This window comes from Loxodonta africana, chromosome 10, assembly GCF_030014295.1.
Source record: "Loxodonta africana isolate mLoxAfr1 chromosome 10, mLoxAfr1.hap2, whole genome shotgun sequence".
NCBI lineage: Eukaryota > Metazoa > Chordata > Mammalia > Proboscidea > Elephantidae > Loxodonta > Loxodonta africana.
This window is the reverse complement of record NC_087351.1, coordinates 112,735,709-112,879,116: the sequence shown is the minus strand read 5'-3', so window position 1 is coordinate 112,879,116 and position 143,408 is coordinate 112,735,709. Positions and strand designations below refer to the sequence as shown.

Genomic DNA, 143,408 nt, shown 5'->3' with positions numbered 1-143,408 from the left:
CTTCTCTCTGCCCTGAAGTTCACTCCTTTGCAAAGGTAAACATTTTGTACTTTAAAGGATATGTCTTATTATAGGAACTACTGCTAGATGTTTTACAGTGCTGGCACCATTTACTTTTTCTGCCAGTTTGGTTACTTTGGGCACGTTACTTAAGCTCTTTGTACCTTAGTTTCCTTATCTGTAAAATGGGGATATTACCTATCCCTGTGAGTTATCGTGTTGCTCAAATGAGATTACTTATATAAAGTATCTAGTGAGGTGGTGGCGTAGTGGTTAAGTGCTACGGCTGCTAACCAAAGGGTCGGCAGTTTGAATCCGCCAGGCGCTCCTTGGAAACTCTGTGGGGCAGTTCTACTCTGTCCAACAGGGTTGCGGTAAGTTGGAATCGACTCGACGGCACTGGGTTTGGTTTTTGGGTTTACCGAGGTGCCTAGCACTTAGTAGATACCCAACAAATCCATTCCTTTAATTTACCTTAAGCAGTAGAGCGCTTAGGTAGGCCCTTGTCCTCGATTAGAGATTACACAGGAGCCAGGGGCCAGGCCTGACAAACTGTAGGCTGGAACACTTCTGCCCCTCCTCCCCAGTGCTCAGACTCAGGATGCCAGAAATCAGCCCTTGGAAGATAATCCTGTTTGCTGCTGAAATGTTGACGGCACAGTGAACCAAACATGATGTGACTCACCAACTGAGGGTGATGAGTCTGGGCTTGGCTGACACACAGATTCACTGGTCTGAGAGATCAGTTAAGTTCCTTGCAGTTGACACACTGGGAATTTAGTGCTTTCTGGTCATTGTGGCAATCCAACAGGAGCCCATTGCCACGTGTTGACATTGTCCCTGATGCCTTTGCTTGTGTCCTTTCTGGCTACCTACGGCACTCTCAGTCCATTATTTAGTGTCGTTCAGCACCCTCTGTGTTGTAGCTCTTGATCTCCTGAGCCTGGCATAGTAAATCAATGTCTGTTGAACTAATTTGGGTTGAGTTGGACAGATAAGATGTGCGAGGTCTCTTCTGTGGGGGAAAGAGTGAATTACAAGTGAAAGCTTAGTGATGTGCACCCTTCCAACAGGAAGGACCTGTTGTAGCTATGATACAATGCATTCTGGGGTGGGTCAGCTGGAGGTCCGAAGCTCCTGAAAGAGTTTTCAAGGTTGACCTTAAACTTGGAGATCCTATGTAGTGTTCTTAAGTGAGAGAGCACACTGAAATCTAAACACGTGTGTAGAGATTTTAGCAACAGAGGTGCACGCTGCTCCTCAGGCCCACCAAGTGCAGATCTTCCGAGGGTAGCCCAAGCGTGTGCATTTTTTAAGACTCCACTGGTGATTCTGTTGCAGGCTACTTAGAGTTGGTGGGAAGAGCCTGAGCTTGGGTCTAATGATACTGCATTACTGTGGATAAGTCACTTCAGCAGGACCTCGTGTTTCTACCTAAAAAATAGAAATTTTATTTGCGGAGATGTGGTTCAGAGAGAATAAGTTAATGGTGTGTGGAAGCTTTGAAGAGTCAAGAGCGCTGCATAATGAAAGGTGCTATTACTCGCTTTTGAATTCACCTGGCTCCTCAGGTGGCAAATGGACCAGACGTGTTAGATATGCACAGCCTGTACAGATTGTAACAGCTGGTGTGGGACTACAGCTGTGCTAGTTCATGGTCTTTCTTGGGTTTGATACCCATATGGCTAGTCATTTGGCCATCAGGGGTTTTTTGTGGCTTTGTACTCATTTACCAGCAAGGGGTGTTGCTTCCAGTCAGCCAGTTCAGAGCCCGCGAATTGATTGACTTCACTGGGCGTTCCCTGAGACTAGCCTGCCCCTCCATCCTCATCAGCACACGCCTGGAAGAGAGAAAAGACAGCCTAGGCTCAGTTGTCGTGGGAGCCCTGGAGAAAACATGAAAATCTGAGCTTTGGCGTCTCTGAGGATCACTCTTGGCCTCTGGTGTACACGCTGCACACAGGGGGCCCCAGGAAGGAGGCCCAGCAGCAGGAAAATGGTGCCTTTTGCAGGGCTTCCCTCCCCAGTGTTCCGGAAGTTGTCACCCTGGTCTTCATGTTCCACAGTGTTCAGACAGCTGTATTAAGTCAAGATAAAGCCTTTCTGACGGAGATGGGAAGATGAATAGAACTGTGTGGTTGAGCGCATTTATATGAGCAGAAAAACTTGAAAGCAAACTCTGTGGTTTTAAAAAGTGTTGTCCTCAGTGATTGTCTTAGTCATCTAGTGCTACTGTAACATAAATACTGCAAGCGGATGGCTTTAACAAAGGGAACTTTATTCTCTCAGTCTAGGAGACTGGAAGTCCAAATTCAGGGTGCCAGCTCCAGGGGAAGGCTTTCTCTCCCTGTCTACTCTGAGGGACGGCCCTTGTCGAAAATCTTCCTCAGTCGAGAAGCTCCTCAGCTCAGGGACCCTGGTTCAAAACCTGTTGCTGTGGAGTCCATTCCGGCTCATAGCATGCTGTTCTCCTGGCTCTTACATCTTGGTGATACGAGGTTCCCCGTCTCTCTGCTCGCTTCTCTCTTTTATATCTCAAAAGAGATTGATTTAAGATACAACCTAATCTTGTAGATTGAGTCTTGCCTCATTAACATAACTGCCACTAATCCCAGGTCTTTAACATCATAGAGGTAGGATTTACAACATATAGGAAAATTACGTCAGATGACAAAATGGCGGACAGTCACACAACACGGGGAATCATGGCCTAGCCAAGTTGGCATACATTTTGGGGAATACAGTTCAATCCATGACAGTGATTAAATTTCTTTTCCTGGAGAGAGAACTGGCAACATTTATCCACACAGAAAGGTCAGCCAGAGAGTCTAAAAGGACAGAAGGATAGATTTTCAAAGCTTTAGGGATTTACAAAAGTGTTTGAGGCCAGAAAAATGTATGGGAGTTTAAAAAGTCCTCATGTATTCAAATGAGAAGTTTCTGATTCTTATAAATTCAGATACAAGGTAATGAACGTGCAAGTGTACCCATAGAGTCCAACCACTTTTGCTATCATGGTTAAAGTTTTCAGTAATCCTGTGAGGTAGGCATTGTTATTAGGACGTGGGTGGAGCAAATGATAAATGCACTCAATTGCTAACTGAAAGAATAGAGGTTCGAGTCTACCCAGAGGTGCCTCAGAAAAAAGGCCTGGCAGTCCGCTTAGGAAAAATCAGCCTTGAAAGCCCTCTCCACACATGGTATCATCGTGGGTCGGAGTCAACTCAATGGCCACTGGATTTTCAGAAGGATTTAAGATTCAGAAAGGTTAAATCATTCAGTCCAAGTCACACGACAACTTAAGTGGCAAAGCTGGAATTTGGATCTGAGTCTTTTAACTTCAGTCAGTGCTTGTTTTTATCATCCCACAGCAGCCTTCCACCCTAATTTTGCAAAACAAGGAAAATCAGTCGATCTCAATAAATTTTTTTCTTTTTTACTTTTAACCACCCTTTCCTCCCTTCTCCTTGCCCCTGGTCGCCACTCATAACTTAGTTCTCTACACATTTGCCTTTTAAGTGAGGTCATACGATATTTGTCCTTTTGTGGTTAGCTTATTTCTCTCAGCATAATGTCTTCAAGCTCCATTCATACTTACTATGTGTATCAAGACTTCATTTCTTCTGCTGGCTGAGTAGTATTCCATTGTATGTATGTACCACATTTTCTTTATCCGTTCACCTGTTGATAGGCATTTATGTTGTTTCCACCTTTTGGTTATTGTGAATGGTGCTACAATGAGCATTAGTGTACAGGTCTCTTTTTGAGTCTCTGCTTTCACATTTTTTGGGTGTATACCTATGTCTTAGTTATCTAGTGCTGCTATAACAGAAATACCATAAATGGATGGCTTTAACAAAGAGAAATTTATTCTCTCACAATTTAGGAAGCTAGAAGTCCAAATTCAGGGCAACAGTTCCAGGGGAAGGCTTTGTTTTTCTCTTGGCTCTGGGGGAAGGTCCCTGTCATCAATCTTCCCTGGTCGAGGAGCTACTCAGGATGAGGACCCTGAGTCCAAAGGACGCTCTCTGCTCCCAGCGCTGCTTTCTTGATGGTATGAGGTCTCCATGTCTCTCTGCTCACTTCTCTCTTTATGTCTCAAAAGAGATTGATTTAAGACACAACCTAACTTTGTAGATTGAGTCCTGCCTCATTAACATAATTGCCACTAACCCTTCCTCACTAACATCATGGAGGTGGGACTTACAACACATAGGAAAATCATATCAGATAAATGAGGGACAATCACAATTCTGGGAATCATGGACTAGCCAAATAGACACACGTTTCCGGGGGGACACAGTTCAATCCATGGCAACCTAGGAATACAATTGCTGGGTCATATGATCGTTCTGTTTTTAAATTTTGTGGAATTGCCACACTGGTTTCCACCATGGCTGTACCATTTCTGCATCCCTACTAGCAATGAATAAGGGTTCCAATTTCCCCGTATGCTCACCAGCATTTGTTTTTTGTTTTTTAATCTTAGTCATCCTATTGGGAGTGAAATGGCATCTCATTGTGGTTTTGATTTGCATCTCTCTGACAGCTAATGACGCGAGCATCTTTTCATGTGTTTGGTGGCCATTTGAGTGTTCTCTCGTGAACTTTCTATTCAAGTCCTTTGCCCATTTATGATTGGTTTGTTTTTTGTTGTTGTCAAAGTTTTATGTATATTTTGGTTATTAGATTCTCGTTGAATACATAGTTTCCAAAGATATTCTCCCAGTTGGTAGCTTGCCTTTTCACTTTTTCGATAAAGTCTTTTGATGAACAAAAGTTTTTAATTTCTGTGAGGTCCTATTTATTTTGTCTTTTACTGTTTATGCTTTTGTTATTATATTAGATAATCCATTGTTGACAGTATCGTCCCTGCTTTTTCTAGGAGTTTTATGGTTTTAGTTTTCGCATTTAGATCCTTAATCCATTTTGAATTTGTTTTTGTGTATGGCGTGAGGCATGGATCCTATTTCATTTTTCTGCATGCGCGAATCCAGTTTTCCCAGCACCATTTATTGAAGAGACTCTTCTTGACCCATTGAATGGACTTAGTACCTTTGCCAAAAATCAGGTGACCATAGATACGTGGGTTTATTTCTGGACTTTAAATTCTGTTCTATTGGTGTATGCGTCTATTGTTATACCAGTACCAGGCTGTTTTGATTACTGTAGTTGTATAAGCAAATCCATTACCATCTAGTCAATTCCAACTCATAGCAACCCTATAGGACAGAGTAGAACTGCCCCCATAGTTTCCAAGGCTATAAACCTTTATGGAGTTAGACTGCCACATCTTTCTCCCATGGAATGGCTGGTGAGTTCGTACGTGACCATTCGCCCAGCAGCCGATCACCTAATGTGAGTCCTCCTACTTTATTTTTCTCTTTCAACATTGTTTTAGCTATTCGGTGCCTCTTGCCATAATATATGAAGTTGAGGATTGGTTTTTCATTTCTGTAAAGAAGGCTATTGGAATTTTGATCAGGATTGCATCGAATCTATAAATCGCTTTGGGTGTAGTATTGACATCTTAAAAATATTAAGTCTTCCAATCCATGAACATGGAACAACTTTCCATTTATTTAAGTCTTCTTTAATCTCCTTCAGCAGTGTTTTATTGTTTTCATTGTATAAGTCCTTTACGTCCCTGGTTAGATTTATTCCTAGGTATTTTATTCTCTTAGACGTTATTGTAAATGGAATTGTTTCCCTAATTGCCCTTTCAGATTCTCATTGCTGATGTGTAGAAACCCAACTGATTTTTGTTTGTTAACCTTGTACCCTGCAACTTTGCTGAATTCCTATATTAGCTCTAGAAGTTTTCTTGTGGACTCTTTGAGATTTTCTATATACAGGCTCATCTGCGAATAGGGACAATTTTACTTCTTCTTTTTCAATCTGGAATACAATTTTTTTTTTTAGATAAAATTCACGTAACATAAAGTTCACCATATTAACCATTTTGAAGGGTACAGTTTGGTAGTTTTTAGTATGTTCACAGTGTCGTGCAGTCACCATTCTCTAATTCAGGAACATTTCCATCACTCCAAAAGAAGGAACCCTGTTTCTCTCAATTTCTCCCTGTCCTGTCCCCTGGCAGCCACTCATCTACTTTCTGTCTCTTGGGCTTGGCTTTTGTGGACATCTCATGTACGTGGCATCGTACACTATGCGGCCCTTTGTGTCCAGCTTCTTTCACTTAGCACAGTGTTTTCCAGGCTCATGCACGTGGGTCACACGCATACGTGTATCAGTATCAGTGCTTCGTTCCCGTTTGTGGCTGAGTGAAATTCTGTCGTGGGGACGCACCGCATTTTGTTTAGCCATTCATCAGTTGATGGACATTTGGGTTGTTTCTACATATTAATCACTTATGAATAATGCTGCTACGAACATTGATTTGCAGGTTTTTTTGGGTGAAGAACTGCCAAACCGTTTCCACAGCAGCTGCACCATTTTACATTCCTACCAGCTGTGTATGAGGGTCCCAGATTCTCTAAACCCTCTCCAACACTTGTTACTTTTCTGTTTTTATTATTAAAATCTTCCTAACGGATATCTCACTGTCGTTTGATTGGCATTTCCCTGATGACTAATGAGGTTGAGCATCTTCTCATGTCATTTGTGTAACTTCTTTGGAGAAATTTGTACTCAAATCCTTTGCCCCTCTTTTAAATGGGGTTGTCCGTCTTTTTATTGTTGAGGAAACTGAGGGCTATACTGGTTTAATAACTTATCCAGCATCACACAGAGCTAGAATTTGAACCCAAGACCATCTGACCCTCAAATCTATGCTTTTGACTGCTCTCTGCTAAGAACATGGTCATATAGGAGACTTAATGTGAAAAAAAGTTCTGTGGTCAGTTATTTGAGGAAAATTGTCCACCTCACTCTCAAGCCTGGGGAATGACACTGCATCGAAGCTCTGAGAAGCCTTGTAGGGGTGGAGGGACCATTCCCTGCATGTCCCTCATGTATTTAGTGAACCTCCCTCAAAACCCACTGTAGTCGATTCAATTCAGACTCATAGTGACTCCGTAGGGTTTCTAAGGCTGTAAACCTTTATAGAAGCAGACTACCACATCTTTCTCCCATGGAGCTGCTGGTGGTTTTGAACCGTCGACCTTTCAGTTAGCAGTCAATCCACTTTACCCGCTGCACCACCGGGGCTCCTTTATTTGAGGAAATAAGCTAATTTCCTAATACTTAATTTTTAGTTTACGCTCTAGAAAACACTGCTGTAGCAGAAGGAGAATTGAAGCCTGGGAATTAGAGAAGTAAGAAGATAATTTTCCATGCAAAATAAACAAATGGAAGAGGATAAAGCTAGCATAAATTTGAACTTTGCTCCTTAAATTTTCTTTCTGAATTGTGTTTTTGCTGGATTTTGCATTTTGGGGGTTTAATGAAGTCACTCAGTTGGAAAATCAGCAACGACATTTCTCTCATTCGCTTTGTTGAACCCCAGTTTGGACAGCTAAGGCAGCTTATTTTTGTACTTCTGACATGTTCCTGGCAGCAAGAGGGTTTTTTTGGACACTTCCAAAATGGCAAATTTCACTCAACAGTGTGTGTATATGTGTGTTGAATTTTTTTTTTTTTACACTGCTTATTCCTTCAGATGTGCCCATCTGTTTTTTTTTTTTTTTTAAAGGAATTTCTAATGTGTCATCCTTTTCCTGCAGTTACTTTTGATGCTTTTCCGGTGAAGTCTGGCTCTTATTAAAGACTGTCAGGAAGAGAAACTTGCTGCCGTTCCGCATAGCGGTACACTGTTTACTGGTGGGAGAGCGCTGACATGCACAAGTGCGTTATTTAGCTTTTTACAAATAAGCCATGTGTTTTTTTAAAACACATGGCCAAAGAGACAGAGAGGAGTTTGAGGTTGTTCCAATAAGTAAGACGTTGCACACATATTGAGAAAAAAGAGAGAGCGAGACAAGAATCCAATCATCTTTCCACACAGCTCTGCTAGGACAGCATTGCTACTCCCCAGAGGACCTTGAGCTGCTCTGCCCAGCAGCTCTTGTGGAGGGCAGGGCCTGGGTAGGAGGGACCCAGCCTTCTCAGCACCACAGTCATCTGACAGGTCACGTGCTTCCTGTGGGCCTAACGCCCCAGACTCACCTTAGGGTGGGCAATCGACCAATGCCTGGAGAGGCCAGACCTCAGGCCCTGGTTGTGGCGGTTGGTTTAAAGGCAGATTTGTCACCTGAGGTGGGCCAGCATCCTCCAGGGGACCCGGGCTGGAGCTGCTGGGAGAGATGCTGAGGATCAGGGCGCCCCAGCTCACTGGTAACCACCTCCCCCACCACACGGGGAGAGATTGCCTGATGACGGAGCCACGGAGAGGAAATGGAGCTCAATGATGAGGAGAGAGGCAGAGTCCCTGTGGTGTCGTCTGAGCATGCGTGTTCAGCCGTGCGTAAGCCAGGCCTACCTGTGCGCCTTCTCCCCCTCACTATCCACCCACTAAACCCACTGCCGTCGAGTAAAGCTAAATAAATGGCATTTTTTTCTTTGTTGGTATCTGTCACTTACAACCTAAAGAATCTTGAATAATAAAAAAAGGTGCAAGAAAAATGAAAAGCAGACTGGAACATATTCACCTCCAAGGGAGGGACTATCCCGGTTATCTTTAAAATTGTCAGTGCACATTTGTGGTGTTGTCTAGGTGCTTAATAGAGGACTTGGGGACTCTGGACCACATTCAGAAGAGCGAGAAGGATGTGAGCGGACTCAGTACTGTCCGAGGAAGTCAGTGAAGGACCTGGGGACGAGCTCAGCAGTGTGGAGAGCAAGGGGCTCTGAAGAGACAGTCACAGTCCTGGAATCATGTCTCCAAGGTGCAGAGTCAGTGTAAGAAGCTGCAGGAAGTGGATTTCCGCTTGATTCAAGGGGAGCTTTCTGACAGTGGCCCGCTGCTGCTCAGCCCTCCCCGGCACAGCTAATCTCTCTTCTCTCACACTCTAAAAATTCCTTGCCCTACCTCTGTCTTACCAGCTCTTCTGTAACTGAGTTTGTCAGGCCTCATTTCTAGACGATGAGTTGCTGGGAGGAATGTATTAAATTGACGCCAGGCCTAGCTGGTGCCCAGCACACATTTTAAGACCTCAGGATAGAGACCGTTAGAGCTAAAAGGGCTTTAGGCACCCCCTGGTTCACAGCTCGGTGAGTCACTTTTTTGGACACACCGTTTACTTTTCACTTCCCTGAAGAGGACATGTCAGGTCCCTGGAGGCATTTCCGGTGGGTAACCAGGCAGTTGCCATCTGTCAGCCCCAGCTCATGGCCACCCCGCGTGTGCCAGATTGGAACTGCCCTCCACGGGGTTTTCAATAGCTGATTGATGGGAGGTAAATCCCCAGGGCTTTCTTCTGAGATACCTCTGGGTGGACTCGAATTTCCAACCTGTTAGCAGCCGAGCACGTTAACCGTTTGCACTACCCAGAGTCTAGGGAAGGGGAAATAATATTTACTGAACACACGCTATATCCCACGTAATATATAGTTGTCATCTTTCACTTATTCAGAGTTAGACAATAGGGATATGGCTGGGGACAGCTTCTGTTTATTTAGCTATTAAGTGCCAAAAGCTGTGTTTAGAGTATATTATTTGATTAACACCACCTACAGCAAGTTAGAAATTAGCTCCCTTTTCCAGAGAAGGAAACAAACCTAGAGAGGGTCAGAGCTTGTTATGGTTCACCAAGGTAGTTAGCAGCAGAGCCAGGAGCAGACCTCATGTCTACTATGTAATTCCTTCCCTTACCCTACAGTGAGGGAGTGGTGCAATCCAGGGAAGGCTGCCACCAGAATCAGCCCTGGAGAGATGCCAGCGCACAGAGAGCTGCAGGCAGCAGTGGCGTCCTGGATACCCCCAAGAAAGCTGCAGGTGCCGATGACCAGCTTCAGTGATTTTATAAAGCACCACGTTGGTCATGCCCTTTAGAATTAAGAGAAAAAAAGAAACTAAAATCTAAAGAAGTTGTGGCAAAGGGAGAGACCTGCTAAGCACAGGCAGAGCACTTACAGCAGGTTTTAGACGAGCTGGTCCTGTCCTTCTCTGAACAGACTTCGCCGCTCTGCTGGGCTGGGAATACACCTGAGCTATCCTATCCGAGAAGAGTGGGAACGATGGGCCTAGACTGGCAGACTCTAGGCCAGCATCACCACTCCTTGTTTTCAATGCCCACATGATCTGAGTGGCCAGGGCTCCTGGTTCCGAATGGGATTACTGTCTTAACCTGGCCAGTGGGGCTGGGCCCCATTTCCGTTGCACCGTTTGTTCCCTAACACTTTTTAATAAGCTAGTATTTTAATTGAGAAATTAATAACTATTCATAATAAACATATGCCTCATATGCATGTGAAAGCTGGACAATGAATAAAGAAGACTGAAGAAGAATTGACACCTTTGAATTATGGTGTTGAGGAAGAATATTGAATATACCACAGACTGCCAGAAGAATGAACAGATCTGTCTTGGAAGTAGTATAACCAGAATGCTCCTTAGAAGTGAGGATGGCGAGACTTCGTCTCATATACTTTGGACATGTTATCAGGAGGGACCAGTCCCTGGAGAAGGACATCATGCTTGGTAGAGAGTCAGTGAAAAAGAGGAAGACCCTCAAGGAGATGGGTTGACACAGTCGCTGCAACAATGGGCAGGATGGCACAGGACTGGGCAGTGTTTCATTCTGTTGTGCGTAGGGTCACTGTGAGTTGGAATCGACTCCAGAGGATCTAACACGACAACATAATACACACCTCAAGCGGAATAACGCTGGACTTCACTGCGATCCCTGAACTCTCAGCAGAGGCCACGCCTTGGTGGGAAGCTGTCTGCCATGGTCTTGTGTACAGTTTCTGGCCCTGTTTACCCGGGGATTTCTTGTGTGGGTATGAGTGTGCACTGATTCAGGAAGTGCTGTAAAGAGATAGTATAACTCTGTTTACCCAGAAAGATTAGACACTAAGCGGCAGGTAATGGGTCATTGGTTCCTTTTGTGACTTCCTTTGGGATCTTTAAATGTGTCCTCCCTGTTCGAGAAGCAGATAGATTCCACAAGAGCAAGGACTGTGTCTTCTCCAATCATTTCCCACGGGGCCTGGAACAGTCGCTTGCAAATAACTATTCAGAAAAGAAAATAAGAGTCGTTACCAGTACACCCAGTGAGCATGCAGCCTGAAGGGGGGAAAAGGGTGGTTAAAAAGACCATCATTTGAGCAGTTTAAAGTTTAAATCATGGGAGCAGGGACCCCACAAATGATAAACATTTTCAAACAAGATTCCTCATGTAACTATCCCATAATTTCAGTTCTTCTAGCTTTTTCACTATGGGCTGGTTACTTTCCGGTTAGAATAGTCCCTTTTAGGCTTCTTGAAGCAGAACTTTCAATAAACAAATAACTTGGAATGTACAATCTGGGTGAGAGAACTGGATGACTGCAGAGCTGAGTATGCCACATGCAAGAATACCTGTAAATACACTGTGACCATGAGGCCTGTCGCCCTGCACCAAGGCGGCGCTAAGCCACCTCCTAGCCTGGGGTCCGTCTCTGTCTTCACCCGCCGCTTTCCTCTGGCTTGTGTGTCACAGGTGGTCTAGCTGAGCCCAGCAGCCGAGCTGTTGTTCTCGGTGGTTTCCGGCCCTTTGTGTGCTCGCTTCTAGTACTTGGGCTGCCTCGGCAAAGACTCCAGATCCAGCCAGCGTGTGAATAGCACTTTGCGGCCTCACCACACCTCTTCATGGGCTCCTTTTGTTTCTGTGCCCTCTCCCTCCTCCCTGTTTTTATGCACTTCTAAAATTTATTGCCTTTTTTTTTTTTTTTTTAACTCTTTTGAACTCTTTCTTACTCCTTATTCGTATTCCCCTGTGTTGTTACCCCCCTGTCCCAGCCCCTGCATCCACTCCCTCTGGCCTTGGTTTCAGCCTCCTCTCTGGTCTGCAGGCAGCCTGCACCTCCTCTGTGTTTAGGTTCTTTCTCTTTCTCATTGTTTTTCCCACCCGTCTCAGTTATCTGGCGCTGCTGTAACAGTAATGCCGTAAATGGATGGCTTTAACGAACAGAGATTTTTTTTTTTTCACAGTTTAAGAGGCTAGAAGTCCAAATTTAGGGTGCCGGCTCTCTGGGAAGGCTTCCTGTCTCTGTCATCTCTGGAGGAATGTTATTTCTTCTGAGCTTCTGCTCCTGAGTGATCTTCACACGTGGCATCTCTCTTCCCCATCTCTGCTTACTGGCTTCCTTGTTTAATTTAGTTTGTATCTCAAAAGAGATTAACTCTAGATACACCCTACACTAATCCTGTCTCATTAACACAACAGAGACAACCCATCCCCAGATGGGATTACAACCACAGGCATAGAGGTTTTGGGGGGACATAATCAGTCCATCTGAAGCTATAGGGTCACTATGAATCCGAATCGACTTGACGGCAGTGGATTTGGTTTTACTGGGGGAGCCCTGGGGGCACGGTGGTTAAGAGCTTGGCTGCTAACCAAAGGGCTGGCAGTTGGAATCCACCAGCCACTCCTTGGAAACCCTATGGGGCAGTTCTACTCTGACCTATAGGGTTACTATGAGTCGGAATCAACTCAATGGCAACTTTTTTTTTTTTTTTTAATTCAGTCCACAGCACCACTTTTTCACTTTAAACATTGGGGCAGAGAGGGGACAGTGTGACTGCTTACTTGCACCTCAGAAAACACAACCTGACTCCTAGGCAGTGAACACAGTTCACCTCAATAAACTAAATGGTTTTATGAACCTTCCTGTCCTTTCCCTTTTAAGTTTCCCCAACCCACACTAGAGGGTTTGTTCATCAGTCGGGCACCCTCCCTGGGTCCCTGGGGCGTTAGCAACCAGGAGGAACAGTCTCTTCTCTGTGCCTCATCGCAGCACCACTTTTACCACGTGTGTTCTCAGTGTGCCCTGTAGCTCTGACAGCCTGTAACAAAAACAGCAGGGGCAGTGCCTGACCTCCTCTAACCCCACAAAGGGGAAGGAGAATCAAGGCCAACAACAGCCCAAGGCTGATTCCTACAAGGTAAGGATTGACTTGCCTCCTCTCTGCCATCTCTACCAGTTCTGACACCAACTGTCCCTCCCACGGCACTCTCGACTGGGTTTGCTAATTCATGGCAGTGGCCACACAGAACTCACAGGCCATACTCACGATACGGGGTTCATTCGGGAAGTAACAGTTACAGATCCGGCTCAGGGACACCCAGGACACAGTTCTTCCATCGGGACAGCCCCTCCCCAGCTGTGCTCGCAGGCACGCCTGTCCTGGCCCTCAGTCTGCCCAAAGGCACTCAGCCGTCTGTCTCTGTGAGCCTCCCAGCCCACTGTACTGTCTCCTGCTGCCATTCTCTGTTTTCTCTGTTGCTGGGCCTCTCCTTCTTTGGTGGAGGGAAAAATCACGTAACTGTCCTGTGCCTCAGTTTCTTCCTCTTTCAAATAAGAAGAATACAGTAATAATTAACACATAAAATATAGAAAATTTAAAGGAAAGACAACACACAATACAGGAGAGGTCAGCACAATTGAACTAAACCAAAAGCAAAAAAGTTTCCTGAATCAACTGAACACCTCGAAGGCGAGCGTAGCGGGGGCAGGGTTGTGGGGCCATGGTTTCGGGGGACATCTTATTTATTTGGCTTAATAAAATCTATTAAGAAAACATTGTGCATCCCACTTTGGAGAGTGGCATCTGGGGTCTTAAATGCTACCAAACAGCCATCTAAGATGCATCAATTGGTCTCAACCCACCTGGATCAAAGGAGAATGAAGAACACCAACGTCACACGATAACTATGAGCCCAAGAGACAGAAAGGGCCACATAAACCAGCCTGAGGCCAGAAGAACTAGATGGTGCCTGGCTACAACTGATGACTGCTCTGACAGGGAACACAACAGAGAACCCCTGAGGGAGCAGGAGAGCAGTGGGATGCAGACCTCAAATTCTTGTAAAAAGACCAGACTTAATGGTCCGACTGAGACTAGAAGGACCCCAGAGGTCATGGTCCCCAGACCTTCTGTTAGCCCAAGATAGGAACCATTCCCAAAGCTAACTCTTCAGACAGGGATTGGACTGGACTATGGGATAGAAAATACTGGTGATGAGTGAGCTTCCTGGATCAAGTAGACACATGAGACTATGTGGGCAGCTCCTGTCTAGAGAGGAGGTAAGAGGGCAGAGAAGGTCAGAAGCTGGCCAAATGGACATGAAAATAGAGAGTGGAGGGAAGGAATGTGCTGTCTCATTAGCGGGAGAGCAACGAGAAGTAATATAGCAAGGTGTATATATGTTTTTATATGAGAGGCTGACTTGGTTTATAAACTTTCACTTAAAACACAATAAGAATTAAAAATCTATATAGTAAATTCATGGTGCTGTTACTATATTAATAACATATAGTAATACATATTTAGAAATAGTTGTTGCATTATTGTTGAATGATTACTATTGACAATAAAGGTCCACCCTCCCATTTCTCTTCAATTCCAACCATTAATTTTAAAAGTAAGAGGTTATTTAGTAGAGTGGAGAGGGTACTTTTGAAAGGATAGTGAACTTTTTTCTCAGAGCTCCTAGGTGTGAGGTGGGAGCCCTGGTGGTGCAGTGGTGCAAGTGGCCTGGTCCCCTGCCAACCAGAAGGTCAGTGGTTCGAACCTACCAGCCCCTCTGAGGGAGAAGGATGGGGCAGCCTGCTTCCGTAAGTCTCTATCTACAGCCTTGAAAACCCTGTGGGGTTGCTCTGAGTCAGAACTGACTTTGTGACGGTGGGTTTTGGCGTGAGATTGTTGCTCCACCATTACAAGTGGTGAGATGTTGGGGAGCTAACTTTGCCCTGGGCTTGGGCGCCCTCTTTCTCCTATGGCAGTTGACAGCTTCCCTACCCGCTTCATTGAGTAGTTCGGATGATTCAGTGATACAGTGGATCTGAAAGTCCTTCGTAGACTTTAAAGAGTGATGCGAACGTAAACAAAGACAGACTGTTGGCAGAGGGAGACAGGAGCAGAGTTGGCTACAAAGACCTGGGTGCAAGGTGCCCCGTCATTTACTAGTTGAGTGGCCTTGAGCTACTCTCTGAACTTCAGTTCTTTCACATTTAAAATGGAAGTAATGACAATAAGTGTAAACAGCCCAATACACGGTAGATGCTTAGTAAATGTCTTTTTTAAAGGCTTATTATTAGGCTTATATCCAGGATCTAACATTTTCAATTTGGTATTGCCAAATGGATGTCATGGTGTCTAGACTCTATAAAAAAATTTTCTTTTTTTTTTGCCTGTCTTAGTATATTTTTCCAGATACTTTTAGTGAACTGTTTTTTGTTGATTTGCCAGTGATAATACCTGATTCATAAGATCTGAAGCCCTGGTGGTACAGTGGTTAAGAGCTCAGCTGCTAACTAAAAGGTCGGCAGCTCAAATCCACCAGCTGCTCCCTGGAAACCCTATGGGGCAGTTCCGTCCCGTCCTATAGGGTCGCTATGAGTTCCAGTTGATGGTGACAGGTTTTTTGTTTTTTGTTTTTTTTTAAATAAAATCCTGGCTGAAAGCTTTGCTTTGGATTTGCAAAGGATGGGTTCTTTCTAAGGTGGGAATTAGTCAATCACTGGTGGAAGACAGGGAATACTGCAGCACCACCCTCTGGAGCAGCTCCGTCCAGTGGAAACGTAATGTGAGCCACGTGTGTAATCTTAAAAACTTCAGGAGCCATTTTAAGAAAAGTAAAAAGAAACTAGTGAAATGAGTTTTTAATAATGTATTTATTTAACCCACTGTATCCAAATATTATAAATTCCACATATAATCAATATATAACTATTAATGAGGCATACTACTTTCTTTTTTTGTACTAAGTCTTTGAAATCTGCTCTGTATTTTACACCAACAGCACCTATTAATTTGGAAGCCACACATCAAGTTGTCCGGAGCCGCACGTGGCTCTCAGCCACGGTATTGGACGGGGTTGGACAGTACAGCTTTCAAGCCTTGATGCACTGAGACACAGAAAGTAACTAATGCAAAGACTCTCTGTTACATTGTTGCATTTAGCAAATGGACTTGAAAGTGCTGGGCCAAATAGAATTTCCAGATTTGTGCTGTATTCCTTCCTCTGTGTTAGGTTAGCATTGATATTGGCAGTTTCGAAATACTCTCTGAGTTGCTCCTGATTTCTCTGTTTCCCACAGAAGCACACTGGAGATGCTGCCTCCTTAAAGTCACTGGTCTGTGACTCTGATCTCTGGCCAGGGTGAGCACACTGTGACGGTGCTTCCACAGCACCCGCTGGCTCAGTGTCAGCTCACGTGCAGTTTTTGGTGGGGTGGTCTTTTTTGGGGGATCACTGGCACCTTTGAGAAATTGATGAAAGTTATTAACACAGTCTCTTGAGAAGTAAAACATGTTTAAACCACAATGTTGCATGTAATTTCAGATGTTTTATGGACCCCTGAAACCCACCTGTGTACCTCAGGTTAGGAACCCTCCTTTCTATAAAGGTGTAGAACCCTATGTATAGTGGGTGCCATTTGTGAGGAAAAAAGTGGAGTGAGGGATTCACGAGGATGCAGAAACGTGCGTAGAATAGTTGGGAAAGAATATACAAGAAACTAGTAACAGTAATTGCCCCAGCAGGAGCTGGGATGGAAAGAGAACATTTTGCTCTCTTTTTAAATATTTTAATTTGTTATGACATGCAGTATTTCTTAAACACAGTGATTTTGGCTTAAACACACAGAACTACTGCTACTACAAACTCTTGCTCCAGAATTGCATGTTTAAACTGTCTAGAAAGCTTCATCCTAAGGCTGTAGGAAAACAAACACAGAACACTTGCAGTCTTCCAGGCACTGAGGACGAAAGGTGAAGAGACACAGTTCCTGGCGTCTGGGAGCCCACCGTGGAAAGAGGGCCCAGAAGTAGACCATTCCAATCATAATGTGATCAGTGCACGCCACGGGCACACCCAGGGTGAGTGTGGGTACCTGGTGCACAGGGCCCGGCTGGGCGAGCCATGGACGGCTTCCTGGAGAAGACAGAGCTAAACCGAGTCCGCACGGACCTGCCAGCGTTAACCAAAGCAGGCGGGCACCCCGTCCTGAGTGGACAATGTGGAACAGCACAGAGTATACTTGGTGACCAGCTCCTCAGTGTGGCCTGCGTCATAAGGACAGAGGCTTGGCCAGCCTCAGGGGGACCACAGGAGGTCTTCACACCATATAACCTCAGAAGATGGGTCTGCTCTAAAGAGTTTTATGTGACATGGTCAGATTTGCATTTTCTCTAGATTACTTAGAACCATGTGGAAGGTGTGTTTGAAGGAGATGTAACTGGAGGCAGGAAATCCAGTTAGGAAGTGTTGAATTAGTCCGAGTGACAACTGCTAAGCTTTGGCCTGGGTTATCAGTTCTTGGTGAATGGATGAAGACAGGGAGGAAAAGGGAAGAAGTTTCCAGATTGCCTGCCAAATGAACTGCGGTAGTGTTACGTCAAACAGAAAATACAAGAGGAAAAGCTAGGCGTAGGCAAGGATGAGGATCAGTGGCCTCGCCGCATCTCGATACCAGACTGGTCAGCACTCTGTCCCTGTCAAATCCTGGCCGCCCACGTGCGTTGGGATAGCCCTGCAGCCCACCTGCGTTGGGATAGCCCTGCAGCCCACGTGCGTTGGGATAGCCCTGCAGCCCACGTGCGTTGGGATAGCACTGCACTCTGCAGGGTTTTCAGTGGCTGGTCCCAGATCACTGGGACTTTCTTTTGAGGCACCTCTGGGTGTACACAAACCTCCAGCCTTTTGATTAGTGGTCGAGTATGTTAACAGCTGTACCACCCAGGGCTCCCACCTCATCTTAGAGGTTATGAAATAGGCCCAGGACTAGAGGGGCGAAGAGTCCCGCTGCCACTAACAGGCACAGCTTGGGTTTGCACCCAGGTTGTCCGATTCTGGGGTCAGACTATTTCCATCATCATGCATTGTGCTTCCCCTTGAGTCACCCTTCCTCCTTCCCATAATCCTCCATTCATACAACAACGATGCGTGTCCTGTCCTTGTCAGGGCCTGGGGCTGCAGAGGTGATGAAAAACCCACCCCCTGCCTGAGAGTTCCTCACATTAGGCTGTGTACTGTAGAAGTGCGTGCATGGGGTTCCCAGGGTGCCAGAGGAGGGAAGGAGGGAGCAGCTCTGGACATGGCAGGGCAGGGTTTCCCAGAGGACCTGAGTGCTGTGGTAGAACCCTCCCATCAGACCACAATTCACAGCGTGGCAAATTCAACAAGTGCTGAGGAGTTTGGCATGGCTAGGTAGTAAGAGGAAACCCTGGTGGCGTAGTGGTTAAATGCTACAGCTGCTAACCAAAAGGTTGGCAGTTTGAATCCGCCAGGTGCTCCTTGGAAACTCTATGGGGCAGTTCTACTCTGTCCTTTAGGGTCGCTATGAGTTGGAAGCGACTCGACAGCAGTGAGGTCAATGGGGTAGGTAGTAGAAGATAGACTGAGGACTTGAAGTCCCTGTGGCCCTGCACCCTGTTTGCCTCCCTGACCTTGAAAGTGAGTTTCAAAAGGTAGCCTGAGGCCATGTTGGGAAGGGCCTTGAACACTAAATTAATGGGTTTAATTTTATCTTATAGACACTGGGAAACCATTTAAGAGTCTGTGAGTTGGAATCAACACCCACGGGTTTGGGTTTGTTTTTTTTTTAGATGACATAATAAACCATGTGGTGCAGCAGTTAAGCTTTCGGCTACTAACCAAAGATTGGTGGCTTGAACCCTCCAGCCGCTCCACAGAAGAAAGACCTAGCACTCTGCTGTCATAAAGATTACAGCCTTGAAAACCCTATGGGGCAGTTCTACTCTGTCCTATGGGGTTGCTGTGGTCAGAATCAACTCAGTGGCAATGGGTTTTGTTTTGGAAATGACATAATCAGATCCGAGCTTTAGAAAGATAACCTTGCCAGCAGCATGGCAAGTGGGTTCCAGGACATGAGAATGCCCAGGGCCTTTGGTCTCTGTGGGCTTACCCTGGAATTTAATAACTTCTATCTGAATAGATCATTGCTCCCTGAAGAGACCCTGCATCTCCATGTCTGCCTTTTGTTGTTATTGGGTGCTATTGGGTTCGAATCACCAACCTTTCAGTTAGCAGCCGAGTCCTTAGTCGTTGCCCCGCCGGGGCTACTTTAGCCACCTTCAAAATCTTATTCCCATCTTCTTGTCAAAATTCTTCCCAAACTTAATGATCTGGCAAAAATGCGTCCTCTTTCATAAAGTCTGCCTGGTCACTCTAATTGGCACTGATCTCTCACCTGTTCTGCTCATCTAGTACACAGTGCTTAGTGCGTAGCAGACACCAAGTATTTTGTTGGATGTTGATGGAATACGATGAAGGTCCTCCTTTTTGGTAACTCCCCAAGTGCGTTGGTGGTTCAGGGTTAATGAAAGCGTAGTGGAATTCCCATTAGGAAACAAGGCACACTGACATAGGCATTTGGGGATACTCACATCTCTGGAGCATTTGCTGTTGTTAATTTCAGGCTATCCCGATGCCTGACCTAATTCAGTCTCTTGCTATCACGTCTATGAGTCATGTCTCCACCACTTACCTAAGGGCATCAGGTCTGCTCTCACTGGCGTGTGCGATGTGGCCGTGGTGCAGGGCAGCTGGCAGCCTTAACAGAAGGACGCAGCGGGGTGTGTCTTCTCGTCCATATCCCTCTTACAGGGTTCACAGATAGGTCTCTTCTGAATCAGTTTGGGTGAGACCCTGATTAAGGACAAATTTTCCTGGCTCAAGATTCAAGTCAAGGTTGGAAAAAGAAACTGAGGTTGGGTGGGAAAAATAGAGGAGTTGGGTAGTACTAGCAGGAATTCTAGGAAGAGCTAAAATGCTTTGTGGCGAGCTGGAGTTTATGACTGTGATATGAAGTTTCTAAGGGCCTGGTAACTGGAGAAGCTGGATCTGTTACCATCAAGTGAATCAAGGCCAACAGCTTTGAGAAGTTTCAGCTGAAGGGTTAGATGAGTGACCATGCAAAGAAGGCAAAGTTCAGCTGATTTCCATGCCTGTTGTTAGTGTGGAAAGGTTTTAGCTGCAGACGTCAAAAACAAGTGCACGGGCTTATACATTCCAGGCCAGGATGATAGGATTAAACATTTTAAACCATAAACTCTGTTGTTAGCTAGATCCAGACTGATTAAAGCGAAGAGACGCTCAGATGATAGGAAGGTAAAGGGAGTCCCCCAAGCCAGGAAATGACTGTCAGATGTTGGCGTCACCTGTAGGACGCCCACCTGGAATTGTGCAGGCTGCAATTCTACCTCTCGCACTAAAAAGTTCATGTTGCCTTACAAGGTAATGAGAATGATGGTGTTGTAGGGAGAACTTTGAACTGGCTTTGTGATGGGAAAAATATAACTGTTACAAACATTGATACTTCATAGAAATTACTTGCAGTGCAATTTTTTTGTACAGCTTTCCCTGACACTAGTGAATTGGAGTTCCTTAGTAGAGAACTAGTAAAAATCCCTGTGCGTGAGTAAACTGGCACTTGTATAAATGATCCTTAGTATTATTCATAAAGGGAAACTGGTAGGTTTCTCTGACAAGTGGCATGTTCTACTTTTCAAGATTCTTTCCCATTCATTATTTTTTTTGAGCTTTCTAAGCAGAGTAGAAATGCAGACATTGAGGCTCAGACAAGTTGAGATGTAGAAGAGCTTGAGAACCAGTGCGGGGAGAGTTCAGGTAATCAAGCCCTCAGTGCACAGATGAGGAAAGTGAGACTCTGAGAGGATGAGTGTCGTCCTCCCACCCCACCCCGAGACCCTAGAGCAGGCACAGCTCCGTGCTCCTTCCGCAGCCCCTGCCACAGCCATCTGTAAAGGCTGCCGCTGTCCCCGCCTTGGCCACCTCAGCCCCCCGGCCCTGAGAGCTCAGTGGTGGGCACACACTTCATGGAAATGTGTTAGCATAGAGCAAATGAAGTCAGGTATCAGCAAATGTGCTTGAAACAGTGCTCAGGAAATTTGGACAAAGTTTTTTGTTTTTTAAGCATTCAGTTTGTGAAAACTAATTCAGTAACAGTCATTGTATTTCCTCTCAGTCCAGCCTAAGAAGCGTGCTCTCCCAGCTGCCTTCCTAGTAACAGTTTTTGTTGGCCACACTGAAAGCAGCATCATTGGCTTCAGGAAAAGAGTGTTTTTAAATAGAAGGGAATCCTTGTTTAGAGCCGGGAGTGTTCTCGTGGTTCTCTCGTTGTTGAAATGGGCAGTGATGCTGTTCCCTGGTTGGGGCCCTTGCCCTGGGGCAGCCGAGCCCATGAAACGTACTCCAAGTCAGAAAGAGAGAGAAAGTTGACTAGGAGGTGACACCAACGGGAAGTCCAGCAGCAGCGCAGGCTGTCTTTATGGAGCCCGGAAAGCAGCTTCTACATCACAGCTTATACACCATTTTTGCGCGGATTACAAAGCATCTTCAAGCATGCAGCCCACAGGTGGTCGGAGGAGCCCACATCACAAAACAACTATCAGAAACTCTTTATTAAACTAAAGATGTGCATGTCGGACATGGGGACTCTAATCCGTGTGTTTGCAGCAGGCAAAAAAAAGCTTTCATAAAAATCCCTCAGCTGGTGGAACTGGCCTGCCAAGTTTACTCTAACTGAGATAAGGAGCAAGAAGAAAGTTGCAGACCAAAAGCACCAGGCAGCCTTCCTAGCTCCACCTTGCAGGCTGAAGCCATCTCCTAAGAGAACAAAGAAGAAGAGGGAGATCAAGGCCGCAGGAGCCAAGAAGGCCCTGCATCCCTTTGGAAAGAGCCCGGTGCAGCTAGTGCAATAAAAAAAGGACATTGAAAGTGAGAGCGTACAAAATGCCAAGCAAAAAGAATTTATCGATTACGTAGAATATCATTATGGTATTTGTTATGTCAAGCTCTCAATTGCCAATTTTGAAAAGGAGAAAACATGCTACAAGGTATTAGGGTCACAATGCCCATAAAGGGCAGGCGACAAGGCTGACGTTACAGTGCAGAGCCCAGGACTGCAGAGCGCATCCCTGTGATGGGCTGTCAGCTTCCTCTCTGTTCCCACTGCGTCAGGTCAGTGTTGTTACGGGTATGCTTTGCCGGTCCTTCACCTGTTCCGCATGTTGTCTCAGTCTGTAGAAAAGCCCTTTTAAAAACAGAAACTATTGTTCTACCTCCATGGGCTGAAGGGGATTCAAGGAACAGAGGGTTGGCATTTGTCCCTGGACTCCCTGAAAGGACCTTTGCATTTGAGTCCTGTCTCTGGTAGCAAAGCTCTGTGGCCTTGGGTAAGCGTTCCACTTTTCTAGGAATCACAAAAGAAGAATGTTTATCTTTGTCTAACCAGCATGCTATCCTGGCTATTCTGATGATCCAATTAGAAAAAAGTGTGGAAATGTGAGTTGTTACATGCAGATTGCTATATAAATAAATGTTAAGGAGTCCTGATGGCAACAGTTAAGCGCTCGACTGCTAACTGAAAGGATGGCAGCTCAAACCCATTGTGTCTCCATGGGAGACAGACCCCGCAATCAGCTTCTGTAAGATTATCACCAAGAAAACCCTATGAGGCAGTTCTACTCTGTCACATGGGGTCACAGTGAGTCAAAATCGACTCGATGGCTCACAGCAACATATAAATGTTATATCTAAGAGTCAAAAATGTACTGCTGGCTTCCCACTCCTTTCCTCTTCTGCTCTCCTCTCTCTTCCCCTTTCACTGTTCTAAATTTAGCATTGGAGCTCTTCTGTTAGGATTTGACTTTTTCCTGCAGCATCAGCCAACTTCCTGTCCGGCCAATCATCTCTCATGATCTTTTCTTATGCCTCCCAGGTATAGACTGCTGAGGGTGATAACCTGGAAACTCTCTCTGAGGTGCTGGGACACAGGAGACCTAGTGCAGGTTCCAGCCCTGTCGTGAACCTGCTGTGGACTTGTGGACTGGTCGCCTCCCCTCTATGGGCCTCCATTTCCTTTACAGCAGGCTTTCTCTGCCTTGGCTCGATTGACATTCAAGGCCAAGTAATTCTTTGTTGTATGAACTGTTCTGTGCAGTGCAGGATGTTTAGCAGCATTGCTGACCTTACCTCCTAGGGACCAGGAGCACCTGCACCCTTGTTAAAACAAGGAAAAATGTCTTCAGACGTTGCCCAGTGTCCTCTGGCGCGGGGGTGGGGGGGCGGCGGTGGTGGTAAATTCACTGCTTTATAGTACAATAGGGGTAATAATAAAAACAGTTCCCACTTCGTGGGATTCTTTGGAGTATTAAATGATATGATGTTGTTAGGTGCTGTCAGGTCGATTCGTACTCATAGCAACCCTGTGTACAACAGAACAAAACACTGCCCCGTCCTGTGCCATCCTCACAGTCGTTATGCTTGAGCCCATTGTTGCAGCCACTGTGTAAATCCATCTTGTTGAGGGTCTTCCTCTCTTTCACTGACCTTCTATTTTACCAAGCATGATATCCTTCTCCAAAGACTGGTCCCTCCTGATAAGATGTCCAAAGCATGTGAGATGAAGTTTCGCCATCCAAGCTTCTAAAGAGCATTCTGGCTATACTTCTTCCGAGACAAATTTGTTTGTTCGTTAGGCAGTCCGTGGTGTATTAAGTATTCTTCGCCAACACCACAATTCAAAGGCATCAATTCCTCTCTAGTCTTTCTTGTTCATTGTCCAGCTTCGCATGCATACGAAGTGGTGGGAAACACCCTGGCTTGGGTGAGATAGGAAGGACTGGAATTATCACTCCCCTATTACAGGTGAACTCACATCAGAGAGGTGGAGCCAGGACTGTGAACGTGTCTCGCGATGGTGTGCCGTAACACACTGCCCGCTCGAGGCACCCGGTGAGGGAATCCCAATAAACTGCAGTGTTACAGCCTCGTTTCCTGATCTCTATCCTGCCCTGGGTATTTTAGTAGGACTGAATTCATCAGTGATATTTGTTTTCCCCGTGTCTGTGTTTATGATTAACTGGCACAGTGAATTATGGAATGAATCAATGAATTCTTAGAATGCTCTGAGGCACCAGTGATCTTAAGTAGTCTTGACAGCCTTGCCCCCAGCCATATCCTGAATCTCATGAAAGCCATGTTCACTTCCAGCCTAACTAGAGCAGTAGGTCACCCAGAACAGCTCAGAGCAGAAATAAAATCTTTAGAAAAGACCTATTTCATTTGGTTTGATTTTTTTCCCATCTTGTCATTGAAAAAACATGTTGAAATTTCATATCCTAGGATTCTTTTCTCTCCCAAAGGGTAAGAAAAACCCAGGGGAGGCAATGTATTTAAGAAGGAGGTATTGGGTTTTTTATCTTCAGTGAACACAATGTTGGTTAAGAATTTTGACAAACAATAGAAAGGAGTTCTTTCGAGGGGCTTTGTTTCCAAACCCCGTTGTGTAACTGCTGTTTTGAAACCTTGGGCAGACCTCTTTCTTTCCCATGGCCTTGGATTCTTCATGATAAATCAAGGCATTATATTCAAGGACAGTGTCTTCATTTCCTGGTGCTGCTATAACAAAAGATAACACAAACGGGTGACCTTAAAGAACACACACACAAAAAAACCAAACCCATTGCCGTCGAGTTGATTCCGACTCATACTGACCCTATAGAACAGAGTAGAACTGCCCTATAGGGTTTCCAAGGAGCAGGTGGTGGATTCAAACTGCCAGCCTTTTGGTAAGCAGACATAACTCTTAACCACTGTGCCACCAGGATTCCAGGAATTTTATTTTCTCCCAATTCTGGAGGCTAAAAGTCCAAATCAGGGTCTTGGCTGTGTTGATTCCTTCTGTGGGCCTCTCTCCTAGTGTCTGGTGACAGCAGGCAGTCCTTGGCATTCCTTGCCTTGTAGATTCATCTGCTGTATTTGTCTCTGTGTCTGTTCTGCTTTTTTACACGACACTACTTGGAAGGGATTAGGTGTAGGACCCACCCTTCTCTGGTATGACCTTAATGTAACACAAGAACCCCCTGTTTCCAAACAGGGTTACATTCACAAGTACAGGAGTTAAGACATCCACATCTTTTCGGGGGGACACAATTCAGCCTGTAACAGACAGAAACAAGTCATTCGTTTAAAACAGTCAGAGCAATTGGGCCATATTTGGCAACCATGCAAAATAAGGGTCAAAGCAAGTCATTTCATCCAATCTCCTACCTAAAGCAAATATCCACCTGCAGTTATGATTGACTGGGTGGCCTGTGTCAACCAAAATAGTCTTCCCTGTAGCTTCCCATCTGGAAGCCTGAAGCATATCTTATCCATCTCTGGACTCCCAGTACCTCATACAGTGGCTGATCCTAATTGTCCCCCTAGGGGTCACATAGAAGAAGCATTCTCTCTTTTCAGTGAGATTCATTTTGTATGTCAAGAGCTAGTACTCACGTTCTCCTTTTTTCGTCTCTTTAGGCTAGACAGCCCCATTTCCCTCAGCCAGTCCTGATATGTTATGATTTCTATTTGCCTCATCATCTTACAGTTTTTTTTTTCATCATTTTCATCACCATCTCAGAATGCATCCAGTTATATTGTCAAAAACTGATCTTAGTGTTTCATGTGTGATCCAGTCCAGTATGGATTAGATACTCCACAGCCTGTATCACAGAATAATTAAATCAAGTGTCCAATTCACAGTCTGAGTTAGCTCTGATTATGCGACAAGTATATGATACTAACAAGCTTGCCCTGTGTTTTTACAAGATGACTAATGGAGAGGTTGGACATTTGGGGAGAAAGAGACCATTAATGAAGAGACCTTTTCTTTGGTAACTTCCCCCAAGGTATTCTCTAAGTACTCTCTCACTCTGTCTAGCCCTCAGTTGAATTGTCTGTTATATTACTTATTCATTGTTATTTTGTCATAGTCTTGCCTTCCCATGGTATTTGAAGCTCCTTGGGGATGAACATGCTGCCATATATTCCTCCCACTCCCTCACTCCTAGAAAATTTGTGGGCATAAAAGGTGCGCAATGGATATCTTACATTCAACTTATTAAACAGTGTGATCTTGGGCAAGTCGCTAAACCTCAGTCTGCTGCAAGGTGCTCAAATGCAAAATGTGCATAATAGTACCACCGCCATAGGGTTATCGTGAAAATTAAATAATGTGTATAATGTGCTTAGGGTCGAGCCTGGAGCTTAATAAATGTTTGTTGTTATTTTTCAGCTAATACTTACTGAATACTTCCTGTGGGCTGGGTACTATGTAGGAATACAAAGATGAGTAATATACAGTCCCTCTGGGTACTGGAAGATATTAAGGAATTATTGCTAATGTTGTTAGGTAAAATAATGACATTGTGATTATGTTTTCTTTTAATTCCTGAATAAAATATTTGAAGTAAAATGATGTGATGTTTGGGAAATGCTTTAAAATACTCTAAGGAAAAAAAGAAGAGGAGGAGGAGAAAAAGCAGCAACAACATGTGTTTGGGGTTGTTGAAGTTGGTTGATGGGAACATGGGAGATACTATTGTTTCTACTTTTGTGTTTGACATTTTTCATTATAAAAAATATATAAAATATATAAAAGACGTAGATTAAAAAAAATGCTGCAGGCCATGCTCCACTCCAGTCTGGCTTCTGCCCATACTACCGCATTAAAATTGATCTTGAGAAAGTCCAGTGGGCTCTCCATGTCACGGAACTCAGCAGATATTCTTCAGTACCCATCTGACCAGACCTGTTCATACTAACATGGACTGGTTTCTCAGTGTGATACTTTCTTCCTTTGGCTTCTGTGGCACACTCTACTGGTTTTCTCCTTTCTTCTCTTCCTCATTCTCAGGCAACTTTGCCATCTGAGGCCAGAGAGCTCTTTTCTTCTCTATACTTTCCTTTGACATGCTATCATCTCCTAGAACTGGAGTTATCATCTAAACATCTAAACAACATCCAAATCCTTTCTTCTTAGATTCTCAGACTTTATATAGGTAGACAGATACAGAAGACCGTTCTTTAGTTGTTGGTTTAAAATGATTTTTTCTAAGTTTTTATAATTTTATTGCATTATTGTTGGAGAGCAGAGTCTGCATGAGATCAGTTCCTTGGAATTTGTTGAGGCTTCCTTCGTGACACAAAGCATGATCAATGTTAAGAATGTTACAGATGTGCTTGAAAAAGAATGTGTGTTTCATTCTGAAGTTTTCTGTGCTTCTATTACATGAAGTTTCTATGTTCAAAACTTGGCTTGTTTTTTTTCGTGTGCTTGATTCATCAATATTTACAAGGGAAAATCTCCACTAGGAGAGGTTCTAGTTCTGGGTAAATAGAGTGAACACTCTCCCCCTGTCTCTCCCACTGAATGCAACTCTAAGATGCATGGAACATCTGTTCAAGAGCTCTGAAAAGTAAATGGTAGGTGTATTGGGAAAGAAGACTGGAATTCAAAGTCCTGCCAAACCAGCAGTGAATCAACCATCTTCCCCTTTCTAGGCGTTTCTTTTTTTTAGTAACGCCTAGCTTGGACTCAGCACAGCCTGAAGCCTGGAAGTAGGTGCCTGTGCTGACAGAAAGAGCTCCAGGAGAAGCCCTATAGCTCCGACTTGCAGACCAGGGAGGGGGCATCCTAACATGCAGAGAGAGTAGAGACATTTTGTTGTTGTTGTTTTCATCTTTCTTAATTTTCTTGTGCCCCTAGCCCCAAGTAGGTCCATGGAAGTGGTGACAGCAATAAAGGTGGCAGCAGGGCCTTGCAGAAGCCAAAAACTCTGGGGAAGGACAACTTCCTTCTCTGATTGGAGAAACCGTGCTCCCAGGAGGGTGGGACAAACACCTATTGGTTTATGTTCTATCTCTGTCTCCCCCCTCAGATGCAAATGCCATCACAGGAAGTGCACAGCAGAACGCGCTAAATAAAGCCCCAAGTTTCTAGTTGAAGAACCAACAAAGGGAGACCCAGGGAACAGAAGAGTACCAGAGAGGGAATAAATCAGAAATATGATGAACTATAAATGCATATATGAAATCCTGTGCTTAAGCTGCCTGAGCATGGATCTGACCCTAAATAACACGCCATAAACTTTGAGAACTGAATTACACTGGATGACACACATGGGGACAGATCTGAATAGCACTCCGAAAGCTTTGAAAACAGAACTGACATGAAGAAGAAGGCTGCCCCTGAAACTGTGGCCACTGAGGCCCCTGGACGTTCTGCTAACCCAAAACTGAAACCATTCCCGAAGCCCACTTTTCTGACAAAGATTAGACAGGCCCCTAAAACAAAAAAATAAAACACATGAGGAATGTGGTTCTTTCTTCAACAAAATATACGAGACCAAATAAGCAGCTCCTGTCCAAAGGCAGGACGAGAAGGCCGGAAGGGACAGGAACTGGATGAATAGACACAGGGAACCTGAGGTGGAAAGAGGGAGCATGCTGTCACATTGTGGGGATTGCAACAAATGTCATAAAACAACGTGTATAAATTTTTGAATAAGAAATTAACTTGAGCTGTAAACTTTAACCTAAAGCGCAATTAAAAAAAAAAAGAACAAGTCTGGTTGGAACTTGCACCCTAAACACAAGGAGGTCAATTGCCTGCTAAAACAAAAATATTAACGTTTTCCATAGAATTTAAGCAAGACCAGAGTCGCATGACATAATAGTCAAAATGACCAAGGATACAGTACAAAATTACTTGACATATGAAGAACTAAGAAAATATCAACTTGTATGGGAAAAGACAATTAACGGGTGCCAGTACCAAGATGGGCACACACATAGCAACGACTGTGCAGATAGTGCGAGACCGGGCAACATTTTGTTCTGTCGTACATGAGATCACTGAGTTGGGTCAGCTCAACAGCACCTAACAACAACAAACATCAGCAAGTTGACACAGATGTTGCAATTATCTGGCAGACATTAAAGCAGCTACTATAAAAATGATCCGAGAAGGAAGACTGAACACTTGTGAACCAAATGGGAAGGTAGAATGTCTCAGCGAGGAAAGGGAAGGTATAAAGAAGCAGCAGATGGAAGTTTTAGATAGAGCTGAAAAAGATAGTAACAAAATAAACTCACCGGATGGGCTTAATGGCGGAATGCAGATGGCAGGGAAGTCAGTGAACTTGAATTGTTTTGTTGTTATTAGGTGATAGCGAATTGGTTCTGACTCACAGCGACACTGTGTAACACAGAGTGAAACCCTGCCTGGTCCTACACCGTCCTCACAATCATTGCTATGTTTGAGCCCATTGTGGCAGCCTCTGTGTCATTGAGGGTCTTAGTTTTTTTTTGCTGACCCTCTACTTTATCATCATTTCTTCCTTTAGCTTTAGCTATTCCACCTTCAAGAGCAAGTTTCAGAGTCTCTTCTGACATCCATTTTGGTCTTTTCTTTCTTTCTTTTCTTTTTAATGACCTCTTGCTTTCTTCGTGGAGGATGTCCTTGATGTCATTCCACAGCTTGTCTGGTCTTTGGTCATCAGTGTTAAAAGCATCAAATCTATTCTCGAGGTGGTCTCTAAATTCAGGTGGGATATACTCAAGGTCGTACTTATGCTGCTGTTGACTTGTTCTAATTTTCTTCAGTTTCAACTTGAACTTGCATATGAGCAGTTGATGGTCTATTCCCCAGTCAGTCCCTGGCCTTCTTCCGATTGATGATTTTGAGCTTTTCCAATGTCTCTTACCACAGGTGTAGTTGATTTGATTCCTGTGTATTCTGTCTGGCGAGGTCCACGTATATAGTCACTGTTTATGCTGGTGAAAAAAGGTATTTGCAATGAAGAAGTCATTGGTCTTGCAAAATTATATCATTTGATCTCTGGCATCATTTCTATCACCAAGGCCATATTTTCCAACTACCAGTCCTTCTTCTTTGTTTCCAACTTTCACATTCCAATCACCAATAATTCTGACTGCGTGTCTGATCAATTTCAGACTGCAGAAGCTGGTAAAATCTTCAGTTTCTTCATCTGTGGCCTTAGTGGTTGGTGCATAAATTTAAATAACATTCATATTAAGCGGATCTCCTTGTGGGCGTATGGATATCATCCTGTCACCGTCAGTGTTGTACTTCAGGACAGATCTCGAAATGTGCTTTTTGATGATGAATGGAACACCATTCTTCTTTAAAGAAGTCCTCATTCCCAGCATAGTAGACCTTATGTTTGTCTGATTCAAAGTGGCTAATACCAGTCCATTTCAGGTCACTAATGCCTAGAATATCAATGTTTATGTGTTCGATTTAATTTTTGATAATTTCCAGTTTTCCTAGATTCATACTTCATACATTCCAGATTCTGATTACTAATGGATGTTTGCAGCTCTTTCTTCTCATTTTGAGTTGTGCCACATCAGCAAATGAAGTTCCCAAAAGCTCGACTCCATCCACGTCATTAAGCTTGACTCTACTTTGAGGAGGCAGCTCTTCCCCTGTCATTTTCTGAGTGCTTTCCAACCTGGGGGGCTCATCTTCCAGCACTATATCAGACAGTGTCCCGCTGCTATTCATAAGGTTTTCGCTGGCTAATTATTTTCAAAAGTAGACTGCTGGGTCCTTCTTCCTAGTCCGTCTTAGTCTGGGAGCTCAGCTGAAACTTGTTGGTATCTGAATACGGGTGGCATAGCTTCCAGCATCACAACAACATACAAGCCCCCACAGTACAACAAACTGACAGACACGTAGGGGAGAAGTAAATGATGACATAAAAGAACTGAAGAGAAGATTCCAAAGGGTGGCTCGTGAAGACAAAGTAGAGTATTATAATGACATGTGCAAAGAGTTGGAGATAGAAAACCAAAAGGGGAGAACATGCTCAGCATTTCTCAGGCTAAAAGAACTGAAGAAAAAATTCAAGCCTCGAGTTACAATAGTGAAGGATTCCCTGGGAAAAACATTAAACGATGCAGGAAGCATCAAAAGAAGATGGGAGAATACACAGAGTCATTATATCAGAAAGAATTGGTTGACGTTCACCCATTTCAAGAGGTAGCATATGATCTGGAACCGATGGTACTGAAGAAGAAGGTGAAGCTGCACTGAAGGCATTGGTGAAAAACAAGGCTTCAGGAATTGACGGAATATCAATTGAGATGTTTCAAAAAAGCAGTGCAGCACTGGAAGCACTCACTTGTCTATGCCAGGAGATTTGAAAGACTGCTACCTGGACAACTGACTGAAAGAGATCCGTATTTATGCCTATTCCCAAGAAAGGTGATCCAACTGAATGCAGAAATTATCGAACAATATCATTAATATCACATGCAAGTAAAATTTTGCTGAAGACCATTCAAAAGTGGCTATAGCAGTATATCGACAGGCAACTGCCAGAAATTCAGGCCAGATTCAGAAGAGCACGTGGAAGCAGGGATATCATTGTTGATGTTGGAAGGATCCTGGCTGAAAGTGGAGAATACCAGAAAGATGTTTACCTGCGTTTTATTGACTATGCAAAGGCATTGGGCAGTGTGGATCACAATAAATTATGAAGAACATTGCAAAGAATGGAAATTCCAGAACACTTAATTGTGCTCACGAGGAACCTGTGCATAGATCAAGAGGCAATTGTTTGGACAGAACAAGGGGATAATGAATGGTTTAAAGTCAGGAAAGGTGTGCATCAGGGTTGTATCCTTCCACTATACCTATTCAGTCTCTATGTTGAGCAAATAATCCGAGAAGCTGGACTGTACGAAGAAGAACATGGCATTAGGCCTGGAGGAAGACTTATTAACAACCTGCATTATGCAGAAGACACGACCTTGCTTGCTGAAAGTGAAGAGGACTTGAAGCACTTACTGATGAAGATCAAAGACCACAGCCTTCAGTATGGGTTATACCTCAACATAAAGAAAACAAAAATCCTCACAACTGGACCAATAAGCAACATTGTGATAAATGGAGAAAGATTGAAGTTGCCAGGGATTTCATTTTACTTAGATCCACAGTTGACACCCATGGAAGCAGCAGTCAAGAAATCAAAAGACACATTGCGTTGGGTAAATCTGCTGCAAAAACCTCTTTAAAGTGTGGAAAAGCAAAGATATCATCTTGAAGACCAAGGTGCTCCTGATCCAAGCCATGGTATTTTTTGTTGCATCATATGCTTGTGAAAGCTGGACAATGAATAAGGAAGACCGAAGAAGAATTGATGCCTTTGAATTGTGGCATTGGCAAAGAATATTGAATATACCATGGACTGTGAAAAAAACGAACAAATATGTCTTGGAAGAAGTACATCCAGAATGTTCCTTAGAAGCAAGGATGGTGAGACTATGTCTTACATACCTTGAACATGTTATCAGGAGGGACCAGTCCTTGGAGAAGGACATCATGCTTGGTAAAGTACAGGGTCAGTGAAAAAGAGAAAGACCCTCAACGAGATGGATTGACACAATGGTTGCAACAATGGGCTCAAGCATAACAACAATCGTAAGCATGGCACAGGACCGGGCAGTGTTTTGTTCTGTAGTACATAGGGTTGCTGTGAGTCGGAACAGATTCGATGGCACCTAACAACAACAACTACTTTATGAAGCATGATATCCTTCTCCAGGGACTGGTCCCTCCTGATAACATGTCCAAAGTATGTGAGGCAAAGTCTCATCATCCTTGCTTCTAAGCAGCATTCAGGCTGTTCTTCCAAGACAGATTTGTTCGTTCTTCTGGCAGTCCATGGCATATTCAGTGTTCTTTGCCAACACCATAATTCAAAGGCATCAGTTCTTCTTCAGTCTTCCTTACTCGTCCAGCTTTCACATGCATATGAGGTGATGGAAAATACCATGGCTTGGGTCAGGTGTACCTTAGTCCTCAAGATGACGTTTTTGCTTTTTAACATGTTAAAGAGGTCTTTTGCAGTAGACTTGCCCAGTGCAGTACATTGATTTCCTAACTACAACTTCCATGGGCATTGATTGTGGATCCAAGTGAAATGAAATTGTTGACAACCTCAGTTTTTTCTCCATTTATCATAATGTTGCTTATTGGCCCAGTTGTGAGGATTTTCGTCTCTTTATGTTGAGGTGCAATCCATACTGAAGGGTGTAGTCTTTGATCTTCATCAGTAAGTGCTTCAAGTCCTCTTCACTTTCAGCAAGCAAGGTTGTGACATCTGCTATTGCAGGTTCTTAATGCGTCTTCCTCCAATCCTGATGTCGAGTTGTTCTTCATATAATCCAGCTTCTTGGATTTTTGCTCAACAGCATTAGTCTTTAGGAAAATGCAAATTAAAACTAAATAAGATGTCGGTACAGACTTGCTGTTAGGTACTTCTGACTCATAGTGACCCCACGTGACAGAGTAGAACTCCCCCGTAGGGTTTTCTTGGCTGTAATCTTTACGGGAGCAGATCACCAGGTCTTTCTTTCATGGAGCCGGTAGTGGGTTTGAACCACCTACCTTGTCAGTTAGCAGCTGAGCGCTTAACTATTTTGCCACCAGGACTCTTCACACACGTTTTAGAATGGCTAAATTATAAAGAAACTAATGGCGATGAGAAGTGCTGGTGATGCTACAAAGCGACCGCAGCTCTCCTGCTTTGCTGGTCGAACACAGAATGGTGCAGCCGCTCCGGAGGACAGCATGGCAGTCTCTTACACAGTTACCCGTGCACGTAATACATAACCCAGCAGCCGCAGCTCTCCCGCTTTGCTGGTCGAACACAGAATGGTGCAGCCGCTCCGGAGGACAGCATGGCAGTCTCTTACACAGTTACCCGTGCACGTAATACATAACCCAGCAGCCGCAGTTCTCCTGCTTTGCTGGTCGAACACAGAATGGTGCAGCCGCTCTGGAGGACAGCATGGCAGTCTCTTACACAGTTACCCGTGCACTTAATATATAACCCAGCAGCCGCAGTTCTCCTGCTTTGCTGGTCGAACACAGAATGGTGCAGCCGCTCCGGAGGACAGCATGGCAGTCTCTTACACGGTTACCCGTGCACGTAATACATAACCCAGCAGCCGCAGTTCTCCTGCTTTGCTGGTCGAACACAGAATGGTGCAGCCGCTCTGGAGGACAGCATGGCAGTCTCTTACACAGTTACCCGTGCACTTAATATATAACCCAGCAGCCGCAGCTCTCCTGCTTTGCTGGTCGAACACAGAATGGTGCAGCCGCTCCGGAGGACAGCATGGCAGTCTCTTACACAGTTACCCGTGCACGTAATACATAACCCAGCAGCCGCAGTTCTCCTGCTTTGCTGGTCGAACACAGAATGGTGCAGCCGCTCTGGAGGACAGCATGGCAGTCTCTTACACAGTTACCCGTGCACGTAATACATAACCCAGCAACCGCAGCTCTCCCGCTTTGCTGGTCGAACACAGAATGGTGCAGCCGCTCTGGAGGACAGCATGGCAGTCTCTTACACGGTTACCCGTGCACGTAATACATAACCCAGCAGCCGCAGCTCTCCTGCTTTGCTGGTCGAACACAGAATGGTGCAGCCGCTCTGGAGGACAGCATGGCAGTCTCTTACACGGTTACCCGTGCACGTAATACATAACCCAGCAGCCGCAGCTCTCCCGCTTTGCTGGTCGAACACAGAATGGTGCAGCCGCTCCGGAGGACAGCATGGCAGTCTCTTACACAGTTACCCGTGCACGTAATACATAACCCAGCAGCCGCAGTTCTCCTGCTTTGCTGGTCGAACACAGAATGGTGCAGCCGCTCTGGAGGACAGCATGGCAGTCTCTTACGCAGTTACCCGTGCACGTAATACATAACCCAGCAACCGCAGCTCTCCCGCTTTGCTGGTCGAACACAGAATGGTGCAGCCGCTCTGGAGGACAGCATGGCAGTCTCTTACACGGTTACCCGTGCACGTAATACATAACCCAGCAGCCGCAGCTCTCCTGCTTTGCTGGTCGAACACAGAATGGTGCAGCCGCTCTGGAGGACAGCATGGCAGTCTCTTACACGGTTACCCGTGCACGTAATACATAACCCAGCAGCCGCAGCTCTCCTGCTTTGCTGGTCGAACACAGAATGGTGCAGCCGCTCCGGAGGACAGCATGGCAGTCTCTTACACAGTTACCCGTGCACGTAATACATAACCCAGCAGCCGCAGTTCTCGGCATTTACCCTGTAGAATGGAAGCACACAGAATCCTGTGCATGACTGTTCACAGTGGCTCGACGATTGCCAGATTTGGAAACGGCTCAAACGTCCTTCAACTAAGTGGGCAAACAACCTGTGTGGTGCAGCCATGCGATGGAACACTACTCTGCAAAAAAAACAGAACGAACTAAATGAACACAGCAACGTGGATGAACCTCAAAGGCATTATGCTGAGTGAAAGAAACCAGTTTCAAAAGGTTACTTACAGTAGGCATTATTTCATTAGTATGACATTCTCCAAAAGACAAAACTATTGAGATGGAGAACAGATAAGTGATTGCTAGGGGTAAGGGAGAAAGGTCGGAGTCAGAGGGAGAGAAGGAGGGAGTTTTGCGGGGTGATGGGACTGTTCTGTCTTCCAGACTGTGGTGGCGATTACATGAATCTATGTTGTCGTAGTTGTTAGGTGCCGTCGAGTTGGTTCCAACTCATCGTGACTATTTGCACAACAGAACAAATCTATACAGCTATTAAAGTTATGGAACTGTGTACCCAAAAAGTCATCCTTACTGTGTGGTAACTTAGAAAACAAAATACCAAAACCAACCAAACAAATCAACAAAAAGTTCTGAGAGACAAACAAAAAAACTCCAGTAATTTGAATGACAGAAAATAGTTCCCCATTATTATCTTCCTTTGGATTTCTTTGATTGGTAGTTAACTGATAATGTGTCCTATTTTTCTTTAAATGCTCTTTAAAATCATTGGAAATCATTTAAAGGAGGCAGAAAATTTGGAAACATTAAAGGATTTGACATATAGCTTGGGATATGAACAGTTCTCAGGTCAACTTCGTAGAATCTAGGATTTGACTTGAAGCCAAAGAGCCCATATATTGCGACTGCTGCATCCTGGAGGCCGTTTTAGTCAGAAGGGCCTTTGCTTCATTTATTTTCTCTTCACGCTCTAGAAAGCTGGAATAACGTGAGGACTGTTACCCCAGATGAAGCACCTTCTGAGTAGTGTTTCCGAGATGAGCCGGAATAATGGAATGGTTTTCTTCAGCAATCTCAAAGCCCCACTGCTACTTCATAACCCATTTTACTTAACTTATCAAATCTGGTTTGAAAGCATTAATATTTTCAGTCTACGTTGCAGGGTGGGGTCCATTTTTTGTATAACACCTGTTGTCAGGTGCTGTCGAGTTGGTTCCGACTCAGCAACCGTGTGGACGACAGAATGAAACACTGCCCAGTCCTGTGCCATCCTCACAGTCTTTGTTATGCTTGAGCCCATTGTTGCAACCACTGTGTCAGTCCACCTTGTTGAGGGTCTTCCTCTTTACTTCTGACCCTGTACTTTACCACCCCCATGTGTCTGTCAGTCTGTCGTACTGTGGAGGCTTGCGTGTTGCTGTGATGCTAGAAGCTATGCCACCGGTATCCAAATACCAGCAGGTTATCCACAGCAGACAGGTTTCAGCTGAGCTTCCAGACTAAGTAGACCTGGCAGTCTACTTCTGAAAAGAATTAGCCAGTGAAAACCTTATGAATTACAGCAAAACATTGTCTGATATAGTGCCCAAAGAGGAACCCCTGAGGTTGAAAGGCACTCAAAATACTTTACCAGCATGATGCCCTTCTCCAGGAACTGATCCCTCCTGATAACGTGTCCAGAGTATGTGAGAGGTAGTCTCGCCATCCATGCTTCTAAGGAGCATTCTGGTTGTACTTCAGTGTTATCAAATAATAGCTTTATTGAGATATAATTCCCATACCATGCAATTCATCCATTTAAATGTACAAGTCAGTGCTTTTTAGTATACTCACAGAGTTGTGCAACCACCACCATAATCGGTTTTAGAACTTTCATCGCCCCAAAAAGAAGCCCTGTACCCGTTAGTAGTTACTCCCCATTTCTCCCAAACCCTCCTCAGTTCTAGGCAAATGCTAATCTACTTCCTATTTCTACAGATTTGCCTATTCAGGACATTTCATATAATTTGTAGTACTTTGTGACTGACTTCTTTCACTTAGGTAACACTGTCAGCATTCATCCATGTTGTAGTATGTGTGCATCACTTTTTGAGATACTAAGTTGCGCAAGTTTTCTAGCCTCTCTTCAAAGCAGGACTTACTTTAATCCAGTCCCCTTCAGGCAACACAGAGAGCTATAATGGGAGGAACACTGGACAGCAATAAATCAGAATTGTACATTTTCCTCACATAAAAACATTTTCCCCAGTTTTAATACTTTGCGTTAATCTTTGGGGAGAGAAAAGAGGGGCTTTAATTTACCTTCTGTACCTTTCTGTAGTTTGAATTTTCTGACTTTCAGAAAAATCAAAGCTACTGCCATCTAGTCGATTCTAACTCACAGTGACCCTATAGGACAGAGTAGAGTTGCCCTGTAGGATTTCCGAGGCTGTAAATCTTTACGGAAGCAGACTGCCATGTCTTTCTCTGGTGGGTTTGAACTGACAGCCTTTTGATTAGCAGCTGAGCTCTTTAACCACTGAGCCACCTGGGCTCCTTCCTAACTTTAACCATATATAAATAAATGTCAACAAGGATATCTGTTGGGGAGCTAATCCTCCTCTCTCTCTCTTTTTTTTGCTTTGTAACTCTCTAAAAAAATAAAAAAACTAAATTCTAATAAGGCCCATGTATTTTTTAATATCTACTAGGATTATTTAACTATTTCTCTCCATAATTTGTGAGTTATTACTTTATATAGTCGAGGCTATATTGCATACATATATACTCGTAAGTATTCTTTTTACTACTGTATCTCTCTTGATCCTGAATCATGTTTTTGTTCTTAAATTATATTTGTCTGATGCTAAAATTGCTAACTTGGCTTTCTTTTTGTTTATACATGCCTCATAACTTTTTCCATTTCTTAATTTTCAATCTTGAAGTACCCTTTTGCTTTAACTGTCTTGTATAGACCACATAACTCTGGTTCTTGTTTTTTATTGAATTCAGCAATCCTTGTCTATTGAACGGTGATTTTAACCCATTTGTAGTACAGTAAAGGAACCCTGGTGGCACAGTGGTTAAACTGCTTGGCTGTGAACCGAAGGGTCAGCAGTTCAAACCTACCAGCAGCTCTGTGGGGGAAAAGACCTGGCAATCTGCTTCTGTAACGGTTACAGCCCTGGAATCCCAATGGGGCAATTGTACCGTATCCTTATAGGGTTGCTATGTGTCAGAATCAACCCGAAGGACACTAGGTTTGGTTTTTTTTAACCAATGGCACAGTAATTACTATTAAATTAGCATAGCAGTCTTCAAACTGAGGCACATTGATCCCTGAGGGTGCATAAACACTTCCTGGGAATATATTGGCAAGGTGAGATTTAACGGAATTCATTTCCTGAATCTCCCACTTCCACATACATTTTGTTTTATTATTCATGAGTCTGAAAACGTTGCCTCTGGTCTGCTGGTTCTCCTTTCCCACAGCACCTTTTGTGACTGCTCTTCTCTCACGGTACAGAAGAAAGGCATATCAGGGATCTTTCTGAATATTACTGTGATTCATTGCCTCAGGGTAGGAAAACCTTCTGAGGACCAAACAGGAATAATCTGAGAACACTTTGGTCGTGAAGGAGCATCTCATGAGAACAAAGTAAAGAAAGCGTCTCTAGAAAATAACGAAGAAGGCAGGGCTTCACCCAGGCCACCAGCTCATGGGGTAGCTCCATGCCTTATCTCTCTAGTCATCTGTTTCAAAATTAAGAATTCAGAAGTGACATGGCTTTCACTGTGATGTATATAAACACGTTCGAGTTGACGAATTAGGTCAAACTTTTTCTAACAGAAAGTAAATCTGATTTGGTTGAATGCTTTGACAGCAGAAATAAAAAAAAAAAATTTTTTTTTCTTTTTTTAAATAGGCTGTGCCAATTAAGTTTCATGGCAGACCGTTTTCATAAATTGAAAGAGCTTAAGCTGACATTTTAAACCCCTTTTATAAATTTATTTAAAATATTTAGTATGTTTAAACTATTTAAAGCACACACGCCATATGTAATGTTTCTAAACATCACATCTTTTGCAAACATCTAAGCTTACCATGAAAAATTCTAGATGTCACCTTAAAAATATGCAAGCGGACACAGTTTTTCAAAATACTGTTAGGGAATAAAAAAAAATTTTTTTTTTGAATACACAAGCAAAAAAAAAAAAATCAGGAGCCCAGAGCAGTAAAAAAAAAAAATTTTTTTTTTTTTTTTTTGCTGTCTTGTTCTGTATTTTCTATTTATCATGCTTTTCTCTTTGTTTTTTACCCATTTGCCTTCAGATTCGAACTGCCGACCATTTGGTTATCATTTTGCCTTCTAGTATATAAAATTTTCTTCAGTTGAATTGAAAACTGTCGGTTCTGTTTTTATTCTCCTGATAGTTATTGCTAATTTATTGTGGTCCATGCTTATGCTTATTTTTCTTTATTATTGTTTTAAAGCTTATCAATGTCTGTGTCTTCCGCAGTCTTTAATATACAAAGGCTTAGGACGCTGAACCACCAAGGAGTATGCAGAGAACTAAAAGCCCTTCCCACCCCTAGGAATGTAATGATTGGGTTCCCCTTTCCTCTTAGCTTTCTTTTTCTCCTTCCCTTTATGTGATGAAAGATAGATCTGATGACTTGTGTGATGAGAGGTTAGTTCATAGTGTCCTCTTGGTCACAGATTTCAACGAAGAGCCATCTGGCATTGCCTCTCAGAAATTGCTTGGGTAACATCAGAGGACCTTTGGCCATTTACGGTTTCTTACCAGATTGTAGTTCTGGGAAGAAAGCACCTTCTGCGGGCAAGTCCCAGACTAAAAAGAGAGATTTGGAGTCTGGTTATTATACCTAAGTTTGTTGTCCTTCATTTCTTCCCCCTGGGATGAACACCATCTTTAGACAAGGCAGGCTTAGACAGGGTCTAGCAGCAAGCACAGGAACTGAACTGTGTGAATGAACTGGAAGAAAAAGGTACTTTTAGAATCTTGTGGCTGACTGAGCTGTCTGAGTGTAAACCCTCTCAAGAAATGCCTCTAAGGCAAAGTTGTTGAGAGTACGAGAATCTCCAAATCCAATTTCCATTCTGATTTTTGGAGCCATAGTTGAAATTCTAAGACTCAAATAATGACAGCACAAATAAAATATTATATCAAAAAGCCTGTGCAGCCTAGGCTAGGAGGATTTCATAGTGTGGTGGATGGTAACTAACACCGTGCAGCTGCTTCTCCAGAACACCGTCTCTTCTCTGTAACACAGATTCTCGGGAAATGCCAATGTTATACAAGCATAAGTGGTCTCTGTATTTCTTAGTCAAAGCCCCTTCAATCCTTAAACTTCCTACCAAAAGAGGGTAAAGTTAGTTTACAGAGAAGGACACCCAGGTCTACAGAAGTAGTAAAATGATTTTCCTAAGTCACACAGCAAGTCTTCCAACTAGATCTCCTAAGCAGAGTCTCTCTTAGTATGACTCCCTGATTTGTTTTCAGCCTGTTGTGCTTTCTGTTGCAGTCTGGACACATGGGAAGCACCTCTTTGAATTCAGCGCAGTTGTTGTTTATTGAGCATTCACTGTGTTCAAGACCCAGAGCCAGATGGCTGTTGTGTGAACTGCAGTAGCCTTCTTCTTCTTTCATTCGTTCATGTATTCATTCATGCAGTCAATCAGCGTTTACCCTGTACCTACTATATCCCAAGCATATTTAGTGAGGGAGTAAAACGTATCCCATTTAGGATAGCTGAACTCTCAGGGTAACGTTATAAGGTGCTGCCTTAAATTGAATATGTTTAACTCCCTTGCTAAATTGCTTCTCAAGTGCCAACATATCTTACTATGTTTTTCCAGCATTTCCTATTGCCCTGACATGATTGATTAAGGAATTGGTGATATGCTGACAGTGCATGTTATTAATAAGGCCAGTCTTTGCATTGAACAGATGAGGGAGCCAGGACTGAGAATGGAGAAGTGAATGGCCAAGGACATACAACCATAGGGCTAGAACCCGTGTCTCGACGCTCTGGCTAGGAATCTTTCTACATTTCTTGTTCCTTCACATAATTTTACTTAAGTACCTTATTAAAGTTAGATGGTATAGTTAAAACACTACCCCCAAAAGATTTACCTCTTACTCATACATAGTGAAACCAGTAAAAAGCAGTAACATGTATGAAAGACAGAGGAAATGAGGGGTGAAAGTGAAAGGCACTTTCTTACAGTGAAGGTGTTTAGACTCAGGCTAACATCTTCAGGAAGTGCCCAGGAAACAAACATAAAGTCCTCTGGGGCTTCAGTAATCGTAGTCAGCTTCTGCTGTGGCCATGACAGAGTTACTGGTAAGGTACTTATTCTCTTGACAAAAACAACTGGGAAACTGAGCAAAGCATATGAAGTAACTGTTCTCACACACTGAAGAGGCTGCACAGGACTCTGGTTCTTGAGAGAAGAAACACACATGAATAAACCCTGCATGGCTCTGACTTTCTGCCTGAAGTTACATTTTGGTCTTGCCACAGAGTGATGGAGCTCAACTGAGAGGTGATCTTAATGAGCTGAGGAGACAGATACTGCAATTCCAGGCTACTGGAACAGCCGGACAAGGAACTAGTGAAGAGAGAGCCTTATGGTTGTGGCAAGGGCAGCAGAGGTCTGTGTACAGTTTCGCTTTGGCATGTTGGCTAAGGACTAACTGTGCACGTTCAGAGTGAGACTCTCCATGAGGCCTAGCAGAGTTGCCTGCTGTATGGCTAAGAGTTGAACAATGATTCCAGAGGTCATGCAGTGCTGGAAGATGTTGGAGATCTGGCTGAATCTGAATGAAGATACCTCACTGAATTCCTCAGGCATTCAGTTGAGACCCCAGGACAGCCATACTCAGGAGTAAGGACCATGCCTTTGAGTAAGGTCCACACCCCAGGGCTAAGTTTAAAATGGAACTAGAACTTAAGAATTAAACCAAGTCTGACGGGACCAAAAGAATCTGCCAATAATTTGCCTGCCTTCCAGAACAAACTCAGCACCTTTAAAAGGAAGAAAACATGATCCGGACTCTCTGCAGTGTATCATTAACAAACCTAATATGTTGTTGTTGTTAGATGCCGTCAAGTCAGTTCCGACTCATAGCGACCCCATGCACAACAGAATGGAACACTGCTCGGTCCTGCGCCATCCTTACGATTGTTGTTATGCCTGAGCTCATTGCTGCATACACTGTGTCAATCCATCTCATTGAGGGTCTTCCTCTTTTCCACTGACCCTGTACTCTGCCAAGCATGATGTCCTTCTCCAGGGACTCATCCCTCCTGACAACATGTCCAAAGTATGTAAGACGCAGCCTCGCCGTCCTTGCTTCTAAAGAGCATTCTGGTTGTACTTCTTCTAAGACAGATTTGTTCATTCTTTTCGCAGTCCATGGTATATTCAATATTCTTCACCAACAACACAATTCAAAGGCATCAGTTCTTCTTGGATCTTCCTTATTCATTATCCAGCTTTCACATGCATATGATGTGATTGAAAATACCGTGGCTTGGGTCAGGCGCACCTTAGTCTTCAAGGTGACATCTTTGCTTTTCAGCACTTTAAAGAGGTCCTTTGAAGCAGATTTACCCGATGCAACGCGTCTTTTGATTTCTTGACTGCAGCTTCCATGGCTGTTGATTGTGGATCCAAGTAAAATGAAATCTTTGACAACTTCAATCTTTTCTCTGTTTATGATGATGTTGCTCATTGGTCCAGTTGTGAGGATTTTTGTTTTCTTTATGTTGAGGTGCAATCCATACTGAAGGCTGTGGTCTTTGATCTTCATTAGTAAGTGCTTCAGGTCCTCTTCATTTTCAGCAAGCAAGGTTGTGTCATCTGCATAACGCAGGTTGTTAATGAATCTTCCTCCAATCCTGATGCCCCGTTCTTCTTCATATAGTCCAAGTTCTCGTATTATTTGCTCAGCATACAGATCAGATAGGTATGGTGAAAGAATACAACCTTGACGCACACCTTTACTGACAGAAACAATGCCGGAGATTGAATGATGGAATTTTGCAAGACCAACGACTTCTTCATTGCAAATACCTTCTTTTACCAACATAAACAGCAACTATACACATGGATCTCACCAGATGGAACAAACAGAAGTCAAATTGACTACATCTGTGGAAAAAGACGATGGAAAAGCTCCATGTCATCAGTCAGAATAAGGCCAGGGGCCGACCGTGAACAGACCATCAATTGCTCATATGCAAGTTCGAGCTGAAACTGAAGAAAATCAGAGCAAGTCCACGAGAGCCAAAATGTGACCTTGAGTATATCCCACCTGAATTTAGAGACCATCTGAAGAATAGATTTGATGCATTGAACACTAGTGACTGAAGGCCAGACGAGTTGTGGAATGACATCAAGGATATCATACATGAAGAAAGCAAGAGGTCATTGAAAAGACAGGAGAGAAAGAAAAGACCAAGATGGGTGTCAGAGGAGACTCTGAAACTTGCTCTTGAATGTCGAGCAGCTAAAGCAAAAGGAAGAATTGATGAAAGATGCCTAATATACAATAAATAAAAGTAGTGGACATGTAAAGAGTCAGAAATGTGGCCTATACTTAAGAACAAAAGCAAACAATAGACCCTGAGATGACCCTGAAGTTGGAATTACCAGGCAAGTACTTTAAAGCAGCTTTTATAAATATGTTCAAGGACTTAAAGGAAAAGATGGGTAAAATGAGTAAACAGATGGGAAATCTCAACAGAGAAATGGAATTTTTTTTTTAACAGATGGAAATTCTAGTACGAGAAATGAAATGAAAAATTCACTGGATGGGGTAGGTTACAAGTGGATCATAGATGGCAGAAAAAAAGGATTGTGGACTTGGAGACAAATCAATAGAAATAATCTAATCTGAAAAGTAGAAAAAACAGTATTGAAAAAAACTTAACAGAGCCTCAGTGACCTGTGGCATAATATCAAGAGGCCTAATATATGTGTAATTTGAGTCCTAGAAAGTACCTTCAAGAGTGAAGGCAAAATAAAGACATTTTTCATATATAGGACAATTTGTTTCCAGGAGAACTGCTATACAAGAAATGTTAAAGGAAGTTTTCTTCAGGCTGAAGAAAAATGATATCAGGAAACTCAAATCTTCAGGGAGGAATGAAGAGCACTAGAAAGGATAAATATATGGATAAATATTAAAAAAAAAAAACTTTTTCCTCTTAATTTCTTACTGTGTGTGTACATATATGTATATGTATATATACACATATGTACGTTGTATATGTAGTATATGATGACTGTACAATAAAGAATGGGAATAGGAGATGAAATTATACAGTTGTAAAGTTCTTATATTTTACATGAAGTGGTATAATATTTTAATGATTTTGTGGGAAGTTAAGGATATATATTGTAATCTCTAGAAAAACCTCTAAAAAATAATGTAAAGAGGTATGGCTAAAAAGTCAACAGAGAAGTAAAAATGGAATTCTAGGAAGTGTTTAGTTTATTCAGAAGAAGGCAGGAAGGGAGGACAGGGGAACCAAAAACAGATGGGACAAACAGAAAACAAATAATAAAATGGTAGACCAATAGCCAGCTATATCAATAATTACATTAAATGTAAGTAAACAAAATACTCCAATTAAAAGATATTGTCAGACTGGATGAAAAAGCAGAAGTCAACCGTGAACTGTCTACAGAAGACACTTGTTAAATTCAAAGGTAAAGACAGATTGAAAGTAGAAGGACATATAGTGGGCAGAATAATGGTCCCTTCAAGGAAATCAATAATGCCAAGAGATGTTGGGAAACACCAAATATCTGGAAATTAAACAAAACCCTTGTAAATAGTCTATGCGTAAAAGAAGAAATCACAAGGGGGAATATTTTGAACTAAAAGAAAATGAAACCTATAATATATCAAAATTTGTGGTTTGCAGCTAAAACAGTGCTTAAACGGAAATTATCTTTAAAAGCCTTTTCATATGTATTTTCACCATTCAGGGTGCTTTTGGCTCCCCATTTAGCACAGATCTTTGTCCTGTGCTCTGTGTAGCTATTTCTCACTGTACCAACAGTAACATTTTAATGCATCTATTTGCTAACATACCATCTCTTCCTCCCTAAAATGTAAAAGCTCTTTAAGGATAAGCACTGCCATTCTTTCAGTTTTTGTCTCAGGTCTCTAGCTTGACTTTTAGTGGGTTCTAAGTAAATTTTGAATGAAAGTTTTCGGTTTTTGTCTCAGGTCTCTAGCTTGACTTTTAGTGGGTTCTAAGTAAATTTTGAATGAAAGAAGGAGATACCTGCATGGGAACCCTGGGAAGTAGGCAAAATAAGGATCATTGTCTCCATTTTATAGCTGAGGAAATTGAAACCCCAGGCTCACCTCATGAATAAGTGATAAAGCCACGTTTCCAGTGTCCCTCAAACATTTTCCTCTCAGGCTGACTGAAATATTACCAGTAGAGAGAAATGTCTCCCCAGTAGAAGTGCACGTTTTATACAAGAGTAAAATATTAGGCCGTTGTTGTTATAAGGTGCCTTCGATTCTGACTCATGTGTCCTACCAGAACATCATCACATCGCCTTTTGTTCCCTGGAGGTTAGCGAAGACTCTTGCCAGTTCCTGGAGCTTTTCCTTAAGGCCTTTAGGAAATGGTCCATGCTGACCCTCAGCTTTCTATAACAGATGGAACAACCTACGCCCAGGCCACCTGAATGACCACGACTTAGACAGGGTTGTGTAGTAAGTTAGCAGTGAAGCCAGGACCACTACCTGACTGGGACACAGGAAGCAGGAAGCTGTCGAGAGCTTGAGGTTTCTAGCTTCAGGGACTTTAAGCCTGTGTGGTGACACTCAGCCTCCCACGCTGCTGAGGACTCTGCACTGTTAGCTCTTATTTCTCTATTTTCTACCCAAGTTTCAGTTTTTAACTTGGGTTTGTTTCCCCTTTGTCTTTGGCTCAGCTTCCTTTTCCTGTTTGGTTTTAAGTAGAGTCTAAAAATCCAGTTGCTGTCTTCAGAGGGTCTGTGGTCCTCTGAGCAGTGCAGCCTGGTAGGAGTAAAGGACTGGCCTCCTCAGGACACCCGTGCTAAAGCCTTTCCGCCATGGCCTCGGGGTGAGTACTGGGACCAGTAAGGGGACAGAGCGATGTCAAGAGGAAGCCTAGAATCTTAACAGTTTAGAGCAGAAGGGGCCTCAGAGAGCACCAAAACCCCCTTGTTATACTAATGAGGAAATCAAGGGCTGGGGCAAGGGACTGTGTGCCTCACCCAAGGTCACACAGCAGGTTAGCGACCGGCTCTCTCTTCATTCACTGGTCTTTCCATTACACAGGCCTGTGTCTTGATGCCTGTGATCTTTAATGGCTTCCGTGTCAAAAGTGCTTACTCAGAAGCTAAGCGCCTGCCTCAGATTGTAGGGAGGAAGGTCTGAACATCTAAGGGGACTGTTTTCTGGCCTCGGGTGTGCCTGATGGGCCTTGGTTCTTCCCTCCAGAATGGCCTGAAGCAGATTGTTTTCTCTGAATACTGGGGAAAAAGGGAAGAAGTAGAGTTCCACTGAGTTCCATTTCTATTAGGAACTTCATGGATTATAACAGCAAGAACACTGATTTTCTGCTTGACAGACTTGTGACTTCAGGCCATTGGTCCCTTACCCAATTGCTGCTTAGCATGTCTGTAAACACTGCAGATCTAGAATCTGTACGTATAATTTAAGTGCCCCTTCTAAAAATGAGATGGCATTTTGGAGATGAGTCTTCCCTGCATCTGACCCCATGAAAGACTGTAGGTGATGGGATAGGGCTTTATCCTCTGAGATTTTTGACACTTGTCTGACTAACTCAGCTAACTAGCTTTGTGTCTTAGCATGAAAGAATAATCCTTCACCTTCAGAATTATTTCACGATTTCCAGAGCGCTCTTTCACCTCTTTTCTTGCTTGACTCTTTTAGTGACCCTGCTGGGGAGATAAGGAGGGATTATTACTCCCCTTTTTGTAGATGAGGAAGCTCAGCCCCTGAAAGGCTGTGGGACTTGCCCGGGTTCATGTGGCTGGTTGAGGACAAACTGGAGCTGGAACCACCTGGAATGGCCTCACCAAGGCTCTTTCTAGAATACTCTGCAGAAGTTATTAAAATTGACCTCACGTGTCTGCCTTGAACATTATGCTCGTTTAAGATCTGCCTGTATGGGATCAAAGCGACAACAGCCAAGTCGAAAGACCAGATAGGAACCTTAGGGGGCAGTGAGTTTATGTTAATGGAGAAGTAAAGGAGGGTGAGAACGGTTGCCCAGCTTAAAGAATGTTATCAGTGTCGCCGAACTGTGCATGTGGGAACGGTTGAATTGGTGTATGTTTTGCTGTGTACGTTCTCAACAGCAACATTGATTTTTAAAAAATTGACATTACAGTAAGTCCAGTGCTCCTTCTGCTGGGGCCTACCCTCACCTCCTAGTGCCATCTCTACTGAGCTGCTGGAATTCCTTCCGCTAGGCCCCAGGTCTCACCGGCCCAGAGAAACTCACTGCCCTTTTTCTGTTGGCTTTATTCCCGCTCCTCCACATCCAGGTTCTATCATTTTAGTAGTTTTCGTTTAGCTTTAAATGATTTGTGGGTGGAACTGTGGAAAACAAAATGCTTTCCATTTCAAAGGCATGTTAACTGCCAACAGGGTTGGGACCCATTTTCAGTTGTAAATTCCATGGGGAAAAGTTCAGGCAGCTGACTCTGGCCAGTCAATTACTGATCGCACACAAATATCAAAAGTAAATGGGGGAGGAAGCAAAGCAATTTTTTTAAAGGTCTTTTAGAATTATAGAAATCTTAGAAGTTTCCATCTTGAAAGGGCCCAGAGACCATGCGTAGTAGGTCATCCAGGTTAGTGTTGCTTTGCGTCTTGCCCTCCACGTCAGCCAAAATAACTCAGCTTTTATCCCTTTTATGTGTTCCTCAGCATTTCACTGAGGAAAAAAAGTTGTTGATGATTTTGAAGTCTGAAAACTGCTTATCTAGCCCAGCTCTGAAGTGCACTGATCAGGAAACCGAGGCCCAGTCAGGGCAGGACACGCCTACAGTGAGCGAATTAGTGGCCTGCCCAAAGGAAAGCTCAGGTCTCAGGTTTTCTGATACCTCCCCTCCCTGCAAGGCCATTTGCACTCTACCACTGGCGCCTGATGTGGCACTGTGGTGACAGCACCGCTGGGAACCCTGTTAGTGGGGCTGCAAAGATAAACCAAAACCAAACCCTTTGCCATGGAGATGATTCCAACTCATAGTGACCTAGAGGACAGAGTAGAACTGCCCCATAGAGTTTCCAAGGCCAGAATCTTTATGGAAACAGACTACTACGTCTTTCTCCTGTGAAGTGGCTGGTGGGTTCTAACTGCTGACCTTTTGGTTAGGAGCCAAGTGCTTAAGCCCTGCACCACCAGAGCTCCTATAAAACCAAAAACCCAAACCCATTGCCGTCGAGTCGATTCCAACTCATAGTGACCCTGTAGGACAGAGTAGAACTGCCCCATAGGGTTTCCAAGGAGTACCTGGTAGATTCGAACTACCAACCTTTTGGTTAGCCGCCAAGCACTTAACCTCAGCATCACCAGGGCTCTCATAGTAGCGATAAAATCTGTAAACTTTGCATTTTTCCTCATGCTAATATATAGGGATATAGCACTGAGACTCCTGAGGTACCATGGTGCCTGTGTGGCGAGGGTGCCAAGGGCCTTCACATCATGAAAAAGGATCTTTCCAGCCCTGGTTCAGGCCATCCATCAGTCAGGAGACATTTTCTGAGCACTTATTATGGGCTGGAACTGGGGACCCGCTTGAGCACATGACGGTGTACAGAAGGCTTTCACTGGCATCATTTCATTCAGTCCTCACACTAGTCCTGAAGGGAGCAAGTATTGTTTGTATTGTTTCCATTTCGTAGAGGAAGAAACCAAGGCAAAGAAGGAGTCAGTGACTTGACCAGAAGCAGAACCAGTAAGTGATTAATCCAGGATGTGAACTCATGTGTCCTGACCACAGATACTCTGCTCTTTGACTCTTGTGCACTGAGCTAGGCCTCGTGTTTGCCCTCAGGAGCATGGAGTGGAGTGGGGAAGACAGCACTCATAGAAAGGAAATGAACAATAGCATAGGCAGGAAGGGCAGCAAGAGCTGAGAGGTTGGGGGTTGTCAGGTAAGACTGCAAGGAGAAACTGGTATCCCAGGTAAGCTCTGAAGGATGGGGAGGACTTTATAAAAAGGGACCAAGCAGGCATCCCAGCGAGGTGGTCTCCCAGGGGCTGCTCTAGGTACTAGGGTTGCAGTCTTGTCCTGAATTTTAGTGGGGACAAGGTGGAGAAGGGAATACAGAAAAGAAATTACAGATATGAAAAAGAAAATTACAGCAAGGTGGTAGAGAAGGACTGGGCTTCTGCCCCCACTGATGCCGTCAGAGGGGATATTTGAGTTGAGACCTCATTGATGGCATGAGACAGCCATGCAGAACTCTGAAGGTGAAAACACAGGGGTGGGGATGGAGCGCAGCAAGTGCAAAGGCCTTGAGATGGGAACAGTTTAGTGGGTTCAGGGGTCAGAAAAGAGCAGGGAGGCTGAAGCTACGTGAGTAAGGGGAGAGTGGAGGGAGCTAAGGCAGGAGATGGAGACAGGCCTTATCACAGGCGACCTGGTGAGCCGTGGCAAGCCGTGGTAAGAGCTTAGTATCAGACTGTGATACTGTGATGTGATAGTATGACTATGATACTGTGATATGATAGACTTCCAATAGAGGCTTAAGGAAGATCACTCTGGCCAACTGTGTAGATAGCGGTCCATAGTGTGACAACAGTGGAGGCAGGAAGACTTAGCAAGCTATTGCAGTCCTCTAGACAAGAATGATGGCAGTTTGGACTAGCGATGTAGCAATCAGTGTCAGTGGTGAGAAGTACTTTAGAGGTATAGCCTCCAGGACATCCTGATGGATCAAACATGCGTGTGAGGGAAAGAAACAAACATGACTCAGGTGGATGGTTCCATTTGCCATGATGGTGAAGGCTTGATGCAAGCAGTTGGAGCTAGCTGGGGGAGTCGGTAGGGGGTTTTTGATCCTATGTAGGACAGGTTCCCAGCAAATGTCGATGGGCTGAACAAGACTGAGCTAAGCAGAAACTAGCTAATACTCCAGTGCAGCAGGAAAACCTATATGAATGAGTGATGTGTCTGACCCTTTCTGGTGAGGCCAGTTTGTTAATTTCAATCTCTTCTCTAGTCTCTCCTTTTCCCCCTCCCCTAGAGCATTTATAACTTTCTAACATATTGTAAGAGCAATGGTGGTTCAGTGGTAGAATACTTGCCTTTCATGTAGGAGACCCAGGTTCGATTCCCAGCCAGTGCAGCGATCACCTGTCTGTCAGTGGAAGCTTGTGTGTTATGGTGCTGAACAGGTTTCAGTGGAGCTTCCAGATTAAGACAGACTAGAAGAATGACTTGATAATATAAAAAAAATCAGCCCTATGGATCACAACCATCTGACCTGTAACCAATCATGGGGATGGCACAGGACCGGACAGCTCTGTGTTCTGTTGTCCGTGGGGTCACCGTGAGTCAGGGGCTGACTCAATGGCAGCTAACGACAACAACAGCATGTTACGTCATTTACTTATTATTTTTATTATTTGTTGTCTGGCTCCACCCCTCTAGAGTACAAGTTCCGAGAGGGCAAGGATTTTTGTCTGTTTTGTTCACTGGTGTATCCTCCAATGCCTAAAACATTGCCTGACAATACACATTTATTGAATTGCTGAGTTTAACTACTTCGGATCTGTGGTACCAGAGATACCTGGGCTACCAATGCTGCTGCTCATGGAGTTGCCTGCTGTGGCATGTTAGAGAAGAGGCCAGAAAAGCAGACATTCCCTGTGCTCTCAGGTAATGAAGGATCCAGAGCTCCCTGTACAGTTGATACTAGGTTGGCTGCCTGGACCCAGTAATTACCGCTTGTATCCACTGTCCCACACATCCTGAATATGTGGAGATGTAAAAGTATTGGGTAACCTGGGTCCACCTCACAGTCCCTCCTACCCATGCCTTTGCCTCTGAGGTGGGGTTTGGCAAGATAGTCACTAAGAGCACCTGGTATTTCCTTTGAGGTGTTGTCCTAAAAAGCAAGTCGTGTATCCTGTCAGACCACAGGGTACCTGCAGTTTCCAGCCCTCAGAGATCATGTAGCATAGCTGAATCGTTTGGAGAGCTTCTTGAAACTTCTCTGCCTTCCTCCATCCCGAAGGATCTGATATGCTACCAGCTGAGAAATATTACCATGATGATTATAGGTCATTCTGAGTGTGTCATGTGCCTCAGGTGTGCTGGGGCAGAAAATGGCTGAGAACTGGTCTACTCCAGGTGCTTCCTGTGATAATTAAACCCATAAAGCCAATTGCCATTGGGTCGATTCCAACTCATGGCAACCCCATGTGTGTCAGGGTAGAACTGTGCTCCACATTTTCAATGACTGATGTTTTGGAAGTAGATTGCCAGACCTTTCTTTCCAGGCACCTCTGGGTAGACTTAGCAGCCGAACTCGTTAACCATTTGTACCGTCCAGGACTCCAAAAACCAGTTGCCATCAGGTTGATTCGAATTCATAGCAACATGGTGGGGTGGGAGCAACATAGAGGAGAAAAATAACAGCTTCCCTTTTTTGAATGCTATGTGCAAAAAAAAAAAAAGATTTTTTCTTTTTTTTTATGTGCCAGATGGAAACCCTGGTGGCGTAGTGGTTAAGTGCTACAGCTGCTAACCAAAGCTTCAGCAGTTCAAATCCGCCAGGCACTCCCTGAAAACTCTTTGGGGGCAGTTCTACTCTGTCCTAAAGGGCTATGAGTGGTAATCGACTCAGCGGCACTGGGTTTTTTGAGTGTGATGTGCCAGGCGCTATGCTCAGTACTTTGTATTTAATCCTCATCTGAGGTAGGTATTGTTATTCCCTTTTTCCAGCTAGGAAAACAAGGATCAGTAGAAGTTAAATTACTTGTTCCAGGTCACACTGGCATCACATGGCACAGATGAAGGCCCTTGTGCCTTCAAAAGCTATGCTCTTATAGGGACAAAAGAGAAAGAAGGAATCCAAAGGCTCAGAGAAGAAACTAGTCTACGGGACTAGTAGTCTATGTGAACCACAGCCTCATCCACCCTGAGACTAGAAAAACTAGATGGTGGCTGGCTCCCATTACCAACCATCTGATCAAGGTCGCAAATAGATGGACCCTGACAGAATAGGAGAAAAATGGGGAACAAAACCTCAAATTCCTTTAAAAAAAAAAAACAGACTTATTGGACCAGTTGAGACTGGAGGACTTCCCGAGATACTCTTTAAACCTTGAACTGAAACTATCTCCAGAAGTCACCTTTTAGTTAAATAAGAGATTGGCTCACAAAATAAAGACTATCACTTGTGAGTACTGTGCTCCTTTAAAAGGTCATCTGTATAAGACCAAATAGTCAATAATTACTTTAAAACAGTATGAGAAGGTAAGGGGACAGGGAAACTAGATTGCTAGAAAGAAGCAACCAGACCGAAATAATGAAAACGTTCATGCATTTTGAGGAATGTAACCAATGTCACTGAACGCGTCGAATGGAAATTTGAATGGAAACCTAATCTTCTGTCTAAACTTTAACCGAAAATATAATAAAAGATTATTTGTAAAAGGAGGGGTTGGGGAAGACCCTGTGTTATGGATTGAAATGTGTCCCCCAAAATATGTGTTGTATATCCTAACCACTATACATGCGGAGCCCTGGTGGCAAAGTGGTTAAGCGTTCAAATGCTAACCAAAAGGTCGGCAGTTCAAATCTACCAGCCACCCCTTGGAAACCCTATGGGGCAGTTCTACTCTGCCCTTCAGGGTTGCTATAAGTCCAAACTGACTCTACAGCAATGGGTTAACAGGTTTGGTTTGTTTGTTTTTTTTTAAATACATTTGGATGTAATCCTATCTGGGAACATGTTGTGATGTTAAAGGAGTTTGTTTTTGTTTTTTTTTTTAAATCAGTGTAGGGTGTGCTTAAGCCAGTCATATTTGAGATATAAAAGGGCGGATTAGGCACAGAGAAACCAGCACTAACAGAGGGCAAGATACACACCATGGGAAGGTCACCAAGGAACCAACGAACAGAAGCTGGAAGAGACAAGGATCTTCCCCCAGAGCTGACAGAGAGAGCCTTCCCCTGGAGTTGGTGCCCTGAATTCAGACATCTAGCCTCCTAAATGATGAGAAAATAAATTTCTATTTGTTAAAGCCCCACTTCCCCCCACCCAAAAAAAAAGCTGTACTCTTAGCTATAGCCTCTTGAAGGAACTCGCCCAAAATTTCGGAGTCAAGACTAGAATCCAGGCCTCCTAATTGCCGTTGGTGTTATCTTTCGCTGTCGCTGTTATTTGACATTCTTACTACAAGAGACAAAGAGGTCTCCTCTTCCCTCCTATAGCAGCCCACGTCCAGGTACGTCCCTGTCAAGGATCTGTTCATTTACTGTCTCCCGTGAGGTCTCCAAGCTCTTCAAGAGCAGATGTTTGTCTTACTCGTTTCTGCCTGCCCCGGTGCCTAGTAAATAGTATGCACTTACTCAGATGTTTATTAAACTGAGCTGAATTGTTGTGCTGAAATCAGGAATGTTAGCTGGGGCTGAGCCAGGATCTCATTCCCAGGCTGGTAGTTCACCCTTAGAGATGAACAGCTGCCCCCATCCTTGGGCCCAGCCATAGCTCTGCGCTGTCTCAAGGCCGTGCTCAAACCAGTTCCGCTTCCACAAACGACCAAAATCGTGGACTCTGGTACCGCAGACTGTGGGACGCGGAGACAGATAGCAATTTATCAATGTCTTTGAGGTTCAGACAGTCTGCTGTCCACATGGCCTGTCAGGTGGGTCCCCAGGGAAATGGCTACATTAGTGGCCTTGAAAGAGAGTGTGGGAAGTGAGTGGGAGGCAGGTTCAGTCTAAGGATATGAGACTCTCTTAACAGTTGGTTGGAGTGTTTTTTCCAGATTCCACTAGACTTCGCAGAGAAGTGGAGACCAGCTGTCCAAGCATCTGGGATGGCGGCATTAGAGTAGAGAAAAGGCAAACATCTTGATTGCGTGTGACATGGCATTCTGAGCCTCCAACAACTTGGGTGGAAGAAAAGATGGCTGGGTTTATTTTAACACTGAGTTTAGATTTCATTTACCCAAAGCTTTTCTTGAATTCTAACACTCACAAAAATGGGGCCCTAGCAGTCACCATTTGAGTTCCTGCATGTTAATACGTGCAGACCTAATTCACTGTTTTCATTACTGTAAAGCAGCAGTTTTCAAAATGTGGTCAGCAGACTGACCCTTTAGGACTGTGAGTCAAAACAGTTTTTACAATAATACTAAGACATTACTTACCTTTTCCGTCTTCTCTTACAAGTGCACAGTGGAATTTTCCAGAGGCTACGTGGTGTGTTAACACCATCACTGTGATAGCTAATGAAGTGTGTACTTGTGTATTCTTGTGTTTTCTTAAATCATCAGTTTTGTGTGTGTGTTCTTTAGATGAAGGTTTACAGAGCAAATTAGTTTCTCATTAAAACACGTTCTGTTTTATAACATTGGTTGCCAACCCCACGACGTGTCAACACTCTCCCTTCTTGACCTTGGGTTCCCCGTTACTAGATTTCCTGTCCCCTGCTGCCTTCTCATCCTTCCCCTGAGCTGGTGTGCTCATTTAGTCTCACTTTGTTTTATGGGTCTGTCTAATCCTTAGCTGAAGGGTGAACCTCAGGAGTGACTTCAGTACGGAGCTAAAAGGGTGTCTGGAGGCCATACTCTCAGGGAAAAAATTATCAGTTTTAATTTTAAATATGGTAAATATGGATAGATATAACCTACTTGAACAAAAGGCTATAGGAATCCTCAAAAAATTTTACGACTATAAAGGAGTCCTAAGACCAAAAACTTTGAGAACCACTTCTGTAAAACAGTCATATGAATATACTACAAAAGGTGTGCACAGAATGATAAACACCAAATTCAAGATGGTGGTTCCGACTGGCAGAGAAGCTGGGACGGGGGTCGGGGAAAAGCAAGCAGGGGCTTCACCTGAACCCCAAGAGGCTTTAGGACAGGTTGTTACATTTCCTGGGCAAGTAATGGAATCATGGGAACCTGCTTCTCACAGATGTGTAATATTTTATAATAAACCTTTGAAGCTTAGTACGTAACATTAGACCTGTTTCAAACCTGTTTTCATTGCAGGTGGGGAGTCATCCTATAGGGTTGCTATGAGTTGGAATTGACAGCAAGGGTTTGGTTTTTTGGTATAGATTATTCAGAGGTCTGGGTGGCGCAGTGGTTAAGCACTTGGCAGCTAACCATAAGGTCAGCGGTTCAAACCCACCAGCCACTCCTTGGAAGAAAGATGTGGCAGTCTACTTCCATAATGATTACAGCCTTGGAAACCCTATGGGGCAGCTCTACTCTATCCTATAGGGTTGCTATGAGTCAGAATTGACTCGATGGCAATGAATTTGGCTTGGTTTTATAGATTATTTACTAATTACCAAGAGGAAAATGTACCTTCCATTGGTGACATCTGGTGATCACTTTAACCATTCTTGGGTGGCAAATAGAAGCCAACCTAGCATTATGTGCCCCCTGAAGTGTCAGAGTAATCATCCACTCTCATTATTAGTTTCCATCCAGTAGATTCAAACTCAAGGCAACCCCATGTCTAAAGCATAACTGCTCCATAGAGTTTTCAAGGCCATGACTTTAAGAAGCAGATCACCAGGCCCATTTGCCAAGATGCCTCTGGGTGGTTTTGAACTGCCATCCTTTAGGCTAGTAGCCAAGTGTTTAACTCTTTGCTCCCCAGAGACTCCCACTACCTACTGTCACCTACCTATATAGTGTTTTTGCTGCTTAACCTGAATGTAGTCACAAAGACTTCAGAATGGGCACAGTCTAAAGACAGTTGGCCTACACTCTTTACAAAGAGAGGTCAACATCAATGGAAAACAAAAAATGATGTTACATTCCAGTTTAAAAGAAAGTAGGCAGACAGTGCAACAAATGTAATGCATGAGTGGATCCTGGATCCAAAACAGTCAAAACATTTTTGGGAAAATTTGTTAACTTTTAATATAGACTTTATTAGTTTATATTAGTAAAATACCAGTCTTCTTAGGTATAATGGCATTGAAGTTATATATTAGGATGTCCTTATTTTCAAAAAATGCTAAAGTACTTAGGATTGAAGTATCATAATATCTGTAACTTTCAAATGGTTTAGGGGAAAAAAAGACATAGAAAGAGATAACGCACATGTGGTAAAATGTTAACCTTGGACAAATCTAGATGAAGGGTACAGGATGCTCATATATTTCTGTAGGTCTGAAATTTCTCAAAACAGGAAGTTGGAGGGAAAATAACTTTGAATTAGTTGGAGTTGGAGGTTTTCTGCTTTACTAAGAAAAATCCCTATTCTGTAGCAGAAAGAAAAGCCTATATAGTCTTGTCCAGGCTCTACCACATATTAACTCTGGGGCACTGGGCAAGTCTCACTCTCCTTCTCTAGGCCTATTCCCCCTTCTAAAAGAGCATTTCAAAATGTTTTTCAGCTGTGACAAGGCTGTGATTCCAAGTCTCTGTTTCTCAATCACTGAGTTGACAGGACGTGATGACAATATCTGTGGTGTGGGCTTCCTCATTCCCCTTTAATGCATGTTGATGATAAGTCATGGGAGTCCCAGCAGTGATGGCTGAGGAGGCAGACCTTCTCCATCTTCACTCCCTCCGCCGGAAATGGCTCATTCCCTCCTCTTGAAAAGTCTCGCTTCTCTTTCATGGGGCACATTCCTGATTCCCATGGATAGAATTAAAGGTGCCCTCTCTTGCCCCCAAGGCACCTTGCATGCCCTCAGACACAGCACTCCTAACGTTGTGTCATATTTGTGCCTGCACATGTGCCCTCCACATGAGGACAGGTCTTTTATTCAACAGAAGGTTGAGTTTCTTTAAATACTAGGCATGGTAATATGATCCATGTTCAGTACTCAGCAAATGGAGAGTTTTCTTGGTTTCTTTTTTAAGTGAGTGTAGAAAGAGAGAAAGGAAGCAAGGGAGGCCAAGTGAGTTATAGCCCCTTCTCCCCCCAAAGAAAATTATCTCTAAAGACTAAGAAATATGATACCCAGCAAAACTAGGCAAACTCAAAACTAAGCTCTTACTCAGAGATATTTAATGAGCAATCACTAAATCCCAGTTACTTGGACTATAGAGTTGAACAATATTTAAACAAACAAACAAAAAAACCTGCCTCATGGAGCATCAGTTCTCGTGGGGGAGAGAGAAAATAAACAGACCTCCAGTACCAGGCAAATGTGATAAGCGTTATGAAGAAAAGTAAAGCAGTGTGAGGGCTGGAGGTGAGAGGCCAGAGGCGGTGGGCATTAGCCTTCTTTTCAGTGGGCTCGCGGAACTGCTCTCCAGGGAGGGAAAGGCCCTAAGTTAGCCATAGGAGGAGGTAATGAGCAGAGTGCTCCAGTGGCCGGGCCTGTGCGGGTGGAGGGGGAAGTTGGAAATGTGAGGGTGGAACCCTTGGGGGCGTAAGGCATCCAGACAGCGGAGGAGGGGCCGCTCCAGCAGGAAGAAGACAGCTCAGCCTGGGGTGTCTACTCCCTGTGTGACTTCAGACAAGTCTGTTAACGTGAAGTGGGGATAAAGGTAATAACTGCCCACAGCCCTGTGTGGAGGATCGCAGGAAGTCACGCGGGCTTTCACCACCAGGGTCTCCGGGACTAGCTGGTGATGTGCTTCAAAGGCAAAGACTCCTGTGTATTTCCCCCCCTTCTCCTTGTCTTGGGGTTCCGAAGACAAGCACTCACTCAGCCCTGTGCTGAGGAGCATCCAGGCAGGGTTTGTAAGCCCTGTGTTGCCAGGGTAGGGTGCTTTGCTCCCAGCTGACAGGCTTGCTCACTGGTGGTTCTCAGCCAGCTTTCCAAGTTCACTTTCACTGGTTGTCTGTTGAAAGTAAACAAGTCAGGACTTTACAAGCTTCCTATTAGAGAGTCTGGCTCTGGGAATATTTATTCCTAGCCAGTTCTCTCTAGACTCCCACTATTCGTTTACTCACTCATTAATTCATTCGGCAGCTACTGAGCCCATGCCTACTAAGTAGAAGGCACTGTGCCACACTGAGGTGGATGTAGAGGGGGATTTGATGACTCAGACACGGGCCTGCCCTCCGGAAGCTTACGGTCTCAGGAGGAAGATGATCTGAAACACACAGGCCTCAGAGTGGGGCTGAGGCAGAGGTCCCCCCTCCGCCGCTGAGCTCACCAGGTACTTTCAGTTGTCTTGTCTCAGTGCATCACCACAGAACAGTACGTGGGTTTTCATTAGCTCTGTTTTACAGATGAGGAGAATTATTCCCCCAGAACAACATATTTTCACTACTACAGCACTATCGTATACCCATTTTGAAATTGTCTACTTTTCCTGCTAGATTGCAATTGTCTTAAGGGCAGAGACTTGTCATGTTCATGCCCAGAGCCTAGCACAGTGCCTTAATATCAGTAGTTATTAAATAAATATTTGTTCAATGAATGAAGCTTAGGAAAGTTGTCATTTGTTAGGCCAAGGTCAGACTGCTAGTAAGTGGCATGACCGAGCTTGGAAACCAGCACCATCCGACTCAGGCTTACACTCTCTTACACCATGGTGCCAGCTAGTGAGAGTGAATGGGCAGGCAGCGACGTTTGACCTGAGCTTGGAAACCAGCACCATCCGACCAAGGCTTACACTCTCTTACACCATGGTGCCAGCTAGTGAGGGTGAATGGGCAGGCAGCGACGTTTGACCTGAGCTTTACAAACAGACAAGGTTCAGACTTGCAGCTCTGGGAGGAAGAAAGCACGCAGGCAGAGGAGATACCCTCCTTCTTAAGCACTTGAGCAATAGTAGCAAAAGTTGTTTCAACTGGCCCAGATGTCGGGGGATTGTCTTTGCTGTGAGACCTGGCTTTACCACCAGCCTGTGCATACGGAGCTGCCCTTCCTCAGTTCTCTGTGCCAGGCAGGGTGTGGGCAGCATCCGCTCCATGGAGAGCATGGAGGGAGGTTCCCTGGAACCAGCAGGGAAATCTGCCTTGTTGTCTTGGACCTCCAGAGATAAACTGGTGAGAGATAAACTGCGATCTAAGCCCTTGATCAACACGTAGAGAAGCCTGTGTTTAAAGACATGGCCCTTGTCCTGGAGGTACTCCTCGCCCAGCAAAGGGGCCTGAGGTAGGCAGTTATTAGCAGGAAGGGCTGTGTTGGTGATGGGCATAGGATGTGCTAATAGGGCTCTGAGAAGGACCACCTAACCCAGCCTGGGGCTTCAAGAAAGTCTTTCTAAAGGAGGTAGTATATATGGTAAGTCTCTAAGGATGAGTAGGAGTTACTGGGTAAGCTAGACTGGAAAAAACATCCCAGGCAGAGGGAAGAGCATGAGCTAGGGCAGAGAGGCCATCGAGAGCAGGCTCTGTTAAGGGGCCCATGAGCATTTCCATAAGGCTAAGCCTAGGCTGGAAACCCTGGTGGTGTAGTGGGAAGAGTTCAACTGCTAACCAAAAGGTTGGCAGTTCATATCCACCAGGTGCCCCTTGGAAACCCTGTGGTTTATTTCTACTCTGTTCTATAGGGTCGCTATGAGTCAGAATCGACTCAGTGGCAGAGGGTTAAACCTAGGGTTAGAGGGTCAGCTCTGGACAGGTAAGCAAGGGAAAGATGTCGAGGGCCAAGTGTGCCTGCCAAGGAGCTGAGATTGTGTCCTGTAATAATACTGACTCTTTTTTTTCAGCACTATTGGTACCAGGCTCTGCTCTAAGTGCTAACACATATTAAGCCTTTTAATTCTCACGACAACCCTCTGAGGAAGTACTGTTATCATCCCCATTTCACAGATAATGAAACTGAGAGTCAGAAAAGTTAAATAATATGCCTAACTAGATGGTGCCCAGCTACCACCACTGACTGCTTTGACAGAGATCACAATAGAGGGTCCTGGACAGAGCTGGAAAAAAATGTGGAACAAAATTCAAACTCACAAAAAATGACCGATTTTACTGGTCTGGCAGAGACTAGAGAAACCCAGAGGGTATGGCCCCTGGACACCCTTTTAACTCAATACTGAGGTCACCCCTGAGGTCCACCCTTCAGCCAGGCCCATAAAACAAACAATAACATATGAGGCTCAACCACGTATACAAGACTAAACGGGCACAGCAGCCCAGGGGCAAGAACGAGAAGGAAGGAGGAGACAGGAAAGCTGGTTGAATGGAAATGGGGAGCCCAAGGTCTAGAAGAGGAGTGTGTTGACACGTTGTGGGCTTGGCGCCCAATGTCACAAAACAATATGTGTATTAACTGTTTAATGAGAAACTAATTTGCTCTCTAAACTTTCACCTAAAACACACACACACACACACAAAAAAAACATTGCCTATGGTCATATAGCTAGTAAGTGACAGAGCTTCCGGTGAGGGAACAGGTACCATCAGGTCCATGGTGACATTGTGAGTCATGAATTAGGGGACAGGAGACTTGAACCCATAGGGAAGAGGATCAGCCAGGAGGCTATTGCTGTGGTCTGGATGAGAAATGACAAGGGCTAGGGCACTGGTAACAAGGAGGGAGAGAGAAGAACATATCTGAAAGGTATTTAAGAAGTGGAGCAGACGGCCAGTTGGCCATGGAGGGTGAGACAAGAGGAGGGATCTGAAGTGACTTCCAGGATTCAGATCTGGGAGATGGGGGTGGGTATTACTGCCGTTCACTGGAAGAGGGAAGAGTGAAAAGAGTGCTTTCTGTTTCAGGCAGGTTGAGTTTTGAGGTCTAGTTGGAAATATGGTTCCATCGCTTAGGAGAAAGGTCTAGGTCTGAGGTTCATCAGCATGGGATTGCCAGTATATTGGTGACCATGGACACCCAGCCATGGCTAGGAGAGACTGTGAAGAGACCGGAGAGTTCGTGTTTCTCACGGTTTATTTCGTGTTGCCATTTGCCTCAGAATCAGCAAGGATGTGTGTGAAAATACAGATAACCCAGGCCCTACCTGAGACTTACTGAATCAGAACTTCCTAAAGAAGGACCTGAGAATTTATATTTTAAGAAATAACCTTAGCCTATTCTTACAGTCTGCACAATTTTGAGAATCATGTCTGTAGAGTGAGAAGAGAAGAAATTCTGAGTTTGTGTTGGGGAACACCAAGATTTAAGGTGATTTCAACATCTGTTTTGTTCTATTAATGGTGGTTGAAGAATTTGGAAAGGAATAGTGGTCATAGTTGCACAACGTGATGAATGTCATCAGTGTCATTGAATCGTCCGTGTAAAAAATGGTGAATTGGCGAACACTTGTTATATATATTTTTACCACAATAACACAGTAAACATAAAGTCAGTTTGGGATCAAAGACCCCCCTGAGAGCACAGTGATACCTACCTGCAGAGAAAGAACGCAGGCACTCACACCCACTCAGTTCTGCAAATAACTTCAGAGGATTCTTAGACCATTTAAGCTTTTACGTGGACCCCAGCTTAAGAACCTCTGGCATAAAGGGTGAGTAGAAAAAACAAACAAACAAACAAAAAACCCTGTGAAAGAAGCTGAAAAGGAGTCACCAGGGAGATAACTGGAGGACCAGGAGAGTACCATCTGGGAGCCAGGAGAGAACTCCAAAAGTGAGAGTGTAGTCAGCAGTGTTTGGCCCAATGAAAGGGGTCAAGTGCTTTGAGGACTGAAAAGTATCCATTGGAATTGGGAAGTGTCAAGTCAGCATCCTTGTCTGGAGCTGCTTAAAGTATGTGATTGGGGACAGAAGCTGATGAGGGGGCTGGAAAAAGCAAGTAGACAAGCAGCTTGATGGAAAAGAAAAGGAGAGCTAGTGGGTAGTAGCTGGAGAAGGGAGTAGGCACCCACTCATATCAGCTTGTATCAGCCAGACTCACTTTCCTGTTTATCGGGTGCTTAACCTGTGGCGGTTATCGTGGTGAGAGAGAAGAAAGGCATTTCCGACTGTCCCAGTTCTAGCCCTGAAGGCCCTTATATCCCAGAAAACCTGTCAGTCCCAAGCACCTGGAACTGTGGGTCTCCCTGGTTCCCTGTCCTGTTGGAGAGACAAGATCAACCCTCAAGACAATCTGATACATTGTCCCCGCCTGAAGGGCATTGGGCCAAGCAGGACCAGTTCTGGGAGAGGGAGAGAAGGTGTTTATCCTCTTCTTTCCAGTAAGAGATCCCAGCAACAAAGACTGTGGCTCACGGCCGACCCTCCAGAGAGAGGAGCAGAGCACAGCCCCGGTTTTCCCAGAGGCGTGTGGCCCAGCTTCCACCCACAGGAGCTGGACTCTCTCACTAGGCCTGGGCCTGGGGTTGAGCTGAGATCCACTTTGAGAGGACTCTGCAGTCTCCCTCTGCTCAGCAGGCCCACCCTCAGAGTTGTGTTTCCTGACTCCGATCCTAGGCTGTTGTGAGACAGAACTCCAATGCTAACCTGTTACCGATGCCCTTACTTGGCAGTTACTTCTCTCCGAGAATAAACGGAGCAGGGTCGTGACGGGTGTGCATAGACACACTCACAGTCACGAAGTCACTAATTCAACAAAGAGTTATTAGCGTCTACGGCAGACGAGGGACTTCAGTTACAGAGGGGAATGCAGTCCCTGCCTTGAGGGAGCTACAGTCGACCGGGGCAGATGGAGACTTAGGTAGGACAAACTGGTAAGTACTGTGGTAGAGGCAGAAACAGGCGCAGGCTGCAGGAGCCAGACTTTTCTGGTAGAGTGGAGGTGGGGGGGGTGGAGGGGTTTGTTTTGTTTTTTTCAAGCTCAACCTTGGACTCATGTTTTCCGACAAGCCTTCCGTGGGAGTCCTGTTCCACTCTGTTTGCTTTTTGGCTTTACAGCCTTTTATGCATGCTTCCTGAATTTACACTCTGCCCTTCACAGTAAGTGCCTGGAAAAGGCCTGAGAGGGATTCGTAGGGTGGACAGGGATTCCAGGTAGACGATGCTTGGAAGGCTGTGACTAGGCAGGTGTGTCTGTGTAATGCCGTGTGTCAGCCTGGGAGGAAGCAGAAAGCCATTCTCGGCCTTGCAGGGAGAGGTGTAGCTGGAGCAGGACAACACGGGACCCGGAGCCTGCACTCGAGCGGATGGAGAGAGCAGGAGACGAGGCGTACCTACCGCAGGCCTCCTGCACCGGGGTGGGCCGCAGGTCTTCTCCTGTGTATGAGGTTTTTATCTCCCAACGCATTGGTGGTTTCGTACCTCAAGTCCAGGGAGATCCACAATTAGGTTTCAGAGTTATATGCAGAAAAATTGGGGTGTATTTTTCCTTTTTTCTTTTTAAGGGAGAGATTTCAACAGATATTCAAAAGTGGTCTGGGATCTCTGGCTTTAAAAAGTTAGCTGCTGAACCAGAGCCAGGACAGAGACTGTGCCTCCACCTTCTTCCCTCCTGTGCCCTGCCAGGTGCTGGCAAGGACTCACTGCTTGTCTGAGGGGCCTTTGTGGCCACAGTAGTCCTTTTACAGACAAGAGGAAACGGAGGCCCAGAGAAGCGACGTGACCCAGCCAAAGTCACGCAGTCTTTCTGTGTTAAGCTCCTAACAAAAGTACAGTCTGAAGCTTTCTTCAGGGTTCATTTCTAACATACCACTGGGAAGGAAGTTACAGGCTCAGACTTTTTAAGTGCCTACAGGTACCTGTACACAGCCCAAAATGATGATAGCGCTGGACTCCTTGTTCTAAAAAAGTCTTCTCCCATGAGAGAAGCTGGGTGTACCTACTGCTCAGAGCAGCCTGTCAGATCCCAGAAAAAAAAAAAACATCAGCCCGGTAATTCCACACCATACAGAACAAACCAAACAGTGTATTTTGACCGATTTCCCCCCCAACCAAGTGGTTGTTTTATTCATATAAAAAACAGAGAGACCAAAGTTTTATTAGTGGTTACCTGGGTGGGCGGAGGGGCGGGGGGGCATCCTCACTTAGGAAGCAGCGAGTGGCTGTTCATGGCGATGGGAAATTTGGCAGCAACTGTTGGTGCCACCACGGCATCCTTAATGTAATTGATATCACAGGATGGTTCAGGAGTCCCTGGGTGGTGCAAACAGTTACTCGCTTGACTACTGACTGAAAGGTTGACGGTTCGAATCCCACCAGAGGCGCCTGGTAAAACAGGCCTGACGATCTGCTTCCGAAAGGTCACGGCCATTGAAAACCCTATGGAGCAGTTCTACTCTGCACACATGGGGTCGCTATGAGTTGGAATCAGCTCAGAACCAACTGACAACAAAATTGTACATGTGAAAAATGTTGACTTGGCAAATGTGTTAACGTACACAGCACACAAAGCAGGCTGTAAGAGTCAAGACCTCGTGAGAATCAGCCTTCTCTTTCCTGTCCAGCTCCACGTAGTTTGGTTTTCATCAGAGCCAGAGGAGGGTGGGGAGTGCTGAGACCACGTCTACACAAGCAAAGCACAAATTATGTGGGGCCTGTTTTTGTTGGGCAGCAAGTGGGAAGTTTTTTTTTTTAACTTAGCAAAGAGAATTTTGTGTGTACATGTTTGAAAAAAATAGTTTATTCATTCATTTATCCAACAAATAATTGTTATTTTTAAAGCAGTGATCTAATTAAATTTCCTCAAATGGACAGACTAAGTTGACGATGCCCAAGGAGCATATGTGTAGTGTAGTGTTTGCGATACAGTGTCGACATGAAGATGCCGAGAAGACAGTGGAGCTCAGAGGCAAGGTCTAATCTGGAGAGCAGTCGAGATTATCTAGAACAAAACAAAACCCCAAAGGGGGTACGGAGCCCAAATTAGCGAGACAAATCTTAAGTAGAATAAATGTGGTTTTTTTGTTTGTTTGCATTTAAGGTTCTATCAGTGACAAAATAAGCACACAAGTAGCTATTCAAATGAAAAAAAAAAAAAAACACAGTTTTTTGTTAACCACAGTTTAATTTGAGTCTAAAGTGTTAGAAACAATAACCAAAAAGGAACCTGTGGCTATAATTATAATAAGAAAAATAACAATTGGTTTTTAAGCATCTAGTAGGTGGCAGGCACAGTACTAGGTACTTGACCATCTCTGCTCCCAGCAGCCCTGGCAGGTCAGTGTGTGCTGTCCCAGGTTGCTCCAGCCCCAGCGAGTGCCCGCGGCTCCTTGCAGAGCTCACTGTGCTGCCTCCCTGTCTCCCTCTGCTCTCGCCATGTCCCCTCTGCCTCAGACCCCACATCCCCTTCCTGACTTTGCCTGGAGGTTGAAAGCCTTTCACCCGTAAGCCCACACCACATTTCCTTCAGAAAGCCTTCGCCAGCTCCCCCAGCACCCCAGCCCCCCAGGCAGGAGAAAACTTGTAATTCCTTGACTAGCTGTGAGCGCACTGAGGGCAGGGGCTGTCGTATTCATCTCTGTCTTGCTAAATGTTTTTTGACTCACTGCCACCTGTGCTTGTCGGGCTAAAAAAGCCAAACCAGTTACCGTCAAATCCGTTCTGACTCACAGTGACCCCATGTGGACCAGAGTAGAACTGGGCTCCACAGAGTTTTCAATGGCTGATTTTTTTTTTAAGTAGATTGGCAGGCCTTTCGTCCAAGGCACCTCTGGGTGGACTTAAATCTCCAACCTTTGGTTAGCAGCCGAGGGTGTTAACTGTTTGCACTACCCAGGGAGTCCTTTTAACCTAAGTAAGGCTAAAATATGGTGCCCAGTTCTAGGACCTAGACACGAAGAGAAAATATGGCAAATCGGGACCTAGGTAGAGGGCAGTGACTGGAACAGCAAGGGGACTTAGAGCTGTCATGTGAATTATGGACAAAGCAGCCAAGATGTTCCTACAGTTCTCCAGTGAACCATCAGAGGACATCCAAAAAACCTTTGTAACTCTAGAAGGGAGAGAGTGGAATGTCACTCTGAACAAGGAGGAATTGTCAAACAGGGAAAGCCATTTAACAAAATGGTCTGCTTTGGAAAGAGTAAGTTCCCTGTCACTGCAAGTTTTCACTTCAGGGTTCAGTGTCCACTTGTCCAGGCTGCGTTAGAGGGTGTTATGGATTGAAGTGTGTCTCCCAAAATTTGTGTTGTAAATCCTAATGCCTATCCTTGTGGATGTAATCCCATTTGGGAATAGAGATTTCTTTGTTATGGTGTTGAGGCCATTCCACTTGGAGTGTGTCTTAAGCCAATTACTTTTTGAGATATAAAAGAGCAGATCAGGCACAGGAAAAGCAAGCACAGATGGGAGAAGATAGATGCCATGCCACTTGAAGATTACCAAGGAACCGAGGAACAAAAGCAGAAAAGAAACAAGGACTGTAGCCACAGAGAGAGAAAGCCTTCCCCTAGAGCCGGCGCCCTGAATTCAGACTTCTAGCCTCCTAAACTATGAGAAAATAAATTTGTGTTTAATTGGGCACGATGTTTTAGTCTTACTTAGTTTGACAGGGAGTCCCTGGGTGGTGCAAAGAGTTAACGCCCTTGTCTGCTAACCAAAGGTTGGAGGTTTGAGTCCACCCAGAGGTACTTTGAAAGAAAGACCTGCCAAACCACTTTTGAAAAATCAGCCATTGAAAACTCTGTGGAGTCTCAACCCACCTGGAGCAAAGGAAAGTGAAGAACACCAAAGACACAAGGTAAAGATGAGCCCAAGAGACAGAAAGGGCCACATAAACCGGTGACTAGATCAGCCTGAGACCAGAAGAACTAGATGGTGCCTGGCTACCACCGATGACTGCCCTGACAGGGAACACAACAGAGAATCCCTGATGGAGCAGGAGAACAGTGGGATACAGATTTCAAATTCTCGTAAGAAGACCAGACTTAATGGTCTGACTGAGACTAGAGGGACCTTGGAGGTCATGGTCCCTGAACCCTTTGTTAGCCCAAGACAAGAACCATTACTGAAGCCAACTCTTCAGACAGGGATTGGACTAGACTATAAGACAAAATGATACTGGTGAGGAGTGAGCTTCTTGGCTCAAGTAGACACATGAGACTATGTGGGCAGCTCCTGTCTGGAGATGAGATGAAAAGGCAGAGGGGGACAGGAGCTGGCTGAATGGACACAGGGAATATAGGGTGGAGACGAGGGGCGTGCTGTCTCATTAGGGGGAGAACAGCTAGGGGTACATAGCAAGGTGGGTATAAGTTATTGTGTGAGAGACTGACTTGATTTGTAAACTTTCTCTTAAAGCACAATTAAAAAAAACTCTATGGAGCACAGTTCTACTCTGGCCCACACGGGGTCACCGTGAGGCAGAATAGACTCAACGGCAACTGGTTTGACTTTTTAGCCTGACAAGCACAGATGGCAGTGAGTCAAAAAAACATTTACTGATTCAGAGATGAATATGACAGCCCCTGCCCTCAGTGATATTTCTTTTACAGCAGCACTAGATAACTAAGAGAGCATTCCTGTCCTGGACATGGGATTGGACTGGATCATCTCTAGAGTTCTTTTCAGCTCTGAAATTCTACAACGAACATATATTAGACACCTACTTCTGGATTCAGAAGAGGACGTGAAATGAGAGATAACATTTTTAATGTCAGATGGATCTTAGCTGAAAACAGAAAATACCAGAAAGATTTACCCGTGTCTTATTGACTATGCAAAGGCATTCGACTGTGTGGATCATAACAAATTATAGATAACACTGCCAAGAGTGGGAATTCCAGAGCACTTAACTGTGCTTATGAGGAACCTGAGCACAAGTAAGTCATTCCAACAGGACAAGAAGATACTGGTTTAAAATCAGGAAAGGTGTGTGTCAGGATTGTATCCTTTCCTCATACTTATTCAGGCTGTCTGCTGAGCAAGTAATCTGAGAAGCTGGACTGTATGAACAAGAATGGGGCATCAGAATTGGGAGAAGACTCATTAACTACCTGTGATATGCAGGCGACACAACTTGGCTTGCTGAAAGTAAAGAGGACTTGAAGCACTTACTGAAGAAGATCAAAGACTACAGCCTTTAGTATGGATTACACCTCAACATAAAGAAAATAAAAATCCTCACAACTGGACCAATAAGCCACATCATGATAAACAGAGGAAAGATTGAAGTTGTCAAGGATTTCATTTTACTTGGATCCACAATCAACACTCATAGAAGCAGATATCAAGAAATTAAACAATGTATTGCTTTGGGAAAATCTGTTGCAAAAGACCTCTTTAACACGTTGAAAAGCAAAGATGTCACTTGGAGGACTAAGGTGTGCCTGACCCAAGCCATGGTATTTTTCATCGCCTCCTATGCATGTAAAAGCTGGACAATGAATAAAGAAGACTGAAGAAAAAGTAATGCTTTTGAATTGTGGTGTTGGCAAAGAATTTTGACTATAGCATGGACTGACAAAAGAACAAACAAATCTGTCTTGGAAGAAGTACAACCAGAATGCTCCTGAGAAGCAAGGATGGCAAGACTTTGTCTCACTTACTTTGAACGTGTTATCACTGGAGGGCCCTTCCCTGGAGAAGGACATCATGCTTGGTAAAGTAGAAGGTTAGCGAAAAAGAGGAAGACCCTCAACGAGATGGACTGACACAGTGTCTACAACAGCGGACTCAAATATAGCAATGACTGTGAGGACGGCGCAGGAGGTGGGGTAGGACCGAGCAGTGTTTTGTTCTGTTGCACACAGGGTCACTGTAAGTCGGACCCAGCTCCACAGCACCTGACAGTGACAACAACGGGAACTTGCATGAATCTTTTCAAGTCTCGGCCACACTTTCGTCATCTACAAAATGGGCGTAGTAAATAGTTACTTCAACAGTTGTGAAGCTTAGGCGTTTTAATATATTATCTTATTTAACACAGTGCCTAGAATATTGTAGACAGTTGACAAATTGTAATTGCAATTCCTTTTCTATCCCATTGCCTTTTCCCTGAAAGCAAAGCTGTGAATCTTCCCAAGCTGTAGAAAGTTTTGGCACAGAGCCTTCTTTCCACTCCCCATGGGCTGTGGGGAATAAAAATGCGTCATCTCACAGGGAAGCCCTTCCACAGACAGTTGGGAGCTCTAGCAATTAGAAAGTTTCCTTATGTCAAGTAGCAGTTGGCCTCAGTTTCAGAAAAGGGCAAAGTCGGCTTCCATCTCTTGTAGCTGAGGCTGATGCTTAAATTTTTTCTCGCTCTGCAGTGAACAGAGTATCTGCCAGGCTCGGGCTTCCGTGATGGTCTACGATGACACCAGTAAGAAATGGATACCAATCAAACCCGGTCAGCAGGGATTCAGCCGGATCCACATCTACCACAACACTGCCAGCAACACCTTCAGAGTCGTGGGAGTCAAGCTACAGGATCAGCAGGTGAGTGCCAGGGTATCAGATTATAACATGGGCATATGACACATACACACATAGATACACACACACATATAGTGAAAACAGCTCAGAAACGAGGTCAAGATTTGGAGTCAGAGGTTCTAGGTTCAAATTCTACCTCCACTACTTAGTAGGTATGAGCCTTCTGGACTTCAGTTTTCTCATCTGTCAGATGGAGGCCATAATCACAGCCTACTTACTTCACAGGGTTATTGTCAGATAGATCTGAAACAACTTTGAAAAATATAACTTATTGTATAAATGTGTTAGTCTTATTCTAAACCTACGTATTCGTATGTAATATAACTGTTAAGGTTTTTGGTCCATCGGCACCCTAGGTCCTACTTTGAAAGGAGTGTCAAGATGATCTGGGGAATCCAAGGTCATTTTTCTCCCTTATAGTATGTCCTGAACAAACTCAGATAAGGTGGTGTTTGTAAGTGTACCTGGTAAATACCTGTGCAAACACAAGATAACAACTATGCCCAACTATGTCATGAGTAGTTGTACATACATAACTAAGACAAAGTAGTGTGACGTGACCTAGACTAAAATAGAGATGTGGAGAAGGGGCTGTCTAGCTTAACCACGGTGACTTTTTGGTGAGTACTTTAATGCTCTCCCTCCACCTCTCTTTTTAGAGATTGGCAAGGACATTTTTAGCCATAAAGTTAGCAGATCTGTGGTTTCAATGCTTGTGAAAACTCCCCAAACAGCATCTTCTGGTAGCCTTTGTTGGTCAAGCCTTGGCTAAATTGAGCAGCAGATTAGCTGCTATCTCTGCGAGAATCAGCACGTTAGCAATGAGAAAAGAGAAAACCGAAACTTCGGGCCTTATTTTTAGTGTGTTGTTACCTGTTGAATGGGTTGCTGCTATGGCCAAAATAGCCCTATTAAGTTTCCGATTCTTGTGGTGAAAAGGGACATCCCCACTTCAGCACTCTCCATAAAGGGTAGTCTGTCTGAATTTGAACTCTTGGTACCTCCAAAGATTGCTTTGCACAGATCTGTTTTCCAGCCAGTATAGACTACAAGGTCAAACATTTTAAGAAAAAAAAAAACATTTAAGAGAGACAAAAATTACTTGGTACCTTTCTGTTGTTAATGAGCCTTAATGGTTGAAAGGTTTTTTCTAGAAACCTTTTAGAAGCTGCCTCCCTATTCTTCCAAGTCACTGGTTCTAGATCTGCCTTTCAGAAAAACAGGCCACACACTGCAGAATATGTAGTGTCCTTGGACTCAATTATGGTCACAACCAAAAACATCTCATGATTTTCCAAAATACCCTGTGGGTAGGGGTGGACCTGGTTGAGAGCCTTTGACATAAGGTAAATTACTTAGTACAGTTCCTGAATCATAGTAGGTGTTTCCTAAGTGATTGCTTTTATTACAGCATACGGCAAGTTTTCCATTCCTTTCATGCCTTGTGGTCACCCTTCAGGGCACACTAGAAGACAATGTGGTGTGCTGGAAGGGGCGCAGGGCTGGGGAACTGGATTCCCTGAAACCCAACTGCACTCTGTTCTCAGGAGCCTCCTTCAGAGGAAACCACATGTTGGGGCCATTTGGGAGGGGACCTTTTTCCCCACGCAAGGAGAACTGGCAGGAGTCCTCAGTGAGTTCCCTAACAAATCCAAAGATACCATCTTGATTCTAATTTAGAGGTCTCCTGGAGTCTGACAGAGAAGTCACGAGCACAGCCTTCTAAGATGTGGTTGATACTGTCTCCCCAAATGGATGGGAAGTGTTAGTTAGGAAAATAAAAGGCATTCTTAGTAACCCAAGGCATCAGAGAGGAGGAATGACAGGAAACCTGGTTTAGAATAACTTTTAGGGACCTCAGGAGAAAAGACCAATTTTCACAAGTCTGTTTTCCAGTCAATATGGACTTCAAGGTCAAACATTTTAGAGAGACAAAAATTACTGATTTTGTAACCAAGAAGAAATACATTACGTGTGTAATACTGCTTATGGTTTAGGGAGCACCTTTATGTCAGTTTCAGTCTCCCAGTACTCCCATGAGTACAGTGCTGCAGGAATTATCACCCTCCTTTCGACTCAATGGAAGTGGGTTTTTTTTGTTTTGTTTTTTTTTTAGATAAATAGATGAATGTAAAATTAGGTGATCATTTGTGGAGAGAAAGACTGACGAGATATAGTATCATTAGCCTAGGTCTAAGCTGAGTCTCTAAAAAGCAAAGATGTCATTTTAATGACAAAGATGTGCCTGACCTAAGCCATGGTCTTTTCAATAGCTTCATATGCATGTGAAAGCTGAACAATGAGAAAAGAAGACAGAAGAAGAATCTATGCATTCAAACGGTGGTGTTGGCAAATAATATTGAATATACCGTGGACTATCAGAAGAACAGGAAACCCTGGTGGTGTAGTGGTTAAGTGCTACGGCTGCTAACCAAAGGGTCAGCAGTTCGAATCTGCCAGGCGCTCCTTGGAAACTCTATGGCACTGGGTTTGGTTTTTTGGTATCAGAAGAACAAACAAAACCGTCTTAGAAGAAATACGATCAGAATGTTCCTTAGAAGCAAGGATGGCAAGAGTTCATCAGAAAGACCAGTCTCTAGAGAAGGACATCATGTTTACTAAAGTCAGCGAAAACAAGAGAAACCCTCAGTGAGATGAATTGACAAAGTAGCCTCGACAATGGACTCACATATACCAGTGATTCATGAAGATGGCACAGGACCAGGCAAGCATTTCATTCTGTTATACACAAAGTTGCTATGAGTCGGAGCCAACAAACTTGAATCTTACGCCGAGAACAAAAAAGCTAAAAGGTTTTTAGTTGAGAATGAGTTATGGCCATTCTGAATTTACAGTAGTAGAGTGTCCAGAAGAAGGGAGATTATAGATCTGTTCTGCTCTGCACTGCACTGGTCATACATTATCATGAATGTTGGGACCAAACCTGAGTGCCACAAACAGGAATCTCTGAGAAGAACTTCCAAACTGATACGCGGTCTGAAAGCAGTCTCATCTGTAGACAACTGAACAAGAGATATTTACCTAGAGAAAACTGTGGGGACATGGCACAGTTTTCAAATCTTTGAAGGGCTGCCAGGTAGAGGAGAAATCTTACCTTTTCTACATACCCCAGAGAACAGAATTAAAAACACAGTATGGATACTATAGAAGATTTAAACTCAATCAAAGGAAGAACTTTCTTACACATACACTGTCAAAGATGGACTGAGTTGCTTTGCAAGCCCGTGAGGCTTGATGGCCGGCCATTTAGTAAGAATGATGGGAAGGACATTCCATTATTGGGTCAAGGTTTGAATGAGATGACCTTAAAGGCCTTGCTTACCTGTGGTGTAGATGCTGTGGTTTTAGAACCAGTTGAATATGTGGGATCAGACAGATAGTTCTCCAATATCAAGCTTTTTTTTGTAATGGTCACTTGACTGTTTTTACCACAATACTCAGAAACATGTCAAAATATGTTAGCATTTGGAGTGGCAAGGCCTTTTTTTAAAAGAACAAGAAAAGCACTCCCCCTTGCTCCTACACTCCCCAAAATAAAACATATGCAAACTATTTAGAACAGCCACTTAAAAAATAGGTTTATCCTTTAGCAAGTATCTAGATCAGTCATGCCAAAGCATGGAGAATTATTTTTAAAACAAAGCTGGTAAGGAAACAGGTTGAAAATAAAAAGGTGGGAAAAGATAAACCGTACAAACGCTAATCAAAAAACTTTAAGGCAAGAAGTGTTACTAAAGAGGAACCTTTATAATGATGAATGGGTCAGTTGAAAAGGAAGACATAATCCTAAATTTGTACACATCTTTTTTTTTTTTAGTAATGTATCTTCAAAATATATAAAGCAAAAATAGATATATCTAAAAGAAAAATAAACGAACCCAGAAGCATATTTGGAGATTTCAATCATACTTATAAGTAACTGACTGAACAAGTAGACAAATCAGTAAAGACAGTTTTGAGTGGCATTATTAACCAACTGGACCTAGTTTACGTTTATGGAAACTACAGCCAATAGCTGTAGGATATACAGTCTTCTCAAGTGCACATGGAACATTTACCAGAATAAATGATATGCTGGGCCAGGAAGCAAGTCTTAACACATGAAAAAGGATCAATATCATACCTAATACGTCTTTGACCACAGAGAGATTAAACTAGAAATCAGTAACAGAAGGATAACTAGAAACTCAAATGTTTGAAAATTAAGCAATATGCTGCTAAAGAAGCCAAGGACAAAAGGAAATCACCATGTAAATTAGAAAGTATGTTGAACTGAATAATAATGAAAATACTACATAGCAAAACTTGTGGGATGCAACTAAAGCTGTGAATATCGGGAAATTTATAGCTATAAATACATATATTAAAAAAATGAAGGAAACTATATAGAACAAAAGCAAATTAATTCAATAAAAGTAGAAGGAAGGGGAGGAAAAAAGGAACAAAAATCAATAAAATAGAAAGCAGCTAAACAATATTTTTTTGTTTGTTTCAAAGGAAAGCAACAAATCCAAACATTGGTTCTTTGAAAAAATAAGATAAAATTAATAAACTCCTAGTAAGAGCGATCAGAGGTAGTCTGGGTGGTCCAAATGGTTAAGCGCTCAACTACTAGCCAAAAGGTTGACGGTTCGAACCGACCCAGAGGTGCCTTGGAAGACAGCCCAGACGATCTGCTTCCAAAAGGTCACAACTTTGAAATTCCAGTGGAGCCGTTCTAGTCTGCACATGTGGGGCACCGTGAGTCAGAATCAACTCAATGGCAACTAGCAACAACAACAAGAGTGATCAAGAAAACACAAATTGCCAATATCATGAATGAAAAAGGGCAAATCACTACAGATCCTACAGAGAATAAAAATACAGAAAGATAACATTATGAACCACCTTAGGGCAGTAAATTTGACAACTTAGATGAGGTGGACAAATTCCTTGAAAAGCACAATTTACCAAAAGTGACACAAGAAGAAATAGAAAATCTGAGTAGTTCTATACCTGTTAAAGAAATTGAATCCATAATTACAAACCGTCCCACAAAGGAAACTTTAGGCCCAGATTGCTTTACTGGTGAAGTCTTCCTAACATTTAAGGAAGAAACAATACCAATCTTGCACATACTCTTTCAGAGACTAAAGAAAGGAAGCTAACATAACCCTAATACAAAAACCACACGAGAATGTTACAGGAAAATTGCAGACCATCGTTTTTTTTTTAATTGTGCTTTAAGTGAAAGTTTATAATTCAAGTCAGTTTCTTGTACAAAAACTTAAACGCACATTGTTATGTGACCCTAGTTGCTCTCCCTGCAATGTGACAGCATACACCTTCTCTCCACCCTGTATTTCCTGTGTCCATTCAACCACCACCTGTCCCCCTCTGCCTTCTCGTCTTGCCTCCAGACAGGAGTTGCCCGCATCATCTCATGTGACAGACCATTATTTCTAATGAATAATAATGAAAAGTAATTCAAAGATTTTAAAATATATTATTATATATTTAAAAATCCTGACAATAGGGATTTATTCCAGGAATGTAGTTTAACGGAATAAAAGCTATGTGTATAGGTTTTTTTAAATATATATATATATACACACACACACCAATCTCTTAGGCATAGAAAAAGCATATGGTAAAATTTAATACCCTTCCATGATTAAAAACTAAGAGGAAACTAGAAATAAAAAGTAAACTTCTTAGTCACATAAAGGATATCTACAAATATAAGAAAAAAGGAAAAACTGTAGCTAACATCATACTTAACATGCTTTCTTCCCTGAATTTAGTAATAAGACAAGAATATCCATTATTACCACTTTGATTTAACATTTGGAAAGAAAGAAAATCATCATTAATTATATATGACTTGATAGTGTATCTAGAAAATCTAGTGTGAAAGAACCTAAAACTACTAGAAATAGTAAGTCAGTTTGGCATGGCCTCTGACTACAAAGTCAATACACCAAAAAAAACCCCAAAACTATTTTTATATATTTTCAGTAATTAACTAGCAGGTGTTTGAAAAAGCATTAAAAAAAATTCAGTCCTTAGAACAACTCTAAAGATGTGCAAATCTTCCACGTTGAAAATTATAAAATATTGCTGAGATAATTCAAAGAAGACCCAAACTAATGGAAAGATATACCACATTCGTGGATTAGAACTCATTAAGATGTCAGTCCTCCCCAAAATGATCTATAAATTTAAAGTAATCTCAATTAAAATTCCAGCAGGTATTTTGTAGAAATTGACAAGTTGGTTTTAAAATTTATATAGAAATGTAAAGGATTTAATATAGCCAAGATAACATTGAAAAGGAACAAAGTTGGTAGACTTACACTACCATATCTCAAGACTGACTATAAAGCCACAGTAACTAAGACAATGTGATGTTGGCATGTTGTTGTTGTTGTTGTTAGGTGCCGTCGAGTCGGTTCTGACACGTAGCAACCCTCTGTACAATAGAACAAAACACTGCCTGGGCCTGCACCATCCTTACAATCATTGTTATGCTTGAGTCTACTGTTGCGGCCACTGTGTCAATCCATCTCACCGAGGGTCTTTCCCTTTTTCGCCGACCCTCTACTTTGCCAAGCGTGATGTCCTTCTTCAGGGACTGATCCCTCCTGACAACATGTCCAAAGTATGTGAGATGTAGTCTCACCATACATGCTTCTAAGGAGAATTCTGGTTGTACTTCTTCCAAGACAGATTTGTTTGTTCTTTTGGCAATCCGTGGTATACGTATATTCGGTATTCTCCACCAACACCACAATTCAAAGGCATCAATTCTTCGGTCTTCCTTATTCTCCGTCCAGCTTTCACATGTATGTGAGGCGATTGAAAACACCATGGCTTGGGTCAGGCGCACCTTAGCCTTCGAGGTAACATCTTAGCTTTTCAACACTTTAAAGAGGTCTTTTGCAGCAGATTTGCGCAGTGCAATGTGTCTTTTGATTTCTTGACCGCTGCTTCCATGGGTGTCAATTGTGAATCCATGTAAAATTAAATTCTTGACAGCCTCAGTCTTTTCTCCGTTTATCATTATGTTGCTTATTGGTCCAGTTGTGAGGATTTTTGTTTTCTTTATTTTGAGGTGTAATCCATACTGAAGGCTTTGGTCTTTGATCTTCATTAGTAAGTGCTTCAAGTCCTCTTCACTTTCAGCAAGCAGGGTTGTGTCATCTACATAATGCGGTTGTTAATACATCTTCCTCCAATCTTGATGCCCCATTCTTCTTCATACAGTCCAGTTTCTCGGATTATTTGCTCAGCATACAGATTGAATAAGCATGGTGAAAGGATACAATATTGACACACACCTTTCCCAACTTTAAACCACACAGTATTCCCTTGTTCTGTCCAAACAACTGCAACTTGATCTGTGTACAGTTTCCTCATGAGCACAATTAAGTGTTCTGGAATTCCCATTCTTCTCAATGTTATCCATAATATGTTATGATCCACATAGTAGAATGCCTTTGCATGGTCAATAAGGTATTGGCATAAGACAGATAAATAGACCAATGGAACTGAAGACAATGTCTAGATATAGAACCACACATATGTATATGGTCATTTGATTTATGACAAAGACACCATTGCTTTCAGTGGAAAAAAATGGCCTTTTCAATAAATGATGCTGGAATAATTAGATATCAACATGAAAAAAAAAAAATGAATCTTTACCCCTAGCTCACACCATGGATCATCAACCTAAATATGAAAAATAAATCAGTAAAGCTTCTAGGAGAACATATGGGAAAATTTCTTCATGACTTTGAAGAAGGCAGCGATTTTTTGAATAGGACACAAAAAGCATTGACTTTTTTTTTTTTTAATGTTAAATTAGAGTTCTTTAAAGTTAAATTTTCTTCATCTGAAGGGAGTGAAAAGGCAAGCTACAGACTGGGAGAAGATACTCAAAATACATATATATGATAAACGACTCCTATCCAGAATTATCCAGAATGTCTAGTGAACTCCTAAAAATCAGTAAGAAAAAGACAGACAACCTCCTTTTAAAATGGACAAAAAGAATCGAACAGGAATTTCACAAAAGAGCAATAGAACAGAAGAAATGGCTAATAAGCATGGAAAAGGTGTTCTATTATTAAACCAAAAAACCAAACCCATTGCCGTTGAGTCTATTCCCACTCATGTTGGTGTTAGGTGCGGCGAGTCCATTCCAACCCATAGCAACCCTATGCACAACAGAACGAAAAACTGCCAAGTCCTGCGCCGTCCTCACAGTTGTTATGCTTGAGCCCATTGTTGCAACCACTATGTCGATCCATCTTGTTGAGGGTCTTCTTCTTCGCTGACCCTCTACTTTATTAGCAAGCATGATGTCCTTCTTCAGGGACTGGTTCCTCCTGATAACATATCCAAAGTATGTGAGGCGAAGTCTTGCCATCCTTGCTTCTAATGAATATTCTCGTTGTACTTCTTCCAAGACAGATTTATTTGTTGTTCTGGCAGTCCAAGGTATTTTCAATGTTCTTCACCAACACCATAGTTCAAAGGCATCAATTCTTCTTCAGTCTTCCTTATTCATTGCCCAGCTTTCACATGCATATGAGGTGATTGAAAATACCATGGCTTGAGTCAGGCACACCTTAGTCTTCAAGGTGACATCTTTGCTTTTGAACACTTTAAAGAGGTCTTTTGCAGCAGATTTGCCCAATGCAATACATCTTTTGATTTCTCGATTGCTATTTCCATGGGTGTTGAGTGTAGGTCCAAGTAAAATAAAATCCTTGGCAACTTCAATCTTCTCTCCATTTATCACGATGTTGCTTATTGGTCCAGTTGTGAGTATTATTGTTTTCTTTATGGTCCTTTGAGCCAGAAATGAACCAGCAACCCTATAGTGTAGAGCAGAACTGCCGCACAGGGTTTCTAAGGCTGTAATCTTTACAGAAGCAGACTGCCATGCTACATCTTTCTCCCGAGGAGTGGCAGGTGGGTTCAGACTGCTGACCTTTCAGTTATCAGCCAAGTGCTTAACCGCTGCACCACGAGGGCTGCTTTCTACATTATTACTCACCAGGTAAATACAAATGAAAAACCACAGTGAGATACTGCACACACACCGGAAAGGCTAAAGTTAAAAAGACTGACAGTTCTAGGTATTAGGATGCAGAGCAGCTGGAGCTCCCATATGCTGCTGGGGGAGTGTGAACTGGTACGGCCTCTTTAACTGTTTGACAGAACCTACTAAAGCTGAGTATACACCTACCCTGTAACCCACTCCTCGGTATGCACCTGAGAGAAATAAGTGACTACGTTCACTAAAGAGGGTGTTGGTTCAGCGGTAGAACTTTTGTCTTTCATGAAGGAGGACCCAAGTTCAATTCCCATCTGTCAATGGAGGCTTGATGTTGCTGTGATGCTGAACAGGTTTCAGCGGAGCTTCCAGACTAAGATGGACTAGGAAGAAAGGCCTGGTGATCTCCTTCCAAAAACCAGCCAGTGAGAACCCAGTGGGTCACAACAGTCCAGTCTGCAGCCGAACGCGGGAATGGCCCAGGGCCGTCAGCAGGAGGATGGATAAGTTATTTGTGGTTTATTAAAAAAAATGGATGCTATGTAACCATCAAAAATTTAAATACTAATACATGCAGTAACATGGATGGATCATGTAGACATCATGTTGGGTAGAAGAAGCCAAACACCAAAGAACACAGAGATACCATATGCACCCATTTACATGTAGTTCAAGGACGGGAAAAGTGGTCGATGGAGACAGAAGTTAGAATCGTGGCTACCTCTGTGGGGAGTGCTGGGAGAAGGGTTCCGAATGTGGACTCAGGGCGATGCAAATGTCCAGTTGAATCCTCTGACTTGTTCTAAGCTAAGTAAACAAAGGAATGGAACCACGCAGTAGGTTCTGAGATTTTAGCTGTGAGGGCCTGAAGTGGACTGGGTAGGCGTGTCTGGTAGTTAACGAACACTAGAGATCTCTTGACAGATGGGCAGATGACATCGGCCAAGTGTCACCTGCACATATATTCAAAACACACTGCATTGGGTTTTCCTTTTGTAGAGGACAACTTAGCAGTATCTTTTCAAATATAAATTTTAAACTGGTCATGCCTATTGATCCAACAGTTCTGCTTATAGGAATATATCCCATGGAAATACATGTTCACAAGGGTGTATGCCCAAGGATATTCATTGCAACATTATTTGTAGTATTGTCATTATTTTATTTGTGAGGAAACTGTCTTAGTCATGTAGTGCTGCTATAGCAGAAATACACAAGTGAATGGCTTTAACAAACAAGTTTATTCTGTCATAGTCTACGAGGCTAGAAGTCCAAATTCAGGGTGCCAGCTCCAGGGTAAGGCTTTCTCTGTCTGTTGGCTCTGGGAGAAGGTCCTTGTCATCAATCTTCCCCAGTCGAGGAGCTTCTCAGTGCAGGGACGCCAGGTCCGAAGAATGTGCTATTCTCCAGGCTCTTGTTTCTTGGTGGTATGAGGTTCCCCTCTCTCTCTGCTCTCTTCTCATATCTCAAAAGAGATTGACTTAAGACACAACCTAATCTTGTAGATTTAGTCCTTCCTCATTAGCCTAATTGCCAATAATCCCACTCATTAATGTTATAACCCAGTGCCTTCGAGTCGATTCCGACTCATAAGGACCCTATAGGACAGAGTAGAACTGCCCCACAGAGTTTCCAAGGAGCGCCTGGCGGATTCAAACTGCCAACCCTTTGGTTAGCAGCCGTAGCACTTAACCACTACGCCACCAGGGTTTCCCATTAATGTCATAGAGGTGGGATTTACAACACATAGGAAAATCATATCAGGTGACAGAATGGTGGACAATCACACAATACCGGGAATCATAGCCTAGCCAAGTAGACACATATTTTTTTGGTGGGGACACAGTTCAGTCCGTAACAGAAACCGATGGCAAAAACTTGTCTGCAGTTATTCAACTGAAAAGTAAAAAAGGAGTTTAATGGAGAACTCTTTGTCTCAAAACCTTCCAATCTCTCTTTGTACCCAGTGCCACCATTGTTTTCACAGTAGTTTCAAAGCAATCGCGGTGGTTGGTGAGCAGGCCCAAGAGCGCCGTCAGTGAAAGGCCAGCCATGTGCAGTGAAGAACCCAGAAAACTTACAGGGCAGAGATGTGTCCTCTGGAAAGGCTTCAGTGCGCTCTCCCAATCTAATATCCAAAAGTCTCCTTCAGAAAGAAGTAGAGCTTCAGAGGGCGCCGTGAGAACCGGCGAGGGAATGATAGGAGGAAAGACTTCAGCTCCCTCTGCTGGCAGTAAGAAGCAGTGTAAGCCAGTGTAAAATCCTTGGCTGGGGCTTTGGCTTCTGCGTTCAGTTCTACCACAGCCTCACTCTGTCCCTTTGGACAAGTCACTTGTTCTCCCTGGGCCTCAGTTTCCCAACTGTGAAAAGAGAGGATTGAGTGACATAATCTCTGAGGTCCCTGCAGTCCCCTTCAGTGATTGCAGTGGGCACCCTTATTCTATATCCTCGGTAGGCATCAGCCTCCCCCCAGCTCCAGCACCCCTGATTCCCCCTCCAAGAACGCAGCCAACAGAGATTTCGAACCAGGATTCTAACTCAGCGGGCTCTCACTTCCCCAGAGCACCCCTCAAATATCTGGAGACGGTAGTCTCGATACACCTTTATCTAGCCTCTGTATCCCCCAAGCATTCTTGATAGAATGTGGTTTCCCGATATTCTTCCATTTAAAACATTTTCCCCTAACTTACTCCAGCTGGTTAATCTCCAATAAGTGTAGAACCAAAAAATAAATAAATAAAATCTGAGCCCAGCTTCCCTGGTATGGATTTATCAGGGAGGAATAGAGCAGGCTCTTACCTCCCTCGTTTTGGTCACTGTACCACTATTAATGTGTCCTCTCATCTTAACAGCCATTTTAGTCACACGTCGCTTTGCTAGTTCTTATCGTGCATATTGTCCACAAAACGCCCAGCCTTTCTTCTCAGGACCTAGAGCTAAACCCAGTTACCTCCAGCTCAGTCCCTGCGCTTAGCCGTATATGTGTGTGAATCCGTATTACTGTAGTTGTTGGCCAAGATTTCTCAGTCAGTGTGTAGCAATTAAGTTGTGAAATGATTGTTTCTTTAGCTGGCTTAGGTCTCTTTCTCTTTTTCCCACTCTAGGAATGCTCACCCCCACCTGGCTAACACCTAGAAATAAGGTGTGCTGGATATTGCCTATGCTGGCCGTCCTCTGCTCTTACTTTCTCCAGGAGCGCAGTAGCATGGACAGAAAAGGAGAGTCAGCCATCAATCTGAGTTCCTGCCTCCATGCCCAGCCAGCTAGCAGGGTGTCTTGGCCATGTCCCATGTCCCTTTGCATCTCCAAAGCTTTTCCTGAGCTCTCCTTCATGATGGGGGGACAGTGGAAGGAGTTACCCCAGCCTCAGACCACAGAACCCTGGAGTCTCATAGCTGGAGGAGATCTGAGACCTAAACAAACCCTGTCCATCACATTGCTAAGAGATGGCCATCCACACCTTCCAGACTGCTTGCATACTTTCATTTATAGGGACCTTAGTATTTCTCAGTGAACACAGCGACTACCTACTGTGTGCCAGGATCCGGGTAAGGTCCCTTCACAACCTACTGTGAGGTGGTCATGCCATAGCCATCTAACTAGTAACTTCCATGGTGTTGGACCATGTGACTCCGAGCCAGCAGGTGACAGGGAGCATGCCTCTTCTCCAGGCCTCCCACTGCCTTCCCTGAGCGCCGCCCTGGGATGCTTTGAAAGAAGTCCCCTTTACACACCAGAAAGAGCAGAAGTTGAGAAGTCAGACAGACCTGGCGTTGGACCCCGCAAGGACACCTTACTGTTGGGGTTCTGGCTCCCTCCGCTCCCTATCGTTCCCTATCGGCCTGGGCTTGTTCCTGGTGATCAGATGATGTTTGTTGACTCATTAATAGTAAAGATATGATAATGCTGTGTATTCGTGTGGTGCATTAGCTTTTCGAGTTATCCTTTTAGTTAATAACCCACTTATTAACGCATTCCAGGCACTGGACGCTGTGACAAGGGCTATGGGGAGCAGAACTCTGACTTAGAAAAGCCAGCAGTCCAGATAAGATATATGCCCCATGTGGATCCTCGCAGTAACCCCAGGAGGTCTGTAAAGCCAGGATGATTATCCCCTTTTTTTAAGTGGAGGGTCTGAGCCTCAGACAGGCATGCTGACCGCCTTGGGCCACGTGGCTGGGGCAGGGCCAGGACCAGGACCCAGGGAACCTGACTCCAGCTCAGGTCTTCTCATTGGAGGTTGTGACTACGCAGCATTGTAGGCTAAATGAAACACCTGGTTTTCAAACTCTCAGTGTTTTATCAATGATGGTCTGAAAAGCTGCCTGTTACAGCTGTCCACTTTTTCTAGCACCGCCCCCAGATCCCTGTCCTCTCGTAGCCCTGGGGGATACCATATCCTTCCCCCAGAGCAGCTCCCTCCAGCTCGCTTTCATTTTATTTATTTACACGTGCTTCTCTCTTTTCTACTCCAGGTTGTGATCAATTATTCAATCGTGAAAGGGCTGAAGTACAATCAGGCGACGCCAACCTTCCACCAGTGGCGAGATGCCCGTCAGGTCTACGGCTTAAACTTTGCCAGTAAGGAAGAGGCGACCACGTTCTCTAACGCCATGCTGTTTGCCCTCAACATCATCAACTCCCAAGAAGGAGGTAAGCAGGCCTTTGTCTTGGCCTGGTGCTCAGACCCTCACATGTCCTCCTGGCTTCCCACAGCTCTGCTCTCTAGTGTCCCAGCACTGCCACTGCCTTGAGCCGATTTTAGGCTGGGCCCCAGAGGAACCTGCTGCCTGACTCTCTAGATTTAAACAGATATCCACAGTTGGAAGGGGGAGAGAAGGGAGTTTCCACCTTTGTCGTTTTTGAGAAGTGGATTTGGACTGGAGCCTCCCTAAAGCTCTGTATCCAGACCTGTTTTACGTTTGCCATGCTACTTCCGTGTTCTAGAACACATTTGACGGGGTGGAAGGGAACCAGGAACAATTTATTCTTGAATTCAGTTGTTCTATGTTTAACAAACGTCTGCTTTGTACTTGCTGAGTGTGAGAAACTGGCTAGGCAGCATAGATAGAAATGACTGGGATTGAGTCAGGCCCCTCAAGGCAAATTCGTTAGCAACTAACTACAATCAAGTAGGTGTTGCTCTAACAAGGGTGTGTGCGAGGCCTTGGGGAACACAGAAAAGGAAATGAACAACTCTGCCTGGACTTGGGCCACCCAGGGAGGCTTCGGCCACAGCGGTGATGCCAGAGCTGGATTTTTGAAGGGTGAGGAGCTCACAAGGCAGAGATGGGAGTGAGCACCCAGGCACAGGGAGGAGCACCCACAAGGGCACACAGGCATGAGAGCGCGTGGCGGGTGCTGGGAAAGTGCATGGTGCCCTGTCCCTGGGGCACCGGCTGCATGTAGGAAAGAGGTTGGGAGTGGACGTGGAAGAGGGGCGGGAGTTTCGTAGTGAAGGCCTTAAGTGTCTTGGCACGACTCTAGATGGGCATGATATTTGGTGTAGACAGCGGGAGAGAACCTCATGAAAAGTTTCTAAGCAGAGCAATTAAAGCAAAGAAACAAAGGTTCACATGACTTTTGCTGGCAATTTGCAACATTGGCTCTAGATGGAGGCCACATCTTTCTGGGGTGTGGGCGTCTTAGCCACACAGATCTGTTCCTGCAGTTTGTTGGAGTGCTTCCCTTGGCAGAGCTCAGTGAAGAGCCAGGTTTGCGGGCACTGCTGGGTGCACGTCCTGGTGTTGCCACATTCCAGCTGAGGAACCCTTGGGCAAATGACCTACCTTTCCTGTGCCTCAATTTCATATTCTGTGAAATTGTGACAATATAAAGTTGTTTTGTCATTTAAATGAGCTAGAAAGTAAAATGCACTGTAGGCCGCCTGGCACATCATAATCACTCGGTATTAGTATTTATGTGTATTATTACTATCATTACTGCCATGGCTGCTACCAGAATTAAGGTGAGAAATGAGAAGACACAGTACTCCTGAGTGTACCTGGAGTGAAATGACTATTAAATTATCTGCTGGGCCTAGCATTTTGGAGCCTCTGGCCCTGATTTAAACGCTACAGGATTTTTTTAAGTAAATAGAGAACGTGCTTTGAGTATGCCCTCGCCCCGTAAGCCATGCACAGAGTGGATACTCATAGAGTGCTTTTCCTGCCCATAAAAGGCTCCGAGGATTGTGGATTTTCTGTTAGAACTTGGGATGCAAGAATAAGGACGCTTTCAAGCACACCTCTGTTAAGTGACGAGCATGGGGCCCGGAACAGCGTAGGCACCCAAACCAAAAAACCAAATCCATTGCCGTCAAGTCAATGCCGACTCATAGCAACCCTGTAGGACAGAGTAGAACTGCCCCATAGGGTTTCCAAGGAGCGGCTGGTCGATTTGAACTGCCCACCTTTTGGTTAGGGGCCAGGTTCTTAAGCATTGTGCCACCAAGCCCCAGTAAGTATTAAACTGTCTTTTTCCACCCAAGAGCCTTGTGCCTCATGGTAAAGTAAGCTGAGTTTAATGTTTCCTGTCTGAACTTACCTCCCCTGCCCCCAGGACTTTAGGGGTTAAGCCTCATTTTATATATACATAGCATACATTGGGAAACCCTGGTGGCATACTGGTTAAGTTCTACGCTGTTAACCAAAGGGTCGGCTGTTCAAATCCACCAGGCGCTCCTTGGAAATTCTATGGGGCAGTTCTACTCTGTCCTGTAGGGTCGCTATGAGCCGGAGTTGACTCGACGGCACTGGGTTTGTTTGGATTAGGATACATTGAGGGGCCACAGACAGGTTTTCATTCAGACAACTAACTCTTTCAAAGCAACTGCTTAAATTAAATAAAAACTACTCTTTATTTTTATTAAATTCGGCCACAGAATCACAAGTAAATCAGTTAATCTAGACCCCTGGTTTTCAGATGAGGAAACTGTGACCCACCGTGAGGAAATAACCTCTCTGGCATCAGATAGTAAGTCAGACTCAGACCCCAGATCTCCTCAGGGCTGAGTAAACGTGCCTTTTTTTTTTCGGCGGGGGTGGCGCTACCAAATAGTTCTGGATAAAGGGACACAATGTGAGAGGACCAATTTGAAATTTCTGTCATGAGTTGTGCCTGCCTGTCTTGGTTCAGTTGGAAGTGGCCTCACCTGCTTCCACATGTTGTGACCTTTGCGGGGATGGAAAATCCTGGGGCCCCTGAGGATTAAATTTTTTTCAGCTGCGGAGTAGCCTACCTACAGGACGAAGCACAGGTTGGAAGTCTACAACTTGCTGCTTTTTTTACAGCTGTATGTCCCAGGTACACCCCACCTAGCTCCTGAACCCCCTCATCCTCCCTTCCCCACCAGGGACAACTGCAGTGTCAACTTCTATTATGACAGATGAGTTTTGCCTGTTTTTGAACTTCATATAAGTGGAGTCATATGCTGTGTCCTTTTTGTGTCTGACTTCTCTCACTCACCGCTGTCTGAGGGATGCATCCGTGTGACTGTGTGCGTCAGAGGTCGGTTCTGCACTGTGGTGTAGTATCCCATTGTATCAATACCCCACAGTCTATTGACCCACCCTGCTATCCGTGGGAGCATTAAGCCCTTTGATCTTGTCCAGTACAGCTTCTCTACCACCCATCTTTGTCTACCAACTGCTACAAAGGGCATCTTGCTGCTGGACATAGTATTGTTTTCTGTTAAAGCCCCTCTGTATCAGGGAAAAGCCACCCTTACCCTTTAGGCCTCTGGTGGAAGGCAGCTTGGTGAGGTGAAAAAAGCATTTGTAGGAAGGCAGCTAGATCTTGCATTCAGTCTCTGCTCTGCCCTCTGTGTGACCTTGGGGTACTAAACCTTACTTCATAGGGTTGTTACAAAAATTAAAGAGGAAGTATTTATAAAGCTTTTAGTGATAAGAGCTCAAATAATATTGGTTCTTTCCCTTGGGTCTTGTTCAATTTGGTTATCTTCTCTAAGCTTCAGTTTACTTATTTGTAAAACTGGGATCACAAGACACATTTCACAAAGTTGTGGAGAGAATGCGAGGGCCCAGCATAGTGGCTGGTACCTAGTAAATTGTCAGCAAATACTCATTTGTTCCTCATTGGCGTGTCTTGTTCTGTGGTAGCTGTCGGGGTTCGTGAGGCTTGCCTGGGCCTACACTGCCAGTGCCTTCAAATACAGTCTTCTAGAAGAGTCTATGGCTCCTCGGGGCTCTTGCTCAGAATTTCCCGCCTCTCTGCACCTTGTGTGAGCAGACACTGGCGTGGCCTCTTCTGAGGTCTTCCAAACCTGTCAGAGAAGAGCTATTTAGACACAAAACCTGAAAGCAAATTGTATTTGCTCAGCACTTTGTCCCGTACAAGGGGCCCTGGTGACACAGTGGTTAAACCGCTAGCTACTAACTGAAAGGTTGGCAGTTTAAACCCCCCAGCTGCTCCATGGGAGAAAGATGTGGCAGTCTGCTTCCGTAAAGATGACAGCCTTGGAAACCCTATGGGGCAGTTCTTCTGGGTGCTGAGTGACAAGGAGTGAGGACACGGGCTTAGCTGAGACTCAGAGTGGGGCTTCTTTCGCCTCGTTGGATGATAAAGAGGGTGGTTTGAAGAGACTTTCTCTTCAGATTCTGTTGTTGTTGTTGTTATTAGGTGCATTCGAGTTGGTTCTGACTCATAGTGACCCTATACACAACAGAAGGAAACTCTGCCTGGCCTTGTGCCATCCTCACAATAGTTATACCTGAGCCCATTGTTGCAGCCACTGTGTCAGTCCATCTCATTGAGGGTCTTCCTCTTTTTGCTGACCCTCTACTTTACCAAGCACAATGTCTTTCTCCAGGGATTGGTCCCTCCTGATAGAATGCCCAAAGTACATAAGACGAAATCTTGCCATCCTCCCTTCCAAGGAGCATTCTGGCTGTACTGCTTCAAGACAGATTTGTTCCGTCTTTGGTCAGTCCATCGTATGTTCAGTATTCTTCACCAGCACCATAATGCAAAAGCATTGATTCCTCTTCAGCTTTCCATATCCGTTGTCCAGCTATCACATGCATATGAAGTGACTGAAAACGCCCTGGCTTGGGTCACATGCTACTTAGTCCTCAAAGTGACATCTTTGCTGTTTAACACTTTAAAGAGGTCTTTTGCAGCAGATTTGCCCAATGCGATACAACGTTTGATTTTTTAACTGCTTCTTCCATGGCCATTGATTATGGATCCAAGTAAAATGAAATCCTCGACAGTTCAAGATTTTATCCATTTATTATGATGTTGATGTCGCTTATTGGTCCGGTTTTGAGAATTTTCATTTCCTTTCTTTTGAGGTGTAATCTTCATCAGTAAGTGAGAAGTCCTCTTCAAAGTATAGGCTTTGTTATTCCCCAGGCTGCTTCTCCCACATACCCCTCTCTTGTCTTTCTTAAGGAAACTGATTTAAAAAAAAAAAAAACAAACTCCTTGCTGTTGAGTCAGTGCTGACTCATAGCAACCCTATAGGACAGAGTAGAACTGCCTGGTTTCCAAGGAGCACCTGGTGGATTCGAACTGCTGACGTTTTGGTCAGTAGCCGAGCTCTTAACCACTGTGTCACCAGGGGCCTCTTCTTAAGGAAAGGCCCTATTAACTAAATAGCCTAGAGGTGAGGGTCCAGCAGCCCCTCAGGAAGACCTTACCTGGCTAGGGAAGTCCTTCCTTATGCTTTGAAGCATGTATAGATTGGCTTCCATTTCCAGTAGATAGTCAGGACAGCTACTGTCATACACATTTATTCAGATGGGCCCTGGGATTCAAAGGCGACATGTCTGCCAGAATCTTCAGTGGAGCCGAGACTCACATTTAGGGCCTCTGGGTTGAAATCCAGTGCCCTTTCTGCATCACCTCTCTGCACTGCCCTGCCTCGGCAGCCAGACAGGAAGACCATCACACTTGTGCTCCATGAGCTTGGCCCGCCCCACTGCCTTGGTCAGTCTTCTCACTCTGGGGATCACAGGGGCTTGGATGGGACAGTGAGTGTGGCTCCTGGCAGGATTACAGCCACTCGCAGAAGAACAGTTGAGAACACGGGCCTCAGCATCAGTGGGTCTCAATGTCACCAACTCCTCAGACTACCAGATTGCTGAGTCAATGCTGGAAAACCCCTCACATAACCATGTTTTGCTGTCTTTAGTAGGAGCACGAGTCACTCTGGCTAGAGACGGCCAGTGATCGGCAGGGTAACGAATGTTCACAGGCTGTGCCCTGAAACCCCAGCTCAGCTTGGTTCCTCCTCCCTGCAGTTTCGCCTCTTATCAGCTATCAGTTAGTCGCAACCACTGCTGGAGCTGGTCACGCCCCGTGAGAGTGCTAGAACAAGGGAAGTCCTTCTTTCCTTCCTAAGGGGCCTGGGTACAGGCCAGAGGCCGAGCAGTCACTGGATGGGTCAGTCCATTCTCAGAGGTAATCTATGTTCATTATGGAAAAATAGAAACTACTGACAAGCAAAGGGAAAGCCAGTCTAATTCTATAAGCCAAAGGTAAAGGTAACAGCTCTAACATTCACTTAACCTTTCCCGACTCTTTTTCTATTCATACAGGAATGAATACCTGTTCTCTCAAATAGTCTATGGTACTGTGTGATACTGTAGACTATAGGACAGTGCTGGGTAATGCTATGGGACAGTGCTGGGTAATACTATACGGCAGTGCTGTGTAATACTATAAGACAGTGCTGTGTAATACTACGGGACAGTGCTGTGTGATACTACGGGACAGTGCTGTGTGATACTACGGGACAGTGCTGTGTGATACTACGGGACAGTGCTGTGTGATACTACGGGACAGTGCTGTGTGATACTACGGGACAGTGCTGTGTGATACTACGGGACAGTGCTGTGTGATACTACGGGACAGTGCTGTGTGATACTACGGGACAGTGCTGTGTGATACTACGGGACAGTGCTGTGTGATACTACGGGACAGTGCTGTGTGATACTACGGGACAGTGCTGTGTGATACTACGGGACAGTGCAGTGTGATACTACGGGACAGTGCTGTGTGATACTACGGGACAGGGCTGTGTGATACTACGGGACAGTGCTGTGTGATACTACGGGACAGTGCTGTGTGATACTACGGGACAGTGCTGTGTGATAGTATAGGACAGTGCTGTGTGATACTACAGGACAGTGCTGTATGATACTATAGGACAGTGCTGTGTAATACTACAGGACAGTGCTATATAATACTACAGGACAGTGCTGTGTAATACTACAGGACAGTGCTGTGTAATACTACAGGACAGTGCTGTATGATACTATAGGACAGTGCTGTGTAATACTACAGGACAGTGCTATATAATACTATAGGACAGTGCTGTGTAATACTACAGGACAGTGCTGTGTAATACTACAGGACAATGCTGTATGATACTATAGGACAGTGCTGTGTAATACTACAGGACAGTGCTATATAATACTATAGGACAGTGCTGTGTAATACTACAGGACAGTGCTGTGTAATACTACAGGACAGTGCTGTGTAATACTATAGGACAGTGGTGTGGCATACTATAAGACAGTGCTGTGTAATACTGTAAGACAGTGCTGTATGATACTATGGGACAGTGCTGTGTAATACTACAGGACAGTGCTATATCATATTATAGGACAGTGCTGTATGATACTATAGGACAGTGCTGTGAAATACTACAGGACGGTGCTGTGTAATACTATAGGACACTGCTGTGTAATACTACAGGACAGTGCTATGTGATACTATAGGACAGTGCTGTGTAATACTATAGGACAGTGCTGTGTAATACTATAGGACAGTGCTGTGTAATAGTATAGGACAGTGCTGTGTAATACTGTAGGGCAGTGCTGTGTAATACTGTAGGACAGTGCTGTGTAATACTACGGGACAGTGCTGTGTAATACTATGGGACAGTGCTGTGTAATACTACAGGACAATGCTGTGTAATACTATAGGACAGTGGTGTGTAATACTATAGACTATATGACAGTGCTGTGTAATACCATAGGACAGTGCTGTGTAATACTACAGGACAGTGCTGTATGATACTATAGGACAGTGCTGTGTAATACTATAGGACAGTGCCCGTAATACTATAGACTATGGGACAGTGCTGTGTAATACTATAGGACAGTGCTGTGTAATACTATAGGGCAGTGGTGTGTAATACTACAGGACAGTGCTGTGTAATACTATAGGATAGTGCTGTGTAATACTATAGGGCAGTGCTGTGTAATACTAAAGGACAGTGCCTATAATACTATAGACTATAGGACAGTGCTGTGTAATACTATAGGACAGTGCTGTGTAATACTATAGTGCTGTGTAATACTATAGGACAGTGCTGTGTAATACTATGGGACAGTGCTGTGTAATACTATAGTGCTGTGTAATACTATAGGACAGTGCTGTGAAATACTATTGAACAGTGCTGTATGATACTTTAGGACGTACTATGGGGCATTCTTGTATGGTCGTTTATAGGCATGCTTTGTGCCTGTTCATCTTTGCACACTGGTCCAGTTATTTCCTTGGGCATGTTTCTCGGCAGATGATAGAAACATTTTTAAAGCTTTTGGTTCATCCTGCCCCAGAGCCTTCCAGAACGGCGGTGCTCCTTTCCACCCTGCAGTCACTTATGCCAGTGTCTCACTGCCTTAGCCTTCACCAGGGCTGAGGATGCTTAGGGATCTGCGTAAATATGAGAAAAAGGGAAAAGCTGTCATTTCAACTTGCATTTTTTGTTGCTACTAAGGGTGAATATTTTTCCTACAGTAATTGGCGACTTCATTTTTACGGTTATTTTCAGCAGTAGCTTAAGTTTAAGGGCAGCGCGTATGAAGCCGTGCAAACTCCCTGCACCTTTCCCACATCTGCATAATCTCCCGCCTCCAAAGTCTGTGTGCCCTTTAATGGCAATGGGGTCTTGTATTTTCTGCAACAAATTAATCCACTGTTGAAAATAAGGTCTCCATTTTAGGAGTGGGTACTGTTACTCATGCTCGTCTGCAGAGCCAGAAGAAAATACTAGCTCCTGTTCTCCTGATGCTCCCTGGACCTTCAGTCCTTCTCATGGGGTATCTGAAATCCTAGTGGTCTGTCGCAGAGGGATCGCTTGGGTGTGCCTTCCACTGGCTTCTTAAAGACAGGTAGTCTGGTCTAATGGAAGGAAGGCTGATCTGGGAGTTAAAAGACCTGGATTCTTCCAGAAACAGCAGCTGGAAGGCTGGGAGTTTTGCTCCATCGTGTAGGCTCCCACTCGCCCCACTCCTCTCTGGTTCTTGCTCCAGACTGACGTTCTTACAGGACAGTTCTCGCCAGTTTACTCTGCCGCCTGCCTGCTGACCGGCACCACAGTCTTCCTGTAACCTGCTTTAAACGTGGACAGAAACCAGACAGGCAGGATTCTGTGGCTCTGGGGTTTGAGAAGGCTGGAAAGGTAGTCATTTTAAATTATCCCAGAGAGAGCAACAAGAGCGGCACACAGGAAGCCGTGTTGTTCAGCACACGTGCAGACAACAGCACACGGGTGCACAGCCGAGGACAGATCTAGAAAGGGCAGGGCGCCATCAGGGTTGGGTGCCACCTTTTCCGGTGATCATTTCCTCCCCCAGAGTGTTCCCTTACTGTCTCTAATTACAGGAATCCTTCCCAGCCTCTAGATCCCGGCCTGACGTGAAGCTTTCTCCTGTCCCTCCAGCGTCTTGTCTCCCTGCTCTGGCCTCCACGACACCTGGTTCCTGCGCTCTGACTGCATTGAATCATTTCCACTTCCTTTTGCTACTTACATATTTTCCTCTCTCACTGGAGGCCACCTTCTGGGAAGATTTCTGTGGCCTCCCTCATTGCCCCAGCCCCAGGTGGGTGTCAGGCCCTTTCTCTTTGCTCCCTGCATGCCCCTATCATCACATTGCCCACTCTCTAGTGTCCAAGCTGGATGCTGCCTTTTCTCCCCCACGAGGCTACTGTGAGGCCAGGGGGGATCCCATCTGACCTGTTCACCGTTGTATCCCTGGCTCTTCACAGCCCTGGCACGTCCATGCTCTCAGGAATGGCTGTGGAAGGCAATATGTATGTTCCTGGAGAACAGGACGCATACCCTGTCCGTCCATATGTTCTTTGTCACAGAGTCCAGGGTCTGCGTGCTGTAGATTATGTATGTGTGTATGCACGTATGTGTGTTGGCACATATATATCTGGGTATGTATATGCATATGTATGTATGTGTGTACCCTAAGTCATTCACTAAATCTCTGTGCTCTGGTCTGCTGAACTGTAAAATGAGAATGTGAGCCGTAGTACCAGGCCTCATAGGTTGTTCTGGGGATTAAATGCAATCATCCTGATAAAGTCCTTAGGACAGTTCCTGACACACAGTAAGTACTCAGTAAATATACACTGGGTTTTAAAAACTACTGTGACCTTTTTGGAGTCCTGGTGGCGCAGTGGTTAAGAGCTCAGCTGCCAACCAAAAGGTCAGCGGTTAGAATCTACCAGCCACTCCCTGGAAACCCTATGGGCAGTTCTACTTTGTCCTATAGGGTCACTGTAAGTTAGAATCAGCTCAGTGGCAACGGGTTTGGCTCTGGTTTTTTGGTGACCTTTATAGTTGGCACTGGGCTGGTAAGGAGTACATAGTTTTTTGCCTCTGCGTTCACTGGCCCTGGGGTTCTCCTGTTTGTTACAGTGGAGGTGGTGGTAGTCATGGTGGCTGTGTTGGAGCTGGCAGCAGTGTGGTGGAGATGGTGGCAGTGGTGGTGGAGGTAGTGATGGTGGTGAAGACAGTAGTGGTGGAGATGGTGGTGGTGGTAGTGGTGATGGTGGTAGTGGTAGAGGTGGTGGTGATGTGGTGGTGGAGATGATAGTGGTGGAGATGCTGGTGGTGGTGGAAGTGATGGTGGTAGTCGTAGAGGTGATGGTGGTGGCAGTGATGGTGGTGACGGTGGTGATGATGGCAATGGCTCTGGTGGTGGAGATGGCACTTGTGGTAGTGGTGATCGTGGTTGGGGTGGAGATGGTTGGTGGTAGGATGATGATGGTAGTGGTAGAGATGGTGACAGTGGTGGTGGTGGTAGAGATGGTGGTGATGATGGTGGCAGTGATGGTGGTGGTGGTGGTGGTGGTGGAGATGGTGGCGATGGTTGTGGTAGAGGTGGTGGTGGTGGTGGAGATGGTGGCGATGGTTGTGGTAGAGGTGGTGGTGGTGGTGGAGATGGTGGTGATGGTTGTGGCAGTGGTGGTGGAGATGGCAGTGGTGGCGGTGATGGCGGTGGTGGAGATGGCGGTGTTGGTGGTGATGGTGGTGTAGATGGTGGTGATGGTTGTGGTAGAGGTGGTGGTGGAGATGGTGGCGATGGTTGTGGCAGTGGTGGTGGAGATGGCAGTGGTGGTGGTGATGGCAGTGGTGGTGGTGGTGGCCGTGATGGCGGTGGTGGAGATGGCGGTGTTGGTGGTGATGGTGGTGTAGATGGTGGTGATGGTTGTGGTGGTGGTGGTGGTGGCAGTGGTGGTGATGGTGGTGGTGGTCGGTCATGGTGGTGATGGTGGAGATGGTGGTAATGATGGTGATGGCAGTGGTGGTAGAAATCTTCCTCTCTGTCAAACTCAGCCACAACCTTTCACTGTTCATCAGATCCCTGGCTTTAGCTGCCCCCTTCTCATATTTGATTAATCAGTTATTGTTGTGGATGGTATTGTGTTAAGCCTGATTTATTTCATGGCCGTGCCTCCTAATTAGTGAATTTGGCCACTTGGTTTATTTGTGAAAATTCTGAAGAACATGGATTCTCTCCACACTAGTGTGAGGACCCCAGGGCAGAACCATCCCCCGGTATCCCAGCAAGGTACAGTTTCAAGGCTGGGCAGAATCTTCTTACCTCCCTCTTCCTCAGTCATTTTTCCCCTTTTTTCATGGGACTTTTTTCATAAATGTTGTAAAGCTCCCAGTGTGTTCGGGATGAGATATCTATGCATTAATAATAATCACTATTTAGAGCTTTCAGGAATCTAGGTGCCCCTCTGAAAAAGCGTTTTCCCGAATGACTCACTAAAGTAACATGAAAAACAAACATGGCTATTCCGTTGTCAAGATCACGTGGACAGACAAGTAGTTCCTTCACTGAGCTGCGTTTAGAAATACATTTAGAGGTGGGGAGGATCTTAGAAACATTTAGTCCAGTTTGGTTTTTTTCCCCAAAAACTGTTTTTTGACCTGTGGAGCTACTTCTCTGGAGGGAACGATAGAGGGGAGCTCTGTGAAACTGCTGGGCACCAGAAAGTTCAGGCCATGCGCTGGTCTTGCCAAAGCCGAGGCCTGCACCCTTGTCGCTGTGCCCGCTGCCTCGTGTTTGGGCAGCTGTGGCAGCACCCTGGCCCTGCACGTTCACTCCAGTGTAAAGCATTGTTGTTGTTGTTTTTAGGTGCCGTCAAATCAGTTCCAACTCATAGCGACCTTATGTACAACAGAACGAAACACTGCCCGGTCCTGCACCATCCTTACAATCATTGTTATGCTTGAGCTCATTGTTGCAGCCACTGTGTCAATCCACCTCATTGAGGGTCTCCCTCTTTTCCGCTGACCCTCTACTCTGCCAAGCATGATGTCCTTCTCCAGGGACTGATCCCTCCTGACAACATGTCCAAAGTATGTAAGACGCAGTCTCGCCATCCTTGCTTCTAAGGAGCATTCTGGTTGTACTTCTTCTAAGACAGATTTGTTCCTTCTCTTGGCAGTCCGTGGTATATTCAATATTCTTCGCCAACACCACAATTCAAAGGCGTCAGTTCTTCTTCGGTCTTCCTTATTCATTGTCCAGCTTTCCCGTGCATATGATGCGATTGAAAATACCATGGCTTGGGTCAGGCACACCTTAGTCTTCAGGGTGACATCTTTGCTCTTCAACACTTTGATGAGGTCCTTTGCAGCAGATTTACCCAATGCAATGCATCTTTTGATTTCTCGACTGCTGCTTCCATGGCTGTTGATTGTGGATCCAAGTAAAATGAAATCCTTGACAACTTCAATCTTTTCTCCGTTTATCGTGATGTTGCTCATAGGTCCAGTTGTGAGGATTTTTGCTTTTTTTATGTTGAGGTGCAATCCATACTGAAGGCTGTGGTCTTTGATCTTCATTAGTACGTGCTTCAAGTCCTCTTCCCTTGTCACTGTGCCCGCTGCCTCATATTTGGGCAGCTGTGGCAGCACCCTGGCCCTGCACGTTCACTCCAGCGTAAAAGCATAGCTTTATTCAGAATATCTCTGTGGTGCCTACTTCCTCCACTCGACCACTGGTCCTGTTGGTGGTAGGAGTGTACAGGTAGTCTTGACTTACAACAAGGTTCCGTTCCAACAATTCCATCCTCAGTCCATTCTGACGTAGTCGAATATCTTTTTTTTTTACTTTCATTATTCCTTTTATTATCAGTATCTTTATAAATCCAATTTTTATTTGTCTTTGGGGGTTGGAAACATTACATGTGAACATCTGAGAATGATAACAGCAGATTACACACTGCAACAGTGTATGTAGTACATATTAGTAACAATAAGATGTACAAAAAACAGGTGGTCATAGTGCAGTTAGTTGTAACTGAAATGTCATAAGTGGGGGAATTCATCGTAAGTGGGGGACTGCGTCGTAAGTGGGGGACTGTGTCGTAAGTGGGGGACTACCTGTGTTGTCCCCATCAACTCTGCTTCCCCAGCACCACTGCAGGCACTCACAGCGGGCACTCAGGAGACGTGTGTTAACTGTACCAGCCTTTAAGACTTCTAATCTCCGCAACCCTTGAAGGAACAGAGACCCCTGGTTCTGTCCCTCTGGCCTGGGAGTCAGGAGGCTTGGCTCCGCCATTTGCTGACTGTGTGGCCTCCATCAGGTCCAGTGACCTGTGTGGGCCTCAAGTTCTTCATCTGAAACATGGAGCCTTCTACCTGGATAGGGGCTGAGCGTAGGCCCTTTCTCTAGGGACCCAGGTGAGATGCTATCTGTCGGTGATTAAGCGGCCACGGGGTGGAGTAGGGCAGGCACTTGTGGGGTCAGGAGACCTGGCCGGGCCACTTACAGACATGTGCTTTGGGCAAATCACTTCCTTGTTCTGGACCTCGGTTTCTTCATCTATAAAATGGAACTCTACGTGGCATGTCTACTGTGCAGCGTGAGGGCCCAGGTGAGGTTAGAGGAGGACCCCGAGGGCCTGTAGCACAGCACTGAGAGGAGGGGCTGCGAGGGCGACTAGCTCTAGGAGCAGCAGCTCTGCCAGGTCCCGTTTTACCAAGTGATATGCCTCCCCTGCCACAGTGCCCACAGGTCTTGGGGACGCATGCTCCTCTTCTCACTCTGCAGATGGTGACAGCCCCGTCACTGGGAGCCCTTCTGAGTCAGTGGGAAGAACTGGCCTGGAAGTCGGCATCTGGGTCTGTGCCTCAGCTCAGCTGCCTGCCTGGGATCTGACTTCAGCCATGTCTTCTCTAGGCCTTGGTGCTTTAGACCTGAGATGGCAGTGTTGACCGGACACATAGTTCCCAACAGAGACAGCATGGAAATAGAGAGGCCGGGTGGGTGAGTTAGCAGCCAGAGGAACGGGGAGTGCTAGGCACCACACAATGCGGGGCAGTGTGCAAAGTGAAGAGTTGTTTCCTATAGGCCACCAAACACGTGGATGGGGAGACTTATTTTTAGTTATGTGAGCCAGAACTTAACTCTGTTTTAAGAAAAAGCACTTTTTTTTTTTTTAACCATTTAAATGTACACCGAACTTCCCGGAAGCCATGTGCATCAAAAGAAAATTACACTTTATTTTGTTTGTAAAGACTGTAACTCCAGCATCATCACTTGCGATCCTTTCATCACCCACAAACTCCCCTTCCTCCAGGACATGTGCACGTCGCATTCCCAGCGGCCCTGTGGGCTGGTGCAAGCGTCCAGCTGATGGGCTGGTGCAAGCGTCCAGCTGAGTCTGTCTCCTGAGGTCGTTGCCCGGCTCCCTGACCCGGAGCCTTTGCATACTGCAGTGATCTTACTGTAAATTGCTTCTCTTGTGTTGCTCCCTTATAGTCCAGCTAGAGAATTCTGTTGATTTTTCTCTCATTTATGTAGGTGGCTTATATAATCTATGAGTTTCATTTTAAGATTATGCAGGGAGCATCACTAAGTTTTATAAAAAGGGGGCCATTGGGTCTGAAGAGATTGAGAGCTACTGGGCTTGAAGTTCTTTAAAAATCAGACCAGTTCCCTCTTGAAGCGCATCTGTTTTCTCACCTGATTGTCATTTAACAGCGCCAAGTACCATATTTTTCATAAACAATGTGCCCATGTAAACAATGTACCCACACATATAACACGCATAGCGCATCTAGGAAAATAACGCACTTGGGGGTTGAGTGGTTAGCAAAACGGTGTAATGTGTGCAGTGTTTGTGTAGCTAGCACGATGTCTGCTCCCATCTCACAGCTGAGAAAACTGGGCCTCAGCAGGAGGATGGAGTACTTGGCCCAAACCACACAGCCAGTCACTAGGTTCAGAACACTGCTCCCCCTGTCACCCAGAGACAGCGAGGGCTAGTGGAAGCGGCGTGGTGTAGTGGGAAGAATGTGTATTTTGGAGCCAGGCTACCTTGGGTCCAAATATTATTGTACTCCTTACAAGTGGCATGACTCTGAGCAAGTTACTTCATCTATAAAATGGGTTTAGTAATGCCATCGATTGTTGGGGAATTACGAGAGAATACCTGTGTAAGACACTCAGCACATGGTAGGTGTTCAGTAAATAAAACTTCCATGTTCTTCAAACCTGTTTCCCCCCCTGCTTCACTCTGTCCCCAGATGCAGCTCTTCCCTGAAACCACTCCTGCTTTATGACTTTCTCATCATCTCTCATTATTCCAGTGGCCCATGAAATGAGGCCCCAAGCTGGTGGTTGATAGCCCCCTGGTGAGAGTGAATTTACGAGAAAGCCTTGCTCCTCAAAGCCTCTGCCAAACGGGAGGCAGACGGTCAGTCTCGACCAGGTGGCTTGTCGTGGTGTGAGGTTGGGCCTCATGAGTGGGAGCAGAAGAGGGAACCTCAGCATCGTGAAACCGAGCTTTGCATTTTGCAGATGACAACACCGAGACCCAGTGAGGGAAGGGATGTGGGCAAGGTCGCACAAGTCAGACAGAGCTGTGATGGAACCCAAGGTTATTCCCACTATCCCAGGTGACCCAATGTTATACAACCATTCCTTCCTAAGAAAGAATTTTCTCCAGGACCCTAGGACTGGGGTAGGACTTTAGAAAGAGGGCTAAGGTGCGTGAAAGCACTGCTCAGGAGTGCCGGAGACAACTTGAATTTGTCTGTTTTCCCCCCTTTTGGTTCTCTCTAATGAAGTCCAGTCAGACCTTCCCAGTGGGTAGAGCAGCCTGCCCCTTGCTGGCGAGTTCTCCACTGTTTTGCCTTGAGGAGCCAAGATGTCCTTCAACTTACCTTCCCATGGCCTCACCTTTCTTACAATCAAATCAGGACAGAGTAGGGAGACCCTAAACCAAAAACAAAAGAGTTCACTTCTCAACTCCCCCTAAAGGCCCAAGGCACCCTTTCTAAGACCTGGCAACCACCAACCCGTCTCAAAGTCGTAGGCAATCCCAACGAGCCAGCTGAGCAATGAGGGGAGCTGAACTTCATGTTGTATAACTGACCCTGGGTGTGTCAAGGGAAGAGTGGGAAGAAGGCCCAGAGAGACCACCTGGGCCCAGGGCTCATGACCCCTCTAGTAGGCAGACTGTTGCCTCCAGAATGGCGGAAGAGCATAACTCTTTGGACCCTCCCTCCCCAGAACCTCAGAACTTCTCCTCTTGGTGACTGGAGGCTCCTTTCCCAGAACCTCAAAACTTCTCCTCTTGGTGACCAGAGGTTCCTTTTGCAGAACCTCAGAACTTCTCCTCTTGGTGACCGGACGCTCCTTCCTCAGAACCTCAGAACTTCTTCTCTTGATGACCGAAGCCTCCCTGGGAGGTCTTTTTTCAGCACTGTTGGTGTGTCACAGTGCCTGGGCCGCTGTAAGAGTACTGGCTGATGGGCACCAGGAGTTATCCTGCAAGGTGCTAGCATGATGAACTCAGGGTAGAAGTCAGGAGCAGCCCTACTGTTGCCAATCAGCCATTTGTCCTAAGACCTTTTTTCTTAGCCTCTATTTCCTCTTCTGTAAAGTGGGGTGGTAATACCTATCTCAGGTGAGCTCTTGGGGGTGAATGTCTTTGTGTACAGTAAGGCACAGTGCTGATGACAGGAGCTCTGAGGACTAGTTGGATAGGAGAACAAGCTACCTTAACACTGTGCCTGAGAGTTACCAGTTATCGACTCGCTGTCCGGCTCAATATGGAGATACGAATTTCCTTCAAAAGCCTCAGGCACAATACGAGCCTGATATCATAAGCGAAGACACAGGAATGTCTCCAGGTGTGAACACCTGGTGTGGAGGGCTGGGCAGAAGGTAGAGCAGAAACACGTATAGTCCAAGACAACTTTGTCTGCAGTTTGGGGATTAAATGCAGTGGACTTCCAACTGCTTTTGTTTGTTTTGTAATTTTGAGGAGTTCCAGGGGTCGGCTGAGGTCCACCAGGGCCCTCATCCTGATCCAGCCAGAACAGTGTCACTTTATCTATCTTATGCATAAAAAACCAAACCCATTGCTGAGGAGCCAATTCCGACTCATAATGACCCTATAGGACGGGGTAGGACGGCCCCACAGGGTTTCCAAGGCAGTAATCTTTACGGAAGCAGACTAGCACATCTTCCTCCCATGGAACAACTGGTAGGTTCAAACTGCCGATCTTTCTGTTAGCAACCAAGCGCTTCACCACTGTGCCACCGGGGCTCCTTACCTTACACATTAGGACAGTGGGGAAAAAAAGGAAAAAGTAAACACCAGTAGCTTAACAGAACTCAGCATGGGGTGAATTAAAACACATGACAAAGTGCTTCTTTTCATTCATTGGCCTCTGGGAACATACTACTGTACCTTTTCTTACTTGGTTTGATTGTAAATAACATCTTTGGGATACTTTAAGATATGGCTGTCCTGGGCTGGATGGTAAATGTGTTCCCAGCCTTCTATCCTCCCGTGTCCTTGATCAGTGCCCACCGCCCCACTGGCTGCAACACCAGCACAGCCGTGGGAAAATGCCCAGGAAAGGGACTTCTCCCAGTCAGACCTTCTCAAAAGAACCAGGCCCCCTCCCCACCGTTTCCTCACTGGAGCCCCCATACATTGCTAAACCTCGTAGCTTCCCAGAGTTGGAGCTGAATTTTCCTTCTCATAAATCTGCTATTACCTACCTTCTTTATCTCCCTGGCTGGCTGCTGAGGCTGTTGGCATTTTCTACCATACCTAATGCCTTCTGGGCTTAGCGAACCAGAAAGTGGGCCCAGGGTGGCTCCTACTTGGAAAAGTGGCATCTGCTCCCCAGGCTTCAGGCCTCCAGGCCTTCTGCTGCCTCCTGACTGCCCTCTGGTGGCCACTTCGTGAAAACCACAATTGTCTGTTTTCTGTCCAGCTCCCCCTTCTCTCAGGACGATTATGCCCAGAGATCACTGGCTCTCAGATCAAGCAGGCCTTTGTGCTCCCCCGTGCTCACATTTACACGCGTCACGTCGTCACACTTCACTCAGGCTGTCTCCAGCCTGGATGGACATGTCTTTCTTCCCCCCTCACTTCCCTTCAAACTGTTCGACTCCTTGTTGGAACCTTCACCAGCCATCGCGACGGGAGTATTCAGTCCTCCCCTGTACCCCCACGGGCTTTATTTTTGCCTCCGTTACAGCACTTAGTACCCAGCAGCATGTGGTGACGTTCACAGGGTGCAAATCCAACTTTCCAGCCAGGGTGGGAATTCAGGTGTCCTCTTTGGGCTCCCCAGAGCCAGCACACGACCTGACCTGCAGGCTCGTGGCACATCAGCGCGGTGGGACGAGCAAACCGAGACCCAGGGGCAGTGGGGCCTGGAGCCCCGTCTCTGACTCTCCACCAGGCCCCAGCGCAGCATTGGTGCTGTGGGGGTGGTACGAGGGTGTGCACTGGGCCTGCCTTGGGGACCTCAGACCCCTCATTGTCCCCCTGGCTCCACCTCAACCCCACACCCTCACCGTCACTCCCTGAGTGTCGTGACAGGACTCTGATGAGTCTGCTCTCTCCCCCCTCCAGCATCCCCCCTGCTGGCTGTTCTGACATGACCTTTCCCAGAGCCAGGTCCAGTGCTACGAGCCCCGTTGTGGTCGGGCTCCTGCCTCGCTTAGGTTCTCTGTACCCCTCACGCATCGGAGATACCAAACCCCGCCTGGGGTCCCACCTCTCAGTGCCACTGCCCCGCTTGCAGCTCCTCTGTCTGCAATGCCTGGCCCGTCCGGGGCTGGGTCAGCCTTCACATCAACGGGTTTGTGAAGGCTGCAGGCCCCCTGGAAACCTCAGGGGCTCTTCCCCACCTTCTGTGGCATCCCGAACCCAAAGCTGTTGCCCTACTCCATGTAACTGCCTGGGTTCTTGTCTAAACTTGGAGCTCCTTGAGGTTGGGCCCCTTGTGTTCACATCCACATCTCCAGTGCCCTGAGGGAGACAGACTGGCATAGGGTCCAAGAGCCCCCGTGGAGGAGTGTCTGAGCTGGGTGTGTCCTGTAACCCAGCCTCCCTGCCGTCTCACCATCACACCGTGTTCTGCAGACCAGCCCTGCTCTGAAGCCTGCGACCCTGGGCTCAAGGTGAGGGGTGCTATCTGTGATTGAGGGACATGGTACATAGAATTGTCTCACACAGAAATCGCACCCGTCTCCTTGGCCTGCTTAGCAACACCCCTCGACAGAGGAGCACGCCTTCTGCAGCAGCAGCCATGCGTCCTCACACCGTCAGCCGTCTGCAACTGCAACTACGAAGGAGCATCATCAGGGGTCGGGCAGATCTGGGCCCAAATGCAGCTGAGCCGAGAGTGTGCCCTTGAGCAAGTCACTTCACCTTTCTGACCCTCAGTGTCTGCCTCTGTGAAGTGGGTTAGTACACCTACCTCACAGGGTTGTTGTGAGGGTAGCATGAGGTGATGTTTGTGAAAGTTCTTTGTCACCTGCTTTTTAGTTAAGTAACAATATCAGCTTCCTATGCGAGTGCCAACAACCGTGCTTTGGGAGGCAGAAGGAGGCAGGCTGCTTGGGCTGGGGCAGCTGGGAAGGCTTCTGTGGGCAGTGGGGGTGAGCTGGACCCTGCAGGGGGCAGATGGGGAGAATACTAGGATAGGGAGGATGGTGGCAAGGCAGGTCTTGGTGGTTTGGGAGTTTAAATCAAGGGTCCCAGGGGAAGCTCTGCCCCGCTTTGGGTCTCCCTCCACACATTGTCAGGCTATAAATCCCGCCAGCATTGCTTCCTGTGAAGAGCTGCCACCTTGTTCGCAATGCGCATCCTAGAAAGGAAGGACCCTGCCTCACCCAGCCCCGCCTTGTCTCCCCAGCGCTATAGGAAGAATTCTTTGGGGCTCTTAGTTTCCACAGTACAGCCTGAAAGCCACATGCCCAACCAGGTCTTGCGATTTCTATGGGTCTATTTTAAGTATTACCTCATCAGGGCCTGCCTACTATGCCTCCCAGTGGAAGGCTGTCCAGTGGGGCGTGGTGAGCTGCCAGCTCCAGGGAAGCAGCCTGTGGCTGGCATATGTGGCTGACCACAGGCTTTGGAGGCAAATGACAGCATGTCAGGCTGTAGGTCCAAGCTCCAGCTCCAGACCCGAGTACAGGTTTTAGCTGTGAAAACTTGAATGAGTCATTTCACCATCCTGAGCCTTAGTTTCCTTATCTTTACAGTGAATATAACAACTACCTCACAAACGTGTTTTGAGGCTCAAATGATGAAATCAATGGGAATGTGATTTGTCAGCTGTAACGCCTCATAAGAATACAAGTTGAAGTCGTTCCTGGAGCACCCAACCCCAAGACAATGTCCTGGGATCTCATCCCTCAATAATGGCCAGAGCCACTCCAAGCTGGGGAGGGGGAGAATCTGGGACGCCCCCAAGAGCTAAGCCACATGCTCCTCAAGAAAGCAAGCATGTCTTCTTTTATACACGCCACGCCTCACACGCCTCGCATGGTATTTGAACCTCATCTCGCTGGTCATCGCAGCGTCCTCCTGAGACTGTCAGCTCAGGCATTACTGTCTCCATTTTAAGGAAGGGAAAGTAGCTCACGGCAGTTGAGTGACTTGCCCATGCCACACTGATGAGTTACAGAGCTAGGACTAGGACGTAAAACCAAAAAACCAAACCCATTGCCATCGAGTTGCTTCATCTTAGCGACCCTATAGGACAGAGTGGAACTGCCCCGTAGGGTTTCCAAGGAGAGGCTGGTAGATTTGAACTGCTGACCTTTTGGTTAGCAGCCAAACACTTAACCGCTGTGCCACCAGGGCCCAACTAAAAGCCAGGTCCGCTGATTTCCAGTCCAGGTCTCTGCCCATTGTACCTGATTCCCTCTCAAAACACACACTGGTCACTGGGGAGCCTCGGAGCTTCCTCACTCAAGCCCCACATGATCGTGGGTTGATGGTTAAAAAACCCATTGCCGTCGAGTCAATACCGACTCATAGTGACCCTATAGGACAGAGTAGAACTGCCCCATAGCGTTTCCAAGGAGTGCCTGGTGGATTTGAACTGCTGGCCTTTTGGTTAGCAGCCATAGCTCTTAACCACTACACCACCAGGGTTTCTGGGTTGATGGTTACGGACATTTAATCTGGCCCATCTTTAGAGCCAGATACCCACATCTTCTAAAATAAGTCAGGAATTCATTAAAATCCATTTTCTTTTTTGTTACACAACATACACTCTCCTTCCTAAAGAATGATAACAGGTCAGCCTTCTGCCAGCATGGCCCGTGTAGGATAGTAACCAGCTCAAATATTTTAGTAAATTACCATCCCAGTGCTGAACTGGGGTACAACTTTCCGTTTGTAGAGTGGGCAGGATGTAAGGGTTGAGGCCCTGCCCCTAACTGTGTGTCTGCTGGCTGCCGTCATTCATACCCTCAACAAATGACTTGGTTTTTACAGCAGCCACTTAGTTGATTGGCCTGCTTCTGCGCGCACTCTGCTGCAGTTGTTTTCCACATAGCAAGCACGTGGGTATTTTAAAATGTAAGTCAGTCAGGTCAGTCCTCTGCTCCCAACCCTCCAGGGACTCCCATCCCACTCAGAATAAAACCCAGACTCCTCTCGGAGGCCTGTGGGCCTGCTGTGCCCTGGCTCTGGCTGCCTTTTTGAGTTCACTTCCTCCCCACTCTCCACCTCGCCCACTTCATTGCAGTCACACTGGACTCCTGGCTGTCCCCAAACATGGCTCCTTCCCTCACTTCATCCCAGCCTCTGCTCAGACGTCCCCTAACTGGGGACTCAGCCTGCCTTCAGTAGGACTCACACACCTGCCACCTGAGTCCCTTACCCTGCTGTCCTTTTCTTCTCAGCCTTTTATATTGATCAGTGGCCTATCTCCCCTCTCTAGAATGTAAGGGGTTGTTGTTGCTGTTAGGTGCTCTCGAGTTAATTCCAACTCAGAGCAACCCTGTGCACAAGAGAACGAAACACTGCCCGGTCCTGCACCGTCCTCACAATTGTTACTATGTTTGTGCCCGTTGTTGCAGCCAGTGTGTCAACCCATCGTGTTGAGGGTCTTCCACTTTTGCATTGACCCTCCACTTTACCAAGCAAGATGTCCTTCTCCAGGGACTGATCCCTCCTGACAACATGTCCAAAGTATGTAAGACATAGTCTCGCCATCCTTGCTTCTAAGGAGCATCCTGGTTGTACTTCTTCCAAGACAGATTTGTTCATTCTTTTGGCAGTCCGTGATATATTCAATATTCTTCACCAACACCACAATTCAAAGCCACCAGTTCTTCTTCGGTCTTCCTTATTCATTGTCCAGCCTTCACATGCACATAAGGCAATTGAAAACACCATGGCTTGGGTCAGGCACACCTTAGTCCTCAAGGTGACATCTTTGCTTTTCAACACTTTACAGAGGTAATTTGCAGCCAATTTCCCCATGCATAGTGTTTTTTGACTTCTTGACTGCCGCTTCCATGGGTGTTGATTGTAGATCCAAGTAAAATGAAATCCTTGACAACTTCAGTCTTTTTCTGCGTTTATCATGATTTTGTTTATTGGTCCAGTTGTGAGGATTTTTTTTTTTTTTTATGTTGAGGTATAATCCATACTGAAGGCTGTGGTCTTTGATCTTCATTAGTAAGTGCTTCAAGTCCTCTTCACTTTCAGCAAGCAAGGCTTTGTCATCTGCATAATGCAGGTTGTTAATGAGTCTTCCTCCAATCGTGATGCCCCGTTCTTCACAGAGTCCAGCTTCTCATATTATTTCTGCAACATACGGATTGAATAAGTACAGTAAAGGGATACAACCCTGATGCATACCTTTCCTGACTTTAAATCATGCAGTATCCCCTTGTTCTGTTTGAACGACTGCCTCTTGATCCATGTACAGATTCCTCATGAGCACAATTGTTACGGAATTCCCATTCTCCACAATGTAATCCATAATTTGTTATGATCCACACAGTTTAATGCCTTAGCATAGTTAGTATTTGCTGCTCTACCCCAGTGCCTAGAACAGTGCCTGGCACACACAGGCACTTGTGTGGCGGATGAACCTCCTCTGGGCCAGGCCCCAGCACACAAAGACGAGGACGGCATGGTCCTATACTTACAGGGCTCACAGCTGGGTGAGGGTAAGTGCTATGTAGGGGGGAGGACAAGGCCCACGGGAGCCTAGAGAGGAGGCCCAGAATGGCCTTGGTGAGGGCTGAGCTATGGGGAAAGCCTACAGGGACAGGCATGGCTGACCTGGTCTTGAAGGACCAGTAGATGCTTGCCAGCTAGGAAGGAGAGGAGATCAGTCCGGGGAGAGAGAGCAGCCTGTGCAAAACCCCTGGAGGCCCAGGGAGAGCAGAGGTGAGGCTTGAATGGGCAGGTATTAAGGTAGAATATTATCGGGCCTGGACTGCAGCTGGAGGCTGAGGCAGGAGCCTTCCGGGAATCCTCTCCCTGCCAGGCGAGTCCCTGCCCTGGAGCCATCTTTCTGCTCCAGACACTTAGAAAACCTGCCAGGACTTGGAGGGCTTGTCCTGCAAAGCCCCAGAGCCTTGGGCTCTCCCTCCCCCGGGGAGCTGCATCTGGGCTGCAGTGGTGATTTCTCTAGATGGAGTTGATAATGGTCTGCCTTGGTAACCACTATCTTCCTGTCTTCCGGCTCCTCAGGAACACAGTGCCCTATTTTGAGTAGCAAAAGGGTGTAGCTGAAAGAGCTTTGTAGACAGCCCTGGATTTGGCCTAGTTTACCACCTATTAGGAGGGTGAAGCCAAGACAGGTGATTTGTGCCTAGAACTCGGTCTCGTTACCTGTTAAATGTGTTGTAAAGACAACTTGCCTGATGGCTGTGAGAATCAGACAAGGTGATGTAGAAGCATGTTTCTAGTCTGCAAGGTGCTCACGTCCAGCAGGGGGCGCAGATGAGCACTCACACAGCTCCAGCAAAGGGGGCACTGGTCCAGGTTATGGGACCGATGGCAGTCGTAAGATGCAGAGGCAGAGAGGCAGAGGGTTTCCTGTGAACATGTTCACAGGAAAGGCTTCATGGAGGGGTCCCTGGGACTGGGATGGGCATCGCAGGCAAGGGGACCACCAGAGCAAAGACAGGAGAGAAACACTTTCAGGTAGCCTGCTGAAGAGCCGCAAAGGTTACGCAAGAGAGCGGCTGGAGGCCAGGCCACAAATGGGAGTTGATGGTCGCCCCCTGGGCCAGAAGCTGCCTCTCTTGCAGGCCGGGGTGCAGGATAGCCTAGGGACCACCCCAGACTCCAGATGCCTTGGAAGGCCACACTAGATTGTAAGTATCCACGCAGATGTCCACCCTGCCCCGTGACAACCTGTGTGTGTTTCAGGAGAGAGCACTTTGAGTCAGTCACCGGCAAGTAGAACCAGTGCTCCAGAAGAGGGGTCCGTGTCCACCCTATTTCTCCATGGACCTCCAGAGCAGCCATCTGTGGTGTTGGGGTGCCCATCCCCCAGCTGGAAGGCCCTGCTCAAGGCAGGGGAGCCTATTTCACGTTTAGGGGTAGAGAGTGGCCTGGTCTTGGAGCAGGTGCAGGACTGGACAGCACAGGAGAGACCACTGGCCACCAGGTTCAACCTCAGAGACACAGGCACAGCTGGAGATCAGCCAGGCCAAGCCTAGTTAGCAGAATATTCTTGCGTGATCTAGCCTCGAAATGACTTCCCTCTGTTGGTTTCGTCCATTGGAGCAAAAAATTGGGGATAAATACTTGCTGAAGAACCAAGTAGGTTTAATTAACTATAGTTTATAGTCTTTGGTATCAAAAAGGGCCTTGTGGGTCATAGCATCCAAGACTCTGGTTTTATAGGTGGAGAACCTAGCTCAGAAAGTCAAGCTGAGCAGAACTAGGGCTCAAATCGAGAACTTGTTAGATATTCACCTGGCTGTATTTAATAGCCCACGTCCCTCCTGATCCTTCTTGCCAACTCTGGGACTGAAATCCAGTTGCTCGCCCCCTGGGGATGTAATAGCTAGAGGGAAGCAGGGAGAGCTGGGCCAGGGTCTGCGCCCTGGTGGTGTGGGCACCACCCCCCTGGGAGAATGTGTGAATTGCGGGGGGTTCTATCCACAAGTCTCGTTGAGGTGAAAGTGATGGAGAGACTCAGGCCCAAACAAAACTAAAAATATGGATCTTCTGAACCCCAAACCTAGAGGTTTGGTTAAAACTCACCTTAAGTTTCTCCACTGCTTTCTCCCAAGATACATGGCTTTTTTAAGGAGAAGCAGCCCATTTCTGGCCTAGTAAGTCAGCTGGGGGACTGGCCACCAAGGAGAGAATCTGACCCCGGAGGCGGCTCTGGAAGGTCTCTCGTATAGGCAGCTCTCGTGATGTGACCCACCACAGACAGGGGAGGGCCCCTGTGGAGACGGTGAGCTTGGATGGAAGCGCATGGGGCCTGGAGCTCTGGGACCTGGGTTCTGGCTCAGACTCTGCTACTGACTGACTTGATGTGGGCACATTTTTCCTCTCTCTGGGCATGCCTCACTCGATGGAGTAATGATAATACTCTTCTTGGTTCCTTTCTAGGACATGTTATGAGAATTTCATAAATAGCAAATGTGAGATGTTAACCACTGGTGATTCCTAAGAAAGAAAGAACCCAGCCTCCTTTGAGGTGCACTGCGTCAGACACCAGGCCGGCACTAGCATGTTCCTGATCTGCAATCCCGAGACTAGTGGTACTATTCTCATTTCTCAGACAAGAAATTAGAGCTAGAGATTCAATAACCTGCCCAAGGTCAGAGAATAAGTGACAAAGCCAGGACTCAGATTTATAGCCAAATGACTTCAAGTTTACATGCTTCAAGTTCCAGCGCCCCGAATGTCGTTGGCACTTAGTAAACGGTGGTTTCGTTATCGCCACCATCATCAGTGCTGTGCTTCCTCTTTGGTTCAGCCCCTGCAGGTGGAAAAATTAAATTCCAAAGGAGGAAAGTGCCTGGGCCAGGGTCACAAAGCCCCTTGGACTCAGTCTCTTAGCCATCAGGGGGAGCATTGGATAGGCAGGTGAGGACCACAGCAAGGAGGAAATAGAGAGGGGATGAGGTGCCAAGCTTCAGGGCCTCTCCTGGGCAGTAAGTCCGAGGTATATCCCAAATAAGGCTTCAAACCGGTTCAGTCCAGTTTGAACCCCTGCTGAGAATTTGCCTTTCTAACACGTTCTCTTCTGAGAGTTTGCATTTCTACCCCCAGGTATACTGAATCAGAATCTACAGTTTAATAAGATTCCACAGGTGATTCTTATGTATAATTTCCTGGGAACTTATTAGAAAGGCAGATTCTCAGCAGGGGTTTGAACCAGAAGGAACCAGTTCAAAGTCCTGATCCCTGTCCCTCTGCAGCCTAGCATTGTGCCTTGCACATGCTGTACATATTTGCATTCTGCTCCAGGGAAGCAAAGAGGGAGCAGCCAATGCCCACGAGGGAAGACAGGGCCTCCATGCATTCAGGGATGGGGAGGAGTTAGGTGTGCCTGGCGCCTGGCCAAAGTGGGGGCCTAGCGGAGGCTGTCTGAGACCAGGCCAGGCATGTGGAGTGTAAGAGGCCTCAAACCCCGAAGAGGATTTTCTGTTTGAGTCCCTGGAGGGCCGCTGTAGTTTCTTTGACTGCGGGAGGGTAAGGAAGTGCTTTCTGATGTTTAATCTGTAAGCTTAGATTCAGGGGACAAGGCGGAGAGGCTGTTTGGGAGCTCCTGGGATATCCCCAAGTAAGAGACAATGAGGCATGGTTGCAGGCAGGGCAAAGGGTGGCATGAGAGGCAGCATCCCCTTGAGGCCAGGTAGGGGCAGTGAGGAGAAACCAGAGCGACTGGAGGATGGCATCCTGGTGAGAAAGTGGGCACTTGGCGTGATGCCAAGCTTGGGCATGTCCACGGATGTTCACTGCCTGCTGTGTTTGGGCCTGGCTGAGGAGTGCTTTACATAGGACACATGCAGAGTAGTCCTGCAGGGCAGGAGGAACACTCCCCGCAGGTGTCAGGGATGCCACAGAGACACCACACCATAAGCTGCTTCCAGGGGTCTGCCAGTCTGTGAGGTGCAGAAGGAACAGTCATTGTGCCCACAGGGTGCCAGCACTCAGGGAATAGCAGGAACATGTGGGCCCATCAGGGCAGGGTAGGCCCCCGGGCACTGGGAGACAGGGCTGCTTGCTGACAGGGTGGACAGAGGACTGGCTTCCTGCAGGCAGGAAAGAAGCAGGAGGGGCAGGAGTCGGGCAGAGGGCAAGCAGAGATGGGGCTGGGAAAGGAGGAACAGGGAGCCTGGAGGAGCCTGGGAAGGGCAGGGCTGAGGTGGACCGGGGAATTTGGCTGATCACCTGTTCCCTTCTGACTCAGCACCTAGCCTTTCCCAGCCCATCGCCTCAGGGGATAACGACAGCCACAGTGGGAGGTCTCTTGTGACAGACACCTGGTGACACTGAGGCCTGTGAAGGGGACTCCCATGGGGTCTAGACCGTCCTCCAGGGCCCCTGGAGCCTGCTGGGATCAGGTAGACAGGAGGGCTCTGATAGGCCCACTGGGAAGTTCATTAAAGATTGAAGTGGTGAAGCCCATTTGACAGCTGGGCGGCATATCAGTTTCCCACTGCATAAGCCAGGCAGCCGAGGAGGAAGAGGTAAGTGGCCAGGATGCGGGAGGCGCGCCTCCCAGGCTGTGCCGAGGGAGCAGGGCCCGTGATGGTCAGCAGGGAGTGGACCTTCCACTGTTTCTGCTTCTGCCACTGTGACTGCACCGTGCTTTTCAGAGTGAACTGTAGGTGACTGAGCTTCTCCCTCTCCTTCCTGCACCTCCTGGGCCTCTTCCTTCCCTCCCAGCTGCTCCTGGGGGGTGGGGGTGGGAGCTCTGCATTGGGGGACGTGCCTGTCGTTAACTGATGAGCAGGGTCCCAATGCTGGTTTACAGTGAGATCTTGCAGAAGCGGCAGGGTAGATGGCACACGTAGACGAGGCGTCAGGAAACCGGAGTCCATCCCAGCTGCACCATTCCCTCCAGGTGCCTATGGCCTTGGACAAGTTGCCTGTCCTTTCTGAGCCTCAGTTTCTCCATCTATAAAATAGGTTAGTAGGCCCAGCCTCAGATAATTGGGCAGATTAATCACAAAAAGATGTAGAGGGTTCTTGTAAGCAATAGAGGTGGGACAGACTTTATTCTGCTTGAGATTCTTTCCAAAGTACGTTCCGTGTCCTCAGTGGCTTATTAGGAGAGGGAGGACAAATATTTTGCTAGGGAAACGGTTAGCCTGACGACTTGGCTGGAGGTATTCTGGCCTGGAAGCGGGAGGCCTGCCTTTTCACCCTGGCTTGGCCACTGGCTTACAACATGACCTTGGGCAAGTCACTGTCTTTCCCTGGGCCCCTGGGTCCCCATCTATGCAATGGGCATGCAGAGGGGGCCGGTAAGTCAGCCGCTCACAGCATCCAGGACAGCAGGGCCAGGCCTCCTGCCGCCATTTGTCAGAAGAGCAGAGGGCTGCTCCGGGTAATTGCAAGGGCTGGTCGGTGCTTCTTCCCACGTGGCCTGGGGCCGTGACCTCCTTCTCTGACTTCCAGTCTCCCCACCTGCAAACCCGTTGGACCCTGACCTCTTAAACGCAGCTTTAACCACCGGCCACACTGGAGTTGAGCACAGCTGGTAGGCCCACAGCCCCGGCTCGGGTACGAGGGTCTGTTACAGGACTTTAGCGGGTGATAAACCCACTGAACCTGGTGATCTGATTAAAACAACAAAACAGAACTGCCTCACCATGCGCCTGCCATAAGCCTAAATCCATGCAGTAAAGACCGGGCAGGAAAAGCACCACAAAATCCCCACAGGGCTCCTTGAAGCAAGCAGCTAAACTGGTGTTGAAATTGAGAGGGTGACAGCAGGTATTTGTCCACTGCTAAGCCGAGCTTGGGAGGGGAGGTTTCTGAACGCAGAGCATGGGGAGGGACTTATTTGGGCAGAACCCTGGGCTGGGAGACGATTGTCTCGGGCACTGGTCCCAGCCCTACCACCAGTTCCTGTGTGCCCTTGGCTAGGGAACTCTAAAGATAGTGGCCAAAGCAGGGCTTCGCCCAGATCACAGATCCACCCCCATGAGGACACACGCCTCCTGGGCAGCAGGAAGAGAAGAAGGAGCCTGGAACCGGGATGGGCGTGCTGGGGAGGCTTCCCCCAGTCTCAGTGATGCTCTGTCATTCCAGAAGTGGGAACCCTGTGGAAAAAGGAGAAGGAGCCAGCAGAGAGGTGGCAGAGGGAGAGGGGACACAGAAGGGCTTGGGACGCTGCCCAGCCTGGACCAGGTGGCTGTTATCTGCCAACCAGAGATCCCATCCAGCATCACTGAGCAGGCGCTGGGTCCTTTGTCTCTGGCACGCCTGGGCTCTCAGGTTCCATCTTTTCAAGAGGCCCAGAGGATGCCTTTCCTATAGTGACTGCCTGGAAACCCAGCCTGTCCCTCTGTCCCAGAGGAGCCAGGGGCTGGCGCCCCAGAGTCTCATCAATGTTAATGGTGGGCAGGAGGGAGGCCCTTCTTGAGAGGAGGTGTCGGCAGTAGCTCGCCCACCTGCCCACCTGAGGCTGGATAAATGGAACGGCAGTGTCTGCACAAGGGCTGCAGCAGCCCCACTGCCCCACACCAGCCAGACCTCCCTGGGGACAGGGTCTCCAAGGCAGGGCTGTCCTCTGCAGGGACTCTCAAGCACGTGTTTACTTATCACAAAGGTAACGCTTGCTACTTGCAGGTAATTTGGAAATTCAGAAGGAGAATAATCCCATTATCCAGAGATAGCTATGACTGACCATTTTCTCTTTCCTTCTTTGTTCTATCCGTTGTGAAGACTTAGAGCCAGATGAGGCCATCAGTTCCATCCTCACGTTATAGAAACTGAGGCCCAGAGAGGGAGGGACCGCTCCCCAAGGCACTTAGCTAATGAATGGCAGAAGTCCAACAAGAGCTTGGGTCCCCTGACCACCAGTCTCCTGACTCCCAGTCCCCTCTGCAGGGGCTTTGTGTAAACTAGAGCCGTGCAGAGAGATCAGCCAGGAACCAGAGGGCCTGGAGACCAGGGAAGAGCAATGGCAGGCCTGGCTGTCTGCCCTCAAGAAGCGGGGCTAAGGGGAGCACGAATACTGTTCTCAGCTGCCTGAAGGCCACAGGCATCTCTTGAAAGACCACCCTGCTGGCCCTGACAGAGGCCGAGCCAAACCACTGGGAGCAGCCTTCTAGGAGAGCGTTCAGCCCACTGAGGAGGAAGGCGCCCTGACAGTGAGGACACCGCGCTGGGACAGCCCCGAGTGTCTCCTTGTAGGGATGTTTCAGCAGATAAGACAGGCTGCTTGGTGGCCTGTCCCCCCAACACGGAGAGGCTAGAGGGGTTCCCGAGGCGCTGCTCTGAGAGCCTGTGATCCGGATCTTTCTCTGGGCTCCGAAGCACTTGTCGCACACCTCTCCCTGGTCCCATGTGGCCAGGGGCGATGGGCAGGAGGCAGGCCCAGTCCCAGTTTTCGGGGCAGTGGGTGTTGACATGCTGCAGCGCACTGCCCTCCTGTCTAAGAGGAGTCAGCCAGGGCTCCCCAGCAGTGGCTCCCCTGCTACCGGCCCAGGCACTCGCCTTCCCCTCTCTCTGGGCCTCTTCTCTTGCCCTCTTCCTCTCTTCCTCCCCAGCAGGCAGCCCTCCTACTCCTCTCTAGGGCCCTCCTCTCCTCCCCTCCCACAGTTTCCTCCACCCTTCCTGGGAGGGAGTTCAGCAGGGCTTCCTGTGTACCTCAGTCATGACAACCAGTGGAGAGCATCCGCTTCAGACTCCTCCATTCCTGGGTTTCAACCCTGCTACTGACTTGCCAAGGAGCCCTGGTGGCACAGTGGTTAAGCCCTCGGCTGCTAACCAAAAGGGCAGGTGGTTCGAACCCACCAGCCACTCTTTGGGAGAAAGACCTGTTGATCTGCTCCCGTAAAGATTACAGCCTAGAAACCAAATAGGGCGGTTCTACTCTGTGCTACGGGGTCACTATGAGTCGGAATCAACTTGACGGCACCCAGCATTTACCTGCTAGAGGCCGTGAGGATGCTGTTAAGTCCTCCTACCTCAGCTTTCTTAAGGCTCCTGGAACCGCGTGAGGATTACATAAATAAGGTGTTCTCCGGGAAGTCCGTGGCACCAGGTGCTCACTCAGTTTGCATTCTCTTCCTCCCCAGCCTCACCTTACACTGCTGTTGCCTTGTCCAAATACCGCCACCGTTGGTGACCTGCTGTCTCGGGCGTCTGAGGCGCAGTCCCGGCTCAGCACTGGCTTCCCAGCTGTGAGGGCTGAGACCATCGGACTTCTGTTGTCTTTGAGGATGTTTCACCTGCTCTATGTCCGTCATTGATCGGAGGGCATCAGACAGCTTGCTTGGTGCCTAGTCACTCATTTATTCAACAAGTATTTATTGAGTGTCCACTATATGCCAAGAACTGTGTTGAGTGCTGGGAACATCAAGGTGAACAAAGCAGTTGTGGCCCCAGAGATTAAAGACCAGACTGTTTCCTGACTTCCCTGGCGTGCACAGCTTATGTGATGTATCTGAGTGTGTTAAGGAGCCCGTCACAAGCAGAGACCTCTGAGCAGGTGCCGTCTGTACAGCTCCTGCAGACGCGCAGCCGGGCCTGACCTGACCTAGCATGCACAGTGTGTGTGAGGTATTTCAGTGAGCCGAGGGGCCCATTGTAAGCAGAGACCTCTGAGCAGGTGCTGTCTGTACGGCTCCCGCAGACGCACAGCTGGGCCGGGCCTGACCTGACATGCACCGCGTGTGTGATGTATCTTAGTGAGCCAAGGGGCCCATCGTAAGCAGAGGTCCCTAAGAAGGTGTTGTCTGTATAGCTCCTGTAGGCACTCAGCAGGGCTGGGCCCAACCTGGACTGTCCTGGTACTTGCCCATCTCCCAGCACATCGGCCAGTGGCCCAGGGAGGGTGTGGCCCACACCTAGGTCACTCCCTACCCTGATGGGGCCTCTTTCCAGCCCACCCTGCATCCTGGCAGTATGCGGCTTGGGCACTTCTCTCTCTCTCATCTGCTCCCCCTTCTGTTAAACAAGAACCACTTTGTTGAAAAGGAGGGGGCCTGGCGTTGGAATCCATTGTCGGATCCTGCATCAGAGACATAAGATGTAAAAGCCTTTGTAAGAGTGCCATACAAGTGCCAGGTATAATCACAACTCATCCTCGGAACAGCCCAGCAGGGGGCATTTGGTGACCATCAGCGTTCCTGCTTACAGATGAGAAGCTGGGTGGCGGGGATGACTTACCTGCAGTCTGCTGTGAGCCCTAGACTGCTCCTGCGGTCCAAGGTCACTCCCTTCCTCTCTAGCTGGCTGACCTCCTCACCCTCCTTCTCCCATCTCTTCCTCTCAGCTGGGCCCATGGCTGGGGGATCGCGCAGCCTCACCCTCTCTTCTGTGTTTTCTCCTCTGTGCTTTCCACCTCATGACCCACAAGAGTAAAGGACCTCCTCTGGGTCCCTACAGCGTCTGGAGGCATGGGTGTTGGATGGAACTTAGAACTCAAGCTGGAGTGGGGCCTCTATGAGGGGAGACCTTAGCCCTTCCCCAGGAAGCATACTGGTCCAAGGGCTTCAAGCAGACAAGCCTGCCCCTTCCCCTGGTCCTGTGTGCAAACAGGCGGCCACTCGGCTAGGCCCCATCTAACCTTCCCACCCTCTGCCCCGATGGCTACCAGGGCACAAGCTCCGCTATCATGAGTGTGTGCTACAAAACGTCAGCAGTTCACAGCTCTCCCAGACCTTTGTTTGACGTTCACTCCAAGTTCCCTTTCTCTTTTTTACTTTCCTATAGTGTGAATAAGGGCAGGTGGTTCAGTGGTAGAATTCTCACCTTCCATGTGGAGACCCATGTTCGATTCCCAGCCAATGCACCTCAGGCTTAGCTACCACCTGCCTGTCCGTGGACGTGTAAAACATGTTGCTGTGATGCTGAACAGGCTTCACTGGAGCTTCCAGACTAAGGTGGACTAGGAAGAAAAGCCTGGCGATCTGCTTCCAAAAATCAGTCTGTGAAAACCCTGTGGATCACAATAGTCCAGTCCTCAACTGATCATAGGGATGGCACAGGACCAGGCAGCATTTCTTCCCATTGTGCACTGGGTCGCCATGAGTCAGGAGTTGACTCGACAGCAGCTCGCAGCAACAAGACCAGAGTATGAACAGGCTCTTGATTTTGACTCTAGCAAAACACATTTGAGATGAGTAAGAGAAGGGTGAGATCGCCTTGTTGGAGGCCCCAGTGGGTGGGCCATGCCCTGCCTCTTGACGAGATCAGCTCCCAGGCTCAACAAGGTTGCCAACACCAAGGTAGCCTCTGAGCCAGAGCCCCCCACCACTCATCCTGCACACCTCACAGGGCCGTGGGGGGGCTGGCTGGGGAATGAGGGGGCAGGCAGAGGACTGCGGGGAAGAAAGCACCCCATAAATTGGAGAGCGAGGTGCCTTTTTAACAGTACAAGCAAATCAGATCAGGGCTGAAGGGCCATTTAAGTTTGCAAGGACACAGGCAGCCCAGCAATTAACAAGAAATTTTTGGCCCCGTGAAAAGGTCACCCAGAGAATTTGCTGTAAGTAATAATGAAAACGAACATTTCCCAGGGCTTTTATGGCTGCCAAGCGCTTTTCCATGCAGTTCACTTGTTCCTCACTGCAGCTTTGTGAAGTACTGTTACTGTTATTCCTCCCATTTTCTAGGTGAGGAGCCCTGGTGGCGTGCGCAGTGGTTAGGAGCTCAGCTGCTAACCAACAGGTCGGCAGTTTGAATCCACCAGCTGCTCTTTGGAAACCCTATGGGGCACTTCTACTCTGTCCTAGAGGGTCGCTATGAGTCACAATCGATTCGACGGCAACGGGTTTGGTTTCTAGGTGAAGAGCACATTGATTTGCTCGGGATGCACAGCCATGTATCACCCCAGGCTGCCTGGCCCTGATCAGAGCCTTACGGGGATAAGGCAGGTCGATGTGGTCCTTAAATGCATGTCCGCCGTGCATGTACCTAGAGGAGGGTGGCAGCACACCATTGCAGGAGATGACAGCGGAACTCTGTGATAGCTGCGCAGAGCTGGTGTCCTCTGGCAGAAGCAGGTGTGACATGTAGCGCCTACGGCAAAGGCTGCAGCCACGGCCCCGTCTTAGTCTGGCCCCAAGGCCTCCGGTAAGCAGTGGGCAAGGGGCTGCAGGGAATCGGGATCTGCCTCCTCTTGGAACAAGCATGAGTTCCAGCTTCCTGCTAAGCCAGGCAGGCGTCTCTGTGGCTCGTCTCTTCCAGCTGTATTTTCTTCTGACCCAGCTCTGCCCCTTCCTTTGCCGGTGCTCTTTCCCCAGAGTTGGCGACCATGAGATCCCAGTAGCCTCCCCAACTCAACTCAGTAACACACACCGGGTGTCTGACGTGAGCCAGGCCCCAGCCCAGAGTGATGAGAGGCTGATGCCTGCCCTCAGGAAGCTCAAAGTCTAGTGAGGGAAAGAAGACCTGCCCTGAGACTAATATTAGCTGGAAAGTTGTGTGTTTTCTGAGAGGCACTTGGGCATTGAGTGGAGAGGAGAGTGAGAGCTTAGGAAGCCTTCGTGGAAGAGGTGACTTTGCAGTTGGGCCTTGAAGGCTCAGCAGGTGAAGATGGCAGGGGAGGAGGTTGTCCTGGTGGACTGAATAGACAGACAGACAGACAGAGGGGGCAGGCAGTGCATGTGCTTGGGGCTCAAGGAGCAGACACAGAAGGCCTGCAGGCTTCCAGCAGATTCCTTCAGGTTTGAACCCTTGCGGAGAATTTGCATTTTTAACAAGTTCCAGCTGATGCTGCTGGTTAGGGACCAAGTCTGAGAAGCACTAGTAGAGCAGTGGTTCTCGGAATTTATTATGCAAAAGAATCACCTGGGGGTCTTGTTAAACTGTAGATTCCGATTCAGTATATCTGGGGTGGAAATGCAAATCCTCAGGAGGGATTTGAACCAGAATAAAGTGATACAAATCCCTGGAAGGCCTGCCTATGGGACACGTCACAGAGGAAGAAGGCACAGGGGAGCTGGGCCAAAGCCTGCAGAGCCTGAGTCTTACTCAGAGCGCTTGCACCCAGCCTGTTTGCAGGAGCTCACTTGGGCTGCATGTGGAAGATGAATGGGTGTGGGTGAGGGATGGTGGAGACAGAGCCCGTGGCCCAGGAGGGACACTGAGGCAGCCACGTGGGATGGAGAGTTTCAGACACAGCCTCAGTGGGACTCAGTGACAAAGGAGCCATGGGAGGGGAGGAGAAGGAGCTGAGACCCCACCCTCTCCCTCACCCGGGCTGTGGCATCAGAGACATCAGGCTCCTCCACCCTGGCTTCTCACTGCATCGCACAGCAGGTCTGAGCCCACTGCAGGCCAAGACAGACTTGCATCTGATTAATTGGGGCCCAGGAAGGCTGCTCACCTGAGGTTTCCCTCCACACGGGCTGCTACCTGGGCCTCCCAAGGGCTCGGAGATGGCTCTGGAGAAGAGCCCCTTCCTCATCTGTCTTCCCTGCCCCACTGGGGCAGCTGTGGCCGGGGATGGGGCTAAGCCACCTGCCAGGGGTAAGAGACAGTAAAAACCCACCTGCTACAGATACCTTCGTGCCGCTAGACAGACCCCTTCACCTCGCTGGGTCTCAGGTCCCTTCTCTAAAACAAAAGGACTGTACTTCGTAGTATTATGGATCCTTATAGCCAAAAAAAAAACTTAACTTTTTCATTTAAGAAGAGTGGAAGGCCTCGTGCCACCAAAGGCTATCTCGTCCTCCTCTGAACTAAACTTCCAGCTGCTTCATTTTGAAATATGTCTTCATGCATGGGCTGGGGCTCCTGTGGGGCACCCCACTCTCAGGAGGAATGGGCTGGCTGAGGGTGTGGGGGGAAGCCCAGTCCAGCAGGCAGACGAGGCATGCAGCACACGGCCACAACAGACCCCTGTGTCCACAGCTGGCCGCTGTGGGGGCAGCGGGACTGGTGGTGGGGTGGAAACAGTGAGAGTGACCCAGGCAAGGCCAGGCTGGCAGACTCAGAAAGACCTTTCAGCACCAGCAGATCACAGGCCTTACAAGTCCTTGGTCCAAGGGAGGGGACTGGCCAGAGCCCTCCAGCCAGCGTGCTAGACAAGGTCAAGGGCAGATCAAGGGGCATGGTGAGGTCAGAAGCCCGATTTCAGAGGGTCGAGGAGACAGCACAAGTGAGGAAGCAGAAAGAACAATTGGAGTTTGAGGAGGGAGGGAGGTAGAAGGGATGGTTTTAACCACGTGAACATGTGATCGTGTTTGTTGGTTCAGAGGGAAGAGCCGTGAGAAAGGGAGAGAGATGGGGTAGGCATGCCGGGTGAGAGGACCAACGTTTAAAAAAAGGCCGGGGATGACTCTCCTGTGACGGGGCGGGTGGGCAGCGATGGACACAGTCACGGGTACATCTGTCCGAGGCCTGGCTTCCTCCGCTTTCACCGACCACGGTACTTCTCTGTCCACAGGCCCCTCCGCGCAGCGGCAGGCGCAGAATGGCCCCTCTCCCGATGAGATGGACATCCAGAGAAGGTAACGAACACCCCACCAGGCAGACTAGTGTGGCAGCCCCCCCAGTAGGTGCCCACTGCCCAGAGCACCCTCAGCAAGCAAGGGCCAGGGATGCCAGAGACACAGACGGGCTGGGGAAGCAGGCCCAACAGCGGAGAGGGAGCAAGCTCACTGCCGTTTGTACTGGAAGTCAAGGCCAGGAATGACTGAACGTCTATGCTCTTAACTTCGGTATTGCATGATCAGCCAGCAGTGTCCCAAGCGCTGCTCAGACTGTTCCATTCACCTTCCCAAGTGCATCAGTCCCCTCTACACACGACATGGGTCAATCAGGTGCCAAGGCCACCCTGCTGGAGCTGGGCAGGGACAGGCTGGCCCAGGTCCACCTGCTCTGAGCCCTGGTCCTGGCCACCACCCACGCTGCCTCTTCTCTCCTTCTGTCCTGCTCCTGCCACTGCCATTCTGGGTGCCTGGGGAGGGTGACACAGCCCCTCTGGGGAGCCCCTGCCTGCTCACCTCCTGGGTGGAAGCCCTGAGGGTGCTCTGTGACCTGTAGGTACTTTTACAGTGTGGCCAGGGCAGTGCCCCTGGCATGGTTGGGCCCAGCCTGTGGAGGGGGCATCCCATGGGGCATGGTCTGAGGGCTAGGGAGCGTCTAGGCTGTGGTCCTGAACTTCTAGAGGAGCAATGGTGGCTCAGGCAGGAGGGGCCTCCCCAGGTCACATACTTGGAAGTGGCAGGTCAGGGCTTGAACCCAGCCTGTCATCTGCAGGGAGGGTCTCCACCTCATCTGATGGGTCGGTGGAGCTGTGTCGAGGGAGAGCAGGCACGGGCCAGTCCACCCTGACCCCATGTTCTAGAAGGCAGGAACAAAGCTCCAGGGCTCTGTAACTGGACCCCAGTAGAGCCGGCCTAGGAGCCGAGAAAGCAGACTACCCCCACCCCCGCCCTGGTGCCATCTCTCCAGACTCCTTCTCTTCTCCAGGTTCACTCTGACGATATAAGAAATGACTACCTCAGGCCCCTTCTAGCCCTGACGTTAGATTTTATGACCATTACTGCTCTGGACCTCAGTTTCCCCATTTTAAAGAACATTGTTAACCCTTGTTCCGCCCACCTTAAGCAGATGAGGCAATGAGTGGAAATATCCTTCAGGTACAAGGAATCCGCTCTTATTCATTCCTGTGTTTACTGACCCCATAGGAGTGCAGAGCTTTACAACTGACAGTGGGCTTTTACATGCTTTGTCTCCTTTTAACACTCGCCTTAACTCTTAGGGGCTGCTGTTATTGTCACGGTTTCTTAAATGAGCAATTGAGGCTCAGAGAATGGAAATGACGTGTCCAAAGCAACCAGGGAGTTAGAGGCAGGTTCAGGACTGACCTCAAGTCTGAGCCCATCTGTCTTCACCAGGCCCAGTACCATCCCTACCCAGAGCAGGGCGCCCACCAGGTCTGAGCCGTAAATGTCCAGCAGCAGATAGGTGCTCGACAGAGCTTCAGTTGTTTTCTCAGAACTGGTCAAAAACGTCCAGACTGCGTTACTTCAGCTCACAGCCCTAGTGCCCTGGGGAGCTGGCTGCAGAGGACGGGTCAGCTTTGCCTGCGGAGTCTGTCCACGGACTGAGCGGACCCTGGTGGTCAACCTGTGAGCCACAGGATTCACAGGCGGTGAAGGCAGGGACCCATGGTCCCAGGGAGGCTCATTCACACAAGAGGCTGGGTGGGGAGCTGTGGCTCACTTGGGGGTTACACAGCAAGTGGGTGACTCCACGCACAGGAGCCACCTTTTCTCACGCACACGGCAGCATCAGTGCCGATCAGACTTCCCCATTTTGCCATGGGTTTCCAAGCATATGCATCCTGTTGGGGAGGTCAGTGTTTTGGGTGCTGCTTCAGCAGTTTGGATAGAGAAGCTAACACAGATGCGGCGGCATTGACAGCATCCTCACAGAGCCTGGGAAACAGACGTTGCGGGGCTGATCTCACACACAGGAAACTGAGGCCCAGCGAGGAAAAGGACTTGCCTGGCTTACAAAGCCATTAACCCCAGAACCGGCACAGCAAAGCTAGCTGCCTCTAAATGCTCCTTGCAGTAAACTTGGGGTCCCAGTTTCCCTAGCTCTAAGATCACACCAACTCCATGAGGCACTTACTGAGCACCAGCTGCATGCAGACACAGGGTCAGGCACTAGACAAACAGCTTGCCCTAACTCCAGGCTGGAGATGCGTGGCCAAGCCCTGTGCTTCCCTGGCCGCCCTCCCCACCATGGCAGCCATCACTGCAGGCCTCCAGCATGCTGTCCCACTGAGCCCAGTTCTGGCCTGCTGCCACCCCTGGTCTGGGTAGTTTGGTTTCTTAAGTCTCCTCTTGCTCCAGTGATTCTGTAGACATATTTGTGGGTGATGTCCTCACCTTTAACTGTCCCGACCCTCTCTGTCATGAGAACCAGGCCATTTGCACCCACCAAGGCACCCATAGCTTTGCACTGAGCACACCGTGTGACCCTATAGATGGGGGCGGCCTGCACTAGGTTCTGTGGGATCAGGGATGGAGACATGCAGCCCCGGTGTCCGTCTCTCCCACAGCAGCAGTGCCTAGAATTGTCCCGGGCACTTAGCCAGGTGTGGGAGCAGGGATGGAGACATGCAGCCCCGGTGTCCGTCTCTCCCACAGCAGCAGTGCCTGGGATTGTCCCGGGCACTTAGCCAGGTGTGGGAGCAGGGATGGAGACACGCAGCCCCGGTGTCCGTCTCTCCCACAGCAGCAGTGCCTGGGATTGTCCCGGGCACTTAGCCAGGTATGGGAGCAGGGATGGAGACACGCAGCCCCGGTGTCCGTCTCTCCCACAGCAGCAGTGCCTGGGATTGTCCCGGGCACTTAGCCAGGTGCAGGGAGAACTGGCCTACCTGGGGCTGCCGAGGCCCTAGCCCCGCAAAGCCAGGCACACTCGTCAAGCCTGGAAAAGTGTGGCCATGTTAGTGAGCGAAGTCAGATTGTCCCGGTGGTAGTTGGAACCTTCTCTGAGAGCCTCCCTGTCCAGGTGTGCACCGAAAATCAGGAGACTGCCGGCACTCACTTTTGGGAACCTTGGTCCAGTCACATTCCCTCGGGGATCAGCAGGCTCTGACACTCGAGGCCACAGTCGGGGGACAGGCCCTTCAGGGTCACCCAGCCCCGCGCACAAAGTAGGCTCACGGGCAGCATGGAAACCTGACCACAGCTTGGGCTGGGGACAGAGGCGCGTTTTCCTGGGGCTCAGGTGGACGTTCTTTTTCAGACAAGTGATGGAGCAGCAGCAGCAGCGTCAGGAGCCTCTGGAGAGGAGAACCTCGGCCACAGGTGAGAGTGCCCACCTCCTCTGGGGCCGAGTCCCAGCCCCTACGCCCAGTGGACAGCCAGGTGTCCAGGGGCATGCCGGCCCTCTGCGAAGAGGTGCTGATTGTGTAGGTATCCAAAGCACGATGGTCACTTCAGAGTGAAGGAGGGGACCAGGGAGCAGAGCCGAAGGTTGAGAGTTCACTCGGCGCAGTCTAGCCCACGTCAGGCACCGTGCTAGAAGCCGGGGACGCGAGATGGGCAAGACGGACACAAACCTGCCCCCAAGGACCTCACTATCCAGTGAAGAAGACAGACGAGGTGACACTTATCCTATCACTTAGTACACATTGTGACCAAGCCACACGCAGGGCACTAAAGCCACGGAGGAGAAGACTTCCCCGAGAAGGTGTTGGCTAAGCTTCGGTCTGACGCTGGATGGAACTTAGCACGTGAGAGGAGGAAGAAGAGAGGGTTTTCTGGAAAATGGCAGGCTTGATAAATAAGTACCAGGCTTTATCATAGACTTGGTACTTTCATAGCCTTGGTCTTGGTCTCTCACACACCCCTGGAAATGAGCAGGTGACTATTACCTTGTCTAACTGATGAGAAACTTGAGCCCCAGCTGATGACAGGCGCCCTATTGTGAGAATGCCGCCTGCTGCCATAACCTTGCCCCCCCAGGCACCCTGCTCCCACTGGGTTGTTCTCTGCACTGGGGCCACATGACTGTTCCATGCACGCTGGCCCGTTGTGTCGTTGTACCACCCCTTACCTCCCCACTTCTCCCCTCTCTGCACTCTGGCCTCCCTGGCCGCCCTCCGTGAGATCCTCTGTGCCTCCTGTCCCAGTGCTGTCGGGCCTCTGCCCGTCACCCCTCCACCTGGAAGCAGCCCGCCTCACCCAGCTCCACTCCTGCTGCGCACACCCCAGCTCAGGCATCGCTTCCCTGAGGAAGTCCTCTGTGCATTTCTGGCCAGTCAGCCCCTTTCACACATCAGGATGGCACCAGGCACCTGCTCTCAGTAGCATCTGTCACCTTATCACCATTACCATTTTGCATTCACAGTGTGCCTGGTTGAGTGTTTCCCACTCGGCAGTGATCACCATAAGCCGAATGCGGTGGCTGTCTTTGTAACAGTCCCAGCACCTGGCCGGGCCTGACCCACACGGGTGCTCCGTCACTGTTGGACACAGGGTGGCTGGACACATGGATGGTGACTGGCAGACTCTCCTCCAAGAGCCCAGTTGCCTATCACAGGCACTCAGCATTGTTCCCTGACATGTGACCCAGTGACCAGGTAGCCCATGGTTACCTGCCACAGTCACAGCTGGACCTCGGGAACCAGCGTCTACCGATGTCTCAGGTGGTGCCCAGTACTTAGAAGGAACAGAAAAGAAGAAAGGGCACAGTTTGTGCCACAGAGAGCTTCCTCTCCACTGGAGAAGCGTGAGAGGAACAAGGGAAAGGTTGCTGAACTCCAGGAGCGGCAGCCCATGTGTGGCCTGTGGGTCCAGCGACCCCGGTGCTAAGGAGGCCAGCAGTAGGGAGGACCTGGAACAGAGCCCTTGAGAGCAGCTGCCCTCTGCCCTCGCCCAGGGACCCAAGAGCACAGCCAGGTGGGCCATGGCAGGGGCTGGGTCTGACAAGGCCGCTGTTGTGTTCCAGGGCCCATCCTCCCACCGGGGCACCCCTCATCTACAGCCAGTGCGCCCCTCTCCTGCAGCGGGCCTCCACCCCCACCCCCACCCCCTGTCCCGCCCCCGCCTCCACTGCCAGCAGGAGGAGCACAGGGGTCCAGCCACGATGAGGGCTCCGTGTCCGGACTGGCTGCCGCCCTGGCTGGGGCCAAGCTACGGAGAGTCCAGCGGGTAAGCTTTCCAGGTCCGAGGCCGGAATGGGCGTGGAGGGCAGGTTCACGTTGTTGGGGGTCAGATCTCTCACCCCATCTCCAGAGACTCCCCTTTAAAGATGAAACAGAGAGGTTTGCCCTCTAGCCCCTGTCTCCTGCTGTGAGTCTTTTGTTCTCGCCACTCTGCCAGGTTGTGTTGTGGAAACTGGTTCCGTTGGTGCATTTCCTTCTCTAGCCCTCAGTGGATAGCCTAGGATGTGGGCGTCTGGAGTGAGCTGTGAATGTGGCTCCCACAGGAGGAGCACCTCTGACCTTGGGCTTGAACTTATTTCCTTCCCCAGAGAACTGCCCCCTCCCTGCCATGGCTGGTCTTGGAAAGGACGCAGACTCTAAGCCTCAGGTCAAGAAGGTGTCTGCTAACTGCTAGCCTGGGGCTCATTCTTGTCCCCCTGGGTTCTAATTTTCTCACCTATGAATTGGGGGAAATTGGACTCAGTGACCCCCCAGGCCTCTTTTCCCGCTGCCATTTTAAGATTCACACGTACACACACGCACACTCACACTCACGCATAGGCCTTTCTCCCCTTCACATCGGCACTGCCTGTCCCACCACGAGCACCAGGGTTTGAATTAGCACCTCCTTTTCCTTTAGCCAGAAGATGCGTCTGGAGGCTCCAGTCCCAGCGGGACCTCGAAGACTGACCCTAACCGGGCGAGCAGTGGGGGTGGAGGAGGAGGCCTCATGGAAGAAATGAACAAGCTGCTGGCCAAGAGGTGCGTCGTCCCCCCACTCTACCCAGCTTACTTGTCAGGTGGCACTGCTCCTCGCCTGTCACATGAGCTTAGCCGGCAGGAGAGTGTTCATCAAGTTTTCCCTTCTCAAGAGGGCCATTCTGAGGCATCAAACCAAAAGAAACCTCCAGCCTCCAGAGCCCTCATCTTCCCAGTTGACTAAGTGTTTATTGAAGTGTCTACACTGGACCAGCCCTGTCTTGAGCAGAGATAAATTTGGTGATAACTTCAGAGGGAAAGGAGGAACGGTCCCCGTGCCTGTGAGCCCAGAATGAGAGGATCTGGGCCCAGTGCTACTCACAGGACTCTGGGCTGTGCTGTGGTGAAGGGTCCCGCCCCGTGGGCTCATCGTAGGGGGCCCCAGAGGACCAGGCCCTGAAGAGACGGCTCCATCCATGTCCTGGGTGGGCTCTGGACCCGGGGCTCTGTCATCTGGGCCAGAAAAGAAGCCATTTCTCCATCCCCATGGGGAGGGCAGGGTGTGGCTCAGCTGGCCGATGGCCGTCGCTGTCACCGTGCCTGTTGTCCCCATGAAACCTGAGCAGGTAGACGATCAAACTGCCTTTCTCCGCTGCGTGCAAAGCTCATGCTTTATTTTCCATGTGGCCTGGCAACGGGAATGTGCTGACACAGATCAGTGCCTGCTCACCTGGCACCAGATGGCCGGGAGCCTGGCCCTTTGGAGCATGCCCTCGGCTAAGAGAAGCCTGGCGCACGTGAAGCCATGCGGGCCCTGCCCCACCCACGACCCACCTGCCCTCTCCCGGGACCAGGGCATCTACGTCATTGTCCTGTTAAATCTTGTTCAGTCCTTTGCAGCAGACAGGGCCCCAGCTGAGCTTCTGAGCACAGGTCGGTGGGCAGACAGAGGCCAACCCCAGGCTGGGCAGGGAGGAGAGTGTTCGTGGGAAAACAACAGCAAAGGTGAGGTCACGGGCATCCAGACGATACACAGAGGCGTTGGATTCCATCTCAAAGCACTTGGGTGAACAGGGGCCTTACGTGAACATAAAAACTATTTGTGGAAAAGAAAATATTAAAGTTTTCCCCAAATCCAAAGCCAGTAAGTTCACAATAACGGCTCGGCCTTGGATGGTTTAGACCGAACCGAGAGGAAGTTGCTTTCTCTCTGAGAACAGGAATGGGTCAGGGCTGCCAGGAACTAGGGAGACGCCCAGATCCAGTGGGACAGCCAGGCCGACCAGGAGCAGACACCAAGGGTTCCACAAGCGTTCTTTGAAATCCGCCAGGTGGAGCCGATGGGGGTGTCTGCAGTGAAGCTTTCTCTCTGCCTCTCCCTTTGGGGCCGTGCTACTGAGATAAAACTCAGAGGTAGACTTGACCTTTGGTGTTGGGAGGAAGGAGGTGGTGTCAAGGATCATCCTGAGTTTCTGGTCAGTAGCCTCTCCTCCTGAGATGGGAAGTCTAAGGAAGAAGGCCCCTGGTGTGCTGAGGAGGTAGCCATGTGGGCCCCTTCATTTAGCGAGTGGCAGCCACACCGCCAGCTGCGACACCCCCCCAGGCAGCACTCCCGTCAGCGTATGAGATCACATGCTGTGGCAGCCTCACAGCGCTGAGGACCCCCAAAGGCGTGTATGTGTGAAGGGTCTGCTTGTGTAGAGGAGCCCTGGTGGCACAGTGTTAAGAGCTCAGCTGTTAATCAAAAAGGTCAGCGGTTTGAATCCACGAGCTGCTCCTTGGAAACCTATGGGGCATTTCTACTGTGTTCTGTAGGATCACTATGAGTCGGAATTGACTTAACAGCAACAGGTTTGGGTTTGGTTTTGCTCGTGTAGATTTGGGAATTAGCCAGATATAGGCGACCACTGGGGCAAAAAAACACGAGTGCCTTTTTAAAAAAAAATTAGAGCGTATGAAAAGGGCATCAATTCAGGCTATTCAAAGCCTTTCCTTTTCTGGGCATTTCCAGGTTTCAGCAGTGGTTTATACTGGGGGGAGGGGCTGCCAAGGTACTAGAGGAGAAGCTCTTTCCTCCCACAGGCTGTGGGTCAGCCTGCCCCGACAGCCAGCCTGTGGAGGGACAGGGACGGCTCCCCCGGGCCTGCCCTCTCTCCCCTGGGCCTGCCCTCTTGTCCTCCAGAGCTGGGGACAGATGGGGCATGACCCAGAGAGGCTACGAGCATCCTGGGGGTAGAGACCCTTCAGCCTGGACAGGGAGCAAGCCCCCCACTCTCTGCCAGAACCTACTCCATGTCCTGGGTTGGGGGACAAGCACTCAGTATGAGTCCAGAGGCCTGGACCCTAACCCGGCCTTGCCACTGGCAGATGGGACACCTGGACAGCCGCCTTCCCGCTGTGAAACAGGGCCCACAGTGCCCATGTCACAGGATCGTCTGGGGACCCGTGGGTCTGGCAAGGAGGCAGTGTACTGGTTCGGTCTGAAAACCTCAGGAGCTGACTTGTATCATCTTTTTTCCCTGTGTCCAGGAGAAAAGCAGCCTCCCAAACAGACAAGCCGGCTGATAAAAAGGAAGATGAAAGCCAAACGGTGAGCAGCCCCCGCTGCCCACCCCTCATGCCTCCCACTGGTGTCAATGAGCCAGAAGGCGTTCTGGCCCAAAGCTGGGCCTCCACAGCCCTGAGGTGCACTGGTTTGGGGTCACAGAACTGTGAACGGGGCGAGGGGGGGGCCTCTGCAGCAAACACACGTGCACACACACACCCGTGTCTCCCCTGACCAGTACCCTCCATGAGCCACTCCTGCTCTGCCCCAGGGGCTCGGGCTGGGGGAAGACAGAAGGAAACAGAGCCAGGATGCCCCTAGGTGCTATGAGGGAAGCACAGCCCTGCAGAGCCCAGGAAGGGGCCTCACCTGCCCAGGGGAGCTCAAGGACAAACCACCTTTACAGGGTGCCAGCCAGAGCATTATCAAGGGATGGGGTCGGAGAGGTACTTCCGGCAGGTGGAGAGCTTTCTTTTCCTGAGGCTCCGTCAGTGGAGCAGGAGCCCGCAGACTGTGCCCTGGGCAGATGGGCTGTAGCCGGTCCAGCCACGGAGCACCAAGCCCCTGCGTCCACTTGGCTTGGCTAAGCCACTGTTCCTCCACATTAAGCTTTTCCTACACAGACTCCTCCTGAAACTGCTCCGTTTAACCTCAGCTACACGTGGTGTGAAGGGGGCCTCTGCGAGGCAGAACCACAGAAGAGAGGCATGGGTGGCTGCACCCACACAGGCTGGTTGTCAGCCCTGCAGATCCCCACGCCACGCACACAGGCTGGTTGTCAGCCCCGCAGATCCCCACGCCACGCACACAGGCTGGTTGTCAGCCCCGCAGATCCCCACGCCACGCACACAGGCTGGTTATCAGCCCCGCGCATCCCCACGCCACCCACACAGGCTGGTTGTCAGCCCTGCACATCCCCACGCCACACACACAGGCTGGTTGTCAGCCCCGCAGATCCCCACGCCACGCACTGTCGTACCCACCTCAGGGCCTTGGCATAGCAGCTCACTGTGCCTGGAGCCTCGCCAACCTGCCAGCTAACTCCACAGCCTTCTCTGCTTAGACACTGCTCTCTAAGGAAAAGGCCCCCCAGGCTAGGTGGACACCCTGCTCCCTGGCACCCAGCACCTTCTCCGGAGCCACTGCCCCTCCCTCCTGCCAGATCTAAGTCTAAGAGGACAGACAGACCCTGTGTCCTCTTGTTTCACCCAGGGTCCTCCAGCTACCCTGCCACGAATTTCCAAATGGCAGAGGCCCACCTGGTCAGGAGCAGCCGGTGACCGCTGCCATTCAAGCACTATGGCCTCGTCTTTGCCAGCAGCCCCCAGCTGCAGTTAGCCCTAGCTTTTCTGCTCAGCGCTGGCACTCCACAGGCGCAGTCCCTGAATACCCCAACTCTCCCCTCAGCTGGCACAAAGAGGAAGAGAGCGTTTCAACCCCAGGGGGCTACTGGGAGAGAAATACATTGAAGCCGTAGACCTCAAGAGGGGACTCTCTTCCTCTGGTTCCCCACTCTCCCCTTCCTCGTGTTTCATCAGCCTCCTTATCACTTTCACCTCCTGTTCACCCTGGTCCTCCTCATGGCCAGGAGTTTCTTTTGGCACCCACAGTTGGCCCCTGGAAAGAGCAGGGCTGGGCCAAGAGTCCTTACCTCATGGGCCTCTGTGAAGCAGAGGAGAAGCAGACAGGAAACAAAGTAGCAAAAAGAGCAGAGGGAGAAGCCCTAGACTGCCCCGGCTCCTAGGAGAAGCATGTGCACCAAGCCTTGAAGGCTGGGTAGAGGCAGGAGCTCAGGGTATGCTGCGGGGGGTGCCCAGGGCGGTGGAGCTGCAGTGGCCAGCTCCACCAAGGGCTGTTCCCTACGAGCAGCAGGGTGGCTCTGGAGACCTCGAGCAGACGAGCAATGAGTCGGGCCTGGGCCTTAAAACACTCATTTCGGCAGCAGCATTGAAGAGCCTGTGGGCTGGCTGGGGACACACATAACTTCTAGAATGGACCTTACCACTCCCTCCTTTCTGCAACAGCCCATGTCTTAGCAACCTGTGTGTGTGGGACCCCAGGTGCCTCTCCCATACTCAGGTTTCCAGGACAAGGACTGTGCCCTGGCTTGCGGTGTAGGAGCCACACCCATGCGGCCAACCCACCTGCTTGGCACCCACACACCAGCCCTGAGAGGCAGGGCCCCGCCCAGCAGAGGAATGCATGGGGCCTGGAGCCCAGGTGGGGTTGCTCAGGTGGGCGCAGTGGGGGGCCCCCGCCGCTCTCAGGGCTCCCTGCTGTGGGCGGGTCAGCTGAAAAGAGCAGCCACCCCTGGTGAGCCGCAGCAGATACTGCACACAGGGCCTGCAAACCCCCAGCAAGTCACAGCCCCAAGGCAACAAGTGTTTCACAGCTCCTCAGCGCTCTGTCCTCAGGAGAGCAGTGGGGCCTGAGGAAACTGTGTCTCCCTCCAGTCTCCCCTCGCTGACTCTGTCCAGGGGCGAGATAACTCCCCATGGGGATGTAGGGTCTTCAGTTTTCGGTAATATTTACTGTTTTGCTGGTAATGAAAGGAATATATGTTCTCCTAGAAACTTTGGAAAACTGAGGCTTTCTGAATGACTCTGGTCCCTGCACTTGCCCCAAGCAGCCTTTCTCTCCATTCCAGGAAGATCCTAGCACCTCTCCATCGCCAGGGACCCGAGCAGCCAGCCAGCCTCCTAACTCCTCAGGTAAGGGGTGCTGCTCGGACCCCCCATGGTACAAGGTCTCCGAGCTGGATGACCTCATGAAGACATTAGTCTGATGCAGCCTCCTCACTTTTCAAATGAGCTAAGAGCCCCAGGGGCTTGGCTGTGCAGTGGGGCTCCTCCAGGGGCATCCGTAAGCTAGGGCCTCCACACCATCTCAGAGAGGGCTGGGCAGGATCACCCCAGGGGGCAGCTGCTTTATAATGGCAGCACTGTAGCTTGTCACACACCAGGGCCCCAGGCTCACACAAGGGGGAATTCACCTAACAGCACAGAGCAAGTCACCGGAAAACTGGCCAAGGCGAGGCTTTCAAGAGTTATGTTGGAGTGCTGAAATTCATGTCACCCTCTGAAATGCCAAAAGTTGGCTGATTACAGGATTGGCGATCAGTCTTGCTCCATCAGAAAGCCCTTTTATCTGCTAGGACTTCGCCCAATCAGTCTGTGATGGAGGAGGGGTGATGAGGCTTTTCGGGGGAAGGAGAGGCTGGGGTCAGTCACTCAGTCACTCAGGAAACACTGGCTCCATGTCTGCTCTGTGCCCAGCCAGTGCTTAGGAGCAGAGGGGAGAACAGCGTGAGTCTGTCCAGCTGCCACTGCGGCAGAGGGAGGCTGGCCAGCTGTTTGCTGTCTCTGGGGCCCCGTGCCTGCACCAGCCCCCGTGTTGTTGTGGCCCCATGGTGTCTGCCTCTCCTCCTAGGACTGGCTGTGGCATGTGGAGCCTCTGAATATTTGGGGAGTGACCGCCTACAATGCTCCTTCCAGCCACCCAGGGGTAGAGTGCTCCCCAGTTAGGAAGTGGGGTTCGGTGGGGTTAGGTACTCTGCTTAAGGCCGCACCCTGGAGCTTAGAGTGGCCCCAGGCCCATGCCTGCAGATACAGCACTCATCCCAGAGGAGGTGTGACCTGCTGACAGCCTGTAGCCTAGGCTGGGCTTGGGGTTGGTGGCCTCCCCTCGGCCCCTGGGGACTTTCCTTCTGCCTGTCTACTTACTCATCCTGCAAAGTCAGCAGGTTCCATTCAGTCCAACAAATCCTCTGAAGGAAAATGAAACGTAATTGTTGGGTCGATTCTGACAACTAGGACCGCTTAAATTTAAAAAAGAGAAGCCAGCTTTCAGGCCCAGTATGAGATGGGGCTAGATGGCCTGTGGGGGTGAGGGGGCAGTGACTAAGGAGCGGTCACCAATAGCAGGCACTGTGGGAGCATGGGTCCCCGAAAGAAACGGGAACACAGGGCTGCATTGAGAGCGTCCTGGAGGGCCGTCCCAGCCCTCGGCCATTGCTGTGGTTCTCTGGTCAGCTGTAGAAGTCATATTCGAGAGGACCCTTGACCAGCTGGGTCATGTTCCAAGGAGAGGCCCAGCATGGTGAGGCCCACAACCAGGTCACAGCCAGCAGTATGGAGGGTGGGGGCGTGGGTCCTGGAGCAGAGAGCACTGGGGCCATAGCAACACTGCCTACCACCTGCAGGACTGCCCCAGGACAGGGGCGGCAAATACTGAGCCAGGTTTGAGCTCAGCACCAGGCCAACCTGCCTCAGGCCGGGGCTTTCTGCTTAGGTGCGTAGGGGGTTGGGGGCTGCCACTGAGGGTTCTGCCAGCTCTGACTCTTCACCCTGCCATGGTCCAGAGGCTAGCCGGAAGCCTTGGGAGCGGAGCAACTCGGTGGAGAAGCCAGTGTCTTCCTTACTGTCCAGGTGAGCCGGTCCGGAGAAGCCATGTACGTCTGGTGGGTGGAGGCAGGCATGGGGTCCAATTTACATATCTGCTTCATTCCATCGCCCTAGAACCCCGTCTGTGGCAAAGAGCCCTGAAGCTAAGAGCCCCCTTCAGTCACAGCCTCACTCTAGGTACCGACAGCCCTCTGCCCACGTGTCCTCCAATCTCCAGGCACCTTTGTCCCTGCCCCACAACTAACACCCTCATGCCCTGCCTCATGTCTTGTCATTTAACAGCGTGCTCTGGGAGAGGGGGTTCTGTTTTTCCCTCAGACCTGGGAAACTTGGAGCTGGAGGGGCTTTGGGGTCGTGCAACCCAGCTGCCTCCTCCCAGCTCTGTGGGGTGGTGGGGGCGGGGGCAGGAGGAGATGGAGGCCCAGGGAGGTGACTTGATCAGAGGAAACAAAGAGAGCCCAAGGTGGAGCCCCGGACCTGGATTCACGATTGATGACATTGGACGAGTTAGGACACCTCCCCTAGCCTTCGTGTCCCCCTGTAAAGTGAGGTCTGTTAACTGCCTGCCTCCCTCTGCCCCTACCAGGCGATATGTGGCTAACTGTGTGACCAGCTTCCGGTGCCTGGCATGTGCTGGGAGCACCCTGGCCCCCTCAGCTCTGCTGGTCCCGGGGCTGGCCAGCACCCCAGCTCCCTCAGCTCTGCTGGTCCCGGGGCTGGCCAGCACCCCGGCCTCCTGAGCTCAGGCCTGTCACCTCAGCGGGCAGCACACAGAGCTCATTTTATCTCTAAACACACCGACCATATTTCCCAAACCAAAAGTTGTGTGACAACAGGGTAAAATATTTGGAACTGAGGTTGCCCAAAAAACCCGAGACAGACAGCCACACAGTAACCATCAGCCCAGTGTGGCCTGACTATGAAGGCATCTAGAACTGGTAACAGCAAATGTCTTTCTGGCCCAGCACCAGGAGAAAGGAAGCAACTGGCCTCAGGGCAGGTGACGGTTGACCTGGTCTTGAAGAATGAAACAAGGTGAAGTGCAGCCTGGACACTGGAGAAGGAGTGCCTAGCCAGCCAGGCTTGGCCGAGGGCTGCTAGTCAGCCGGGTTCCGTGCTGGGCCAGTCCCCGCCAACAGGGGCTGCTTTTCTGGTGGAGGGCCTGGTCCAACACTAAGTAAGACCAACAGCCAAGTTCTAGGGGGTGCTCTGAAGACAGTCTAGCAGGGGGAGTGGGGGTAACAGAGGGGCTGCAGCGAGGGGAGGGGGAAGGCCTCTCGCAAGGAGACACATGAGCTGAGGCCTAGAGGAGGAGAAACATGAAGGTCAGTGGGGGCAGCTTTCCAAGCTGAAGGAAGAGTGGGTGCCAGGGCTCTGAGGTTACAATCGACTTCGCAGATCCAAAAACTGAAGGCAGCCACTGGAAACGGCACAGGGGAGGTCAGCTGGAGGGGTGGGAAAGTCAGGTGGTAGGAAGTCTGGGTTCAGTCTGTGTAGTGGGCCCCATGAGGGGGTGGCACTGTGTGAGGTGGGCAGCACTCTGGAGATCTCGCTGGGCTGTGGTGGGGAGGAGCCGTGGGGGACCAGGGAGGAGTCAGGTACTCCTCAGCTCCCCACCCCCTTTGTCCACCCTACCCAGCCTGCCCCTAGGCCAGCACCTCCCTCCAGTGTCTATCCCTTGTCTCCTGGCTCTGAGACAAGGCTGTCTCATTTCCCAGAGGGTTCCGGGGGGTGGGTAGTAACAGCCCCTCCCCTGCAGGGGCATTGCAGAGCTCAGGAAGCAGCTGCTGTTGTCATCAGGTATGGTTTTCAGTAGGCAGATGGGGAAACTGAGGCCCAGAGAGGGGAAGCAGTTCGCCCAGGTTGTGGCAAATTATTGTTGGACCAGAGACCACAGGAAGGCATGGAGGACCCGGGGTTCAGATGGACCTGGTTACTCACTGGGGCCCAAGTGACTCAGGAACCTATCCGAGTCCGTGCGTCTCTCTGAACTTCATACAGGAGGGGCGGAAGCACTTCTTCACCCTGCTCCCTTAGTGCAGGGAACACTGGCCCCCTCACACCAGTGGGTGCCTCACCAGTTGCGCTGGCCCACCAAGCAGCCCACCGTGTGTGTCAGCATCCTCCCTCACAGCCCATGTGCCTGGACTCAATTCCCTGAGACCACAGGCTCCAACCACAATCCTCGCCATGACTTCACCATCCACAGAGCAAAATCAGGTCCAGAAACACATGTCCTCAGCACCGTGAGAACAGTTGACAAGGCCAGGAGGCCGGAGCATTTTGCCAAGGTTCCCAGGCGTGGACATGCTTTTTCAAACCAGCTCAGCTGTGCTCAGAAGCTTTTCGAGAAGCAGAGTCCAGGACTGGAGCACCCCGAGGCACACCTCGCTGGCAGCTCTTCCACACTGCACTTGAGCAGGGGCAGAAGCACTGGGCAGTTGATGGGACCTGTCTGCCTGGGTTGTGAGCTCTCAAATAGAACACAGTTCTTTTGGGAGACCCTGAGTCCCAATTCTTGGGTTAGGAAATATGGTCACAGTCTCCATGGAGACCCTCTTGAGGTGGAGACTGGTCATTAGAGCCCTCCAAGTCGCTGAGGAGCGGCCAGAGGTTAGAAAGCTGACAGGAGGGGACGCTCAGCCGTGGAGCAGGGTCAGGCCCCGGTGCCAGATTTCCTGTGAAATCACTCCCCAGCAGAGTGGGTGCCGCCAGGCCCCACCACCCACTTTACTGCCCCCACCCTCCCCTCCCCAGGATGAAGCCGGCCGGGAGTGTGAACGACGTGGCTCTGGATGCCTTAGATTTTGACCGGATGAAGCAGGTGAGTGTGTTCATTCCCAAGAAGCTGTGAAGGTGGCCATTCCTGGTCCATGTTGCCAGGTAGGCCCAGTGGGACCCATACTCGGCCACCAAAATGTCCATCAAGGAGCTACCAGTGGAGAGGAGGGGTGCCCCATGCCCTTCTAGGCACGCCCACTCAGCCCACCTCTGGGGCTCCCCGCTCTGCCAGCCCTCAGCCTCATCAGGGCACCCCTAAGGTGGTATAGCAGGACCTGCCAAGGCACCATCACCCCAACCCCATGCCTGCCTTCCCCCCAGCTCAGAAGGGGCAGCTGAGGGGCCACCTGGGGCTGGGTGAGGGTGAGCTCTGTGGCTCTGGAGGAGGCCCAGTTCCCTGTCCCCTGTCCCCTGCCCATCATCCACTCTGCGGCTCTGCTCCTTCACAGGAGATCCTGGAGGAGGTGGTCAGAGAGCTGCACAGGGTGAAGGAGGAGATCATCGAGGGTGAGTGGGCCCGTGGGGGGTCACAGAGTGACAGAGGTCATGGAGGGTGAGGGCATCGAGGGTTAGGGGGCCCATGGGGGGTCACAGGGTGACAGAGATAATGGGGGGTGAGGGCCCGTGGGGGGTCACAGGATGAAGGAGGAGGTCATGGAGGGTGAGGGCCCCGTGGGGGGGGGTCCACAGGGTGAAGGAGGAGATCATCGAGGGTGAGTAGGCCCATGGGGGGGTCACAGGGTGACAGAGGTCATGGAGGGTGAGGCCCCATGGGGGGTCACAGGGTGAAGGAGGAGATCTTCGAGGGTGAGTGGGCCCATGGGGGGTCACAGGGTGACAGGTCATGGGGGGTGAGGGCCCGTGGGGCGTCACAGGGTGAAGGAGGAGGTCACGGAGGGTGAGGGCCCTGTGGGGGGGTCACAGGGTGAAGGAGATCGTGGAGGGTGAGGGCCCATGGGGGGTCACAGGGTGACAGAGGTCATGGGGGATGAGGGCCCATGGGGGGTCACAGGGTGACAGAGGTCATGGAGGGTGAGGGCCTGTGGGGGGGTCACAGGGTGAAAGAGGGCTTAGGAGGGTGAGGGCCTGTAGGGGGAGTCACAGGGCGAAGGAGGAGGTCATGGAGGGTGAGGAGACCCGTGGGGGGTCATAGGGTGATGGAGGTCATGGAGGATGAGAAGCCCATGGGGAGTCACGGGGTGATGGAGGAGGTCATGGAGGGTGAGTAGGCCCCACGTGGCAGGGAGCCGGGGCCACGTGAGGTCCTCGGGATTGGGAGGAGTGAGGGCCAGGCCTGAGAGGAGGCTGCCTGTCCCCCAGGGCTGCAGGACAGCATTCTTTCTTGTGGAAGCCCCACACCATCTCCCCGTGCGCTAGTTGAGAAAATGGAGTCTCAGAAAGGTTAAGGACTTGCCTAAGAATACACACCTTCCTGGTGTGATGCCTGGATCTGAGCGCTTTCTGATCCCCCATGCTTCTCCACAGAGGCCTCCAAAAAAAATAAACCAAATCTGTCTCCGTGAAGTCGATTCTGACTCATAACAACCCCACAGGACAGAGTAGAACTGTCCCGCAGGGTTTCCAAGGCTGTAATCTTTATGGAAGCCAACTGCCACATCTTGTCCTTGTGGGACTACTAGTGGGTTTGAACTGTTGTCCTTTCGGCTAGCAGCCAAGTGCTTTAACCACTGTGCCACCAGGGCTTCCTCCGTGGAGAGTTAGCCGTGGTAAATGTTGGAAAGGGAGAATGATCTAGGATGCATGCGAGAGGCATGTCCAGCAGACGCCACTTGACTTGTCTGCTCTTTATTTATCTGTTGGTTAAAATGCCTCTGCGACACCCCCTGCAATCACTGATTTGGGACTCTGGGGAAGGGCAGCTGCTCAGAGCACCTGACCAAGTTCACAGCTGGCTTGGCCCCAGGCTGGGGGAACAGGCACCAAGCTTCCCCAAAAGAGCCGCTGGCTCCAGCCCAGGCTAGGGGCCTTGTCACAGTGAATCACGTCTGTTCCGGTCCCCAGCCTTCATGGAGCTGCTCAGATCTGGAGCCAGAGGAAAAGGAAGGGCCGGGTGGGGCAGTTCAGCCCAGGAACATGGCAAGAATGCAGCTCCCACCACCCTACAGGCCTGACCACCCAGAGGCAGCAGAAGGAAGCTCCACACCTGGGGGTTATCAGAGTGACCTGGGCAAGAGTGGTCTCCATGTATAAAAGGGCGGGGAGCTGAATGCAGAGGGCTGGCTGGTCTGATGGGAGGGGGGCAGGCCGGGAGCCCCAAACCTGGCCTCCTCCCCAGCCGGCTGGCACAAGGCGAGTATTGCTGTAGGCTCTCCCATGGGTGCAAGGACCGGCCACACCACTACCGGGGCAGAGAGCACTGGGTTCCTGTTGGTCCAGTTCCCCTGAGGCCTGGGCTGGGGAGATAAGGAGTTAATGAATGAAGAGGGAGCCAGAGCCTAGAGGCAACACCAAGGCCAACTATTAACCTGCTTTATGGCCGGCACCCCCCGCCCCCGACCCAGGTCAGCAGTCAGGCCTTCTGCAGTGTGCACATGGGGATCTCCAGCCTCCACAGGGGTGGGCACACAGAGGGGTCAGCCCCACCCCTCAGTTCAGAGCCAATGACAGGCCCTTTTTCCTCAGCTTCTGGCCTCCAGACCCAGTGGGGTCTGTCCAGGAAAAGGGGAGCCCTGGGGAAGGCCTGAGCCGACGGGGGAGAGCAGCAGAAGGCCCCGGGGAGGGGGAGCAGCTGCTTCGGGGTTCAGAGGGAAGAGGGCACGCTTGGCAAGAAGGCGTGAGAGGGGAGGAGGAATGGCAGAGCAGACCACACGTGCCTTTACTGTCACCCGGAAGGTTCCTTCAAACACCATACTACTTTGGTCTCTGTCCTCTCTGGTCCCTGATCTCGGTGAGCCTGGGTGGGGCGACCGAGCAGGTGATGACACCAAGAAGTGGCCACAGCTGGGATATGGGGCAGGGCCTGAGCGGGAGCCAGTCCCAGCTTGGCAGTGTCTGTCCCTGCAGCCAAGCTGGTTCCCGTCACAGAGAGCAGATGAGGGGCCCTGCCGCCCCTGCTCCTGAGCCCCCTCTCCTGTCCTGTCCCCCAGCCATCAGGCAAGAGCTGAGTGGAATCAGCACCACATAACACAGGGTCCTGCCGCTGCCACCGGCCGATGACCAAGTCCAGCTGATGGAGGACAGCAAGGAGCCACAGCTGAGCACACACCAAGCAGACGTGCTTCGTTTAAAGTCTTAATCTGTGATAAATACTCAAAATGAGGGAAAAGTTCAATTCCTGGATTTTTTTAGATTCTACCTGACACAGAACACCAGGCCTCCTTGTCTCTTTTTGTATTTTATATTTGCTTATTTAAGTGTACATTTTGTTTGTTTATAGAGAGGGAGCCCCCAGATTACAGGCTTCATCAGATGGTTGCCGAGTTTTCTCCTAGTGGGCGCTCTGTCCCTGCCGTGTGGCATCACCCGACACGCACAGAGCTGTCCGACGCTGTCTTTCCCCAGCGACCCTGTCGGTCACGCGTGCGTGGTGTCTGTGTTCACATGGTAATAAACTGTCCGCTGTCCACTCCGTGTGCCTCGCCTCCTGCTCTCGCACCGGCTCCTGACGGGCATCTGGCTGCCCCTGCCTGGGACAGCGGCGTCACAAGGGGGTTGCAGACCTCACCAGGAGACACTATCAGAGGAGGTGACACCAAATGACTGCCTATGAAATTTTTGTGCAGTGTGCCCGCAGAAATTTACTATGTTTCTATAGAAGTATTCTTGTAGTTAGTTACAACAACAAAAACATTTTTTGTAAGCCCATCGGCTAAGACTATGCTGATTTACTTTTTGAACCGTCTGAGGCTCTCAGGTCAGAGCTGTGGTCATTGCCCAGTGACGGTGACGCTTCGAGTCACGTGGTTTCCCCTGCACGCACTACAAGCACAGGCTCTTGCTTTCTTTGCTGCCGGTGTTTTTATCGTCGCTGCTTTTGTCACGTTTTCTGGTGTACTGTGGTAAGTAGTATTTGTGAACCTCAGCCAATAACTTTTTTGAGAATGAAGTAGCAATGAAAGGAAAAGGAGGGATACACAGGAACTATGATTCCCAATTAACAGTACAAAAAGCATCGCTAAGGATTCTGTCTGGTCTGGTACAGGAGGCGGTCCACGGGGGTGGTGACGCCATGAGTTACCACACGGAGTGACACCGGCCCTAGTGACGCCACTGCCTGGGATGCCCCTCCTCAGGGAGGCCAGAGCCTTGGTCCCCAGGAGTGGCAGGAGAGCACACAGGGCCTTCAACGGTGGCAGTGATGGAGGTGGAGAAGGGGTGTGAGGGGCAGCTCAGGCACCTCGGGCTGGGTGCTCCAGGGCTGGGCCTCAGGTCCTACCTTTGCAAGCCACCCTCCATGGTGACCCCCAGATAGGGGGCCTCCAGATGTAGCCCAAGCAGCAGAGGGACCCGTGCAGTCCGACCGGAACAGGTCTACCACGAGGGCTGGTAGTGAGGCCACCGCGTCAGACAGCTGTGCGTAGAGCCCCCGCAGTGCAGAAATGAGGGTACCTCAGCTTCCACTGCACCCGAACCCTCCAGGGAAGACCACCCACCACCCTGGCCCTCCACCCCGTCATTGCTGCCCACTCACACAGCCCTTACTCCAGCCAGGCTGACCGCTGGGGTCTCCAGCCTATCTCCCCAAAACGTGCAGCTCCCAGGGTCACCAGCGAGGGCCTGACCCTCGGCCTCAGCAGCCACTGCCGCGGGAGGTCAGCCCACAGCCAGCAGGCAGGCCTTGTGGGGACCTGGAATCCTGGGACCATTTCTTCTCCAGAGGTCCCACACAGCCTCCCCGGACACTGGGCGATGTGCCTGGCCCAGGCCTGTGGCCCTCTGAGGGCCACGGAGGAGGGAAAGGGGTGCCTGCCTCTTGGGCCCCAGTCTAGCTGACACGGGAGCTACTGTTTCTGGCCAGGCTTAATCCCACTAAATCCTTCCAGCAGTCCTGAAAGATTGTTCAACCCATCAGGTGAGAAGACCAAGGCCCAGGGCTCCCAGCGGCTCCTCTGCAGACCCCACAGCCATGGTCTCCTGCCAGTGGCGCCCAACCCGTCACCCTCCACATAGCTGTGCTGGGACAGCTGGGGTCCCCCCGTGACCCTGCGGCCTCAGCCTGGCCCATCCCCCCTCCTGGGCATGTTGTGAGGCTCGAAATGCCCCTTTGCCTCCATCGGGCCGATAAGGGGACAGAGATGTGGAGGAGCACTGAGCATGGGGTGGGCCAAGCTGGCCCTTGCGCCCTGTGTGCACAAGGTGGGGCAGGGCTCAAAGTCCTCCATAAGGCTCCGCTTCCTGCACAAGGCAAGCCCAGGGGTATCTGGCACGCCAGAGGCCCCTCCCCCGGGCAGCACCTGGCTCAGGCCCGGCCTGGGCTCCATGGCCCTGCCTTCCAGCCTCCTGCTCCTGGGTCAGGAGAGGCAGGGGGAGCCCAACCCACCACCCCACCTCTGAGGTGGTCCTTGGGCCTCAGTCTGCCCTTTCCTCTGGCTGCTGTCCTCTCTGGCAGGAAGGACCCAGCCCAGGTTCCCCTCCTTCCTTCCATCCATCAACCTGAGACCAGGACTCCACCCCGGCTCTCCTGGGCCAAGGGGCTGGTGTGGAGGAGGCCCCTACTTCTCAAATGTGCTCCAACCACCTCTACAGTCAGGACACACAGAAGCCAAGGGACTGCCAGCTGCTCACTCGGGGCCAAGGTCCCCTGAGCTCCCACCGTCTACTCATCTCTTGTCCACCCACCTGTCCACCTGACCTCTGGCACCTGTTCTGTGAGAAGCCCCTCATGTTGCCACTCGGAGAAGTCTGAGCTGCAGAGGGAGATAGCCCCCAGCCTCGGGCTGAGCCCCATCAGGGTCAGGGAAGGCTCCACGGAGGCAAGGGCTTCAGGTGGAGCTGGAGGTGGCCAGGCCAAGGTAGGGCTGGAGAGCGGGGCAGAGCGCCAGGGGGACAGACTGCAGAGCTCAGAGGGGTGGGGAGGATGAGGGATAGGAGTGGGGGCTATCTGCTGCGCTCCCACCGCCCCCCCCAGGGGCTGGCATCCAGGGCCTCAGGAGGAAGTGTACACCTGCAAGCGTGGGAACGGGAACAGGGCAGAGGGGGCTATAGCTTGGGGCCGTCTCAAGGCCACACATTCTGGGGCCTCAGAAGCAGGCCACTCCCTCTAAGCACAGTGCCGGGGCTGTGAAAACAAGCACTGAATTTAACATGGGCCTGGAACACCAGAAAACGGGGCCTCAGGAGGCTGTGGACGTGGGGCCTCTGGAGGCCGTGGACACAGTGCTGGTCAGCCGAGCAGACAGGGTCGGCTTCATCCAGGGCAGCATGTCCTGCAAAGCCCGAGGTGCCCCAGACAGTACTGGGGGTTCACAGGGGACTGGAGCAGCGGCCAAGGATGCAGGAACAAAATGCAGCTAGACCAGTTCTGGGGCACTGGGCCACGGGAGGGGGCAGCCAGCAAGCCTCAGTCCTGCGCCCATCACAGGCCGTCCTCCGCCAGCTTGCACACCCGCTTCACCCTGGCATAGGGCCCCAGCGAGTCCTCGAACACAAAGTCCCAGAGAACCTTCACCCATGAGTGGTGCTGCGGCAGGTGGTCATAGTACTCAGGGGCTATCTTCCGTACCTGCAGCAGGGGTGGGCGGCGGTCAGTGGGCTCCCCTCAGTCTGGCCATCCCCTCAGCCTCCCATCCATGGCCCCTTGGGCTCCCAGGGAGAAGGTGAGGGCAGCTGTGCCCAGGACCCTAGGGGAGTCCATAAGAGCACTGCTCCCCAGCCTGCCCCCTGCAGCCCGCCCTGGGGTGACTGGCGCAGGAGGCCCACAGAGGTCCCACAGCCAGGGCACAGCTGGCTGGAGCCCTGCCGAGCCAGGTTACACACACGCTCCTCAGCCGGCCTTGGATGTCCTTTCCTGCCCAGGCTCTCTGGCTTTGGCACCTGCCATGCCCTTACCTCATCACCCCCTTCTCTGCAGCCTCAGCACTGTGGCCTCCCTCCTCACCCTACAGCATCCCCTGCAGCACCCCCACACCAGACCACCACTCACCTTAGGAAGCACTTGGGCCCCACCACCCAGCGCCTCAGCCTTCCCTACTCTCCAGTCCCGTATCTCCTTTATAGCTGACACCACGGCTCAGAGACCAGGGCAGGCGTGAGCAGGAAAGCCCCTTGCTCCTTTTGGGGGGGAAAGGCTCATGGTTGACAGCAGGTGTGTCTGCAACTGACGCAGCTTAGATTCTGATCTGTCACCACCTGAGGGGCTGCCCCTCTCTGAGCCTCTGCCTTCTCCCCTGCAACGTGGGAGATAGACAGCCCCTGCCTCGCAGGCTCCTGGGGAGGGCTAAGGGACACGTGGCACCAGGCGGGACCTCAGGACTGTCAGTGGGAAGGGGACTCAGGTGGCACGGGCCAGGGCACATGCACGCACGCACAGGCAGGTAAACACGTGTGCACACACAGACACCTGCACACACACAAATGTGTACACGTGGGGCACACTTAGACGTGCGAATACATGCACAGACCCAAACATACGCACATGTAAGCAAGTAAACACACATGTACAGACACCTGTGCACACAGACCCACACATGTGTGCACATGCATGCACAAACATGTACATGTGTGGCACATGCCCAGACATGCTAACGTGTACACATTAGTACATGCACATGCGAGCAGGTGAACACGTGGACATACAGACGCCTGCACACAGACCTCCACACATGTAGTCACATACACAAATGCGTGCACATAGGGCACGCTCACAGGCACACGTTAGCATGTGCACACAGGTGAGTGCACACAGAGCCTTGCATTGTACACTCAGGCTCCTGGACGCCATCCCTGCCCCTTTGCAATGGCCATCTCAGCTTCCTGACCAACCCGACGCTATGGAGGTGCGGGACCTGAACTGCCCAAGCTGTTTGTCGTGTGTTCGGTCATGGCCAAGGGTCTTTTCCTCCCCCTTCCTCCTCTCTCTCTGGAAATTCTCCAGCCCGTCTCCCAAAGCAGAGGCATCAGCCCCCATGGCTTCTGCTCCCCAGCACTCAGGCTGAGCC

General features: G+C 48.3%; 2 protein-coding genes across 7 annotated transcripts in view; one reads left to right on the top strand and one right to left on the bottom strand.

Annotated features, from left to right (window-relative positions):
* Positions 1–45,955: 45,955 nt before the first annotated feature.
* On the top strand, positions 45,956–138,880 carry EVL (Enah/Vasp-like). Of its 6 annotated transcripts, none has more exons than XM_023546557.2 (14): positions 45,962–46,182; positions 69,274–69,442; positions 82,982–83,159; positions 119,638–119,701; positions 122,961–123,022; positions 124,668–124,870; positions 125,504–125,625; positions 128,092–128,152; positions 130,755–130,818; positions 132,468–132,534; positions 132,625–132,687; positions 135,268–135,334; positions 135,741–135,798; positions 137,418–138,309. In XM_023546557.2, exons 1-14 carry the CDS (start codon positions 46,172–46,174, stop codon positions 137,516–137,518), a joined length of 1,290 nt encoding a protein of 429 aa, XP_023402325.2. In that variant the 5' UTR covers positions 45,962–46,171; the 3' UTR covers positions 137,519–138,309. The 6 variants fall into 6 exon arrangements, with proteins under 6 accessions (XP_064149051.1, XP_023402329.2, XP_023402325.2 ...); XM_023546558.2 differs by lacking the exon at positions 137,418–138,309 and adding an exon at positions 136,612–136,815 and having other exon boundaries at positions 45,963–46,182; XM_064292982.1 differs by lacking the exon at positions 137,418–138,309 and adding an exon at positions 138,316–138,362 and having other exon boundaries at positions 45,966–46,182.
* A 2,906-nt stretch (positions 138,881–141,786) lies between these two features.
* Positions 141,787–143,408, bottom strand: part of DEGS2 (delta 4-desaturase, sphingolipid 2) — a 19,971-nt gene continuing 18,349 nt past the window's right edge. The window contains exon 3 of the mRNA XM_064292983.1: positions 141,787–141,973. Within this exon, the coding sequence (XP_064149053.1) occupies positions 141,827–141,973 (147 nt within the window). The 3' untranslated portion in view covers positions 141,787–141,826. The remainder of the gene's footprint in view (positions 141,974–143,408) is intronic.

Coding starts and splice junctions, on each gene's coding strand:
- EVL (XM_023546557.2), top strand. Junction 119,702..122,960: donor GAGATGGACATCCAGAGAAG/GTAACGAACACC, acceptor GTTCTTTTTCAG/ACAAGTGATGGAGCAGCAGC. Junction 135,799..137,417: donor GAAGGAGGAGATCATCGAGG/GTGAGTGGGCCC, acceptor ACCACCCTACAG/GCCTGACCACCCAGAGGCAG.